Source organism: Meleagris gallopavo, chromosome 28 (assembly GCF_905368555.1).
Source record: "Meleagris gallopavo chromosome 28, MGAL_WU_HG_1.1, whole genome shotgun sequence".
NCBI lineage: Eukaryota > Metazoa > Chordata > Aves > Galliformes > Phasianidae > Meleagris > Meleagris gallopavo.
Genome location: NC_139431.1, coordinates 3,293,543 through 3,437,721, shown reverse-complemented (window position 1 = coordinate 3,437,721; position 144,179 = coordinate 3,293,543). Strand labels below are relative to the sequence as shown.

Here is a 144,179-nt window from a genome sequence, read left to right as displayed (position 1 = left end):
AGATCCAAACAGCAGAAGTCGGCCACCTCCTCCCAAGCACTCTGCCTCTCTGTTACTTAACCAATAATATCCACATGGGAAGAAACTGGTGGAGTGATTCCTGGGTGAACAGTAATTGGTTTGAACATTTCTCTTACCCCGAGGGAGACTGAAGTCACAAATAAGAGAAGGTGCTTTTTAAAATTAATTCCCACGTAATTGTATAATATGCAGAGGGAACACCAGCACCAAAGCCCGTTCCTCCTGCTGGTGCCTGAGCTGGGGGCATGGCATGGCACCCAGCTGGGGTCAGCTGGCACAGCATTACACAGCAGCAGTGAATATGTCACGGGCAGAAATATGCCTTCTTCTGCAGAAATACAATTGTAACAGTAATTCTTATTTCCTGGCAGCAAAACTGATGCTATTTGCTTATTTGCTTAAAGTACGTCTCCACTCACTAGTGCACACAGAGTTCCCCCAGCACCCAGTGCTCCTGTCAGCTGGGTGCTGCTGCTGTGCCCTGGACAGATGGCTGTGCTGCCCCTGCCACAGGCAGGGATGGGCTGTACAGGGGGACAGTTAAAGCCACGAGGTTCATCAACACCTTTGCAACATGAGAGCATCACTCTTCAGCAGAGGGCGATGACACAGAGCAGTGCCATGCACTGGCATCTGATGCTGCCATGCTGAGCTGGTGCTGGAGGCAGAGCCTTCCAGATTCTGCTCCGGGATCCTGGCTCACTGATGGTGAGCACACACCAATGCCCATGGAGAGCTGTTACTGGGGTCACAGCCACCTCTCCTGGTGGCTGGAGCTGCTGAGCCCCAGGACTGCTCCGCTCTGACTTGTCCTGAGCTTTTATGAGCACACTAAAAGCAAATGTCTCAGCACACAAACATGAATCCTGATGGCTGGGAGACAGACAGTACATCTCTGTCAGTTATATGGGTCCAGAAAATAAAGCAATCTGAAATAGCACATTTGATTAAAGAGAATAAAACCCCATGTATGTTTACAGCCCTTGTGCAAAGGGCTGAGCTGGCAGAGCAGGGCCAGGACAGATGGAATGGCAGCGGGGCACTCAGGGAGGCACAGTGGCTGCCCAAAGCTCCATCAAGAGTGAGGTCTGCTGGGTTCTGAGCAGAGCCAGGGTCTGATGCTGCCCTGTGAGCACAGCACACAGCATGAACAGCACTCCTGTTGGCATTGCCAACAGCAAATAAACTGAAACAACCCAAAAGGATTTGAGGAGGAGCTCCATGTAAGGCAGCTATGGCATTATTCAACAGAACAGGTTGAAAACAGGGGCAGAACGTTGATTAATTTGAGCTCAAGAATTCATTGGCAGTGCAACAGGAGGAAGGCATGGGAACAACTCAGGTGGTGATCAGAAGGAAGCAGAATGGTGGCCATTTGGACTGGATGATCTTAGAAGTCTTTTCCAATCTTGATTTTCCAACTGTGATTCTGCACGGAATTCAGAATCTGAGGCCCCTTTCACCTGTTTATTTGTTTAAGGATTCTGTTCAGCTTAGAACAATTTGTGGTGGATGCCCTGTCTCACAGGGCAACAATTGGTGATCTGAATGAAGAAGAAAACTGAACAGAACAGTGCTGGGAGGCAGATGTGCTCATGCACATTTGCTGCATGGGATGCAGTGTGTAACCCTGACACAGCTCCTGCATCCCAATGGCCTTTGTGCTGCACAGCCACAGCCACCAATCAGAGCTGCACTCCCTCAATGTGGGCAACGTCCTCTGCCAGCTCCCCCCGCCAGCCTGGATGCTCTACATTTGCACTTAAGGTGCTTGAAGGAACCTGCCATACCTGCTCTGTTGCCTGGGCATGCACAGGGATGCTCCTTCCCTCAGACCCCTGGCACAGACTGCAAACAATCCCATCTCAGGGGTGGAGGGGGCATCTCAAGGGCGACCAGATGGCAAACGGAGAGTGCGAGCAGAGATGAGCGCTCAGCAATTGGCCCCAGCACAGAAGCCTGAGCCCAGTGGTGCAGACACATGCTGCATGGCCCAGCAGCACCCACCATGCCCAGCGGGACAGCTTGGCTGCACAGCAGCAGATGTCTTTTGTCTAAATATATCTGGAAAGGCAGGCAGCGTTTTTCTGCCAGCTAGCTACACGTCAGGTCAAAGCCCTTCAAACTAAAAAGGCAGATACAAACTTAAGGAATTTTCATTCCCAATAAACAACTTGAAACACTGCTGTAATACAAATATTAATAGCTCCCCAAGAAAAACAGTGAAGCAGCACTGCCCTCTTGTACCCCCGTGCCATAAAATTAGCTTTTAGATTAATACAAGTCATCAGGAATGACACCTACCCTATCATGAAAGATGTCTGTTTAGAGAGCTGTTCATGCTGTCATGCTCGTGGCTACACTGGAAGTGGCTGTGCTGCCAAATGCCTCCCATTTCTCTTTTCCCATTTCTGCCTTTCCCCTTTTCTCTTTCTACAGTTGCAGTTCAGCATCTTTTTTCCTCCGACCAAATCCTACGTCTTTCAACAGCCCAAACCATCCTCAGCCACCTCTTTTGGTATCTGCATGGATTTACAGGGAATGAAAACCCAACTGGCATGAAGCTGGATGGCCTCTTCCATTCCACCCACTCCTCACAACACTCTGCAGGACTACACGGCCCCAGCACACACACAGCTACATGAGGGCTGGGCACAGGGCAGTGCATGGAGATGGGTTCCAGCAGAGCCCAATGGGTGCCCCCTGCACTGTGAGCTCCAGCGCTGCCATGCCTAGCTTGCATCTGTGCCCTCCATTCCACTTCAAAGATTCTTCTCCCTTGTTAAAGAAAAGTTTTTGTTCCTGCTCATTGTTTGGGCCATACATGGCTGGGGGAAGAAATTTTAATTAAAAGCTGTTCTGTTTTTATGCCCCATATGCTTCAGTGGGAAATGCATCTTTCCAATGCCTGAATTGCCTACTTAGTATTTCTTGCACCTTCTCAGCAGCTGGTGCGAGGCAGCACTTGAATTAGGATCAGGAGATGGATGAAACTGCGTGGTGTGGCCACGAAATCCCCTGCTCCTCCAACAACACAACTAATTATTGCCATGGCTGGAGTCCAGCCTGTGCCCTGGGAGAACAAGTCTGTGGGTCCAGAAATTGGGGAGAATGAGCTACGACTCATCCAGACCACTCCTCACAGGTGAATCACCGTCCTCTGCAACCCATATTTCACCGAGTGAAGTGCCTCAGGTAAAGGACTGTGTCCATGCAGAGCCAGAAAGGGCACCCCACAGATGATGGCACAGGAGCTGGGAGAACAACATGCACTTGTTTTGCTGGAATCTGATTTTCTTTCTTCATAACAAACCACCATCTCGTGTATTTTTGTGCACCAGGAAGACAAAATTTGAGAAGAAGTGCCTCCCTTTAGGAAAAGAAGGCAGTCAGAATACTTGCACTTAGAAAACACGGTACTGCTGGCTGCTTTCCTGGCTGCCACGCTGCCACAAAGCCAAAAGCAAGCAGCCAAATGGATTCTTTGCCCCTTTGCTCAGCCTGCACAGCTCAGGGGCCCTCCTCACCTGTTCCTGATCTGCTGCCTGTGTTTGCTTGCAGGACCTGACAGGTTGCCCCCAGCCCAGGTCCTCCTTGGTAAACGCATTGCTGGAGCCTAAGCTGGGAACTGCTTAATGCATTCAGCCCAGAGCTTCGTGACATTTCCTATGGGACCTCAGAGCTGTTTACAGATTCTGAAGAACACCTCAAGTCATTTCTGGCACGGGCTTATGATTTCTTTCAAAGAAAATGGGACAGAGCTTGTGGGTCTGTGTTTAATGTAAAAAGGGATTTGGAAATGGAAAGTCAACTGGCATGAAAGATTGCAGGGCAAATTTAATAGCAGCAAAGTGTGTGGGTGGTCTGTGAGCATGTAATAGGCTATTTGTAAGGAAAAAGAATCGCATTCAGAGTGGTAAGGCCTAATAAAACAGTTCCTTTTTACCCAATCAATAACATAATTGTAATTTTCCGAAGCAAACTGCCCTTAGCTCCTTCTCTGAAGGAGAGAGTGGCACAAATGGGACGAGGGCTGAGAAATTGTGCATGCAGCCCTATGAGCCCAGCCAGGCTGGGAACCCCAGCAAACACATCCTTGGTGGTGTGAGGCATCCTGCATGGTCCAGAGCCACACATTGGCTCCAGATCAGCTTTCAGTTTGAAAGACTCTGCTATTGTCCTTCAGGACAATCACACAATAATTAAAAACTCGTTTTCCTTCTAGACCTTGGAATAATATAATAGGCAGAGGAGCAATTAGCAGGGTCCTTTGAGCCCCCAGAGAGCCTCACGACAGACAGGGAGTTGAAATCCCAGAGCTGGGCTCTCATGGAGAAGAAACGCTGCTCAGAATATAGATTTTGGTGCCAGATGGGAATTACAGCCCTGATCCATCCTCCTCTGTCACTGGAGCCGATGTTGCTCTGTGGGCTGAATGGAAGTGAACACAGCTACATCCCCTGTCTTGGGGGAATAAATGACATTCCATTTTGTCTCCGAAAAATACACATTATTTAACTTATAAAATATTTAATCTACGTAATTAATCCTCTCATGACAGCGCTTTGCACATTTTTGCTGGCAATCCATACTTTGAATGGCCTATAGTTACAGCTAACTTTGTTTCCTTTTTCTCATGAAATTAATCAAAGGCTTGTACTCTGAATTATTCAGGAGCTGAGAGAAGCCTGCTTTCTGTGGCTCGCAGCAAGAAAAACTCCTATTTCTTTCGTGTGCCATCCACACAGCAACACATTTCCACTGGGGCAGCATGGAACGGATGCAGCAGTCCCAGCAGCATGGTCTGATGCCAGACCCATAGCAAGGGACCCTCTCTGGCCAAGCCCTGCTGTGTTCTGGTGTCCCTGGGGTTGGAGAACACAGTTCTGCAGAGATCTGTGGTTCTGCACTGCACTGAAGCAGGGAATGAGGACCTGCTGTGTTAACACCGACCGGAGCGGTGGGAGGAGTCCGTGGGTTTGGAGTCCTTTATCAATGGTTGCTCTTCTCAGCTCCTGGATGTGCATAAGGCTCTTGCTGGATTCACACCTAGTTTAGCCCCTTTGAAGATTTAACCTTCAGGGCTTCTTTTTTTTTTTTTATTTTTCAGCATGAAATTCTCTCTGTTGGTTGCAGAGGAGCCACATGGAAAGTCTCACTGCACGGCAGACACGCTTGCTGTTTTGCTAAGAAGGAGCTTCATATGAATTTCCTGAGACCCATTTATTTTTCTTATCTGCAATATTGTCTTCTCCCTGAGCACCCCTCCCCCACATACACCCCTCAGGATCCAGGGATGCTGCAGGATGCCAGCAGTGGAAGTTTGGAAGTCAGACTTTGCCATCAAGCAGTATGGGCAAGTTGGCTGATAGAAAAGTATTTTCTGGTTGCTGTCAGCTGCAGGCACTTTAGGAAATCTGTCCTTGAGCACCAGGAAAAGGGACAGGAGAGGTTTGCTAGGAAGCATTCCTGGTTATCAGCTAGATGTGATGGCGATACACCCAGTAAGAAAACCTGAGGAGTTACCAGCATCAGTCACAGCTACAGCAGCAAGCAGCAGAATACAGTGAAGTTCCAATTTTCTGCATTGTTAATGAGCAAAAAGCATCATAGAGAAAGAAAATAATAATAATTAGGGAAGGGAAGGGAAGGGAAGGGAAGGGAAGGGAAAGGGAAGGGAAGGGAAGGGAAGGGAAGGGAAGGGAAGGGAAGGGAAGGGGAAGGGAAGGGAAGGGAAAGGGAAGGGAAGGGAAGGGAAGGGAAGGGAAGGGGAAGGGAAGGGGAAGGAAGGGAAGGGAAGGGAAGGGGAAGGGAAGGGAAGGGAAGGGGAAGGGAGAGGAGAAGAACAGCAACAACAAAAGCAAACCCACAAATGAAATGTATTCTGCTGTACAGAAAAGTTCATTGTGAACCAAAGGGATTTGCAGCACACGACGTTAATGCATGAGAGCATTCAGTGCAGCACTGTGGCACAGGCACGGGATGTTATGTGATGATGAAGCAAACATTGTGAGCATCTTTGTTAATGAGGTTTTATGGGTGTATGAAACAAAAATACACACTTAGCTCGCTTAGTGTTATTTTCCAGAACCTTAATCCAGAGAGAATATTTCAACAAACACTGAGTGCTTAGCACCTAGTACCTAAGAATAAGAACCTTGTTTTAATGGAGATACCCTGAAATGACACCATTCATAAATAATGCAAGCAATGACACCTTTCTCTCATCCCCTACTGTGCACAAATGTGAGCTTAAATGTGAATTTACAACCAAATGGTAGAACTTGGGGCTTGAAAAACAAAAGCAATGAAAGGATGCCAGCCACCATGAGAGCTGGGGTGGTCTGGGATGCTCCAGGCAGAGGGGCTGAAGGCTCTGTGACTGCTCAGTGGGAGAATTTCCCCACTCTCATTTGCTATGCATCCTCTACATAATTCATATCTCAGAGATTGCTGGAAATCAGGGCCAATAAATAAGGCTGTAAAATTTGTATCTTTGGTCTGCTTATTGCAAGGCAGAACACATCTAAGAGAAAAACACTGTCTCTTCCTTTGCTGGATCTGGTAAAATCCTAACCGCAGGCAGAAGTGCATTTCCAACCAGGAAAAGTCAATTGTCCTTTTCCTTTCAAGTTTTTGGAAGGATTGATGTGTCTTTGGGCTCAGAAGCGTGGCACTGGTTTTAACGAGACGGGCAAAAGGAAAGAACAGCATCTCTGACCTATGGGGCATTTTGCAGGCTGAGAACAAGCTTAAAGAAGGCACAAGCAAAAATGCCAATTAGGTTAGGACAGTCTTATCTCATGCCTTGGTACTTTCCCTACCACACCTTTTCCAGTGTATTCTAGTAATTTCTGCAGCCAGCTTTCAGCACCTTAAGCTGAAAGACCCCCACCTCTCCTGGAGGAGACTCACAATGATGTGTTTCAGTGCAGCTCCCCGTACCCAGGAGCCCACGACCTCTGCTGCAAACCCAGCAGCCCTCCCGTGCCTCTTCCTGCTGCCCGGCAGCACTGGATCTGCTCCTCGTTGCTCCTCGCTGTGCTTTGGCTCCTCAGGCACTGAATATTTGCAAAGCACTCAGTGTTTGTTGAAATATTCTCTCTGGATTAAAGCACAATATTTCTTGGCTTTCCACTCTTTCTGAGCTGCCTTCTGCTCGCTGTTGCATATTTGCCTTTCCTTCCTGAGTTGTTAATAGGACTGAATGGTGTTTGGCTGTTTCTGGGTTTCCTGCTCCATGCAATGCACTGAGCTGTGATCTCTCATATCTCCCCTCCTCGGAGCAGTGTGGGTGCAGCTGGGATGGAGGAAAGCAGCTGGCAGCTTCTCTTCTCAGCATTACATTTAATCGAGTCCCTTAAAACACCCACGAACTAACCTTATGGGAAAAACAGTGACATTTCTTTGGGAAAAAAAAAAACAACAACCAACACCTTGTTCTTCTTGTTCTGGTTCCAGCAGCAGTAGAAGCGAGAAGCTCCACAGCACTGCTGGGATGTTATTAAGGTAGTAACACCACGGTGAGCCCATACCTTTCTTGTGCAGAAGCTGTGCATGGGTCTGCTGGTGCTAATTGCTGCTCAGGACCTTCCTGATGCCTGCCCTGCACACAGACCAGCACTGCTGCCAGCACCCAGAGCCAGCTGCCCAGGTTATTTTCCTGTCACTGGGATTGCAACCTGCAGCAAAACGCCGTCTTGCATTTTCTCAACCTCAGGAGAAAGGGGTTGAAAGCTGGGGGAAAAAGGGCACTGTTTTTTGAGGGGTCAAAACTGCTGGAAAAATACAGGCTGAGTCTGTTGTGCTTCAGATCACTGACACCAGACTGCGGCCAACAGCCATCTGTCACCCTGCACCCACAGCCCCATCAGCACCATTGGGACCCCAGCACCCCACAGCCCCAGTGGGGGGAAAACCCTCTGTTTTCAAAGCCCCAAAACCTTTTTCACTTCTTTTTCTCTCAGATATGTGAAAAGATCCCCTGCTCGCAGCACACGCTGGGGTCAGCAGATTTGGTGGTATCCCTTATAAAAATAACACAGCATTTCTGAGCCTCTGAATTCGTGCCGTACACAGCGTCCCACAGAAAGGAAAATAACTTGAAAAGTATTAGAGGATGCTTTAATGAGCTCAGGGCTCCTGGCTGTGACCCTGGAAGCGTGTTTATCTTTAGGCTTGTCCTGAGCCATCATTCTTCCCCAGCTGCCTCAGGAGCTCTATGAGTGCACGAATTTGCAGCTGCAAATCCCATTTGCCTGCATGTAATCCTGTGGTTTTCCATGGCAAAAAGGGTTCACAACTCTGCACCTGTCCTCCCATTGCAGGGTTGGGATTATGTGCCTGTATAATTGTTGTGTCTTCGTGTCCAATTGGATTTCCAGTGCCATTTTTGCTAAACTGGAAGCAACCTCAGAGTGAGTTTATTCATGCTAACGAGTTATTAAAGTTGTGACAAACAAACTTGGAAGGGAATGGGGACACTCACACCTTGGAGAAGCCAGGCAGAGCTGGGATTCATGCTGCATTCACAACCAAGATTCCTCTCACCAATCTGTGCCCTACTTCATCTTTACCCATCCTTAATTTATTGCAGCTTGATTTGCCATCGGTTCATGACCTGGCACTATGAAGCTACAAGCTGGTGTTACACAAGAAGCTCAGCAGTTCAAGCTAATTGCTGAGATGGAGAGGCAGGAAGCATTCACAAAACGATGACAAATGTGTGCAGCGAGGTATAATTACGCAGCAACAGATGGGATGTTTGTGCAGCTCGAGTGTCAAAAGGGGGCAAGCGGGACAACATGGGAGCTCTCAGCCAGGATCTGTAGCAACACAACCTGTCGGGTGTTCAGTGTGCAGTGTGTGTGCTGAAATTGCTTATTCCACACACTGCTCCTGGATCTGGTGCCTGGCTGGTGCCACTGCCCCACACCCACAGCTCAGGCTGTAGTGGCAGATTGAGTGCACAGCAGAGGAGCTCTGTGATCAGTGCAGCTCAGAGCCTCCACACCTCTCTGCTTCCCTCAGCTTATCTGTTTGTGGATATGATTCTCCTGGTAAGTGTCTGCCCCTCCTGCTCCATGGCTTGCAGTTCAACTCCCTCAACAACGGCTGCTTTCAGTGAGAGGGTTCACCATTCAGTGGTATCTGCATCAAACTTTTACTGGATTTTCCTCCCCCTCTGTGGGCTGTGATTTCCCCTCTGCTGCTGCATGATGTCATTTTTCATATTGCTTCCAGGAAATGGGGCTGTCACGCAGTCAGACTCACAGCTCTGCTGCACATCTGGGTGTGCATCCCTCACCACTGCTCCTGCTGTGACCTCCTCCTCTGGTTTTTAGCCAAGCAAGTGCAGATATCCTTCTTTTATAGTAGACCATGGGGCCATAAGTGGGAATTATGAGAGACCACTGTCCTCAAAGTGGGACCTGGAGTTTAAAACAGTTTTAAATTATCTCAATAATATGATTGTCAAATGCCCTAGATGGGAAATAAGTACAGGTTCCCATCCCCTGGCCTCACCTTGTGTTCCCACTAGGGATAAGCACTGGGAGACGTGAAAAACAGGCAGAGCTGCTGCGAGACATGGAACAGCACAGCATGCCCAGTCAGTTCTCAGCAGCCCAGTGCTCACAGCCGTTATCCTGCTCTGTTCCCCACTCTTCATCACTTTGGCATCTGATCACCACACACCGTGCATTAACGATGCTCTCAGCATCCTTGCAGGTACCCTGTAGCAACGCACAGCCACAGAAGCAGAGGAGTGAGGAGCAGAGCACCCCAGACAGCACCTGCCCTGCCTCCTGCCTGCGCTGCAGCTATTTTATGCATAGGAATTTCCAATAGTCACATGAAAATATGGAGTTTAACCTAAGACACAGCTATGTCCCCCAGCACCGCAGCTGCCTACCAGAGCATCCTGCTCTACAAACACATCTCACTGTTTTCTCCCCAAGGGTTCCCCACACAAACCCTTGGGACCTGCTGATGTTATGGCATTCCTCTCTGCCCCCCAGCAGCTCAGGGAGGCTCTCAGAAGGAGCATACAACCACCAAAGCTCCACACGAGAGACCCATCCGATGGGGCTCACGTGTGCAGGGACGTCTTCCCACATTGCTTTCAGTCAGGCCTGCCTGGGGAAGATTAGCACTGGCACCGTGTCAACCACGAGTTTAATCTCGTGATGAATATTCATTTGCTCACACCGTGACATCTTCCCTGGAGCCCAGCACTCTGGTGGCTGCAGCAGGACAGCACCAGGTCGCTTCCCTGCAGTTCTTCTGGCTCCAAACACACAGAAACAACTGTGGGGGAAACTCCACCGTTCAGCAAGTTTATGGGCAATGCAATTTATTTTATGACCAAATTATGCCAGGCTAATGCTGCCTTTTGCATCAGACAGTTCAGTTCTAGTAATTGCTACCCTGGGGGTCTCTTCTCCTCTCTCCATACCCAGCCCATTTATAGCACTGATGGCAGCGATGTGTGAGCAGAGGGAGGATAATAGACCTTAAATAGCAGCAACATCCTCCTGGAGGAGAGAAAAGGCTTTGTCTTTCCATTTCCAGGACTTGTTGAGCCCCAAGAGGCTTCGGGGAGACCTGAAATGACACTGAATTGATGTCGTATAAAGGATGGGATCAGGCTGCTGCCCTGTGCCATTCACTGAGTGCTGCTGGAGCTGTGCACCACTTCCCAGCACAGCCCCATACCTGCAGCAGCCTCTGCACAGACCTGTGTGTGTGTGCATACCACCACCAACCAACCAGAGGAGCATGCATGCATTTGGGTTTCTAAGAACTGAGGAAAACCTGCAGAGAAGTTGACAAAATCGTGTTTTCTTGTGAACTGCAGATAACCGATTTTCCAAATACACTGAGTACAAAAGGCTCAAAGTGCTCTGCTGGGTGAAAATTCTGAATACATCCAAAGCCAGAGAAGCAGACACCCCAAGCTGAATCTACTTACACAGAATAATCTCTTTGTTTGCCTGTGGTAAGCAGTAAGGCCACCCTAAGTCCCTCGGATGTCTGTGCTTGTTCTATTTTTATGACAGTTATGAAATTGGAAATGGAAATTCTCTGTTCCTACAGGGGCATTGGTGCCTGCTCCCCTGCTGGCCTGGCTCCTCGTGACTGCTGCTGCAGCATCCTGTCCCCTGTGATGGTGATGCGTGGTGCAGCGGTGCGGTGCTGCACGGTGCTGCATCCCACCTGCTCCTCTGTGCTGCCTCTCCCCTCCTTCCCTCTCCTTGCTATTATATTTGCCACCAATTCGCAGTGTGGCTTTGCAGTGGCCCATGATTTGAATGAGATAAGGCCTTTGCTTGCTTCTTTTTGGTACACAACAAAAAATTGTGTACAAAGCCAAGCTCTCCTCCAAAGCAGCACGGCGAGGTGAATGTGGCTCAGCATTTCTTTTCAACTTAGAGATATGAAGAGCTGAAATGTCACAGAAACGTTGTTAAGAAGAAAAATCTTTTCACAGCCTGCCTTGACTTCTTCCGAAAAAAGGTGAAAATAGCAGTAGGATCATTCCAGTGGAATGGAAATGTCTGTGCCTGCTGGGTGTCTGCAGCGGCTCTGGGCTGCATCCACAGCATCACAGCCCTCCATCCCTCCCTCTCTGTATGCAGTGGGAGCAGCTTCTGCCCCCCAGGCTGTGACCAGAGGCCCTACAATGCTGCACATGGCATGCCATAGCATGATGCATTTTGAAATAATGTCCTCTTTTCAGGGCAAAGCTGCATTGCCCATTATGTTGGAAACAAGTCCTGATCTATCCATCCAGTCTCACAGCACTGCCTTGTGTTTGGGGAGCTCCCATCCGTCACCCTTTGTCCCCTCATTGGGCATTATTCCCTTCACCTGCTACATGCTCTCCCGACTGGGCTGTTTTCCAGTCCTCTCTGCTTTGATCCATCCTGTAAATGGCAGTGAGCTATTTCTGGCAGCACAGCTCCAGATGCCTTCAGACTACTGCCATCCCCCCCTCCAGCTGCAGCACAGTGTGCCCATCACTCGGGTGCTCCATGCAGCAGAGCACAGTGCAGGGCTCAGCATTGCCCACACTGCAATGTGCCCCTGAGCCTCACTGCAGCTCACTGCTTTACTCAGAGCACATCACTCTCAGCCACAACATAGACCAGCAGCAGGAAGAGGCGTAGGAGCAGCTCCAGAAGTGGTGAATGGGCTCTGGGTGCTCATGTGCTGCAGCCAGCGAGGTCCCATAGGTACTTCATGGCTCATGTGACAGTGCTTCCATTAAGAAAAGTTCTGAATGAGAGCCTCCTGGCTCCGAGAGCAAATAGCACAGCTGGGAATACAAAGGAACAGGAGATGGAAACAGAAGGAACAAAACCAGAAGCTGGAGGCTTCCATCAATGTCTCACACGCAGACCAGCACGCTTTTTCTCACAGTTACATCGATCCACAGTCTCAGTGTACCCCTCATTTTTCTCCTTTCTGCTGAACAGCCACACCTGGCCCATCTCCCGTAGTGCCTCCAGCACTCACCCACAGACCCCCTCGTGCCTCTGAGCACAACCACAGCAGTGCTCACGTACACACACTCCCTTCTCATTCCTAACAAGATTTCCTCTGCAAAATGTCACAGCCTCCTTATGGGGACTGTGCTAAATATACAACTCACGCTGCCTGAGCTCCGAGGTGCCAACCCTCCCCACGGCTGCTGCTCCTGCTCAGAGAATCTGCAGCAGCACTGAGCTGGGGCCACTGCCACGTCCAAATGTCCAGGAGTGGGACATCAGCTTCAGCCCTGTGTGCCTCTCATCCTCAAGTGGAATGGATGTGGAAATGACACTTCCATTCGCATTTGCTTGTCCCTACAGTATGTGTCCCAGTAATGGGAGTTTCTGATTTCAGCAGCTCAGCAGCCCGAATCCTGCCAGCTCCAAAATTTCCTATTGATTCCTCATACTGTCCCCAGGGGCAGCTGAACAGCCGGGTTAAAAAACCTATTTGAGTTAGGGTAGTAACTCCAATAGGTTGTAGTTGGACTTGATGATCTTTAAGGTCTTTTCCAATCTGAGCAATTCTATGATTCTGTGACATTTCCAGCACAGGCAGCGGATTGAAGAAGGTTGCAGGTACAGCAATTATTCAGCCACAAACACACCCATATCGAAGTAATAATCTGCTTTACCATAAAGTCCTCTAAACCTTAACAAGAGGGGATTCACTGCATCATCCCTGAGTGCAGTGCCCTCATCACTATAGGAACAGAATACAGCCAAAGGTGAGTTGGGGGTGGAGGGGAAAGTGCTGAACAGGGGGTGGAGAGCAAAGGGCACGAACCACCCAGCTTTGGGGTACCCCCACCCCAGGCAGCCCCCAGCATGAAGCCTGCAAAGGCCGTGAGAGCGTCTCAAAATGAGAGCATCTTCACAGCTGAAACAGTGAGAGGCAGCACAAGAAGCTCCAGAACAAATTGCTCAGCGCCTGTCAGCACTTTAATGAGCATTCAGGTTTTGCACTAAGTGCTTTCTATTGTGTCTCGATGCCTTTTGCTGTACTGACAGTGGGATGTGCTCACAGAGAAAACCACTTTCTGGAGGAATAGGGCCCCATCTGAGCAACTTCTACTGGTGACAAATGGATCCGATCTGAACTGTTCCTTCCCTTTCATCCTGGGAGGAGGGGGATGAGAAAGGAATGAAAGGAGAACCATTCCAGGTGCTGAGGCATGCTGCCTCACTTGGGAGGCTGAGCCACTTATCTCCCAGCATCAGTGCATGGGAGAGATGAGTGGGGAAGTTTCCTTGCACAGATCTTCTCCTATTTCCAAGTGAAGAGAAATGTGGGTCCTGGTTCTTTTATTCTCACCGTACGAATGCACTCCACTTCTCTATCACTTTCTACTTGACTCGTCCTCCTCTGGCTGGCTGCAGAGAAATAGATTGCTGTATTTACTCACCTTGGGATGCAGAAGTAAGTACCAGGATAGGTGCTGCTCTGCTAACTGGTTAAGTTTTACAGATGGAGACAACGTGGCAGCTTTATAATTGCCTTTTCATACAAGGATGAGCACAGAGCTGCAGTCTCACTGCAGCACTTCTGTTTATCCCAGCTTACATTTGGCCTGGAGCTGCTGCACTGCCTCCTATGTGATCAACAGCCAACGATGCCTCCAGCTGACTTCTTTGAAAGTGAAATCAAAACATCTTCTTTGCACTTCTCCTTTGGCCATGTCCTTCTGCCTGGTGCAGAAGAGGGCAAGAGATGTGATTTCTTTCTGCTTTTTGCCTTAAAAAGGTTTTCTGGCAGCTCTACACATTCCTGATGATTTCCATTGGTTTGGATGGCATAGAAAAGGAGCCACGACAATGCGTGCTTTAAGGGCTTTCTGTTCTCCTCCAGCTTCGGCTGGGCAATTTCCACTGCCAGTAGATTCAACCTTGGATTCTGGTATGAAGAGAAAATCTACGCATTGTTCTTTGCTTTCTTTTCTGCTCCAGAACTGCTGTTCTTCATTCCCAGTATGAGAACATGTGGTTTGAAATACATCAACTGTTTTTTTATATACCTGGAGTATGCTTGAAGTCAAATGGAAATACCAAGTATACCTCCTACTGTCACTAAAGACTTTTGCAGCAAATTATTCAGTTTTATCAAGCACATAAAGACCCACAAAGCTGGTCCTTTAATGTACTCACATAGCCATAAACTTACATTGCTGAAATAATTGCATTTTAATGATTTTTTTTTTTAATCTCCACCTAATTTGTATATTTAACAATCTCACCAACAGAAGGAGAAATGATTACTGTAGAAGCTTTCTGCTTAGAGATTAGGCCCATGCTAATTCTTCATCCGCACTCTGCTTGTGAAAGATTCCCAATTCCCTGTTATCTGCCCTAATGGCTTCTATGGCAATAATGGGGCCATCATGAAGCCCAGATTGGGTATGGCACAGAGTAAATGCTTTACTGCCCGCTTCATGGGCCCAACCTGAAGCAGAAATACAACTGGATGCTATCTGGCATCTGCTCTTCTCTTCTGAGGACTTGGGAGCAGCCACCAGCAGGGCTGCATTGAGGGGTTGGCCATTGCTCTACTCCCCATCCTATGGGGCTGGAGCTCCTTCCGAAGCACCACTGAGAAACACTTTCACTACGTTTGCCTCTCGGGTAGTGATCCATCACAGCCTAATTAAACCTTTAATTGAGATGTCGTAACAGCTATACAGATATTAATTAGCTAAGTAGCATTGTTTATGAACAGCACATAGGGTGCTGCCAACTGCCACGCAATGCACAGACCTGTGCAACTGATGGCTCATTGGGCTGAGCTTTCCCTGCAGTGATTTCTGGTTGTTTAGTGGGGCTGGCATCACAAATTATTAAATCCAGCTAATAATTAGTTTAAGTGGACACTAATTAGCGTTAACTAAAAATCAGATTGTTAGGACACCCACGTGCTTATCCGGATGCCTTCTCCTGTTTAATGACACAGAAACAAAAGTCATATGAATTAGCAATATTTACAGCTTATTGAGAGGAATGGCCTCAGTCAGGAGGAACAGATTAGCTGGACATTATCACATGTTGATGTACCACTGCTAACATTTCAGGCATGTGTTTAATTGATGTGCTTTGCTAATCTGATCACTGTGCTGCAAAGCAACTCTCATTGCATCTCATTGCACACGAGGAGATGGCTGTAGCACAACATGTTAGGGAAGCTTCAGGAACGAATTACACTGCAGCAAGCTATATTTGGAGTTCTCCGGCGCTGCTTTCCATTCTGTATCCTTTGATGTTTTATATATTTGTCTGAGCTGCTGTCTGCTGCTTGGGCTGGCTTGAAGTTATCAAAGTTTGATCATTTTTCAACTATCAAAGTACTTTCTGCAGCCCCTCCTCTTCCCCAGGTTTACCTTGAGATGCAGTCGAGCTGCAGAGACAACAGCAGGCATTGCCCTTTGATGGCACAGCCACGGAGCAGAGGGCTGGGAGCACTGCACAGGGTGGCAGGGGGCTGGGATTGGCCCAGAGATGGGCTCAGGACTCCCACCAGCATCACCTCCCCCAGCAGTGTGGGGTCACAACCACAGCTCTGCCCATGGAGCAGGAGGGAATTTCTCTGATTACATCCCCCTCTCCTCCGGGGTCCTGAAAAGCTTGATCAATTCTCACCTAAACGAAATTATCTATTTTTACACCAGATTCTGTACCTGGGGAGCTTACACTCAGATGAGCAGCAATGACCATCAAGGGAAGTATTATTTGTCCTTTCTCATCGTGCAGCAGCAATATGAGCACAACAGGAATTGCCAATGCAATTAGAAAGTAGCAAAAAGGAGTGAAAGAAGTGAGGTCATGCCCTGCAGAGAAAACAGCTACCAAAGCCTTGGCTTACACCACGCAAGGGGAATGCAGGACCAGGAGGAAATCAGATCCTGGGGTGATGACGATGGTGCCACGCACTGCTGGGGGTGATGCTCTGCCCCACATCCCTCCTTTCTGGAATGGACAATAAAGGTGCAATTATGGCGAGACAGAAGAAGAAGGAAGATAAATGATGGTCTTGCATTTATATAGCACATTTCATCCCAAACCGTCGAGTTAACTGATTGATATACAAATTACATCTTAAGAGATCACTGCATCCCTCCCTGACACGTAGATATCTATAATGTAATCATTATTTTTTAAAGCAAACTCACTTATTAATGCAAACCCTACAATTGGGGTGAGCTCTCTGGGTAAAGATGAATCAGAAGTGACAAAACTTTGCAATATGGTGACAAGAGTGCTTAAGAATGAATGGAATAATTTAGTTACCGAGATCCTTCCGACACGATAAGTTCAAAGCCAAACAGAAACTGCCTCTCTCCTCCAAGGATTCAAAACAGACTTTGTTAAAATGTAATTAAGCACTAAGTCCCTTGAAATCAATCACTTCCAGAAACGAATGCCTACCTTGCTGATTAGACCGTGGGTAAGCCAGGGGCAATTAACGCGTTACTATGAAAATTGTTAACCATGAAAGCAACCCATTTTGATGGGATAATTACTCTGAGAGAGGCCGGATGGTTAGTAACAGAAGTGATGTATCTGGGAGAGGAAAACCAACTGCGCTAACTGCTGCTAATTAGCAGTGACCTGTTCCTCATTAGCGCCATGTTTGATTGGATCTGGACAGCTCATGCCGGCACATTGGCTGAAGCCAAACCCTCGTGCTGCACCACTCTGAGCAACGTGTTGCATTTCTCCAGCTTCCAAAGCATGTTTGATCAGCGTGGCTGAGTGGAAGCATTGGGGAAAAAATGTTTGTTTTCCACACCCCTGAAGTTCATGGCAATTTTGCACAGGTTGTAATAGTCATACACCGTGAGGCTTTCTAATTGAGCCATTATGGCACGGTCCTGTTTGCTGAGCACACAGCAATGTCTGACAGCCATCCCACTGAGCTCAGTCACAGTGCTGCGAGGTGGGGAATGTCATCAGACAGGGAGCTGTCATCAGAAATGCTGGGTCCCAGTGTGACTGTGGCTGTACTCTGCACTGGAAAGGAATTCATGTCAGGACCTCCCATCTTTGCTCTGCACTTGGATTTTCCTTGCTGGAAACCTCAGCCAATGGATGCTGTGATTGAATTCATCATTAACATCCTGGGCTAGATCCAGATCTGGAGGCTGGTGGCCCTACCCGTGGCAGGGGCTTGGAACTTGATGATCCTTGTTGTCCCTTCCAACACAAGCCATTCTATGATTCTGTGATCCCCTAATTATTTATGGCAACAAATTAGTTTGAGATCAAGGGCTCCTGCTCCATCTCAAAATATGAATTTCACTTCCAAATTCTTCAGCTTGCCAGAAGCTGTTGCTAACAAAACAAGCAAACTTTGGATGGTTTGTATGATGTCTTGTCCGTTTTCACCTTTCTTCACAGAAAATTCTCCTCCTCACTGCTGCCCCATCTGCTCAGCTTGTGCTCAGTCCCAGCATGCAGGCACCCTTTGTGCTTAGCACCTCCTGCTCTGCACCATGGGTCCCGGAGGCAACCCTGCAATTTCTTATGAAGTCTCCAAAATCAGAAATTTCAGTCAAGATTCTCCTCTGCAAGCTCCCAGGAAGGTCTTTCAACAGCCTACAGACTCCCATCTCCCAACAGAGAACCTCCTTCTCTGCCTCTGGGCTGTACCAGCCCTGAGATTCCTTTCTTCAGGGCTCAGGGGCTGGCAGCCCCCTCCTCCCACACATTAACCCCTGTGCTGGGAACCACGAGCATCAAGAAGCTGAAGAAAGAACTCTATACAGGTCAGGGATGGTTCTGCCCATTAATTGCTTGCTGCTTGGCTGGCTATTGATTACCTTTTTTTTGCAGCACTGCTGTTTGTTTTTCTTAGCAATGTATTGGATTCCCAAGGCTTTTAATCAACTGTAATTGATTGTGATTACCACTTGCTGCTCCTGAGCCTGCCTGGCTCCCCACACCCAGCACGGGGTTACCATGCTCCAACTGCACACAGGGCAGTTCAGGGCACCCTGAACTCACACAACCTCCATCAGCCAACCACATCTATGGGAACCAACAAACCCAAAGGTTCTTCCCAAGCATTCCTGGCGGCCCTCTGCTCCCTGCACAGCACACTCTGCCATCCTGCTGCCCTCTCTGCTTTGCAGGAGAACAGTGTGGTTTCTGGCGGAGCCTCATGGAAGTGATGGAGCCTCTGCAAACTTTCTGCTTGCTGAACTTGGAAATCTCAGCAGGTGTTTCACTTGCAGCTGGAGCGATGCTCGGATGTACGTCTTCCATTGGTTTAATGATTAATTGTATCCAGTGGAAAATTATCCCGCAGGCACCACAATCAGCACTCAGTGTTTCCAAATGTTAGTTTCTTCTATAAATGGATGTTAGCAGAAAGCAGATGGCAAAGATAATTCACTGTCTGCTGCGCTATCCTCACCCATTGTCTCCGCCTGTTGTGTGAGCCTCAGTCGGGACAGATCCGCTGTTATCTCCTCAGCTGCTGGGTATCAGGCTGAGACAGGGCGTGATTTATGGCTGCCTGGGTTTCATTACCAACTTGTTGCTCTGCGATGCAGTTTAAGATCAGAAGGGGCTCGGTAAGGCTGAGAGGAAGGGGTTAACACCAGGGTGCTTTGCAGCTCAGCTCCCATCCAGGCAGATGCTGGGAGGGAACGCATTGCTGGGCCTGGCTGAGACCTCCCCTGTCTGTGGCTGCCCCGTGATGTTCTGCACATGGGGCTCTGCTTCTGTCCCCAGCTCAGCCCGCTGCCATCCCCTTGCTGCAGGCGCTCTCCTGTGTAGGGCTCTGCTGAGGGTGTTCTGATGGCACTAAGACTTCTCTTTTTTTTTGTACACTTTGCCCTGCGGGCTTTTCTCAACAAGGGCATCTTCCACAAATGTTTCTGTAATCTGGCAGCCGTTCCTTTCCTCCTGAGACACCGACCGTTGGAAAGGCCTGCGCAGTCTCAGTGCTCCCACTGCTGAGATGCTGCAGAAATTTTAAGACACATCATCTCCCCTCTACCTTGTGAGATGAGCAGTCAGAGAGGTGGAGGCTTAGAGGAGAAACTCTTCCCCAAAATGCCAATTTTCCTCCTCGCTCTGCGCCGAGCATCAGAACTGACAGCAGAGCTTCCAGTGCAGCTGCTCCGCGGCTCTGACTTCTATGACAGCCCATTAAAGATCACCACGGCCATCTGTTCCCTCTGCTAGGTGCAGGACTCACTGCTGGCAGCGTTGCAGGGAGAGCTTGGCTGACTGTAGGGAACGGCTGCGGAGGCTGCAATTAACCTTGATGTGAGCGGCTGCACCCTCCGGCTCAGCACAGCAGAGCCCCACAGCCCCAGCACTGCAGGCACAGCACAGAGCCCATCCATGGTTCTGTCCTCCCCACTGCACACCTATGATATCTTCCAAACGCTGCTGCTGTAACCTCTGCCGATGGGAAATGCTGCGGGTACCTCGTGCGTGTGTGCAACCCAGGCTGCAGCTGGGAGCTGAGTTTCATTCTGCTGAATGGAACGTGATGTTGGCATATGGGGGCTCAAGGATCCCTGTGATGTCTGTGGGATGCGGCTTCACCCTGCACTGTGCCCACTGCTGAGCACTCCTGGATCCCGTTACCCCATGTGAACCAAACTTGCAGCCCCTGTGCCTGCACTGCTGCCCACTAAAGGCAGCTCTCCTTGTCAGGAACATGGGTGGCAGAGCAGTCAGCGCAGGGACAAAGGGAAACAAACTTCTTTCCCCAAGAAAGGGAAGCTTGCAATTGCTAAGAAAAACAGAGCGCATTGAGGCTGTGCAGAAGGTACGCAGTGAAGAAACACATGGGCACCTCAGAGCCCAGACTGTGGGGAAGACAAATGCTGAATGCTGTGCTGTGGTAGACCTGGAATACTTTAAACAAAACCAAAACCCGTCAGAGTTTCAGACCAGACCGCTGCTGGCAGCATCCCCACTCACCCTGCCCCATGGTGCAGAAGCATGGCCCTCCTGAAATGGATCTGAGTGCTCAAATTCAACAACAAAACATTTTTGTCAAAATACAAAATCCTGAAGCACACGAGAGGAATCCCTCCTGTCCTCAGCAGCAGTGCACAGCCCTGAGACCAACAGCTGGCACAGGACTCCCTCTCAGAGCCTATTTCTGCGCAGCATTAGGGCTTGGAGACCGTCCAGGGGCAGCTATTGCCATCCATGCTGACTCTGGGCTGACTCACAGCTGCAACTCACAAATGCCACTGTCTTTATTCAGATTTCCCACTTGCGTTGCAGCATCTGACCTTGCTAATTACAGCTTTATTATTACTATTATTACTATTTCTTTTGTTTCTCCCCTATATATTTAGTAGTTTTATAGAGAGGCAAAGCAGGCACTAATGAAGATGTCCTAATTGCAGAAGTCAGCACTGAAAGGAATGGGAGAAACACTTCATGCACTGTATGAGAGCACTCCGTGTCCTGCGCTCTGCAAGGAGCGACTCAGCAGCACCGCTCACTGCCCTCATTTTGCTTTCCTGAAGACAACTCCTACTTTATTCTGCCTTTCCGTGGAGCCTCTTTGTAAAAGCAGAGATGAGATCTCAGGGTAGAGGCAGAAGCACCAAGAGTTCTGAATACAACAGGCAACACAAAACCTGGGGGAACATGGAGCGACGGTCAGATCCGCTGCCTGGATGCTGCTCGTGCCCAAAGCAGAAGGCAGAAATCAGGGCTCATTAAAGCACACCTTCAGCAAAGAATTGGCTGAAAGCTGTGAGATAAAACAGATTACAGCAGATTATAGGAAATAGCGATTTGTTTCCTGGGGCTGGGTTTGCAGCAGGAAGCAATCCCAGGGCACCAGGGTGCAGTGCTTGGTCAGAGCAGCGCTCCCCACCCCTGGTGAGCACCCCAGCTCAGGGCTGGCTGCGTGCTGGGGAGGAGATTGGAACATTTCAAAGCAAAGATGTAAAGAAAAACAGAAATTAAAGCGTATAAAGCACTTTCCCCCCCTCTGTTTCAAAGAACAGTGTATTTTCAAGAATGCACCGTTAGTATTTGTGAGCATGGATACCTACAGGTAGAAAGAAGAGCACTAAAAAGGCTCCCAGGCTGTCCAGAGAGACTGTGGATGCTCCCCATCCCTGGAGGTGTTCAAGGCCAGCTTGAACAGGGCCATGGGCAGCCTGGGCAATATTAGATATGGAGGTTGGCAGCCCTGTTTGTGGCGGGGGGTTGGAGCTTGATGATCCTTGAGGTTCCTTCCAACCCAAGCCATTCTATGATTCTATGAAAAGCCTCCAGCAACACAGGCAGAGGACAGAGCCTCTGATTTCCATACAGTCCTTTTCCACATCGCAGGGAGTTTTGTTCCAAAAGGAGGGAGGAAAGCCCTCTGACAGGTGACAGCCAAGCGGTGTGACACACGTGGCACTCGGAATAAATGCCTCACTCCACTTATCAACCACAGTTCTCACTATTACTATTTTTTAAGCGTGGCTGCAGTTACTTGGACCTATTGATGCCTCCTGCACTGAATCAATCCCATTTCTTGCAGATACAAACCCGCCCTGCTCCTGCACATGGCCGTGAGGGTAATGAAATATTTTGTACTTAACAACAGCGAAAACGAGAAGTCACCTGGATTTCAGCTCTAAAAAGCAGAGCTGAGAGCAGGGAGCTGGAGTCCAACCACACACCCTGCTGCTGCTCGAGTCGTACTCCCTCTAGTGAATAAGAAATGCACATCTATTGCATTGCTCAACTCACAAATGAATGGGAACTCTTCATTTTGATGTCTGTTGATTCAAAGAGCAGCTGGGCAGGCTGCCTTGCTCAGGGAAGATGTTGGATTTTCTACCAGAACCAGTTGGTTCTGCTCTCTCACCCGGTGAGTTTCAAGTGTATAAAGTGTACACCATTTATAGTGGTGCATGTAATGACTTTGAGATCTGAAACGATTCACACTGAAATGAAAATTGAACTCTATCGCCCCATTTTATGATCATTGCAATAAAGTCTCTACTGGATCATTTCTGAGTTTATATTCAGTACAAGCACATTTTAATGAGCCTATTGCTGGGGATTTGAGTAACTAAATTGAAAGATTACTAAACCCCATCTTCCTCTCATTGGCTTTGCTACGTTAGTTTTTCTGTTGCCTTTCTTTAGCACTTATATTGCACTTAAACCTATGAATGTGAATCCCATCCCACGGTGCTGGTGGAATCAAGCAGCCCAACGAGACTCATGTTAGCAAACACAGCATCATTCCTCCCTTCGGGTGAGGTGGTTTTCCAGGGAGCACCTGGATAATTGATCTCTGAAGGACTTCTGCCCATCTCCGCCGTGCTTTCCCTGCCACACGCACTCCAGCATATGCCTGCAGTCTACAGAGGCGACACAAACAGATCAGCTGTCCTCATGACTGCGCTTTGGTGCTATAAATAACGTGCTGGAGTGAATGCATTAAGTTCTGTATGCAAAACGCCGTGTGTGAAGTGTCTGTTTGCACTGCTGATAAAATGTGTGTTGAAATATCCGTGGCCTCGATGTCTCATATTCACAGAACGCGGCTTGGCAGCCAAAAATACCACCTACCATGCATGCTGAAATAGCAGCATATTAATCTGCTTAATTTTTCTATTCTCTGCTGTTTTGAAGGTCAGGTATTGCACACTCTACCTACCTTCAAGCTACAATACAAAGCAGTAAAGAGCAGAAAATTTGGGCTTAGAGAGAAGCGTCTTTGCATAGTCCTTCAAGTCCAAGAGGAAACTTCAATTACACTGTGCTTACGGCTCCTTTGCAGCTGACCCTCCTGGACAGACCCACTCAAGCCTGCTAACTCTTTGAAAAGACACATAATGGCAGGACAAGGGGAAATGGTTTGAAGTTGAGGGAGGGAAGATTGAGGTTGGGTGTCAGGGTGAAGTTCTTTACTGTGAGAGTGGTGAGGTGGTGGAACAGCTGCCCAGAGAGGCTGTGGATCACAGAATCACAGAATTGTAGGGGTTGGAAGGGACCTCTAGAGATCATCGAGACCAACCCCCCTGCCAAAGCAGTTCCCTACACCAGGTCGCACAGGAAGGCGTCCAGGCGAGACTTGAATATCTCCAGAGAAGGAGACTCCACAACCTCCCTGGGCAGCCTGTTCCAGTGCTCCGTCACCCTCACCGTGAAGAAGTTCTTACGCACATTCATGCGAAACTTCCTGTGCTGCAGCTGATGGCCGTTTCCCCTCGTCCTGTCTCCACGCACCACTGAAAAGAGACTGGCCTCAACACTATGGCCGCCACACCTCAGATATTTATAAACCTGGATCAGGTCCCCTCTCAGTCTTCTTTTCTCAAGGCTAAACAGACCCAGTTCACTCAGCCTTTCTTCATAGGGGAGATGCTCCAGGCCCTTCACCATCTTTGTGGCCCTCCGCTGGACTCTTTCCAAGAGATCCCTGTCTTTTTTGTACTGGGGAGCCCAGAACTGGACACAGTACTCCAGATGAGGCCTCACCAGGGCAGAGTAGAGGGGGAGGATCACCTCCCTCGACCTGCTGGACACGCTCTTCTTAATGCACCCCAGAACGCCATTGGCCTTTTTGGCCATGAGGGCACACTGCTGGCTCATGGCCAACCTGTCGTCCACCAGGACGCCCAGGTCCAAAAATTTTTTTTATACAACACAGCCTGGCAGAGAGCTGGGCTGCTGGATGGCTGAGATGCTGCCACGCATGTACCCTCCCAACTCACTAATGGCCAATTCTTGTAGTGCCATTCATCATGTTGACTTCTGTGTTAGGATGGCACTGAAATCAAGGAGTGTTTGCAGAAGGTGCAGTCGGTGGTGGGTTTGTGAATGGCCCTGGGGGAGAGCTTGGCTTTATGGACTTTTATTCCTGTTGCATTTGATTAAAACTGCATAGCTGGCGAGGTGCTACTGGGAAGGGAGGAGTGCATCCAATGGCCATCTTTGCACCCAGTAATAGATATGGTGCTCCTTTGGCCACTGTGAGGCTGAAGTTCATTTCAGCTGTAAGAGGTCCTCAGGAAGCCCCGTCCATCCCTGGAGGTGTTCAAGGCCAGGTTGGATGGGGCCCTGGGCAGCCTGAGTGAGTTTCAATGGGGAGGTTGGTGGCCCTACATGAGGCAGAGGGGTTGGAGCTTCATGATCCTCGAGGTCCCTTCCAATCTGGGCCATTCTGTGATTCTATGAGCCGTCCCCCAGTGCCTCCACTCACAGATCTGCTGCACAGAACCACCGCACCACGGTCCTCCAGTCCCTGTGCCAAAGTCAGCCACAAGTTGCTGGACCCACAGAATAATTCTCTACTTCAAAAGCTTTGGACAATCCACATGGTCAATATTTGCTGCTTGATCTACTTTGATTACATCCCTTAATATTTTTGGTAAAGACTCATTGGTTTGGACAACATTCACTTTGCAATGTTTGGATCTTTCTGTGCAAGTCCCTCAGCATTTTCTCAATTTTCTCAATATTTAGCTTCTTCTGCAATTATTGACTTAATGCAAAACCGGATGGGTATCCCAGACACCTGACGCATGTGCCCATATGTATGCATTTATTCACATGCAATGGAAGCACGCACATGTTCTACAGCTGCCTTTGGGTTGCATGTCCATAACCATAGCTCCTTGCCAGCAAGCATGATAAGAGATTCTTAAAAGCAGTAGGTAGATTTGTCTGCCTGAAGAAAAGTTGTATTTTTATGACAACCGTGTGATATTCAGTTATTCAACTTACTGGTGCATTTCATGCTTTTCTCCTTTGCTCATCGCTTTGTTTTCTGCTGTTTGCAGTCAGACCACATTGGTGCTGAGATGTGGTGTTAGTGGGCACATCCAGCTGACAACACACTGTGCTTCCACTCATTTTCCCTTTGCCTTTCCACAGACACATCCCTGCGCACTCCAAGCACACCAAGTTCAGGTAGATTCAAGCACTCTAAATGAATAAGTAGCAATAAGGCAAGCAGTCTATCAGAGTTTCCCTTTGTATACCAATTTCGGGTTCAATTGGCAATATCTCAACAATACTTTTTCTTCTCCTGGCACTTCAAAGCCCCACACATGGGATGCCTGCTTTGCTGCAGTGCTGCAGGCAGACACACCGACATCAGATCTGCTGTTCTCATCGACACCGTGAGAGAGATGTCAAACTTAATTCATATAGATCCAGGTGCTCTCAAAAAGGAGATCACATCAGCGGGCAAGCATGGGAATCAATGTGATTATTAATGAGCACTGGAGAAAGATGAAGGCTGAACAGATGAACACATGGAGAGAATCTGAGTGGAACCGTTTCAAGGAGCAGCAGCAGCAGCAGCACAGGGTTACTGGTGTTGTGCCAGCAAACAACAGAAGCAGCCACATCCCAGCTAGTTGGGACATCTCCAGCAACCCCCTCTTCCACATCTCATCAATATGTAGACTTTCATTAGGCATCATCTCCTTATTCTGTTACTCTGACAGCAGGAAAAGCGCAGTGTGCGCTGGGAGGCAGATTTGGAACTGCAGTAGCAGTGTTTGCTGGCTTCTCCAAATAACTGGCAAACTTTCTTCCTTCCACAAAACTGCATATTTAAAAAATTTTCTGTTGGGATGCACTCAATAGTTATCCTTATTTCTACGTTGGGTAATTTACAGTTAAGTGCTACCTTAAATAGAGTAATTAGAAGTTATCTCCCAAGGATTCCTCCCATCCAGACAGTGAAACTGATTAAGACAGCATGATCCAATGAGAGATAACAGTTGTACCAGGAAGATTCCAAGTAGTTCCCTGCCCACCTCTACCTGTGACAGTTCTCACTGGGGCTGAAGGCAGTGAGAGATGTGCAGAACACTGATTTTATTTGGGACCACAATTACTGTAACAGATCACCTTCAAATGACTCGCACCCCGCTGTTGGTTAATGGTCATTCCTTCATCCCTATTTTGGGCATCTCATCCAAGCAGCCAAATATTTGGATTTGTGATTACATTCGGGAGCTTCAGATTTCACGTGCCCTGCTTTGGTGAGGGTGCTGAGATTTTCAAGGCCAGGCTGGATGTGGCTCTGGACAGCCTGGTCTGCTGGTTGGTGACCCTGCACATAGCAGGGGGTTGAAACCTGATGATCACTGTGGTCCTTTTCAACCCAGGCCATTTTGGGATTCTATGATTAACACCAGTGCAAGTTTGTTTCCTCACTATCTGCAGGCAAGCTTTTGTCTTTACTCAGATGGAAAGGCAGTGCTACCAAGGACCTGCATTCAGAGAGCACTTCCACCACCTCCTAGGTGCACTGCAGCCTGGTTAAATGAATGCTTAAATGCTATCCTCAATTTTGACTCAAAACAGGCTGCAGAGGGAAAAACGAGGTCTTTCTGACATGTTTTGAGCAATGCTGCTGTTGCCAAGAGGTGCTTCTCCCCACTCTCCCATCCAGAGGATAAATTGTTCTGTTTCCTTCCAAAGAGATGTCATTAATTCAGGTGTCTATGTTATAAATGTGTATTTTGCTGATATGTTCTGTGTGTCATTCAAGCCAAAGTCTCCCCCACCTCCCAGTTCTGCAGCACAACAGTTATCACAGTCTGGAGCCAATTCACCATTGAGAAAAATAATTAGCCAAAAAGTAATTAAATTAATTGACCAGGGAAGTGATTTCATGAGGCTGTGGGGGTAATTAAAACTAACACATAGTTTGGTGCATTTATATCTTGAGTGCACAGAGATGCAAGGTTAACTACCCTTTTTGGTTCTGTTCTTCACCCCCCTCTGTGTCCATCCAGAGTAATACAAACTGGGGTAATACATATGTATAATGAGCATTTCTCTTAATTATCTTTATGCAAATGGGACCCACATTCTTGAGGCTCAAGGGGAGCATAACTGAGATTTGCAAAACCAGAAAGGCAGAAGGTAAGGTCAACGTAGATCTGTTATTCATCAGCCTCCCAAAATAGGCTATTAAAGCTAACAGAAAGTATGTTCAAAACAGAGCAAAAGGAGGGCTCTTGAATCATCCTGCTTTAGTTCATCTTTTAGAGAAGCAAACAGGAAATTGCTGCCTGGGGAGGCTGGGAAGACAGGGCTTGGGAAAGGTGTTGAGTGGATTCATGCACAAGGGGTCTGTAAACAGCCACTGAAAGAAATGGGCAGAGATGTGCCCTTGTGTTCCATGATCTGATCGTAGATGCTGGGAGCACAAGCAGAAGGAAATGAGTGCACCGTGGGCCTCCTCTCAGCACCCAATGGGACCAGAGCCCATGGAAACCTCTGCCACAGCTATGGGATGGGCAGGAGGGACACCAAGAGCTGCAAACATCAGGGCCTCTGGACAGCAAGTCTGTTGTGAGCTTGAACCAACTGAGAGGTGGGCAGGCAGCCCTAATTAACTGCTTCTTGGGGCACGTTCTTGATCATTTGATTGATATTTCTGCAGTCCATTACAAACTCCATTAACTTCACTTGCCTCACAGGCATTGCTACCTCTCATAGTCAGCTTCTTTCCTGTCAAAGAATTGGCTTAATGGGATAAGCTGATCCTATACAAATGGAGCTTGCTTTGAACTCGTGGTGGTAAGTAGCGTTACACCAAGGCAGCAGACAGAAGGTTTCTCTGCTGTTTATCTTTGCAGTGATATGGGCACAAAATAAAACCAATGCCACTTCACTACCTGAGCTGCATTCATCAGACAGGACAGAGATTAGAACATAGGAGTCTTTAAACTAAATAAACAAAACCAGAGCACTTCACTTAGTAAAAACTTTGTTCTTTGATGTCTGCACTCAAGGTTGATGCGTTGTAGCTACCAAAAATCAGAACTTTTCCACTAGACCAGAAGCAAGCTCTACTTCTGCAACCAGTGTGCTTCAGAAGGGGCAGGTGACTTTCCTATGAGTCCACATGCAGTTGGGGCAACAATCAGTGGGCATTTCACTTCAGAATCCATGTATTTGTGTACTGCAGTATTTATTCTCTCTTTGAAAGTTTGAGATGGAAGCACATCAGGTCACCCTGGGGAAAGACAGCCGTTTGTTTCTATTAGAAGAGCAGTTAAGTGAAACAGAGCCAGGTGCCAAATTCCAGCAAGTTCTCTTGATAGCTGCCATGAATCTTTTTCTGTTGTTGTTTTGTTTAATGAGAAACAGCTGATAATAGTTCATACTTTCTGCACCTATCGTGACTTTGCAGCTTCCTAACCCCTCCCTGCCCCAAAACCAATGTTCTCCCTTCCACCTTCTTGCCTTCCCTGAGCCAGAACAAAATGCTTGAGGCTGGTTCTCCAGTTCCACTCTTTTAATGTCATCCTTGGTGAAGTTGCTCCTTATTACGAGTCATCCCACTGAAAATTGGACCAACGGGACTCTTTAATATTATGTCATGCTTGGGGGAAGCAGCAGCTCATTCCGTAATTACAGTTACTATCGTGCTTTAATGTTGATGTGGGTGTAATCTTCTAATTAACATATATTTTTTAAAGCTCTCAACTCCTATGTCGAAAAGCATCGAAACATAATGCAATAACTCAATAACAGCATAACCCACTTTCTTTCAAATAAGAAAGGAGGGAATTATTAGACATCAATGCATCATTCACTAATGAGCTGTAATTCTGTATTAATTTATCTGTCAGCTCATTATATAGGAGAGATGCTAGAATGCTAGAGATCGTGGGTGCAGAAAAACAGTTCAAAGGGCTCGCTGTGTCAGTACAAGGTTTTTAGATCTGGTTAGAAAAAACAACAAGCAAATGTACTTAAGTGAACAGGTGCCCTCCTGTGTGCATTAATGCAGAACACAAACACCAAAGTTTTCCTATTTCTTAACCTCCAAATTCAAGGAAGACATGCCAACAGCTTGCTCCGTGCTGCTGATCCCTGCCCTACTCCATAGCAGGGAGGAGAAGACAGAGGTTGACAGTGCCTGGATTGTTTATGTGCATCAGCTCCTGTCTCTCCCCAGGGCTGGGGGTCTTTACAGCCCCCAGCAGGCAGAGCACAGATGAGGATGGGTTGGGGATGGGCCCAGTGTAACAGACTGACAGAAGCAGAGCAGGCATTTCTCCATGGCACTACACCACTCTGCAGAGCTGTGTGCATCCCTCAGGAACAGGTCAACCCTGGGTTTACCTTTTGGAGCCTGGGCACGCTCTGCTGGGGATTTGCAGCTTTTGTATTGACCCTTCCTATCGAGTTCATCAGGATAATACCTCTAAATCCAGAGCAGATGTTTTGGTGCCCACATCACAACCTTCCAGCCAAGTTAAGGTGAAGCCCCACAGTTGCAGTGGGGTCTGGGCACTGGGAGGCACCTGCCAGCACACAGCCCTGTGAACCAGCCAAAGGTGTTTCAAAAAATCTAATCAGGGCCAGACAAGGTGGGTAATTCCATGGATATCTTCCTGGACATCTCCTCAGTCCTATCTGCTTCCCACACGGAGGGTGCAAAGAGCAGCATTGCTCTGCTCTGGGCACCAAGATCACGTGCAGCACCAGGCAATGTGTGCAAACCAGGGCATGACGTAACGGTGATGCTGGTTTGGGGCACGTGGAAATCTGGGCTGCACTTTGCCATGGAAGAAAACAAGAGGCTTTTCTTTCTACACAACACAAAGGGAAAGCACACAGTACAACTGTGCTCAGCAGTCTCCCAGCTTAGAGAAGAGCATTTCCATCAGTCCTGACTTTGCAGCACACAACAGGCACTGGGTTTGGATCCTCTGTGAAGATCACAGCAAGGAGAACTCCGTACAGTACCCCATCATTTGCAAGAAACCTCATTAATGCTAAAACAATCACCCCCCACACATATACTCCTACACAGCCTCAGCAGCACTGCATTCAGCCATGTGGGTGAGTTACAGAAAGGGAACCACGTTCTGCTGTGCAAAGCAAAGCTCCAGCACACAGCTGGGAGCCCAGCAGGGACAAAGGGGTGTTGGGGGATCGGTGCCAGGCTGCAGCTGTGGCTGCTGCTCCTACCCCCAAGCTGGGCCTGCTCCAGCAGCAGGTAGGGAGCAGAGCTGGGAAGGTTTGGGGTCAGATCCTGCCAAAAAGCACATTTAGAAATGTGACTCATCTCTTCTCCGATGGATCTCAGCCCCACAAGGGAGCATCTCTGCACAGCAGGCCTTCCTGAGACAGGTACCAGTGCAGCAGGTGTTGTGTGATTGCTGCTTCAGGAGCCCAGTCTTGAGAAACATGATTTAACTGAAATTATTTTTCCCAGCAGTAGAAAGGTATGAACCCAACTGCATGCCCGATGCTTAGCGTTTCCCCAAACTTGTATATATCATCATCCCAACAGACAACAAGTGCCACAGCAATTCCTCATGCTTCCTGAGAAAATCAATGTCCTTATCAGCAGCAAATGGGAGCTGCAGTTATGAATTTTTAACACACAGCATTGCTGCAAGTTTAGAAGTGCCTCCTATAGCCCTAACCCAGCCGTGTAACAATCCCTAAGGCCTCCTGGGATACTTTTTTAATAAAAAGAAATAAAAGAACCATTAAAGCTAAGTCATTAAGTGCTGGAAGTAGCAGCCAATGCCAAATGCAATCTGTGCAACCCATCAGTACAACCTCACTGCAAGTCAGGTGCACTTCCTAATGTATTTCAAATTTATTCCTTTTGTACGACAAAGCCATAAAGCTTTCTTTGCATCGTTAAGAAACAGCAAAGCAGTTCGTGGAGATGATGCTGGTACTTAAGAACTGAACCAAAGCATCAGCCTTCCAATTCGCCTGCTGCATGGTTTGAGTTCCCTGACCCTCCCGCTGCCATCTGCATGCTGAGCTTTGCACCGAGGAGCCAGGCAGGAGCAAAGTGCAGCACCCAACGGGAGCCCCATGCAGAAGTTCCCCTGAAGTCAATTACTCGCATGCATAAATTACACAGGGAGCTGCCAAGAAAGTCAGCCACAAATTCTATCGCGTTGAAGAGTAATTATGGCTTCTGCTTGTTAGTAATAAAATGATACGTTAGCCAAGCTTGCACAAAACACAAACACCTTCTGATTTCATCGAAGATTAATGCTAATGGGCCAAATTGTCAGGCTGAACTTAATTGCTCTTTTTTATCTTCATTAAACGATAAGCTGCAGCCACAGAAATTGCTCTGGTGACCTTGGGTGTGCACAGCCCCTGGATTGTGTCCCATGGGAGCTGCAGAGAGGTCGTGGATGCTCCATCCCTGGTGTTCAAGGCCAGATTGGATGGGGCAGCCTGGGCTAGTATTAGATATAGAGGTGATGGGGCTTGATGATCCTTGAGGTCCCTTCCAACCCAAGCCATTCTGTGATTCTACGATTCCCCTGTGGGGTAGGAAGCAGCTTTACCTCCATGTGACCACCCAGCACCAACCTCTGCTCCTTCCAAGCAAAACACAAATGGGGAAAGAGAAGGAGCCACGGTATATTTGCAGGAAAACATCACACAGCTCCCTCCCATCACCATGGCAACACATCCACTGTGGCTCCAATTGATAAATACTTTGCAAATCCTGTACTCCTGTACGGTGGCTGTTGCAAAAGTCATACACTATTGCTCACAAACAAATGCACGGCATTTAAAATGTTCTCCAGGTGAAGAATAATGGGCTGATTTTAGCCCTTGTACAGCTGAGCTTCCATTATTTGCTGTGTTGTTTTTTTTTTTTCAGAAAGCAAACAATCACAGACACTTTCATTCATTTCTATGGGCAAGCAGGGCACTGCAGGTTCCTGCCTGGTGTGTTGAGAGCTGAACGGCTTCCTATGAGACCAGGGGAGAGGGAGAGCACAGGATCCCACCTTCTGTTGTTTATTACTATAGAAACGCTGCTGTTGCACATCTGTCCCTCATCCAGTGGGCCCACCCCAATGTCACATAGGGAGAAGGTGGCATAGAGACATTCCTGCTTCTCCCCGGGCTCCCAGCTGAGCAGGGCTGAGCAGAGGACCAGGGGAAGGGAATGCTTCTCATCCGTGCCCTCCTGCCCAGCTGAGCCAACAGGCAGAGCCACAGTGCCCACAGAACCCAAGGGACTGCTCTGCTCTCCCTCCTCCCTGCAGCCCATCCAGCACACTGAGTCAGCACCAGCCCTGCCCGAAGGGCCCTCCAGGCAAAGTTCAAATGACCAATTAGTGTCTCCGTGTACTTTTAAGCTGCTTTTCAGCCTGCCAAGGCTGACTCAGTAACCTTTAAAGATGTAAAGCTTCTCGTGGGCTGCTTGCAACCACATCCGCAGACATCGCTGCTGGGCGATGCAAGCAGTGCTGAGGCTCTCATTCTCTCTTATGCCATCAGTAATTTAAACCTGTGCTATGCTGCTCAGCATACAGAATAAATCCCAACCCGGAGCAGGCAGTGAGAGGGTGCAGATAAGCAGTGGGATGCCTGGGAGGAGTTGGGCACTCGCACTTGGGTCTGATTCAGAAGGTCCAGGGATGGGAGCAGTTAGCTGAGGTATCCCAGTAGTTAATGAGGTTCAAAGTTCACAATTTCTGCCTCGTTAATTGGATTTCCCTGCCTTCATCTTCAAGATATTTGGTCTTTTTGTGCCTTTCTCTGAAGGAAAAGCCTTTCAGTACCTGGAGCTTCTTCCCCATGCAGGTACTTATCCACTGAAATTAAGTTACAAGCTGCTTCTTGATAAGATAAGCAGACTGAGCTCCTTAAACCTCACTGTAAAATATTCTCTGCAGCACTTCATAATTCTTTATGAGTCTTTTCAGCTCGGTGACGTGGCAACAGAAGGGTAAAAGCCAGGACAAGCAGCAGAAAACCCAAGTCCTGCTGCACAGCTAAAGGGATTGCTCTAAAGGGAGGCAGCAGGCAGCCCACGAGATGCAGAAGTCATTAAGCAGCCGAGTGCTTCAGGTCCTGCAGCCACCAGGGACCACTCCTACTGTTAGCTTCCAGTAAACACCAACTTGCACAAAGCGAGGTGGCACAAATCAGCCAGGACTTGAGCACCATGAATCACAGGACGGCCTGGGTTGAAAAGGACCACAGTGATCATCCAATTTCAACCCCCTGCTATGTGCAGGGTCACCAACCAGCAGACCAGGCTGCCCAGAGCCACATCCAGCCTGGCCTTGAATGCCTCCAGGGACGAGGCAATGCATGCACTGATGTACAGATCTACCCCCTGTGCAATACCTCGAGCACTTCAATATGACACAGCCATTTGTTACATCACCGACCCTGCTGCTTTACTCATTTATAGTTTAATTGCCAGTTAAATGGGATCAAATAGCTCCGAACTGAAGCCATTTGCATTAAAAATAATACATCCATTCCCTTATACGCCCTGCGTTGAGGCAGGTGCTGCTCAATCATTCGATCAGAGCCTGCAGAAAGCTGCTGATTAATTAATGAGAGATGGATGGAAGTCTCAGGGAGGAGAGCGGCCATGGCTGGAGAGCACTGAGCTCCTTCACTGCAGAGATGTCCCAGCAAGGAATGAGACTTTCTCTCCTGATGAGTACATCCTAATTAATTCTCTGCAGAATCCTTGCTTAGGAACTTTATTAAATCGCATTAAGACTAATGAATTGTTGTTGTTGCCTAATTATATAGTTGTTCCTAGTTTAATGAACTGTGTATTAATAGACATAGAACAGACATGCTGCTTTTGGGAGGGAAATATTTTAAATAAGAAATATATATATTCTTGCTAATAGCATCATTTGTTGGTTACATTCACTCATAATGAATCTGTTGGAAGACTGTCCCTTGAATACAGATTTTTGCTAGCTAGAGGCAAACCAAAGCCCAGAACTGAAACGTGTTCCAACAGCTGACGCGAAGCAGATATTTTTGCTCCTGTTAATGTGATTTCTCTCTGCAAAATAAAACCTGAAGACCTCTCCAGCCGGCTGAGCCCTCCTGTCTCAAATGATCTGATAGAGAAAAGGCACAGAGCAGAACAGGTGTGCTGGGAGAATTTCCTTCTCACAGCTGATAGTGCTGGTGCTTTTCCAGCTGCATCACTAAGCATCACCCCCCCAAGGCTCACTGAGTGCCTGAAGGAGGGGGGAAAGTCTCCCAAACTTTTCCTGAGGATATCTGCTAGGGCAAAATAGTTACACTCCTAAAATAGGAACTGCTTAAAAAGTCAGAATTGCTGCTGCTTTAAAAAAAAAAAAAAAAGACAATCATCGTCTCCAATGCTAATGCATATAATCTTCAACACACTGCAGCCACCCCACAGATTAATTTCAGCACAGAGATTATGGTAATATACACAAAAAAGAAGTTGTGATACTGAGTTAATCAAAGATATTTTTCATTTCAGTCCCTGCCTTTGGCTCCACTCAGCAACGCCTGCCACAAAGGAGAGTCAAAGGCCCCTATCATGCACTGAGTAGAACAGTAATTATTACAGAGAAAACAAAGTTTAGACCAGAGAGTTTCTTGATCTTGCTCTGACATGAGTTCCTGAAGCAATGAGGACACGATGGGGATCGGTTGCTCCCAGGGCCACTGCTCAGCTCTTTGAGGAGTGCTGACCCAGGTGAGGTGGGCACTGCAGAGCTGCTGTGGGTGCAAAACACAGAGCTGCAAACGCCTTGAGGAGCCTCATTCCACCCCTAGGGACTCCTCAACCCCAGCACAAGTAGCACAAAACCTCCTTGCAGACCTTCTGCAGGAGATGGATGTGCTCAGTTCATGGGGCAGCATGGGGGGCTGCAGCTGGGTGAGTTCAGTCTGGACCAAGAGCAATCCCACCCAGACCCATGCACAACCCTGCATTCCAAGCACCTCCTTTTCCCACAGCAGAAGCTGGAGATCTCCTATTTTCAGCCACTGAGGCTGAGCACAGTAGGGCAGTGCCCTATGGGGCTGTGGGTCCTGGCCCTACAGTCCCTGCAGAGCAGAGAGGAGGATGGGGCTCCTGCAGCCTCCCAGCAGCACCAGCCTTCAGCCACACTTAAATTACAGAACAAAGAAATGCCAGCTGTGGACAAACCTTAACAAATCACAGAACAACCACTTAGCTCCTGACAGCACCGGTTAGCTGAGCTTAACTCCAGCTCTGGCTAATTAGCAGTGAGCACTCTGCTCAGGCACAGCATCCCTCTAACCTGTCCTGTGGCATTTTACATCACAGCAGTGCTGGTGCAAACAAAGCAAGCAGCAGCCAGTATGGGATGGGATGCATGCAGCTCTCCATGCGTGCCTGCTCTCAGAGCATCACTGTGCATCACACAAAACGCTCTGTCATAAAGCTTTGGCACAGGTACCTGTTGTTACCTTGCTGCTACAGCAGCAGAGCAATACCTCAAGGCTGAGTGGAAAAGCACACTGAGGACGCAGTTCTCTGCTGCCTCCTTGCACACGAACCCACTGCTGCCACTTGACATCTCAGCACTGACACACGTCAGGCTCCTCGCTTCGTGTTTTGCCAATGAAAGCAAAGCAAATGGAAGCAGTGCCCCATATCAGGGTTTTGAAGAGGCTGCAAGGACGAGATTTCAATAGAGAACAGTAATACGCATGTAGAAATCTTCCCACGTTTTTCTCTTTGGAAGAGCCCAAGGGAAGCTGTGCTTCCCGGAGGCAGTGGCACTTTTCCCCCAACATTTCCCTTTTGGAAAGCTCTTTCAGCGTTGGCCTCGCAGTGAACAAGTTTGTTGCTGCTCTGCATTACTCTGAAGTGCTGTGAGTTTTAATTAGCAAGCTTTCAGTTTTTCTGGCTCATTATAACAACAGACAAGAAATCACAGTTAAATTAATAAATCAAGTTCCTCTCCTAAATCACTGCTGGGCAGATCTCTGAGTGTTTTTAATGCGCCTAATTATGCTCAAGGATCTTGTCAATCACAGCATTAGTCCAACTCTCAGGGACTTTGGGAAGCAGCAGTGCAGGGAGCACAGCACTGTGCTCCTTTGCTCAGCCACTACCAAGCACTGCCAACCCCAACACAGCGCACAGCTCTGCTTCGGTGGGACAACAGCACTCAGCTCAGCACAGATGGATGGGGAGCAAAATTATAAATAGAGAGCAAAAAGCACCATTATAAACCCCTGCGACTGGTGTGATTTGGGGCAGCAAGCAGCAGCAGGTCGCAGTGCATGGCCAGGTGCTGCCTGCAGTGCAAGGGCTCTGTGCCCTGCTCTGCTCTGCCTGCAGAGCCCAGGGGGTTTCTTGCCTTCAGAAAAACCTTCTGCTTTTCAGCTCCCATCCCGCGTGGCTGCACAGCAGCCTCTTGAAAACAGACATCCAGCACCTCCGTCTGACAAGTGCGTGCCTGAATCCTGTCACAACATAAGCCCCGAGTACTTCACAGCCGGGGGAAAATAATGCCATTAATACAGCAAAGGGATCTAGATGCATTAGCTACACCCAGGAGAGGGCTCGCACTGCAAATCTTAAGCATCCGAGACAGCAGATGGAAAAGCAATACCAGAAGGGCTCTGACAAGCACGGCTCTTGTCTCTCAGTTCCATTTACGGAGCTCTGAATCACCGCAGCACAATAGGAACGGGCAGCAGCCACAGCAGCACTCCTGAGCACATGGCACTTCTCTGCCCCTCAGTGCACTGCCCTGCCTGCCCCACACTGCCTCTGTGCCACAGACAGAGCGAATATCACCATTCAGATTTGACAACAAGCTTAAACTGCAGAGCTTCAGCCCTAGAGTTCTGCTATCAGCAGTCGCTGCTTTGTAAGTATTGATGTAAGGTTTCCATCCATCACCAAACTCAGGATCGCAGAACCACAGAATAACCAAGGTTGGAAAAGACCTTCGAGATCATCCAGTCCAACCATGCACCTATCACCAATAGCACTCACTAAACCACGTCCCTCAACACAAAATCTAAACGTTCCTTAAGATAGGAGCACCAGGTGGGCAGCAGAGCACACACAGTGCCCGAGGAGCACCTGTCCCACCGGCTGGATGTGGCAGAGCAGCGGTGCTTTCATTGCTGTTGGAGAGGGGACTGTAAAGAAGTGCTGCTAAGAGGTTTCTCATTAGTAGAGAGCTGGAGACGGCGTCGTTCATCGTCCTTTTTTTGGGAAGCCTGCAGAGTATGGCAGCAGCACAAATACAATTTCAGTCTCAACAAAACGCCATGCCTTCGACCATTAGCTTCGCTGGGCAGCAATAATCATCTCCATTTATTTATTTAATCCATTAAGCGCACAAATGTGAAATGGTTCTGTAAGTACCTCGGGGATAAAGAAGGTGAAAGCATACGGGGCAATGGAATCGAGGTGGCTCATGGCAGGGTTTGGTGCATTCAGCTCTCCAGCACCATTGCTAAGCTGTCAGCCCCAGCAAAAGCTCTGCACCCTTAGCTGTACCAAATTCACTGCCATCTTAACACAGACATACAAAGAAAACGAGGAATGATTTAACATCCAGGAAAGGGAAAGATGAAACAAAAGCCTGAAGCCCTCGGCAGCCTCTTTGAAGGCAAAGGAAGTGTAATTTGCCTGCAAAATTGAAGATGCTCTTAAAGGGAGTTGTGACAAGTCCACGTTCAGAAGTGTTTTTGTTCTCCTGCTCTGCTGTGGCACTGAGTGCTGGCAGCCTGTAATTCATTCAGGAAAATCCACAAATGAAGTGAAGGAGAGAAAACGAGGACGCATTGCACAGCTGTCTGCCCCAGGCCAGGAGGTGACGGGCAGCACAGGGCTGCTGGCAGCCTCAATGCAAAAAGTCCCTCAGCCCACCCAGCCCTGAGTGAGCACACACTCTTCTGCTGTTCCCCCCCCCGGTTTATTGTCTTATCCCAGGGGCTCCTGTGCCTGAGCTCCAGATGCAAACAGAAAATAAAACGCACAGCAATTAAGGGAGGAGCTCTGCGCTGCTCCTGCAGCCACGATGAACACAACACATCAGGAGACCGCATGGAAATCGGTTCTTTAAGTCTGACATGCCTTATTATTCTTATAAAAGAAAGCAGACCTCTCTAATTTAGGACCGCTCTTGATGGTGAGAGGAAGAACTCGCTGGTTTGGCTTTGGGTGATGGGAGCAGCTGGAGCAGCTGCCCCACAGCCTTCAGCCCCAGGCTGCTGTGAGCTCCTGGAAATCCATGGGGGTTCCCAGCACTGACCCCCACCCCTGCATGCAGCCACCACTGCACTCCTCCACTCACAAGCGTTGGGGAAAGAACAGCTGTTGAAAAACAAACGCGCGACTAATTATACGTGATTGAGGATCTTAAACTGCTATTTTTAGCTTCAAATTAAAAAAGATTGGATGAACCCAATGTTTGTGCTCAGCATTTCAGAGCTGAGGAGGGGAGGAGCGCCGGCTCGTCCTGCTGCATGCAGCAACATGGGGAGCAGCACAGCCCGGGGCCAACAGGAATCAAATGGGACAGCAGGTGCACCTCTGGGCTGCTGTGATTTCCTCCATCGTGTCAGCCATTTGTATTTCAGAAACATTAAATTGCTATTAGAGCTTCTGACCATCTCTGTCAATTAATCCTTCTCCCATCCCGGCAGGTGCTGGCTTTTGATTTAGCAGGAAATAATTTTTTGAGCAGTTTCCAGCCTGCTTCCATTAGGCATTCAGGTTGTAGTCAATGAGCTTGAGAGTCACTTGCCTAAAACAGGGCTCATTTGGGCTGGAAACACTGCTTTTTGGGAAAGGCAGCACCATGGGAACGCAGCCAGGTGTGCCCAACCACCCACACAGAGCCCAGCCATCAGATCTGCAGCAGCACAGAGCTCAGCCCTCCAGCATCCTCTGGCCTGCATCTTTGCTTCTGGATCCCTGCATTATGGCTTTCCCACAAACCAACAGTCTATACGCTCAAGGGGAGAAAGCAACACTAAAAAGACTGATTATTTTTTTGCCTAATGCTCTGTTTTCCACTCAAAATCCTTGGCTCACCAGCAGACAGGGCTGTGTCCAACCCAGGTGAACCCTCATTTATCCAATATCAACAAAGCCCTAATTGAGAGATCAATTGGAAACCTGCCTCGTCACGCACAATTTGGAGAGCTGACAAAGCCACCTGTAGGGGCTGGAAAATAAGTTCTGCCTCATTACAAAAGAAATTGCATCTAAATGAAAAACAACATATAATAAGAGGTCTAAAATGCCTGCAAAGTGCTGCCAAGCAGACAGGTAATGCAGTGATATATGGCACAAGCTGTGTCTTTGACAAGGGTCACCCTTAATCATTCAGCAACCGAAGGAGTTGAACTTATTTCCCAAAGGTGGAAATGTTTGGGATTTTGTTATGATGATGTGTAAATTCCAGGGTAGAGAATTAGTGCTCCTGAGCCCAAGCACTGCATCTCTTGGATAGATTAAAATGTTAATAAGTGCACATATAGCAAAGCAGGAAGCGTGTTGACTGGGCTTCCCTGAAATGTCTGAGTCAGAATATCCTTCGCTCCCCACTCCTGTTTGGATGTTTGAGATCAGGGTAATAAAAGACATTCTGGAAACAGTCAATGAGGGTAAAATGATGTTTTGACATGGAGGTCATACGTGGCTGACGGGAAGAAATGAACCAAGTCAGTGATAGAGGAGGTGCTGGAAAAATCCTCTCTAGCAGCTGATGAGGCTCCACTCAGCAAATCCCAGAGTGATGGATTCCACAGAATAAATCCCTCACTGTCTTGGTTCATCTCCACAGCCCTCTGCTTTAGGACCAACCACTTAACCTCAGCTTTTCCTCCTTATATTTGGAGAGCTGCTTGCCTTCCCCATCGGCTCTCTCCACCTTTTGTTCTGCACCAGTCTGTGCCCATCCCAGTGCCCCCAATTCCCTCCTAGCTCTGCTGCCCTGGGGAGGAGCACAGTGCAGTGGGGTGGGATGTGACCCTGACCCAACGTGAGCTCCAACAGGGAGCAAGGAACCAACTTGAAAATATATGATGTTTCCTTCAAAACTGAACATCCCCCATCCTTATTTCCAAGTCAGGTGTGTCATTGATTTACAACCTAAGCAAATACGGCGCCGTTTTTTAGGTGCTAGCATCATTTTCAAGTAAATCCCAGTAATATTTCAGTATAGTGTTATTACACATCTAAGGAAACGTAAACGCCACATTTCACAAACATCAGCTGTAAAGGTTTTTGACTTCCTGAAAAATGCTCCATTTTCTTCACAACACTGAAACGCCTTCACAGCTCGACTCAAAACCCCGTTTTTTCTTCCAACAAATAAAACATAAGAAACATTCTGCCCCAATCCGACATTCGCCCTGCACCTGGGGGTGGATTTCACTCTGATCAATAAAGCTCATCATTCATTTCACTCACTGTCATGTTCCAAGCTAACCTGGTGCGCAGCTGTGCAATTGCTGCACTGTGCTCACTGCTCTCCAGGACCCCCTGCAATGGGGAGAGCTGCCCTTGGAGCCTGCAGAGCTGCTTGAGGCTCACATCTCAGCCCCAGTGAGCTGTTTTGCTGTGCTTTACCTCTCCTGCACGAGAGCTGGAGATTTATCACTAGCTCCTAGCTAATGCTAGGAATTCACAGCCCCTCTCATCCACAGGCTGCTCAGGGATCACCAAAATGTCCCCAGAGAGAAATGTGGGGCCCTATTGCATGAGGCAGCGTCTGGCTCTGGGAAGAGGACTAACCAAGACTGACTATCACAAAGCTTAAAAGTACACCCAAAATAGAGCTTTTGCTAGAAAAAAAGATAAAAAGTCCATGCTGTTTGCAGGCAGGCACTCAGCATCCTCCCAGAGGCTGCTCTGCTCAGTGCACGCTGCTTCTGGCTGCTGCACATCGCTGCTATTATGTGACACTGCCCCATAGTGAGCTGATGCACGAGATGTTCTGCAGCTCAGGGCTCTGCAAAGCATTGAGCTACGTCAAATCAAATGAGCTTTAGTCAAATCACAAGAGCTGACAGAGGAGAAATCAGGTGTGCCAGACTGTCAGTGCACGATGCAGGACGGGGCTGCACTGCTCCCTGCAGAGGGCTGTGGTTCTCCAGCACTGCCAGAGTGCAGCAGCAGCAGAACCCATCCCAAGGGCTGAGCACAGAACACAACCTCAGGACCCAGCACCAGCACTGCTCCACAGCTCATTTCATTCCTTCGTTGCTCCCTGGCACACCACCCAGATCAATCACAGAGCTTTTTTACATGAACAATGCGCACAGAAGGGGAGCAGTTCTCCTGCTGTTTCCCTTTGCTGTCCCATGCCATAGATCTGGCTTACCTGCAGCTTGCAGCAAGCCTCGCACCTCCCTGCCCCATCTCCTGCCTTCAGTCTGCTTCATTCCCCCGTCACAGCAGCAAGCATCCATCACAGACCCGACACTTCCACTCCAAATGAAGACTGACTACCCTGGGACGAACCCACCCATTCATCTCCCAGTTATTTTTCCATCTCTGAGCTGCACCAGTGATGGTACACAGGTGGGGCAGAGGCTGTACAGTGTGCAGCAACGAGAGGGAGATGCAAAGCATTGATTTTTTGCTTTGCTACACAAAGATCTTTCACAATGATGCAACGCTACTAAAGAATGCTCAGGGAACTGGTAACACGTTGGCATCACAGAGTGTTTGGGCAATTAGTTCTTAAAAGGAGGCATCAATCCACCAGAATGAAATAATGGTGGGTTCACATTGCTACATGCCCTGTTCTGCATTTGATGACAAATTATTAAGACCTGATGAGCAAACGTTCCCTTTAAATCATGTAAAGGTTAAATGATTTTACATGATGCTCAGGACTGCCCACAGAAGTCCAAATGCTGCTGCTGCTGCTTCTAGCTGGGCTGAGCAGAAAACACCGTGCTCCAGAAACAGCATCAGGGAATCAGCACTGGGAAGCACAGTCACCTCTTTGCCACCATCCTCTTAGAACACAAGAGGTGAGGGGTGGCCAAGCAGAGCTTGCTGTGACTGCAGGGCTGCATGCAGCCAGGCATGGTCAAGGCCCTGTGCTCTCTGGGTTTGTTCCTCTCTGTTAGGATTAAAGCACAGCTGGATGGAGCTGGAGCAAAGATCATGGGCTCCAACCAGGAAGGGAAGAGGTGTGCTGCCAGGAGATCCCTGATCTCATCACTGCAGCAGTGTGGCAGCCCGGATTAATCTCAGCTCTCAGAGCTTTCCTCAGCTGCCCCCAGTATTTCCTCCCCCCCATCCCTTCAATTTCAGGTTTAATCCTCCAGCTCAAGTGGAACTCAGCCAACTGCTTGCCTTCCAGATCGAGGAATAATCTGTATAATTTTCGTAAATTAGTAGAACGAAGTTAAGAAAAATAACTGCAAGAGACCAAAGTAGCACAAGCGTGCTTTAATTCTGCAAAACCTAAAGGAATCAGAGCTCCTCCTTCAAACCAGCACTACATACCACTGGACTAAAAGCATGCTGGTGGTGCACCTGCCCAGCCTGCTGCTGAAGAAGTGTTTTCCTACAGGGGAAGGAGCACACAGACCCACAGCACTGTGCAGAGTGATGCACAGCAGCGGCTTCCCACTGCCCATCTGAGCATTGCTGAGCCGGGGCGCAGCTGCAGCAGTGTCAGCAGCTAATTGGGGCGTGCTGGAGTTCACACTTGGTCACCAGCATTCCAGCAGACAAGGCACGGATGCTAAGATAGAGAAGGAAGCAATGTCAGCCAGCAACAGCACACCAAAAGATGAGTCCAACCTGCTCATCTCTGTGCCCCAAACCACAGAGAACCCATCCTGGGATGCAGGAGCTGCGAGAAACACATCAGTAACACGGAGCCAGCAGTTCCTTCAGCACAGACCCAGTTTGGTTTTAATTTACAGCTCACGCTGGACATCTAACAAGCGCCTTTTAGCACAGAAAATGTTGAAAGGAACATTTCCTGGCAACAGGAGTAGCTTGTGGCCAAAGAATAAATGTTCTGCAAAAGCTGAGCTGTTGCTGAGGCACTGAATGTCATCATCTCCCTCTGAAGGATAGTGCTGTATTGTCAGGATTATGTGAAATTATCCTCAGCACCGTACGCAGCGGGTTTTTTTTCCAGCTGTGCATCTTATCTTTCTGCCTGAAGGTCAATTGAGAATTATCCACCCCTATTTTTGCTCACAAACAGGGGCTATGACTGACATTGGTTAGTGCTAACTAGGGTTATTCAGAATGACTAATAAATATTGCTACAGCCCCTCTAAGAAGGTTCGCCCACCGGAGCAATCAGTGGCATTGCCCAGCCTCAGGGCCAAGCTCACTTTCCAGCAGATGAGATGTCATGGATTTGCTATCGTGGTGGCTTTTATTAGCAGTGATAACACAATTAGCAGCAGCAACATTTGTCCTGTAGAGGCGTGGATGCAGCACTTGGGGACGTGGCTCAGTGGGTACGGTGGTGATGGGCTGATGCTTGGACTTGACGAGCTTACAGTCATCAAGGTTGGGACAGACCTGTAAGATTCTTATTCTGCACCGTTCACCCATGCTTTGAATTGCACACAAGTGGTTCTGTGGGTTTGCTGTGACACTGTGTATATTTGCTACAAGATACCTTACAGGAGGAGGACTCCAGACCCACGCAGTTCTCTGAGCAATCCCTACCAAGCTGAGGGTAGCAGCACATTGGTTCACACTGCTCTGACTTCTCTCATCAAGCATGTACCCACATAGCCCTGAGCATTCCAAAAGGCCAGCAGTGGGCAGATGTGCTGCCCCAGCCCCATACCAGCACCCCTGGCCATGCTCCTGAGACCAGCCCCCGAAAATAAGCAATCACAGGAGCTCAGCTAGCAGATTTACCGGCTCCTTCCCTGCATGTTTGAGCGCTTTAGATGATTTATCTGCTCAGAAAAGGATTATTTTTGAGCTTCTCTTTGCCAAAAATGTAAGCCTTATCAGATGGAAATCAGAATCCATTCTTCAGATCAGCAGCCCGGATCCAAGCTGAGGTGGAAAAGAGGTCACACAAAATACAGACACTTCCACAAAGGTTCGCTTTGCTTTTCTCAAGCCTTCCACCTGCAGCTCTGATCCCAGCTGTGCCTTCGCAACCGCTGCAGCTCCCAGCCAAGTCAGCAGCGCAGCCAGGGAATGGGATGCATCAGAGAAACCACATAGAATTATTGCTCTGCAACACACTGAAAAAACATATTTGCTTTTCCTCCTGGTGACACGTGAGCAACACACAGCTGGGGCTCGAGGAGGCAATAAACACAACATCACATCAACCTGTTGGTTGCCTGCATCGATTCTGAGCCAGAACCGTTTAGCACCGCTCCTCAGCTGATGTCACACAGACAAAGGCAGCCTCTCGGGCACCAGATCCATGCAATGAGGACAACACGGGGAAAAAGCTCCTCAGTTTTTTTTATATTGAGAAAAAAAACCCTGCATTTCTGCCAATGGCAGAGAAGGGGACAGACAAGGAGTTGGTTCTCTTGGCTGCGTGTTCTGAGAAACCGGACGACGTCTGCAAATTCAGAGTTACCCAAATAAAAAGTGCCAGCAAATGATGAGGTTTCATCAACACCGAACCCATCATTTTATTGAACTCTATTTGAAGCCTATTACACAGATTTATTGCTTGCTATTGAAACATTTCCTATGTTCCTATTTATGCTGGCTTCTATTATTCCCCACGACATCATTCTGGGCTATGCTGCCTTGTGCACATTATTCCTTGTACAGAGAAATACTACAGCTAAGGCAGCATTATCTAACATTTATTGCAGTTGCTGAATGCTTATTTTCTTCCCCAACTGCTTCAAAAAGGTCTCTTAGTCAGAAAAACTGTGGTTTTTAAAAATAAAACTCCTTTCACGTGCCAGCCCGTCACCAAAGCAGAACGACTGATCAGCTTTCTCCAGCCCTTGCCACCAGTAAAACCAGTCAGATTTAAAAACACCCCCCTCGAGCCGTTTGTACTGGCAATAAATGAAGAAACCAGGCTGAAGGCAGCCTGCTTCCTGCTCTGCTTTTGCACACAAAGGGTCTTGCAAACAAGCAGAGATGAGCCACGTCCCAGCAGAACCCCCCCAGTCAATATGAAGCACAACAGACGGCACCTGGGGAGCTCAGATGAAGCACTGCCTGTTCCAGAAGAACTCCATCTAACGCTGAACTACCTGTCACAGTCAGTTCCATTACCCACAGGCTATCGGTCCCTCCTGCTCTGAGCTCATGAAGCCCATGCAGCAGCACAAGCCCTCCTTTATATCAAAGGCCTGAGCTGAGGATTAAGATCTGAATCCCAGGTTAGCCCTTAACAACACAGACAGAGCCTCCCCTTCATCCAGCAGGCTGCTCCTGCACCAGCAAGGCAGAAATAATGATCTTAATGCATTCAATAATTCAAAAAATAAAAAATAATAAAAAAAATCCTATTAAGCACAAACGCCAATTGCAGAATTTGTCTGCAGGTGAAATTCTTTTTAATCTGCTCTAAGATAAGAGCAAATCTACGTCTGCCTGCCGGCACTTCTTACACAGAAGGGTTTGGTAGAGAAAAGAGCAACAGAAGGGTGTGAGAGCCACACCAGGCAGCATCGCAGCATCACCCCTCACTAAGAAGGGACACAAAACTCTCCAAGCAACACAGCAGAAGTACATTATTGTATAAATTCAAAGAGTAGGACTAACCTCATGCACTCCAGGCTGCTCCAACCAGCACTCCAACCCCCCAGCACGCAGCTCACAGCACACAGCTGTGCCCAAATGCAGCTCCTGGCTTTTGCTGGCTGCCCATCACACCCTGCTGTGCACCTGTGTCAAAGCCAACATGCAGGAGCTGCTGTTCTCAGTTGGCATTTGCAGAGAAATAAGTAAGGATGGGCAGAGAGGAGCAGAGCTCAGCCTTTCCATAGCTGTGTGCCATCAGCTGGGCAGGATGGGCTTCCAGCCCCATGTCTAATAACAATAAAAAGGAATCACAGCATTGCAGGGCTCGTTCCCCAGACAGTAGTGAGCCAGGCCATATATTGCTCTATGGCCATTGGCTTGATTTAAAATGCACTCTTAAAAATGAAAGAACAACTCCTTAAATTTGCAGTGAATGTATAGCTCGACAGATCTGATTTACTGCTTATGAGCCACAAAAAGAATTGTGATTGCAATTTATTGTATTGTTGACTATAGCAGCGAAAGCCTCAGCATCACTGTAGCTCTGGAAACTGTGAAAACCTGACCATGTAAAATGAATCATTTCTTTCAGGTTGGTTTGTTGGCTTTTTTTGTTTTGTTTTGTTTTTTTTATATTTTTCTTTAATTGCCCTCACAACTTCCAGCATGGAATGGCAATTACTTTGATGGTGACTTTTGCCCAACAATCAAAGCAAATCAGTGCCAAAAGTTGCCCTGGGCTCTGCTCGTGTGCACTTTTTAGCCCTGGTTGACTCATAATTGTGAGAATTCCCAACTGATGGCAAGCACCAGGTATAGAAGGGTGTATGGCCTCCATGGCTTGTCTGACACCAGGCTGCAGCAGGGAAGAGCACACAAGGCAGCAAAGAAGCCATGCACTCCTGCAGCACTCCCAGCCTTAAGCCAACAGCCCTGCTCCACCCATGGCTGGCATTGCTCAGCCCACCTGCCCGGCCTCAGGGCTGTTCACACCGGGTTCTCACTGCTTTGGACACTGATGATGTGGAATATAACCAATTAAGCACAATTCCTGATGAGCTGTTGCAGTCAGAGGCACTGCAAACCAGCATCTTTATTTTCACTTACCACGTGAAATGAGACTGGGGAAGTGCAAGATGTGGTATGCACAGGGGAGAAAAGGGGAACGCTGAGCAATAAATCAAAACATCTCAGTAGTGATCCTGTCCTTCAAGGGTCTTTTCCCTCTGCTCTCATGTGTGATCCTTTCTTGATTCATTGAGGTCAGCTGAGCAGAAAATGTTGCAGCTGCTGGCTAGATAGCAGTGCTGCTGGACGACATCCACAGCTCCTTCCTCTTTCCTTTTGGAAAGAAGTGACAGAATGCAGCTGCCTGTGCAGCTTTATTTCAGGCTGGAACATCTCCAAACACAGGGGGGAAAAAAAAAAAAAGTAACATGGTGACACACTGGAACAGGTTGCCCAAGGAAGTTGTGGATGCCTCATCCCTGAAGACATTCAAGGCCAGGCTGGACATGGCTCTGGGCAGCCTGGTCTGGTGGTTGGCGACCCTGTGCTGAAACTTCTTCAAAAGGGGCTGAAAATTTGGCACTCTGTCCTTCACTGCGATCGCAAGCTAATAACGAGTTCCCCTTATGCATTTCTGATGGGTGTTGAGAGACTGTATTTCGGTTTTCATTTTATACAAACTTCTTTAAGAAGTCCCAGATAACGGTTCTCCAAAGAAAAGTAAAGCAGAGCTGTGTTATGAAAGAGCTTTAGCAGAAGTCCAAGAGTCAACCAAGGTCTGGAAGAGCTGTGGGGAGCAGCAGATACCCTCAAGCAGCTGTGTTTTCCCAGCCCTTATCAATCAGCAGAGCACATATATAATTTTAAGGCTGCAAAGACCGACTATCATAGTCTGCTTAATGATCTTCAATTTGCAAGCTTGGATCCAAAGCAAGGAAACCATTGGCACAATCTATAGGGCATAAGCAGACCACAGAGCTACGCCGTTACAGCAGGCTGTAATTCCAAGCATCCATGCTAGCTTTATTACTGCAACTGCCATTACAGAATGCTTATGCAGCACGGCCATGGAGTCAGTGGGATATTTAGGTGCAGAATTAATGAGGGATAGCACCCAGTGTAATGAACAAACAATAAATAAAACAGGCTGTAGAGGCGCAGGATGTGAATACAGAAGACAATGCCACAGCAAAAAAGAAAAGATGTCCTTCATCTTTAAACTATCTTTAAAGCTTACGTTTCACCTGAATGGTTTATTCTATTTGTTTCTCTGTGTGGGGTTCGTTGTAATGCTAGCAGGTTCAATTCCTTCCATGATGGAATGACAAATAGTTGTTCAAAAAAAGTTGTAATAAGATTTATAATTGGCTCATTAGAAGCTAAAGAGATTCCTAGAAAGCAAGAGAGAAAGGGAAAGGCAGAAAGGAAGAATGAAAGAAAAAGGCAGAGAGTGAGAAAAGGAAGAAGAAAACGAAGCACTGAAGTGATAGAGAAAGAGAGAAAGAATGTTTTCCCATCAGACTATTTGCAGCTAGCTTGCTTTTGACTTTCATCCTCTATTTAAAAATACAAAATCAGGAGCAATAAAAAAGAACTCCCAAATTAGCTTTTTAATAGAGATCGGAAGTTAAAAGGGGCCAAGACATGGGGGAAAAGCTGCTCAGAAGCACAGCCAGGCCAGAGCTGGAGAAGGGGAGACCGGAGAGCACTGGAGCTGAGCAGAGGCAGAGCAGCACTGCCATAATTCACAGCTATGTCTTTTATACCAGTAAAAGCCAAATGGCATTTCTGGTTTTACTTTCTTCTGTGTGTCTGCGAGAGGAAAAGAGCAAGAGGAGCTACGGGAGGTACTTTTAAGAGTAAAGTGCTGATGCTGTTTAGTGGAGATAGATTGTGGGCCCTTTGATGTGCTTAAATTCAGAGGAGTGCTGAGAGTTTCTCACAGAATTCTTCAGATCCACTTTGTACACAACTACCCATGTGTATTAGTAACCATATTCTACAGATTGCCTTTGGTGCCATCAGCATAACCTCACCAAGCAGGCTGAAGGTATCGTGGTGCAGCTCACTGCACTGGGGGAACTGTTCTGGGGAAGGATTGCCCACAACCTGACATTCAGAAATGATTTTTTTCTTTAATACAACTTGCACTGAGTTACTGGGGATTAGACAAAGCTGAGCCAGTGTGCTGGATGGACTGTGACTCCAGCACAAGAGCTCCCAGATCATATTTTCTGAACCAGACCGAGTGCTGAAGTGTTTGAGGATTTGTGGTTTGGTTGCTTTGGTTGCTTCGCTCTTTGTTTTGTTGTTTTGTTTCTATTTTTCTTGGGAGGGTGGGTTGGGGAGGGATGCTTATGCTTGGAGACTTTTGGAGGGGGAAAACCCGACTTCTTATAACACAAAAACAGCAAATCACCTGGAAAACTGATCCTGCTTAGTGGCACATCTGCGTTCCCCTGTCCTTTTCCTTCGCCAAAAGCCACAAATCCGGGGCCGCACCCGGGGAAGGACCGCGGTCACTCCGGATGACCTCTGCCGGCGGCAGCGGACGGGGGTGGGGGGGATGGCAGGGAGAGCGAGGGGCGAGACCCGCTCACCGCATCCTTCCAAGTGGACCCCGACCCGGATCAACGCCCCGTGGCTCATAGTGCCGCCGGCTCATCCCGCAGCCCCCGGCTCATCCCGCAGCCCCCAGCCCCACTCGTTCCCCGGGGCGCTGCGGCGCTTCTCCCCCCGCCCCCCCGGCCCGTTCCCCGCGGAGCTGTCCGCCGCCGCCGGTGCTGATCGCGGCGCTCCGCCGCCGCCCCGCGCCCGCGCACTCCGCGCCGCCCCGCGCAGCCCCGCGCCCGCCCCCGCGCCGCGCTCCCGGCAGCCGCATGGCAGCGGCCGCGCTCGGCTGGGTCCGCGGCCGGCAGCGGCGGGCGGGCGGGGCGAGGCGAGGCGAGGCGGGCGGCGGGCCGGGACCCCGCGGAGGTGAGCGGGGCCGGGGCGACGGCGGCCGGGGCCGAGGGGGGGGTGGGCACCTGCGGCGGGGGACGGCGCGCCTGCGGCGGGGGGAGGGCGAGGGGCAGGGGCCGCTCCCGCCCGTCCGCGCCCCGGCTCCGCATTCCCTCTCCTGCTCTCACCTTCCTCGCCGCTCCGCTCCCTTCTCTCCCTCCCCTCCCTCTGTTCCACCCTCTGCCCGCGCGGACCCTTCCAACCCCTGAACTCCCGGCGATAGATTAAAGTGCGGAGCTGAGCTAGGGAAGGATGCGAGGCAATGGCGAGGCAGCCGAGCTCCTCTATTTCATGTACGTATCTGTCTTACTTTATGGAAGTCACTAACTATCGCTGCGGCGCATCAGTCAGTGCCAGAGCTGCCCGGCAGAGCGGAGCACGACTGGGTTGCTCTCGTTTGGGCTGAGAGTTATTTATTGAAGGATTCACCGGCAAACGTAACTGAGCAAGGATGCCAGCTCTCTGAGCATCTGGAATCCAACTTCTGACCGCGGATGAAAGAGGGATGCAGAAAGGACTGGTAAGAGCTGCCAAGGAGCTGGGCAAGCGAGAACGGCAGGATGAGGAGGAAAGGGGACAGGGTGGGAGAAGGAGAGGGGAGAAGGAGAAAGGGGAAGATCGGCTTCAGGCCGGGCTATTTCTTTTCATTCCTCCCTCCTGCCCGGGCTAAGGCTGCCTGTGGGCTCACGGTACCGGTGGAGTTCATCGCACACCTCGCCCCCCGGCTCCCAGCCTCGCCAGTGCCGGCACGTCGGCCCGCAGCATAGGCTCAGGTGTGCGTTTAATGGCTCCGGTTGCTGTGCCTCCGGTAGCTCGAACCGCCCGTCCTCGGGCTGCATCCCCCCGTAGGTCCGTGCCCGCGGATGCTCTGGGACCTGGCAGCGATCTGAAGCACCGAGCAGGGCTGGAAAGGAAAGGGGCAAACCCAACCAGCTCAGGAGAGAGGCAGGGAGGGACTGTCTCCGCTGCAAAGAGGGAGAAGCCGTTTAGTCATCTCTCTATTTTCCCAATGATGATTGCATTTTCTGATTGCCTCTGACTGCATTTAGAGAGGGAGCCGGGAGGCAGGCACAGCTCACCTCGTACCCAGAGCAGCGGTGCTCCCTCCCTGCCCGTTCCCTCGGGCTCTCCCTGCCCCTGGTGCCTTGCAGGTAATGGGGTGCTGCGAGATGGGGCAAACGGGCTGCCAGGTTTGGGCAGGACTTGGCATGCACTTACTGTAAGCCTGTTGCTTTTGCTCCCAGATCTCTGCACCTGGCTGAACGGGTGCTTTGCAGAAAGTTTTATTATCAGATGTGAGCAGGAAGGGAAAGGAATACGTGGCTGAAAGAGGATTTTGATGTTCTGAGTGGCATATTTTGCTCTTAAGCGAGAGTATCTTTGCTGCCTGAGCCTGACCCAGCTATGGAGAGAGAGCGAGAGGAGGGATGATCTCCAGGCTCTTCACTCCCATTAGCGTTGTATCTCATCAGGACACTCACTTGTTCATCAGCCGTATTTTAAATCATCCCTGTCTGCTTCCAGAAAAGGAAATGCCAGGAGATTTTGGTTCTGTTTTTGTGAGCTGTGAAGAGACATTTATTAAGTACGGCAATGGCAATAGAAGTTAATGTGGTAAGAATCCATCGCTTTAGGTAAACAGCAATGACTGTTCTCTGAAGTTCTCCTCCAGAGCTGCATTGATCCAACAGCACACGCCAGGGTTTTGCTTTTAGCCTGGGATCACATCGGGGTGCCAGGGCAGCACAGCTGGGCAGTGGGGAGGGATGGAGATGGGGCTGGGATCTGCAGAGATGGGCTCATGCCAACGGCTTTCCTATCCCATGTGCTTCTCCTCCTAACCATCCACAGAAAAGAGTTATTTTCTCCACCGATGCTGACTTCTTTAAGTCAGACGGAGGCAAATGATTGTATTTGGTGCACCAGGTCTTCTAAATGTCATCAACAGGCTACTGATACATGTTCCTTCCAAATTACATGCAGAAATTACAGTAATTAAAGTCAGAAATTTGTGTGTAGGCAAGTACGTGTCTGATAGAGTTGCAGTGTGTCTGTTTCCTACTCAAGCTGAAAAGACTGTCGCCCATACAATATATTTTGTGCCCAGGAATGCTCTCCAGCCTGAGGAGAATGGTTAGCAGTTAGCAAATCCAGACACGGAGGGCAGAAAAGGGGCTTCTTTCCACAGTTAATAGATAAACTGTTTAATTGTTTTGTTTTGTTTTAAGCAAGCTGTGCAACTCTGACTTACAAACCCAGTCCCATCTCTCTTAGTAGAGATAGAGTCCCAAAGATTCACAGACAAGAGAAAGCAAAACCTTTCTGAGAAGGGATTTATTATTCTTTGCCCTCTCAGTCCTTCCTTACAGACGCCCGACTTACATCTGAAAAAGGCTTTTTTGAGTATTTTGAGGACCAAATGGGACAGATTAAAGCAACTTTGCTAACAGAGCTGTGCGTGCTAAGCTCACTTAACCAGCTGCATTTCTTTGTAATGGAGAAATGGGAACTAAACCTCTATGGAAGAATACCCTTCTCTTGTTTTAATCTCCTGTCCGTTTCAAAGCTGAGGTATTAATAGCTTCCTCACATATACTGCTAGTATGGAAAGACCCATTTTACCTTTAAAAATTGATTTAAAAATGCGTAAGTCATTTGTGAGCTACCAGTGCTTTATGAGAACAATTATATGTGAAGTATTTATAGAGCCTCAGCAGCTAATGTAGGTAACCTGGAATTTACAGCCAAAGTTATAAGTACGGAAGAGATTTCTAATAAGGTTCCCCAGAGAAATTAGGGAAGATGAGGAGCTGTTGCTTCGTAGCTGCTCAGGTCAGTGTACATCACCAATCAGTCCTGAAAGAACGACTTGTGGTGGTGCTGCTAATTGAAATTAAAAAGCACAGAAGACAGTTTACCAGCAGGGAGATTAGGGAGAGGATGTGTTACCTTGGTGCCTTGGTTATTTGCCTGTGTGTATTTGGTGAATAATGACAGAAGTGGTTGTCATCTTTCTGCCTCCTGTTTTGCAGCCCTGTTCTCAGTGCGGCGTTTCTGAAAGTTGCACTAAGATGCACTGCTGCTAACAGCAACTGGCAGCTCTGACCCCACAGAGCTCCTCCAGCTGCAGACTGGGGCGGACAGTCAAAGCGGTGCAGAGCAAATTTGCAGTGCTTTGCTCTGCCTCTAACATGGACAAAGGCTTGTGGTCTCCAGGGCTGCCATTCCGGCACCATTAGCTCAATACATTTGTTCTTTAGGAGGAAGAGAAAAAAATCGTGCCTAATGATATGGGACAACCCTCCATAGCAAAATATGGTGGGATGTTGGCTCCGGTGCATGCATATGTGAAAAGTGTCTCCTTGGGATAAGCATCATTATGGATTATTCTGTGTTTCGTAATTACAAAACTTCTTCCAGCAGCCGTGAGATGTGGGATTTCAGTTGTCCTTTAGATAGTAAAATTGCACAGAGAGATGCTCCATATTAAAGTGATGAATGTTAATGTGTCCTGAAGAGGAAAGAGCATTCCTGGGAGCAGTTCAGTTGTTTCACCACAGATTGATTGCATCATTTTTTATTCAGTATTTTGATGGCTGTTGAAATCAATAATGCTGCAGCCTTACTGGCTGGAATGGCAGCTTTCACATAATTAAAAATGTTCAGAGTAAAATTGTATAGAAGGGTATCATGTAGAGGACATAATTAGGCTTTGAGGGCTTGAGTCAGTGGGATCAATGGTTGGCTTTTGATAGGGACCGTAATGCATCTGATATGATAATGGCACCTTTCTCCAGATAATTTTATGGCAGAGTTACGAAAACAAAAGGGAAGTAAAAGTAAATGCAAGTTAAAAGATAAAAAAGTTCAATATTTTAAGAACTCTGACCAAAGAGTGAAAAGGAAAAGAAAATTCGTGGCCAGATCAGAAGCACAGTAAACACTATAATTTCCAGAGAATGTTGGCTTCCAGTGGTTGAGGGTCTGGACAAGTTGGGATATATTTCATCTAAAAAATCAAGACTGCAGTGAACATATTTCAGTTCAGCCTAATGGTCCTTCAGCTCTGTCTCTGCCTGCCAGGAAACGATCAGGGTCTCCTGGTAATAATCCTGCTAGAAGAAAGCTGACCAAGTTTGGAGGCTTTCCTGTTCTGCTTTTTCTGGTACTCCATTGGTAACATTTTCCTGTATTTCAGTTCAGTAAAACACACCTCTAAAGCCAAGAGACCAGCCAAAAACTTCTGCTGAGCCCAGATCCTTAATTAAGGATGGAAGAAAATGAATGAAAACCAGAGAGGTGGAACAGGTTGCCCAAGGAGGCAGTGGATGCCCCATCGCTGGAGGCATCCAAGGCCAGGCTGGATGTGGCTCTGGGCAGCCTGGGCTGCTGGTTGGCGACCTGCACACAGCAGGGGGTTGGAACTGGATGAACATTGTGGTCCTTTATAACTCAGGCCATTTTATGAGTCTATGATACTATGATTCTATGATTCTGACACCTGGAAGCCCAGCTCAGCCCAGTTGTGGCTCTTCATGGCATGCAGTTTTGCTGGATGAACTGCAGGCTGATTTCACTGGCACTCCCAGCTCCTTCTTGACAGCTGTAGTTAAATGGATGAGCACGAGACTTACACCTGGGGAATTCTGGATTAGTCTTGTTTGTAAGGAAGCAAATATAAATTACTGTGTTTATGCTACTTTTAAAGAGCTTTTAATGAGGAATCATTTGCTATTCAAAATTTCAATCCATAATAATGCCATAACCTCGCCGAGTTGTATCTCCTTTAACATCACTCTTCATACAGGAGATGAGGGCAAGCCGGTGGTTTGAAGTTCTTGTGCCCATTCTAATCTAGTTCTTGAGCACGATGGAGAAACCCTGACTGATTTTGCGCTGTGCTTTTATCTGCTCTGCCTTTCAGATGGAGCTGATCTGACTCCTATCCATCCCCTCCAGTAACACGGCCAGGGGCACCATGGCTGCAGGGGTGGCTGCGTGGCTGCCCTTTGCCAGGGCAGCGGCCATAGGATGGATGCCAGTGGCCAACTGTCCCATGCCGTTGGCTCCGACAGAGAAGAACAAGAGGCAGGACGAGCTGATCATTCTCAACGTGAGCGGCAGGCGTTTCCAGACCTGGAGGACTACACTTGAGAGGTACCCGGACACTCTGCTGGGCAGCACGGAGAAGGAGTTCTTCTTCAATGAAGACACCAAGGAGTACTTCTTCGACCGGGACCCCGAGGTCTTCAGGTGCATCTTAAATTTTTATAGAACTGGCAAGCTGCACTATCCCAGGTACGAGTGCATCTCTGCCTACGACGAAGAGCTTGCCTTCTACGGGATCCTCCCTGAAATCATTGGGGACTGCTGCTACGAAGAGTACAAAGACAGAAAGAGGGAAAACGCGGAGCGGCTGATGGATGACAACGACTCAGAAAACAACCAGGAAGGGTCCATGCCATCCCTGAGCTTCCGGCAGACCATGTGGCGAGCCTTCGAGAACCCCCACACCAGCACCTTAGCCTTAGTCTTTTACTACGTCACCGGTTTCTTTATTGCCGTCTCTGTGATCACCAATGTCGTGGAAACTGTCCCTTGCGGCACGGTGCCGGGGAACAAGGAGCTTCCATGTGGGGAGAGATACGCTGTGGCTTTCTTTTGCTTGGACACGGCTTGTGTGATGATTTTCACAGTTGAGTACCTGTTGAGACTCTTTGCGGCCCCAAGTCGCTACAGGTTCATCAGAAGCGTGATGAGCATCATTGACGTGGTGGCCATCATGCCATACTACATTGGTTTGGTGATGACCAACAACGAGGATGTCAGCGGAGCCTTTGTGACTCTAAGGGTTTTTAGGGTTTTCAGGATTTTCAAGTTCTCTCGCCATTCCCAAGGCTTACGAATCTTGGGCTACACTTTGAAGAGCTGTGCCTCTGAGCTTGGCTTTCTCCTCTTTTCCCTCACTATGGCAATTATCATCTTTGCAACTGTGATGTTTTATGCAGAGAAAGGGTCCTCAGCAAGCAAATTCACCAGTATTCCTGCTTCCTTTTGGTACACTATCGTAACCATGACAACACTTGGGTGAGTATTACTTTTTCTTTTACTCAGCAGCCTGCAAGCATGTAGTAAAAGCAAGACTCAGTTGCTTCTAAGCAGTTTTCTGGATGCATGTTGCAAAAGGGAATGGAAGTGTTAAAGATTTTATCGTTCTTTGCCTGATAACTTCTTGTGTTATTATTGTGGAATTTGTGTTTACATGTATGAAACAGAAAAAGCACTTAAACCCACTTGACAAATGCCTGGCACAATGGTAGATGAATGCAGGAGAAGCAATCTATGGAGCAGTAGGTGGTGATTTGCTCTCATTCTGCAGGAGAGAGAAGTGGAAGGAAGTTGGCAAGTAGTGCCCGGGTTTTTTTCAGACATTCATTTTGAGCCATGGATTTTACACAGGATCTCTGACGTGCATTTTGTCTCTTTTCACAACATTGGTCACAGTTTCTTTGTTTGGCATGCCAGCAGTTATAGATGTGCTGAATTCAAATGGATATTATGGGCTGCTGCGCTCCTGAAGTCGCTCAGTGATCTCCAGGACACGTTCTGTGGGATTTTTTCTCACTTAGTTTAGCAAGAAATGGGCTTCTTGTCTGTGTTTAGTGGTGAGTTTAAAAAGTAATTGGCATACGCTGTGTTAGAATTTCAAACACTGCTACGGACAGGTGCAGAAGTAATGGAATAATCAAAGCAAAGGAAACATAGCCTGGAGGATGCTGTTTTTTTCCTTCTATTTCATTTCTCCCTTACAGATATTTCTACTGAGATTATAGATTTGAGCTTCTGTCTCCCTGAACAAAAGCCTTTGTCAGAATGGCCGAGCCCTCACCCTGACGGGGTTATGTAAAAAGGAAGTAGGCAATCATCTCTTAATGCCACCCATCAGGACACACAACGTTTGTCATTACTTTGCAAAGAGTTTTCCCCCCCAAGAGCTCACATGGTTTAATGCTCAGATGTAGACGATCCTCACTCTTGTAATATGGTCACCACTTTTTCCTCTAAGCTGCTTTTGATTTTAAACACCTCTCCGTGCCTATTAGGCATGGACAGGCTCACAATGGCTCTTGTAAATTATTGAAATCGTAATTCAGCTGTCAGAAAGGCACAGAATCTGATGACAACTGGCAGTCAGAGTTCTTCAGTAGTGAGAATGTCGATGTTTGTCACAGTCACCAAAAGGCTGTCTCGTTTCTGTTCCATATAACTGCACCTATCCTTCTGTCTGCAGACACGTGTGTGTTCACATGGGTGTCCTTTCCATCTTTGTCATAGGAAAGTTGGGGTCAAGGAAACCTCAGTTTTGCTTGGGAACAAAAGCTGCTGGTAAAATCCGTGCAGAAAGTGCTGCAGAGTGCAGTTAAAGCTCTGCTCCCATCGGTGCTTGGTCTTGTTCCCTTTCCCTTCCTCTCTGAACACAGAAGTGACAAAACAGAGTGCTCCTGAGGACTTGAAAGCATCCTCAATCTGTTGCAATCATAGAAATTATGGATGAATGAGTGCTTTAAATGAGTCGACAAGAATTAAAAACACCCAGGAGTTTAAGCATAGCTTTGTAAGTGTTCATTGGAAAGGGACTGATAACGAGCTATCAAAGCCTTAAAGCTTACACTTGGAGTGTTACTGATTTGGGGCTTTCTGCTGCAGGATTTTCATTAAAATAGGTGTCTCTGGCAAACAGTCTGCCAGCTGAGATTGCTGCCTTTAGCACAGACTTGTAAGGCACTCCGAAATCCGGGCAGCTTCTGAAGAGAAATGCCAACACCTGCCTGCCCCACACATGGCTCTGGCACCTTGCTGTGCAGTGCAAAACCAAACCCTCTCTGCTGGCTTCCCAAACCCTGTGCTAGGCACACAAGTTGATGCTGTGTGCCACGCAGACCTCCTTGCAGCCTGCCGCCAGCCCCTCACCCAGGGCAGCTCTATGGCATCGAAATCAGCCAGCTGCAGAAACAAGACTTTGTCCCCACGTCGTTTCCATCTTCTTGGCATTTTCACACCATAGTTCATCTCTCTCTCTTCAGAAATCACTTAGCAATGTTTGGAAGGATCTTGTTACTAATGAGAGCGCTGGCAGTTCCCATCTCACAGCAGTTGCCAGAAATGCAGCCGGAGTTCCTAACGTGCTTCTTATTCCATCTCACTTTGCCTCTCTAAGCAGTTGCCTGTTAGCTGCTGCCATCCCAGCACTGCTCAGAGCATCCCAGTATCACCTGCTTTAGCCAGTATTTGAAGCAGGAAATATGCAGTGCCATAGCTTTTAAGCCAAATGTATACACGTGTATAGATTTCTTCTTTTGAACCCTGAGACTTAAACAGATAATGGACATTTCCCTGGCACTGTAATATCTCTGCTTGTGGCAGTGTGATTTGCAATGCGGAGGACAAATTTTCACGTGTTTCCAAGCCTGTTTTATAGAAAGGGAAAGTTTACTGACAATGAAAACCAAGGCTACAGCTAGGAAAGCATTAACAGATGTTCCAGTTGACTAACGTTAATAATTAAAATAACAAATCTAAGCCAGATATTTGCTGGAGTAAATTAAATTTGTTCAGTTGGAAGCAAGGAAGTCATTGCCATTTGTGAGAGCCAGCCTCCATGCACAGCCCTGTGCACAACCATGATAAAGGATTTTCCAAAAGGGGTTTTTCCTCTGAGCAAAAGGCACAAAAGCAGCAGCAAAAATCAGCAGCACAGGGAGGGAGGTACAGCAGCTTTTCTGAGATGGGAAACAAAGCAAAGGAATTAAATTATACTGACCCTGCATCTCTGAGCCCTCTGCTGTGCTCATCAGCCTCGCTTTAACAGAGGCTGTTTTAATTTAGCACGAGTTAAATTTTGCTCAGGAGGTTTTATAATGAAAGCATTACTCTTAGGTGCATCTCAAATCAATCTGAATCACTGAATCAACTATTCAAAATTAACTCAAGGCCAGCTATCCAATCCACACAGCAGCACTTTCCTGTGCCCCTCACCCTGCAGCACCTATCTGCCTGCATTTGTGCTCCCTCTTGCTTTTAACTCACTTCATATGCAATGGCCATCAACTTTACACCCACACTGAGACAGTTTAATTAGCATAAATGGTGTCACTTTGCTACCAGTGCATTGATTCCATCTACTTTTAACTGGGGTTTGCCTCTGGGGGGGCTGACCCCACATCCCTGTGCCCCTGTGTGACAAACAAAGGATGCAGTGCCGGACCCCCCCTCTGCAGCCTTCTCTGCTTCTGCCCATGTCATGTTTCCCTTCGCTGTTTATGGCTGTTTTCCTTTCACCTGACAGCAGCAGTATGTTCAGCCTCTCAGGCAGCTTCTGTGAGCACAGTGTGGCTGCAAACCCCCCTTCCCACACCTGTCCCCGTTGGGTCTGTACTGTCCCTTTGGGTTTGGCTGCGCTGGTCACTGTGCTGGGACAGCAGAATCGTATGTGTAGAGTTTGTTCAAGGAGGCACATCAGCGTGGGGAAGTCATACAGCAGACGCAATGGCCTTGCCATGTCTGCTCTGCAGCGAGGAGGGGAATCCCTGAGTGCTGGGGGGGCTGGGAGCAGCAATGCATTGATCCTGAGTGCTGGGGGGGTTGTTAGCAGTGCACAGATCCTGAGTGCTGGGGGGGCTGGGCTCAGGCTTGGGGGCTGCACCACTGTCCTGATGTTGCCCAGCTGGAGCCTGAGGTTCTGCAAATCATGGGGATGAGAAGTGAGAGAGAGCCGTCGTAATCAACCTTTTTGTTATTTGTTTTGTTGATTTCTTGGGCTTTCTTTTTCATTGGTATTCAGTGTCGGGGAAGGAAGGAATGGGATGAAATGTGAGCAGTGGAACAGGATGTGAAACTTGCAGTGCCAAAGCGCTGCCAGCTGAGCAGCATGGCCTGGCTGAGCGCTGAGCACTGCAGGGCTGCCAGCACTGTGTGATGGGGATCTCTGCAGCACTGCTCCATGCGTGGCCCCGGGGCCCATAGACCGAGAGCAAACCCTCATTCACCCTCCTTCACGCCACCCAGGAGGAGTTAGCAAGGTCAGGGAAGCCATAAATCAGCCCTGGAGTGCTGCCATGCTGAGTGCTCTGCAAAGCTCAGCCCCGTCATCGTATGTCGTCTGTCACCACCTCAGTAACTGCCAGTAAGTGGAATCAGAAATATTGCTCTAATAGAAATGCTGCTTTGCATATCTACCACCGTCAGTGGGAAGATGGATGAGCTGTGGGACAAGTCCTTTGTAAAGCGAGGTGCCAGCACATCATCACTCTCCCCATTTCCTACGGGCAACAATTCTGCCCACAGGCCAGGGAGCAGCTTGAATTTAATATACAGAAAGCCCAGTAAGACAACGAATTGATGGAGCTACACAAAAAAGTCATTTGCTTGAGCTTTCATTCTCCTGACTCCAGGTTCACCTTATATGAAGTGTGTAACAATTTTCTTCCCCTAATGGATTTACAGACACTGCACAGAACATCTTTTATCAGAATCAGAGACAGAACCTTTTCCTTCTCTGCCTTGATGCAAATCTCAAGCAAGCATCTCATTTTTGAGCTATTTGCATTCACCAGAAGTATTAAAATGCCCTTATTCATTCTTGTCGCAAGTGCAATTCATTGGATTTTCACTCTCTCAAAAAAAAACACAAAAAACCAACCCTGAAAAATGGGAATGTATCTGTCCTTGGGCTTTTTGTGGCTTTGGTTGCTTGTCATGATTGCACACACATGCAAACACCCCACTTCTAATGAGCAAGGGCAAATAGTAACTTTCCATCAAGGCAAACTCTTGCGAGAAGGACAACATTTTGAATGATGCTGAGTAACGGTACTGCCTGAAAACCACAACATGACTACTGTGCTTACCAATGGGAACCTTGGCAGAGATGCATCTATAGCAACTGAGCTGAGGAAGCTTTCGCAGCTCCTCATTCCTGCTTTCCTCCCCAGCCGGCAGCACAGCGAGTGCCTGAGAGACGCAGACTGCAGAGAGCATTGTATTTTTGCTGGAGATGAAGGGAAGTGATTGGCTTGCTGATTTGGATCTGAGTTATTTTTAGTCTCATAAAATGATAATTTCATAACAGCGCTGACCCAGTAAAAGTAATTAGTTTACAGCAATCAGCTGAAAATAGGGGACAGAGTAGCCACCGTCAGTATGAAGGCGGTGAAAGGGGAAGGGAAGTTAAAGGCCTGTAACAAATTAGCCAAAACGAATTACATCTCTTAGCTGATTACATCCATGCAGTCAAAATCTGCTCTCAGCGTGCATTGCTGCATGGGCACAGAGAGCTGCAGGACCATCAGAGAGGTGCGGAATTTGGTGCTGCACTGCTGTGATGCTGGGCTCTGCATCCCTGCCACCGTGCCCATCTGCATGAAGGTACCCAGGGACAGAGATGCTGTGCTGCTACCGGAGGACAGAGCAGGTTTGGGTGTGCTTAATGCAGCACAAGCTCCGGGAGCAGAGGGCCCAGCCTGGCAGCTGCTCTGTGCCTTACACCGAGGACTGCTTTGTGCCAAACCTGTCCCAGCTTTGCTGGCTGCCCTGGGCAGGGCTCAGCCCCATGGCTTTCCCAGGCAGCCACTGTCAGTTCCACCATTTACCAGCACTACGTTAGAGCACATTCAAGGGCTGTAATTCACCTCTTCAGGTTATAAGTAAGGGTGGAAGAGTTATTTTAAAATCAATATCTAGCAGAATGCCATTGTTCCAACATTAAAACCTGCTGGGAAATTACTCGGAGGAATGTGGCAAGTCAAATCGCTGCCTGCCAGAGGAGGAAACAATTCATTACCTCTTTAAAAGGTGCAGATCTTTCCTTTTCGTTTTCGTTTGCAGCCTGAGGAACGATGCTGCAACATCTGGCCCTTTCTTCTCTCACTTGTTAGTGACTTCTTTCTCTTCTCCTGGCTTTACACTACTGGGGATGTCTGTGCGGGGCTGTGGGGTTTGGGTCTGGGCTCAGTGCTGTATGTGGGGTCCGTTCTCCTACAAACACATCTGAAAGCACCGTGCTGAGGTGGGCAGCCGTGCAGAGCTGCTCTGTGCCACGAGACTTGGGGAGAGGAACTGAGCGCAGCGCCCGGGGCAGCCTGCTGCTTTCATCTCGGCCTGCCATCTGCAACAGAATTAAAACACACATCAGCCCGAGCGTTCTGCCTTCAGGACTTTGCGAAATTTGGCTGCTGTAAAGCCCTTGAGAAGGATTGTTTGCTTCTGCAGACAGCAGCCCTGCAGAATGGGGCCACGCGCCCCTGAAAGCCGAGCTCAAACAGAGCCGAGCTCAGAGCGCAGCGGTGCCATGAGACCCCCCAGTAACAAAGACGAGACCCCAGCAGCCAGCCCAGTCCTGCACTGCCCGAGTTGCTGCCTTGCAGCCGTGGGAGCTGTCAGGTTGGCTTTTGGCAGCTGCTGTTGGCCCAACATCACGTCCTCAGCGTGCTGAAGTACCCTCAGCTTTTTTGTGCAGATAATTATTCTTCACGATCTTACTGCTTTATTCCTTCTGTGCGTGTGACTCCATCTAAGAGACACAAATTGCTGCTGCTCCTCTTTTGCCTGTAGATACGGAGTTTCACATCAGATGTGAAAACAGCAGATGATAAATTCCCATTTGCTTTCAGCCTTTAAGGTTTAAATGCACAGCTTTGAGATAACAAGGTTTCCCCCCACAACCTGACAGCCCCTTTATTTCTTCTCTGTACAAAGGAAAACACTTTTTCTATTACTTTATCCCTCTTGTTTTTTCACCCTGTTGCCACAGTTCTCCCTTCCACGTCAGTACGCTCTTCTGGTGTGTAATTTGTGCACAGTATGTCATCAACAGGACACACTTTTTCTCTATTTTGGTAGGAGCAGCAGCACAAGGGACTCATCCTCCTTAACTATTAATTAGTCACCACGGTGAGGACAGAAATAACGCATTATTTTTCAATTGGAAAGGATATCACTATTCTTGTAACCTAATGCTTGGCAGAAGAGAGCTCTCTTCGAAGGGAGAGCTGCAAGGAAAGAGCTGCTCCGAGCTGCCTTCTCCTGGAGCCCATCTCCATCAGTGCCTCTGCTTGGATCAGCAGTGCGCTCCAAAAGCAAACTCTCCATCATGCCATCCCGCTGCCTGGCTCATAGCACAGCTCCAGAGCTGCCCTGCAGCATTCCTTCTGGAGAAACACGGCTGGAAGGCAGCTGAGAGAACGTGCCTGATGTGTTCTTATTGCCCATGGGTGTTCAGCCCATGCACTGGACTGGGACTGGCCCAAACTGAACCCCCCAGGTATGCACAGGTGGGCACTGCATCCTTCACTGCGGAGCTCAGCTCCCTCTGAGCCACACAACTGCTGGGGCACAAACAAACTTTTATCCTTTCCCTGTGCTCAGAATTCATTTTCATTGTAACCCTGTTTTATTGTCTTTTGAGGCTTCAATATTGGTTTGACCTTTTGTCATCAGTATTAAAGAAGAGCTCCAACTGCTTTTTTCTGCTTCTTCAGAGGGAAGGCAGAAGGAGGCCGTTGTCCATCCAACAAGCTCTGACACCGTGAGAGCCTTTTTCCAGTAATCAGTGTCTGATTGAGTAGAAACAGGGCTAAAATGTACCAGTCTGAGCATGAATCAGTGGAGCACAATTGCCAGCACGCATCCTTCGCTGCCACACGTCCCAGTTGTGCCATCGGTTCAGGAAGACGTAGCAGCCCATCTCCCACCCCGTGAGAGATCCTCGTTGTCAGACCTGCTCTCTGATCTCTGCGTAATGAACCACAACACGAAATCCCTTTCTTCTGCTGTCTGTGTGCTCTAAAGCTCCCTGCATGACCACGCCGTTGTGTGCAGATGGGCAACCACGGGCAGCTCGCAGGAGGCAATCGCAACTTCTACTCGTGCCTCTTTCCTTCTCCTGCCTACTTGCATCTGCCCCACCGTCTGTTCCTCCATCCAGGGAGCATCCATCATGGAACAGGATGAGTCCGACTGAGTCAGACGCTCGGCTTCAGTTCTTGAAATGAGCTGGCATGATATTCTCTCCTTGGCACGTTGTGCACAAAGACTACAGCCCTTGTAGATATTTCCCTGCTGCAGAGGAATAGCAGGCCAGATTAAATAATAGAAACATTCATTCAGCAAGGCAGTTGTTGAATGAAAATATGCAAAACAGATCAAATTAGGTAAAAGTCACTTCTCTTGCTAAGGGTCAAACGAGCAGTAAGCTAGGCTGAGGGAGACAAGATTTGGGCTGCAGAGGGCTGAGCAGGATGAATTCCCCTACTAATGAGCTTAGTGAATAAGCTCATTACCTAATGAGCTCTATTGAACAAGCTTGATTTCCAGTCTGGGGAAAGCCTTCTGAACAGATAAAATGTAGGTAAACAGCAACCTCCTTTTACAGGCAGAAAACATATCTGTAGCTCCAGAGCAAAGCTGCTGTCACGTCAGGTTCTTCCTCGGAGGTGTGGACAAAGTTGCAGTGCTTTGTTTCTTACTTCTTGGTGGGAAGAAAACAACCATTTAAATTGATGGGTCGGAAAAGCAACAAATGGTAGATGCTGTTTTCCAGGTTTGATCGTTCTTTACAAATTCAGTTACAAGCTAGGATGTGCACTAACACAGCTAGTTCCAACACAAGTGTCCCAACACCCTTCCTTTGGTGCAGCCCTTGGGGTGTTCTCCATGTCAGACAACACAGAGCCAGGCTGGGTAGCCAACAGAGCTCCTCTGCAGCCAGAGCCATTCTGCACTTCTTTGAACAAATACTTCTGGAATGGATCTTTCTCATCAGATCAGACTGAACAGAGAGGTCTGGACAAATGGCACAAAGGAAACCTGACTGCCCACGCAGTCCTGTGACAGATCTTGTGGGCAATGCATTGCCCAGAGAAGTGGGAGTCCAAATACCCGCTGTGTGAGCAGCAGTCCATCACATACCCACACACAGCTTTCCATAATGTTCAATCCTGCCAGACTGGAAAAGAAGGGAGAAAAATAAGATTTCAGTAAAGGAGACTACATCTACAGATGTTGAAAGAAAAAGCTTTAAATCTTAATGTTGTCTTCCATATAGTAACACTCGTATTTATTTTTACTGGGTTTTTTTCTTGGCCAGCAGAAGGCTTTCAGCAGATACGAAGTGCTGTTAGAATAGTTCTGCTCCCATAGCTGTGCTGCACTCTGCCACTGCCCATCCTCTGTGTGTGCAGCTCTGAGCAGAGCTGGGGTGCATTTGGAGAAGGGAAGGGGGAAGAATATCCAAACTCTGTACTAAGAACCAATCGCTGCTGTGGTGGGAGATGAAGGATTCTGAGGAGAGAACAGGTGTTCGCCCTTAAATATATTTAAACCTATGCATGCATGCCCTCAAGTGCACATCACAGGGTAAATAAACATGCTCACAGCTCACTTGTACGTGTCAGTATATATTTGCGTGATTGCAGCATGAAAGTCTGGCACCAAATGTACTGTGAACTGAAAATGAATTTCAGCAGCTTTTATGATTCATTTTTTGTCAGAAACAAACGAGGCGTCTGCAGCCTCCTCGTTAGCTGTGTCCAGCACAGATCCTCCCTTGCTGCTGCACAGACAGCCCATGGCCACGCGCTTCCTTCTGGGGTCTCTTTATTGACAGCTTTCCTCCTGCAATCTCATCTGTGTCAATAATTCTTTAATGGCTCTGCCCACTCTGATCTCAGTGCGCCTCGGTGTGCCTCCATTGCAGGGTGCCAGAGGGAAAAAGGAGCATCAGTGGTGGTGGAATGGGAATGGAGGGTTTGAGTGGGGAAGGCTGAGATGGGCGGTGCTGATATGGGACAGCTGTCACAGCAAGAGGGGCTCTGGGTCCTGAGCTGCTCCTCACCCACCTTCACCTGTGGGCATCCTGCGAGGAGCAGAGATTTCAGCTCCAGGCACTGGAAGCACTATGGCTAAGTTGGATAGAATTTGTTTGTAGCCATTAATAACTGCTTCCCTGGCAATATCAAAACAGTGTGGGCAGACAGCGCTTCTACCTAGAGCACTTGTCTGCACAATAAATCAAATCCGCCCGCTACATCATCACAGTCAGAGAAAGGGCTGAATTATCTGAACACGTGTGTGTGCAGTGCTTTACCTGCAGTGGGAAATGTTTGCAGTGAAAAACGCCGGTGCCCAAAGCTCTGTCAGACTGGGATGTGGGGGACTGTGCAGGAGATGTGCATGGGAGCAGGATGGCTCTGCAGGAAGCCCATCCACAAACAGCTCCAAGGCTCGCTCCCAACGCACGATGGGGTCTAAATAAAATATCAAAGAACTTTATCTCTTCTTACAGATGAAAGGAGAAAACGGGGGAAAAAAATAAATAAAAAAAAATCTCACAGAGTTATGGATGGTAGAATAAAAGATGCTCTGCAGGTCTGTGTTTTCCTGCTCCGGAAGGGAAGACAAAACATGAGTTAGCAAAATGTGCTGCCTTCCCAGAAGCAAAGTTGGGATTTAATGATGAAATACCATAAATAATGAATGGACAGCCTCCTCTTACCATGGTGCAGGTAAAGAAACAGCAAAGCACCTTCCTGCTGGAGAAGGAAAACAGGAGCAGAAGGGCCTCAGGTGTGCCTCAGGTGGATGGGAATTCTACCCAGAAGTGCACTAAGGTGGAATGAATGGACTCAATGCCAAACACTCCCCAACTGTATGCAAAATGCTCCATGGCAGCAAAGCGGTCCCCTTCCACTGCAGCGTAATGTAAGGATTTGGGCCCTTACTATGTACACCTTGTTCGTGGGTATCTTGTTCTAATAGGGCTTTTAGCAAAGCCTGGCCTACAAAACATGGCCCAGATACTCAGCGTAACAAAATGCAACCACAGGGGTCAGTTTGCCATCTAAGGCGCAACGCAGCCTCTAGGTCTGTTTTTCCACTCATCTTCTAAGTGCAGTTTTCCACCCCGTTCTGTTAAGCCCAGGCACAATCGATGAAACAAAACCAGCATTATAATGCTATGTATTGTGGCAAACAGCTGATGTCCCTCACAGGAGGAGATAAACCAACAAAAAGCCCAACCAACTCTTCCACTAATGGAAGGGCTTTTCCTGTGTGACGCTGTGCTGTGCTGCTCCCAGAGCCAGAGGCAATGACAGAAACACAACAAATCATCTCCTTCGGCAGTGGAGGAGTGGACGGGGTCCAGCCTTGGAATTTAACAGCAATCACTCTGCCTAATCATCAGCACTGTGTGTTTTTTCCTTGGACGGATCTGTCACTGGTTCATAAAAAACCACAAGACGACTGTCACTGTTAAGCAATTACATGCAGGATGTGTAATGGAATAGCTGGAGACAATGCCACGAACACTTTTACAGCACAGGGGTGAATTTCATGCCCTTTCTATGGAAACATGCCGAGGAGAAGAAATCAAGTGAGCAGAAGTCGCAGCCCAGAGCCCAGTGCATACAGTGGGCTAAAAGGACATTTAAGATCTGTCATAAGCAGTTGAAGTCCCATGAAAATCGGGTTGAGCAGGGATGAAAAGATTCATGAGGATTCTGTATGTGAAAAGCAATCAACCACTATATAAATCTATGATAGAAGATAACCATAAAATAAAAACCTGAAAGCCTGACTCACTGAGAAGTTACCCAGTGATAGCTGGGTACAGCAGTTTTACCAGTGCAAAATTATTTTAAAACATTACCATTTGTATATGGTAAAAAAAAAATAACATCCCTCTTGCAAAAAATGCAGTTGTGAGTGGTAGAAAACAAAACCCCTTACACAAAGCCTTGAGGAGGGACGTGGCAGAACCCAGCCTGACTTCTGCCAGCAAAGCACATCACTCTCCTTAATAGGTGCTCAAAGCTTTGTGTGATTTAGGAGTTCTGTGCATGCTGTCAGACCTGTGTCTGAGGGGCTGCACTGGAAGATGGGCACAAAGAAGATCCCACAGGCACAGCCCCTGCCTCAGCTGTGACTCAGGCTGCAGAGACTGATGCTCTCCCAGCTCGCTATTGACACATGGGATGGGTAAAAGAGATTTACTTTGGCATCTCATTCACTTTTCAATCCATCTTCTCTAGTACCTTTCTCCTCTCCAGCCTGTGCATGGAAAGGTCAATCTGTTTAATTACAGCCATTAGGCGCCCGTGTGCCATTTGCAGAACTGCTCAGCAGGTAGGGAAATGGAGCTGGGGTGCACACTGCACACTGCTGCCTTCTGCACTGAATGCAGCAGCACGGGCCTCCCATGGGCTAATAACAAAGAAAAGAGGCAACTGAACTGAACTGAGTTTTCACAACATTTCTGCAGCTTCATTAAGGCAGTCAGAACATGCTACAAATGTTTATTAAAGTGCTGACCTCCTATGCAAACACTGACTCTCCATTTGACAGATGTAGAATCTAAGTGAGCAGACCATTGAACTTCCATACAAATCACAAAACAGAGTTCCCTGCTCTTGTGGCAGCAACAGGACAGCAAGGAGTCCTGCCACTTGTTAGCATCACTCCAGCACCTTCCCACTGGTCTTCCTTGCCATCACCACTGACAAAAGCTCTTCTGGCAATATCACATGGCTTGGGTTGGAAGGGAAGACAAAGCCCACAGCCCCATCCCTGCCATGGGCTGGCTGCCCCCCAGCTCAGGCTGCCCAGGGCCTCTTGCACCTCCAGGGATGGGGCAGATAAGGGTACCTGGGATACTCAGCATTACTCTCCACATCCCAGTTCTGCTCAGTGCTCCCATTTTCAAGACCCTTTGAAAAGCAGAGGCACAAATCCATGAAGAGGCTCTACATAGTGAGTTGAAACCAGAGTGCTGCTTCTGTCTGTTTTCGAGAAACTAAATTTAGAGAATTGCACAGGGGTCAAGAGAAACAAGCAAAGCTAGCTACAGGTGCTTTGTTCTCTGCAAAACAAGAACAGTGTTCCAGGAATTCATATTGCACTTTGAAAGACAGGGCACTTGAAAATCTTTAATTGCATCCTAACCTTTCATTAATTGGGCTTTTTGCGTTGAGCAGCATCACAAGAGTCAATCTGCTCCCTCTGTGCAGGACGCAGGTGGGCTGCAGCCAGGGGAGAGCACCTGAGTGTGCTGGGCAGTGTGACTGATGGAGCCTGCACAGCTCCTGATGGCCCAGCAGCTCTTTTCCACTGCAGAACAAGAAATATCTGAGAAGCATTCCCTACACATCACAGATCTCAGCATTAGCCCTTCGGAGAGGCATGCAACAGCTCCTGAAAGTGATTGCTTTCAACAGCTCCGAAAAGTCACATTTTAAATTTATTTCCATAATAATGAGTCTAGCGAGCGATTTTGTCAGCAAGATTTATTTGCATACCTTACATCTCCGTTTTCATGTCATTTCTGTGCTTCCCAGGGCCATCAGACCCTGCTCTCCAAGCACTCGCTCTGCAGAGCAGGGAGCGCTCAGCAAACCCAGCTCCAGTGAGTGCCCAGTGCCCCTGGGTGGGTTTCAGCCCCAGCATTGTGGCTGAGGTTCCCCAGCCCCCAGCAAAGCCCACCTCCTGGGCAGCTGCCCCCACCAACTGAGTGATGCTCCAGGGGGCTGCAATGGGGCTGAGCCACCTCCCAGCAGGGACTTCTCATCCCCTGGGTGTTACGGGGCCATTTGTTCTAATTCTTGTTGACGTTTCATTTCACACGCTATTAAATGAACCTCTTCAGAAGGATGAAACAGAAATTTGCTTTGGAAGGGAGAAATATAATGTGTGCTTTAGTACCAAACAAGCTGATGATTTATTTTTCTCATCACAGTTACTGCGTGCAGTGCAGGGCACCCACTCAACTTCATGCAGCGCTGCTCTCTTGTGCACCAAAGTGGCTCTGGCAGCAAAGTCAGTGACACACACCGTGTTTTGGTGCTTCTGCTATTCCACTGCCATCCTTAGAGCAATGATGGTATTTCTCAGCACATTGTTTTTCCATCTTTTTGTAGGTAAGGCTGAAATGCTTTCTGTAGATAGCCTGTTTGGTATCCATAACCATACAATGTGGGATAATGGAAGGACAAGTGTAAGGGAACTTCAATGAATCATTTTTTATTTGAGCAATTTAGCAATGACATACTGTATCAATCACTTCTGAGCCGGGTCTGTGGAGTAAGCAGATCTCCTGACACACTTTATACCTTTCTTTGAACAATATAAAGTGACCTCAGGGGAGGGAACAAGTAGCTGGAGGCGGCTGTGAATCTCTTTTACTGTTGAAAAGGAGCAAGCAGACAAAGAGGTGAGCTTCCCAGGCAGACGGACCACTGGGACAGACAGAGCTTTGGGTCAGATGGATGAATTGGGACAGATGGACGCATTGGGACAGATGGACACACCGGGATAGGACAGTGGGACGGTGGCTCTGAGCTCATTGTTATGGCTGGGCTCTGCCTGCTGAAATCACAGCTCCCAGTGGTGGTGGGATTCCACTATCCAAAAGTGCATTGACTGATGTGGGCAGATGGGGAAACACAGATCTTCCTCCTGCCTTCCATGGGCCTGAGCTCCCACCGTGGTACGGAGATCTGCTGGGCTGATTAAACCTCAGCAGAGTTATTAATCCTGAGCATATTTCATCGTAGCATGCTGAGAAATAGGCTTTCTTACTTGTTTAAAGAAAACAGTCCCCTTCCCCTTTCTAAATCTGCTCTCATATGGGAACCGTAATACTGAGAAATGCTGAACAGAGGTCATTTGTATATGGCTAATTAACAATTTTATGAATACTATAAAAATACATCTTGCGGGGATAAATGAGGGCCATTATTTGCAGAAAGGACACAAGTTCACAACGGCAATACATCAAAGCCCACTGCTTTCCCCCATCCCATTTATCAGGAGCTCGGTGGGACGTTGGGAGGCACCGCGGGCAGAGGCTCCAAAACAGGGCAGGATTCTGAGGATGATGTGAGTTTCAACTTCCTCCATTTTTAAACTTGGATTATGTCATGTCATATTCTTAAAGATATCCCCCAGGGCCAGTCACTTTCGCAGTGAATAATATCCAATCACCCATTTCTTCCCATGTCATATACCACCGCCTGCTAAATTTGTCGAGCTAATTAGCTCTTTCCCCCAACACTCAGTATGATTAAATCTATATTAAAAGTTTCTGCGCAGCGCAGGAGCAGACACACCTGAGTGTTCCCTAAATTTAGCAGAGGGCAATATTTAATAGGTTATTTTTAATGGATGCTGGAATTGCTGCGTAAATGAATTCTGGTCTGAATTTCCTCAGCCTCCTTATTTTTTTCCTCCTAAAAAGCTGCCTTCAATTGTATATCAAGCAGATTAGAAAGAATAATGGCGAAGCCTACCTGCTGCCATCCATCAAGCATCTTTCAGAGCTAAATTAACAATGAGCTCTTTATGCAAAAAAAAGAGGGGAAGAAACTGGGTTTCTTGATCCTTCAGCTCCATCGCTTTGTAAGATGTGTCAGATGAGACACAGATGGACTCATCTCATAGCTTCCATGTGGTTTAAGCAGGGCGAGGTGAGCCCTGGGATGCTATGGGATGCTCAGTGCTGCAGGAGGGGAGCAGCAACCGGAGTGCAGTGCAGGATGGATGTCCGGACTTTTCCAAGCCCCTCCACATCCTTGGTTAGCAGGAAGCCATGCCTCATTGCTGAGGCACTCGGATGCGTCCAGAAAGACCCACAAAGGTCTCTGTTTGCCTCCAGCTGGAAGCCTTTGTGCTGCAGGTGCCGGAATTCACAGCACTGTCGTGAAGGTTGGGTGCAGGATTTCGGCCCATTGCGCTGCACGGCTGCCTCTTCCATTTGGGTCCACAGGCTGAGAGATAACGGTTCATCTCCATAATTACAAATACATCCTCAGCAGGAGACAATAAGGTTGTTTCTTACAGAGGATTTGAATTACTTCAATTATCGCATCTGCAGCCTCCCATTCAGGGAAGCATGAGGGTTGGGAATACTTCAGAGCAATCAATTGTGCTGGATTGCTTATATTCAACACAACCAGATAGGAGATTTTTGTTTGTTTGTTTCCTTTAGGCAGTACAAGCTCAGAGAATGGTAACATTTCTGTGCCCACTTTGGGGCTGTCTCTTGAACACAACAAAGGCACGAGCCGGAGAAGATGGAACTCACATTCTGAGAGTGCAGCAGCAGCTTCTTGCTGAAATAACAGCCCATCCGCACGCTTGGTCCCCAAAAGCACTCTGTGAGCAAAGCCCAGCTGAGCTGAAGGGTGACCTCCGGCACTAATGAAGTTCCCGTGGCTCTAATTGAAATGCACTTCTTTATTTTCTCTCTTCTAGTCAATAAGAGAAACAATGGGCTGGTGGGATACAAAGAGCTTGCTTTGTGCATTGTGCGTTCTCAAAGATGCTTTACAGCATTAGATAGGGAACACAAAAGCGAAGCTGCTGATGTGTTTATTGCTGTATAAATATGTTTTCCTCCAGTGTCACTTCTGGCATGAAAGAAAAGAAAGGCTTCCTCGTAAACATTTCAAAATGGCCAGAGGATGGAAAGCAGATCCTCATTAAAAGATTTGTAATCCTGTCTCTAGAAGGCATCCAGAAAAATGGATATGCCTCAAAAACCCACAGCATGTTAATGTTTTTTACATAATCCACTCCCATTTGGCCAGGCATCCAGCTTGCAGTGCAGCTGAAGCGCACACACGCGTTCAGGACACTCTTACACTGAGCAGAAGCTCTTTGCTGTGCCATGCATTGACTCGAGGCCACAGCTCCGAACTCAGTGCCATGTCTGGGAGCTGGGAGCAACGTGAAGAACTCCACACATCTCTAAATGTCTCAGCAGCTCCTGGGTTATTATTACATTTCCTGAAAGTTCCCCCTAAGAAAAGATGATTTCTTTCTTCATTCTTCACCTCTGATCAAAACCCCGTGAGGCCATAGTGATAAACCAAAATCAGATCACGCTTTCAGGTGTGTTTCTTCACTGGCCTTAAAATCTCTTTTTGGGAGATGGGAAAATTGTTCTTTTTCGAGTGACACGTGTTTCTGAAAGCTGCAGTCGCTTTGCCCATGGAACCGTCACCAGCTCAGCTCTCCATCCTGAATCAACAGCATTTTACATGCATTTCATTCCGGCAGGCGTTGGGACCCACCTGCCTTCATCCCCAAGCTGCTGCCAGGCGTGCTGTGCTGGCTGTGCTCTGCTGCGCTCTGCTCTGCAGCTCAGCCCTTCCCTGGCTCGCTGCCTGAGCCACCGCCGCTCCCCCTCCAGGAGCTGGATGGAGCACACTGCTGGCACTGAGCGCACTCTCCAAGGGAAGCAAAGTGGTCACAGTAGAGCTGGCTGCTGCAGCAGAGAATGGAAGATGGGAAGATGCTTGCATTATCAGTGAAGTATAAGATATTGTGCAACAGGATCGTGCTTTGCAGAGTTTCTGCTGGGGTGTGAACTGTGTTATCTCAGGGCAATCTTGCAGCCCGCTGCTATGTTTGCTTTGTGAAGAAAAAGAAGATACAACCATAAAACCAGAAACCCCATAACTTTTTTCTCCGCCTGAAACCTGTCACCTGAAAGTTTCAATTTAGTAATTAAAAGTCCCACTCTTTTAAAATCTAGTCATGAAACACAAAATAAGCCCTCAGCACGATCCACCTTACATAACTTCCTCCACATTTAAAAATAACCTGTGCAACCTTCCCAGTGCTCAGTGCACAACGCAGCAGCTACGGAGCAGCACCTGCACCTCCATCCAGACCCCACCTCCTTGCTCTCACTGCTCTCCCTTGGCAGGAGCCCCCAGGCTCTGTGCACTGAGTTTAGCAGGGAAAGGATTGGGGTGGTCCTCCAAGTTATGGACTTGGCAGGGCCCAGAGTCCAACCAAGCAATGGAACTGCATGTAGGGCTCCTCCACATTGCAAGGAGCTGTGTGTGTCTGCAGCCAGAAGCAGCATCGCTCCGCATTGTAGCTTGGCTCCTGGCCTGACTGCTTTAGCAGAGAATCCTAAGTCTTATGTTATTCTGGTCCAGTAAATATTAAAGTCAGGCAAGAAACTCACGACGGGTCCCAAGAGAATGAACACAAAATAGAGCTCTGGTTTTATTCCTGCTGAAATCAAACAATGCATTAAAAGCACTTCATAAGATCTCCCTGGCACTGGTCTGCACTGAATCCTGCGTTGTTCATACAGGGACAGGTCTGAGTGCTCCTCTGTTCAGATAAGGCTCCTGAGAATCACTCAGAAACAACAACAAAAAAATAGAATGGAAATCAGTAGGAATTGCAGAGTGGAAAGGAATGACCACATGAGAATGATAAATGTACTGAAAAATAAGTAGAGCAAGGATATACATCAACACAGGTACATAAATCACACAGATGCCCAATTAATTTGTTACGCCAGCTATGCCTGCGGAGCTCAAGCAATGCTAAAATATGATGAAGAAACCCTAGGCAGATCTCTTGGTCCCTGTCTGGAGTAAATGATTACAGCTGTACTGCCTAAGTTAACATTTCCTTAGAAAATGTCCTGGACCCAGGATCCAGCCTGGGTGGCTGCAGAGAGAATGACCACTGAGTGGCACCAGGCAGAGCAGTGCTGGGCAGAGCAGCATTGGGAAAAGCAGCACTGGGCAGAGCATCATTGGGCACAGCAGCACTGGGCACAGCAGCACCAGGCAGAGCAGCACTGGGCACAGCAGCACTGGGCAGAGTAGAACTGGGCACAGGAGCACTGGGCACAGCAGCACTGGGAAGAGTAGCACTGGGCACAGCATCACTGGGTACAACAGCACTGGGCACAGCATCACTGGGTACAACACCACTGAGCACAGCAGCACTGGGCACAGCATCACTGGGCACAGCAGCACGGGGCAGAGCAGCACTGGGCAGAGCAGCACTGGGCAGAGCAGCACCAGGCAGAGCAGCACTGGCTACAGCAGCATTGGGCACAGCAGCACTGGGAAGAGCAGCACCGACTACAGCAGCATTGGGCACAGCAGCACTGGGCAAAGCAGCATTGGGCACAGCAGCACTGGGCACAGCAGCACTGGGCACAGCAGCACTGGGCAGAGTAGAACTGGGCACAGCAGCACTGGGCAGAGTAGAACTGGGCACAGCAGCACTGGGCAGAGCAGCATTGGGCAGAGCAGCATTGGGCACAGCAGCACTGGGTACAGCAGCACTGGGCACAGCAGCGCTGGGCACAGCAGCACTGGGCACAGCAGCGCTGGGCACAGCAGCACTGGGCAGAGCAGCGCTGGGCACAGCAGCACTGGGTACAGCAGCACTGGGCAGAGTAGAACTGGGCACAGCAGCACAGGACAGAGCAGCATTGGGCAGAGCAGCATTGGGCACAGCAGCACTGGGTACAGCAGCACAGGGCAGAGCAGCATTGAGCAGAGCAGCACTGGGCACAGCAGCACTGGGTACAGCAGCACTGGGCACAGCAGCACTGGGCAGAGTAGAACTGGGCACAGCAGCGCTGGGCACAGCAGCACTGGGCAGAGTAGAACTGGGCACAGCAGCACTGGGCAGAGCAGCACTGGGCACAGCATCACTGGGCACAGCATCACTGGGCACAGCAGCACTGAGCACAGCAGCACTGGGTACAACAGCACTGGGCACAGCAGCACTGGGCAGACTGGGGCTGGTGCTGCAGCCACCAGTGGGATGGGATCCTGGGAGCCCTCGGCTGCTGTCACCATGTGGCTATTTATAGGCTCATGCTGTGTGCAGGGAACTGCAGGATGTTGACTGTTTTTCTTCTATGAATAAAACATGGTTATATTTCCTGGCTGGAAAAGCTGAGAGCTGCTTCAGATTGAATATTTTCCCCTCTGATTGGGCTGATCAGCTGAGCTGCTTCCTTGTGCTTCAGACACGGAAAAAGGACTTGAGATTTGGCCTGAGAGAATGAGTTACAAACACGAGGTCAAAATGTCCTTTGCTGTGACAGAATGGCAAGTTCTATTAATATTTTGGGGGGAAAAAAAAGATAAAAATTCAGGAAAATTGCTTTTTCTTCAGATACAGCAGGGTGCCTGGATGCTTAGCTTCAAGCAACCTCCCCTAAGCACCAGCAGCACACACTGTGCTCCTTCATTCCAGCTCTGTGCCATGCCAGAATAAAACAGCACCCGGTCTCCATCAGATCCATGCTGAGCATGGCTGTGTGTTGGCTGGTGAGCATCCTGCTGCCTGCAGCCTGCCCCAACCCCTCTCCCTGTTGTAAAAGCAATGCCAGGTTTCCTCAGGTGTGAACCATCAAAAAGAAGGTCAGTTTGGCCGATGCATCTTTCCATATAGTTTTGAAGTAGGTCAAGTATTATAGGACTTGGCATCACTCTCAAAGTAATCATAAGTGGAATTAAATTTAGATCTCAGTAATGAAGGTGCTTGAAAAAGCCAAGAAGTCCAGGCCTGGTTCTGTGGCACCTCTGCAAAGCGAGGAGCCGTCCTGCATCTCTGCCCCCATCTCAGCAGATGGTTAAGCACAGCACTTTCATTGTAAAAATTCTGTTTATTTCTGAGCTTCTATAAAAAACCACAACCTTACAGCTACCACTGCAAGATGAGTAAATGCCATTAGCCTCTGTTTTTACAGCAGAGGTTACTGCAGCATGGGAAGATGAAGTGAGCTGCCAGCATTTGTACCAAAGTGATGCGACCAACCTGGAGAGACAGCCCAGCCTTCCCTGGTGCCTAATCTGCACGAGGCAGCAAGCTTTACTTTCAGGCTGAGAAAGGCTGAGCTTCAACAGATCGTTCTCATGGCTGGCTAAACTGCTTGTTTTGAGTGGGATTCAGTTTTCTCTTGTGTTTCAAACTATCCTGCAGGAGAAACCTGGCAAGAAGAAAGCCTGACCTAATGAGATTATCCAGGCTGCTGCTCTCAGGGCCAACCACACTGAGGAGGAACAGAAAGGAAAGCGCATTACTGACCGATAAATAAAATAAAACTCATTTTCTGATCTATTTTGTAAACTAAAATGCTAAAAGAACCTCCACGGCTATATTAAAGCTGAGAAATATGTAACACCAAATCAATGTTAAAGGCCATCTCAGCATCCTTTTATCTAACCAAAATTGTAAACACACTGCTACATTCCCAAAGCATAAAATCCATTTACACTTTGCATACTTGAAAAGAAGTCTAATGCATTTTGAAAGCCACAAACCAAACTGCATGCTTCTCCCATTTAATACAACAGGGCTTAACAAGATTTGCAGGAGGCATGAAAGGCAAATTGAACCCTACAGTTGAGCATGCAATTTCAGGTTCCCAGCTGAGAGGCAAACCCGGTGACGGGGAAAATGCAACACCAGAAGAGATCAGAGCAGGATAAGGGATGACTGGAGAGCACAGGGGCTCACAGGGCCGCAGCTGTTTGGAGCAATGCAGGCAGCAGGGCTTGGGCTGTCTGGGTGCTGCAGTTCTTTCTGCACTGTGCCATCCCCCCCCCACCATGGGCAGAACCCCTGGCAATCAGCCGCTGGCTTCTGGGTCCAGTTTGAGTGCCAAGGGGCTCCTTGGAGCCCTCCTGCTCTGCTCTCAGCACTGTGGTGGGGAAGCATCAGTGCAGGTGATGCTTTTCCCTCTGCCTAAAATGAAAGAGGCAGACGTGAAGCTTCATTTAAACTGGTACACAGACAGCAGAGAGCAGAGAGCTTATCCACAAGTGGTCTGAAGCATGGCACCAACTCAGATGACTCAACACCACGAAGGAAAGCAGAAAGGCTCCTGCTGACTTGTGCCAGCCCTGCTCCGGCAGTCGGGAACATCCAATACACACTTGGAGGGGACACAGGAGATGATGGGGGATAACATCTGTCCTTTTTCCCTTACTCTCTGTGCAACGCTGTGCCATGTTCCACGGTTCGGATGCCACGTTCTGAACTGTGCAAATCATTTCAGGGAAAACCAGGTTCCCTGCTGCAAGCTGAGGGTACAAACTCAGTGGTGCTCCTGTGCCTTTCAGCCCCTGCACATCTCCTTCTCTCGCCCTGCGCTCTGCCATCCCATCTCTGTAGCCCAGGGAGGCAGTGGGGGTTTCCATAGCAACCCAACAGAAAGCCAGCGGCTCCCCTCGCATGCAGAAATGGTGAATGGATGAGAGATGGCTTGGGAAAACCTGGAAATTCGGCCGAAAATAGGAAAGTTAATAACAGAAAGTGGTAGTGGAATGCTGCCCGGGGATTCCAGACTTTTTCTGGAGGTGCTGCTAACAGCCCAATGCAATTTGCTGTCTCTCTTTTTCCTCTCCAATGAGAAGAAAGATTGATTTTGTTTCCCGCTCGGATGCAAAGCATCTCTGGCTGCAACGTTCCTTCATTCAAACCTGTTATTAGCAGCAGTTCTCCTCGTTCTATTTAATGAAATAAAAGCGATTCTGGGGGACCTGGAGAGCAAAGAAAGAGAAGCAGAGCCCCAGATCCCCCCTAAGGAACAGATTCACTTGAAAGCATCTCCTGTTACAGTAAATGGGTGTAATTGGTGCTCTGATGTCCTGCACGGCTTTACAAGTGACAAATCAATCATTACACAAACATCCTTTGATAATCAGTGTGGTTACGTTAATTATGATAAAATGCTTTTAGCAGCTGCAGTATGTGGATGCAATGCATTATTTCATAGGAATCCTATTACCCCACTTTTCTCTTCTGTAATGCAAAGTCTCTCTAAAATTTTCGTACTTCAATAGCTGAACTCGGAGTTTATAATCTACTCTGCCAAGTGCCAATTGTGGAAAATGCAGAGTCTGTTAGCACTGTTATTAAATATTAAGCAATATTCCTTGGAAAAAGAACCATTACCACTTTCCAAATGACAGACAGACGGGAGGATGGCTCCTGACCCAGGGGATCAATAGCAGCAGATTAAAATCATAGCATCCTAGAATGGCCTGGATTGAAAAGGACCACAATGCTCATCCAGTTCCAACACCCTGCTATGTGCAGGGTCCCCAACCAGCAGCCCAGGCTGCCCAGAGCCACATCCAGCCTGGCCTTGAATGCCTCCAGGGATGGGGCATCCACAGCCTCCTTGGGCAACCTGTTCCACTGCCTCACCACCCTCTGGGTGAAAAACTTCCTCCTAATATCTAACCTAAACCTCCTCTGTCTCAGCTTAAAACCATTTCCCCTTGTCCTATTAGGACCCAATGAGTAATACCACATCCAATTGGAATTGCAAGGAAAATTTAGCTTGCCAGGATGCAGTTGCAGAAGTTTAAATGACTGGATTGCAATATTTCTGTGCTCATAAAGGTGCATCTGTAAAGAATGGTAGAGAGCAGTGGGTGAGGAGTGGGTATTTAAGATGAAATTCCCATTGGCCTTAAGGGGAGAAGGAAGAGAGGTGGGGTCTGAAGGCTTTTGAATCAAACTGACAAATTATTAAGAGCTGATCAATGGGTACATCTTCACACAAATAGCCTCTGGAATTCAACATCACAGCACAGCACGGAGAGTAAGGATTGGGCTTTCTTTTCAGAAATAAATCATACAGTTCTATCAAAAACAGGAATTGATGGCCAAGATCACACGGTGTGGACTTAGGAAAGGTTATAATTCTTTTGAATTAAGAGAGGAATGTCCTTGGTGGTCGGTTTTCCATCACTGACTGCTCAGGGGCTCTCTTTTCAGAAGCACTTTGCATTTGTCACAGTGAGTGGCAGGACATGGGATGGGATTCTGCAGCACACAGATCCCCTCACACCCTAATGACTGCAAGGGGTCAGACCTTTCGCTTTATCTCTTAGCACGGAGCTTTAGGAGAGCCTTCCAGGGGATTTTGGTCAAGCAGAACAGCCACGTTAATTGTGTGGGAAACAGAAAGCACATGTTTCAGCACTTGCCACAGCATCTGTGTTATTTCTGCAATAAAACCTATTGCTGTGAAAAGGATTTCGAGGTTGGATTCATGCTAGAAAGACCTCGGTGGTGCAGATAGGAGAAAGTAGAGGGCATGGATTTGATATTCAGGTGGACTCTAAGGCAGCACAGGGGAAGGCAGGGTGAGCACAGGAGTCCTGCTGCAGCACAACGCGTCTGAGCTGTGATTTCTCATCTGCACAGACAGCACGGTTGAGATGATGGAGTGCTTTGACAAGAGTTTTGATATTTCAGTGCTATGGGAAATCAAAATGAAAGAACATACAGGAGGGCTCCAGCCAAACTCTGACCCCCAGCAGGAGCCCAGCAAGGCAGCACTGCTTGGCACCCAGCTGGGATGGCACAGCACAGCACAGCACTGTGCTGCACCCTGGAAGGAAGCACGTCCCCACCGTGTCTTTCAGGGATGTAAATCAGCACACCTCCAATGGCTGTAGCACTTTTTTCTTACCAAAGAGAGGCTTAACCCTGTATTTTCATCAATTTTCCCTAATCCTCTTGGTATTAGAAGATCTGAAAATAAACCCTCTTTCATATTTGGTGTGGTTTTGGAGTCTGAAATGGTTCGAGATGAGCTTTTTTCTCCCTTTTCAGCCTTATCTGATATATGATAAAGCTAAGATGAGTTTAAACTGATTCATCCTATTTTTTTAATGTTTAAATGTACTCTGCCAAAGCTCCATCATAATGTCACACACTTCTAAAATGCATAATTCATCCAGCCCACCTCTTCTGAAATGCCAAGAGGATGCTGCGCCTCACCAGACAGCAGCAAATAGCTTTACAAACAAGTACACAAGGAAACAGGATCATTTAAGAACTAAAACCAACCCGAACTGCACCACTGCAACTGTGATCTCAGGTAGGGGAACGCAGACAAAGCCCTGAAGGGAGGCAGGGCTCTTTCCCAGGGACATTCAGAGCAGGGATTTGGTGTTGGGCACTGAGGGCTCTGTGCTTTGTACCAGGATTCAAGGATCTGAGAATCACTGACAGGTGCAGATAAGACTCTTCCAGCAAATGCCTGTCAAGGAACTGTGTAAGAAATGACATTGATTTTATCCCCATGCTGCACCTATTTCAGGGAGAGCCTTTGTCAGTTCTATATTTAGCTGCTATATTATGTACCTCGCTAATAGTCAGGTAGAGGTTTGTCAATTTGGAGCCCAGCGGGGATCAGGTTAAGACTCTGCAATGAATGCCACTTTGTGCAAAACTGGTGTTTGCTGACTGGAATAAAACTGAGGGATAATGAAAGAAACCCAAAGAACCTCGGGCAGAGGAGTTTCCCAGGGCTGTGCAGCTCAGTGCTGCCCACTGCCTTGGGATGGGGTGGGCAGGGAGCAGGACAGCCCTGCTCTGCTGGAGACAGGCACTCACAAAGCCAAAAAGCAGCTCTCCACATTCCCCGTGAGTCTGGAATAAATAAAAACTGAAGCAAAATATATATTAAAAAAAAAAAAACCTGTAAAAACTCCACAGTCATTTTCCATCAAGAGCCCCATGCGTCTCATCAAACATTGAAGAGCAGTCTGTGAATATCTGAAAAAATGACCTCACTGCAATCCTTCAAACCTTCCCTTCAAGCCTCAGAGCACAGCAGTGCTTGCAGCAGAGCGCCAGATGAATCTGGAGTCCTGTGGCCACGTGTGCTCACGTTCACCAACGTGTTTTGCACTCACAGCTGCTTTTCATATGGTGGGAACACAAAGCAGATGCGTCAGCAGAGCCCTGAGCACTCAGCCAGGCTCCTCCTGGAGCTGGAGAGGAAAAGAAGCCATGCACCAAACGGCTTAACACTGGTTGCAAATCTTCCAGAGGCCACAAACCCAAGGAGCTCAATCACTCTCAGCACCACAGATATTTCCCAAACAGTCCCAAATATCAGCATTTCAGGGCAGGTTGAAGAGAGAGGCGCTTAGACCCCAGCTGAGGACTGTAATGCTTTCAAAGTGACTGAATCTTCATTGGTCTCTAATTAATCTCAGAGGACTGATTGGAAGCGCTCTGAGCCCTGCTAAGAAAATAATGTGTATGGGATCCCTTAAAGAGCAGGGCTAAGGGAAGCAAAGCCCTACAGCAGAAGGTGAGGCTGGAGATGCAGGCTGTGGGAGGAGGGTTACAGCTCTGTGCAGGAGATGAGGATGCTCCCAATGCAACATTTGAGCAGTGTGAGCAAACTGCTGTCCTTTCAAACACCGGGAGCATCACAGGGCCCTGAGCTCCAGGCAGGAGCAGTAGGACAAGTTTTCCCTTCCTTATATCACTCAGTGCTATAATTTACGGCTGCGTATAAAAGAAAGTTGGTCATTTCTGCAAGACTTTGGGCACCAAAACGTCCCGTGGGAGAAGCAAGGCAGAGTGCTGGTAAATGAGTGCAGGATGGGACATAGCAGGCCAGGGATCCATTAGCAGCTTTTAAGGAGAGAACATTATGCTCATCCCTAGAGTTGGCTGCTCATTGGCAAAAGGCAAAAACCCATCTGCAGAGCATGGCTCGCAGCTGATTCACTCAGTTTTGAACAATATGAGTGTCTTCTATCAAGTTCTGTAACCTCTTTCACTGCTGCTATTTATTGGGTACCTTGGTTTGCTCGGTAGCAGGCTGCCAGGGGAGCTACCACCAACTGCTAAAATAGGAATTCTCTGCTCCAAAAGCCTCAGAATTCAAGAGGAGGTGGTTTAAAAGAGGCAGGAACCCACTGTGCAGATGAAAACCAGGGGCACACCGACTGACCCCTGTGCTATATATACTGAAATGTATTCCTGACCCGGCAAAGCAAGTCAGCATTGATTGAGATGGGGCTTACAGTAACACAGGTGCTTAAATGCTTTGCTGGGTGGTGACTGGAACACTGAAGGTCTTGACGGATTCAGCCCAGCTTTCTTGTGGTAAAGTCACTTTTGTTATATTTTGCTGTGTTTTTGTCACAAGCCTTGTGCCCTATTTGCTGTCTGCAACAGTGGCTGTGATCTGCTAATGCTGAGTTTTACATTGCATTTACATCCTTCGTGACATGACTTAAATCTGAACCAAGACAAAGGTAAAAGGGGTGGGAATGAAGTCCTGATTTAGCTTCTATATAGATGATGATTCCACTTACGAAACAAAACGCATTATTCAAGAGAGGATAAAAGATATCTTCTATAGGAACGCCTAAATTTGCAGAGGGACACACAGCTTCCATGACTCATAGGAAGATTTACTATCTACACCACCTTTTATCACGGCAATTTGAGGCTCATCTCCTGCAAATGGTTTCAAATTGAATTTCTGGGGTACGAACATGCAGGGAAATGATCCACTGAGTACAGAACCAAACTTGGGGTGGGTTCCAGGTGCCCTTTTGCTCCTGATTTATGTGACCACAGCATCTCTGTGTCTCAGCTTGCTGCTGAGGACTGAGTCATCCAGCTGCTGCAGCTACAACGATGAAGGAAGTTAATGAAAGGGACAGAGCAAACATCCTGTTTTGTTCTTGATGCACATAATTAGCTAAGATGCAGCTTCATTAACCAACCTTCCCTCCCCATAGGACACTCTGCCATCACTTCCAGAACGCAAAGCACTACACAGTGTCCCTCTGTACTGTTCTTTGTATTACAAACCTGTATCACGACGTCACCACCATAACTGCACCACTGTCAGCAGTGGCAGAGATGTAATGGGCTGCTGAGGTTTATGTTCCCTCTCAGCTCTAGAGCTGATGCCTCTCATGTGAATGTGTTGCTGAGGCTGTGCGTGGAGCAGAGCTGATTCTTGCTGAATCACTCGGAGGCTTTTTGCTTCTTGTAAATTACCCCCAGCCCAGCTGCTTCCCTGCCACAAGCATTAGCACACAGCATTTCTCAACTGGAACATCGAGCAGGCGAACCCTGGCCTGTGAATTGCTGCCAGGCTCTTCCTCAGACACATCCCTCTCCTCCTCAGCCACATTCCCCACTACCCTGGTGGTGAGCTCAGGGCTCAGGGTCCTGTGGCCATTGGATGTGGGTGAGTCACTGCCCCCCACTCGGTATCCTGGCTGTGTGACTCCTGTCTGAGGCTGCCAGGGATTTTTGCCATATGGCAACAAGGAGATCTGATTAGTTGACTGTTTCCTATTTGTTTTAATTAGTAGTTTATTAGCCATATGTTAAATTGCACATTTCAACTATTCAGCAGCGTTACTCAAGTCAGAATGCGTCTGGATGTGGTTTCTGTTGTCTCCAGAGCCACGTGGGTATTTGTTTTCCATCGTGTCACACAGGGGGACTGTGTGCCCCCAGAACCCCCCACCCCTCTGCCACCCATGTCCCACTCCCCCAGAGCAGCCTCACGCATCCCAGTGCTGCCAGCACAGCTCCACTGCCCTCCCTTAGGAGAGTTTCCCTGTTAAGTTTCCAGATGGCAATGGGATTCCTCCAAGGACCAGCCCAGGGATTTTCCAGCTCCTCAGAGTTCTCTCAATGACCAGAATCAATGGCATTTATAGACTTTTTAAAGTTCCATTTTCCAATGTTCAGCTTCAGGTTTTAGCACTTCTGCACACTGAAATGCCTGAATGCTCCGCTAATTTTACCCTTGACTACTTCCACTTTTTCATATTCTTATAATCTTTCTCCATTATAGCACTACATGTCAAAGTAATTGCACAGAATTAAACATCAAATTCTGGTTTACCAGATAGGCTAATTTGTTTGAGTTTGTTTTCCTTTTTTTTTTCTTACTCTTTTGAGAACCATGAACATCTTTTTATACAAATATATCGATGGCCTCTCCATGCCCATTTTCCTCCTTCAGAAAGATAAATATTTCGTTTCACACTTCCACCTTCCCTTGGAAAACACCTTTGAACTAGGTTATCCAATGCAGCTGACAAATGCAGATTCCTAGATGCTGAGATTGACTTTTTCATTCTATTTTTTCCACCATGTCATGGGTTGTGATGGTCTATAACGCAGCACCCTCACTCTCAGGCAATACATTTAACCACCGTGTTACCCTGATTTTTTGCACTTGCTCCCCACGTGGGCTGAGATCAATGTTGAGACATTGATTTAAAACACATTTCAGTACTATGCTTACAATAGATCCCAGGTGTGAGCTTGCCAGTGCAGATGCTCCCTGCCCCAAACCCTTGCCCATTGCAAGGGCGAAGGAGCAGGCTCACAGCCTTGCTGCTGGTGCCCTCTGCTGCTGCTGGGTGCAGGATGGAGCCTCCAGTGCCCGCCAGGGCTGCAGCAGCCTGATGCTTTCCTCCATCCCACAGACACAGGGCTGCTCTGCAGGCAGAGCATCCAGCCCTGACTTTGCCAACCAACCCCAAGCACAGCAGCAGCTCTGCTCATTATGTTTTCAGAACAGTTTCTTATGCCATCACATTCCACTGCCCTAAAGCAACAAGTGCACCAGCCCGTAATGCTACTCATCCTCCCCCCAGCCTGTGCTCTCTGTAACTGACCATGGCAGGAGGAAACTGACAGACAATGTTTGTTCTGAAGGTGGCGTGAGGAAACAACACTGCACAGCTGTCCACTGAGCAACAACCAGCAGCACCCTCCCTGGCCCTGTGCTGGGCTCAGCAACATCTTGTCACCTCTGCTGTGACAAAGCATAGATGCTCACCACAGGAGAGGTACAAATGGCAGGAGACTGGCCCTGGAGAAGGAGTTCTATCCAGCAGCGCATCCCAGAGCTTGCTCATGGTGCTCTTCCCTTGCTGAGATTAACAGAGCAGCCTATGCATTAGTGTAGGACTTCCTCGCACGCTTCCCAGAGCCCCTCCAGCTCCTTCAGTCCTCACAGACCTTGGCAGTGACAGCAGTGCTGGTGAGCTCTGCCAGGGCCAGGATGGGCACCCTGTGCTCCCGCTGGCTGTGGGGCCTCTATGAGCATCACAAACCTCTTGGTACTGAATTTCCAGGGTTGTGAGAAGGCCCTGCGTTGCCACACTCTGCTGATGGCCTCTCCCAGCCCACCTGCTCTGCAGTGCAATGGGACCACAGACACTTCCCGTGGCACCAGATGCTCATTTGTGCATGAAGGCAATGAGAGAAACTCCCCCGAGGAGCTGAGGAGTGCCATATTTACTCTCCTTTCTTATGAGAGATAATAATGTCACTGGTCATGTTAGTAAACACTGACAAATGTGACAAAACGGAGAGTTAATCCTTGAAGCCTGCTGGAACTAATTATTCTGTCCAATTTGCTGGCTAGTACAGATAGAAACAAACCCTGTGACCTCAGTGTAGTCATATTAAATATTTAAAGTGACTTACTAAATACACAAAGGCTCTGAACTTCCAGCTGATGTCGTAACATGCAGATTCCGGGGAAGAACACAGTGCCAGCAGCTCAGCCTGGGTGTGAACAACTGCAAGTTATCCTTCAGCTGGAAAATAAGACAAATGAGACAGTATTAAAGCATCAGATAAGAAAAGATGTTCCCTTTATTAAAAAACAGCAGTACATTCTTTACATTTAGCATAAAATCTGCTGTAATTACGTAGCAGTTGGAAAGCAATTTGCAACAGGCTTTATTGTTCAGCATCTGTGCCAAATTCTCAGGGAAACATCCACCAGGGAATAAAGTAAAATGAGATGTGCCACAGTAACTACAACATTTAAATGTTTGCACGATGGAAATTCCAGTGAGGCTGAAACGAGCTACAACACAACTGCACTTTTGTGTTGCTGTTTTTGTTTTGTTACTTAAGGGGCTTTGGGTTTCACTCAGTTTCTCTTTCTCCTGTACATACACACCCTAGGAACACTATAATCCACACACACACATTGGTAAGGTTATATTACAAAAAGAGTTATTGTTGAAAGAAAAATCAAGTCTGCTGCAGCCACAGAACAAGAAGCCTTCTAGGAGGTACCACCACCAGGGCTTCATTATTCATCACTTCGTGTACCTCTTTGGTTTTGATCTCGACAATAAAAAGAAAGTAAAAAAGCTTGTAACAACTAATGACTTGCAAATTCAGCACAGCATCCCAGAGGAACCATTCCATCCAGTGGAGAAAATGAGCTCACACAAGGTTTGGTGGATGCCTAAAGGAAGTTGTACTGCTGCTTAGCCTCTTGTAACCCGCACCCAACCTCACCTCAGCTGACACAGCAGAACAGAACTGTGATGGAAACAGACAACCGAGTGGTTGTTTTGCATGGATCACCCGTGGGATGCCGTGCAGCAACCCCCATCTGCCTCTGGTGTTGAAACCTGCATCCCCGTGCTGTGCAGAACAGGAGCCTGATGTTCTTTGGATGGCACTTAGGTTCCCAAGGGGCCTCGTGTGTCACAAATGACAGCCTTGGGTTCATTGGGTACCTGCTTATTCCTTCTTTCTTCTTCTCACCAATTAAATAACGTCCTTTATGATATAATTGCAAACCGTCACATAAAATGGGAATGCATCTCTACAAGATGTTCAGTTCCAGCCTGAAGCTAAACAGCATAAACAAATTCATCCCTTTTGGTAACGAGGAATGCAAGAGTGCTTGGAATTAAGGCACATTAACAAGTTCCCTGCCTTTTTCTCCCATCCAGAATTGCACTTCAGAGCTCTACCTCGTACTCTGCCTTCCTGTGTTACCCATCCCATCAGGCTGTGTGCCCTCGAGCCTCCGAGCAGCTTATTAGTCTTACAAAATGCATAGGATTAAAAGATCTTTAAGCTCTACAGGTTGAATTTTAGTCAGCATGATTGCGTGGATACAGATGGGAACAGACCTTGATTCTGGATGCTTACAGTGCCATGCAATAGGCTTTAACACACTCACTTGTGATGTAAGGTGGGTTCAATGAGGAGTAAGTTAATGTCTAGGTGCCCTTTCAGATGAGGGGTGAAGTGCACTGAAACGGGTAAATCAAAATCTTATCAGGGAAAATAATTCCTTTGTTCAACAGAAAAAGGAAAATTTCAACTTGCTGTTCAAAGAAATGTGATGATGTGTGAGGGGAAGCCATGTAGATGTGATGATAGGAGGAGTGCACTGTGCTCTGTGGACTGGAAGGAAAGCCAGGAATAACAGAGAGCAGAGAGAATCAGACAGACATTTACAGAGATCCTAGACTTTATTCAATGAATTATTTAAAGCCTATTTCTGATCTGGCACAGGAGTTCACTTGGTCTCCAGAAGGGAGTAATGGGAGCCCCATCACTTCTGCCGTTCAACGAACAAATGGTTGGAGACACACAGCACAGAACAGGTCGCTATCTGACTTTATCAGCCTTCCCTTCTTTGTAGCACCTGCCGTGTTTGCAGCCCTGGAGCTGCCAGGCAGCCCAAACTCCACCAGTTCAATCTGTGCATCATTGAGCATCGCTGGAGCTCTGCCGTCTCAGGGTGAAGTCACTTCATTTGCTGAACAGCCTCTTTAATCTCCACTGTTTTTGATACCCTGGAGGTGCTTACACCTCTTTCTACCCTTCGTTCTCTGTCCTACAGATATCCTTCATAAATCCCGTGGTCGGAGAAGAACCTAAAGAACAAACACTGGTTCTACACATTCACTGTGCCCCTAAATAACCGCATTGCTAAGGGTGAGCGTGAACAAGCTGAGATATGTAGAGATCAAGAGAGAATGTTTGAGTTCTGGGCAAAGCTGACATGTGGGGTTTCTCTCCCTCCTATTCAGTGGCAGTAATTTCACCTCTCTGGGAAGAAGGAAGAAAGGCTGCAAGCATGAGATTATTACATTTGGTACATTTATACCCTGATAGAAGCTAAAAATAGGCTCCAGTGGTTGCTAAGTGCATTTCAAACGGCTTTCCTTAGAGGTAAAAAGGGGATTTTATTTGAAAAGCCAAAAGGTGGGATTTGTAACATCTGGGAAAAGAGCTGAACAGAAAATCGCTGTTTGTCGGAACAGAGGAAGCAGGGAGTTTGTGGTTCCCTCTGCTTCTCAAGGGCTGTTTGCAGGAAGGAGATTTGGGCATTCCTCAGAGTGCTACAGAAGAATCACTTTGTGATTGCTGATGGCTCTTTGTAACTGCTTTCTGCTTAAGCATTTGGTATGGCATATCTGGTGTAAAAGAGTCACGTATGATGCTGTAGTGCAGTGTGAGGTCTGTTTGCCTTCTGTCTGACTCACACAGTTCTTCCAAGGTCTGAAACACTGAAGTGTGTGGACAGACTGCCATTCTCATTAAAAGCACTGTGATTATCATTTTGTAATAAAGACAATAAGCCGTTAGAACAAAGAGTTGTAGTTGTAATTGAAAGACGTCTTATGTCAGAACAATTTTTGAGACACACTCCAGATATTAAGAGCCATTTCCTGCTGTAGTAACTGCTGTAGGAATAGGCAACCTGCTAATGTGCCTACCTGGCAGAAAACAGCCTCGAGATAATTAAAATTATGGCCCTATAAATAGTATGAACTATTCCAAATGCTTAGATGCTACCAGAGCTCATGCAGAAACATTTGCAGGGGGACAGGGCAGGATGGAAGCTGGACCCCATCACTGCAGGCACCCAGCAGAATGTGACCACAGCTCCCCAGCGCGAGAATTTAGGAGGCAGGAGAGAATCTGGAGATTAAATCAATGGTTCAAAAAAAGCAGGTGTTACATTAACAGCTAGTGATGCCTTGATGTGAAGGGCACGTATGGAGAACGCACTGAGGACACGGATTGGGCTCTGCCAGCACCCAGCACTTCCTGCCAGCAGTGGGATCCATCCCCTCCTATTGCATTCATTTCCAAATGGAAAAGATAGAGAAAAGTCTGTTTCAACAGAATGAACTTGCATCTCAAACAACTTCTATACATCCGTTGATCAAGAAGCAGGTAACTCAGGATAGCAGAATGCCTCCCAGACAAAATCCCTGAGGTTAAGAGTCTGTGTTATAAGATGACAAAACCCGGGCAATTACCAACTTGGGACTGAAAATTTATCCCCAGCCACCTCTGTGCAAAGGCCTCACAATGTCGTTAATGACCCACTTTATCAGCAGCTTCAACTCCATTTGTTCCTTTTTTGGAGAAATGTGGGACACTTTAACCAAATTCTGGGTAACTCCGAGCTGTGATGAAGGTGACAGAACTGATAGGGACAGTAGCCACTTCTTTCTGATGCACGAATAGCCAACGGGTCCTTCTCCTCTGTTCTCAGAAACCCCATTAGAAACCTGCTCAGCTACTTCAAGTAATGTCTGCTTTCATTTTATTTTATTTTCGTGAAAACCACCGTTACTTTTTAATTCCTGACAGAACTCTACGTTGCAAGTCAGTGTATGATAAAACAGCAGAATATTCGCTGGTGTCAAACAGAGGATTTTAGCAATGTTTCAGAGCAATGTGAGATATTGCTACAATTATTTCTTGTGTTCAGTAAGTTAATCTTTCCTTTTCAAACAAAATTTGAGACGATTGCTATGACCCAGCACTTCCTCCCACCCCACATGGCCCCAACTCATTGGGTGCACTGCATCTGCATGACTTACACTGACATCCCCCTCCTGGGGGAACGGCTGCTTGTGAGGGTGCATAGTGATAGGACAAGGGGAATGGTTTTAAAATAAGACAGGGGAGGATTAGGTTGGATATTAGGAGGAAGTTTTTCACCCAGAGGGTGGTGACACACAGGAACAGGTTGCCCAAGGAGGTTGTGGATGCCCCATCCCTGCAGGCATTCAAGGCCAGGCTGGATGTGGCTCTGGGCAGCTTGGTCTGCTGGTTGGGGACCTGCACACAGCAGGGAGTTGAAAATAGATGATCATTGTGGTCCTTTGCAACCCAGGCCATTCCATGATTCTATCATTCTAACTCTAACGTGCTGACTGCCACAGCATCCCAGTGTTGTGGATGCAGCTTTGTAAGGCTTATTTCTCTCTGCTTTAGGTGTTTTGGCACGGAAATAGCACGGAAGAGCTAAATTAAATCGTTACTCATAACGTCCCAGCAGTGCTCAGGATGCAGATCTCAGCAGTGCCACAGGATTCACACTCAGGGCGCAGCTCCCAGCAAAGCAGTGCTGGGTGAGCAGCTCAGTGTAGCAAAGCGTTTCTCAAGGTGATTTGAGCCCATAAAAACATTTCTCAGTGTACGCTGTGCATTTTGATGGTTACCCTAAGCCCATAAATACTGTCCAGTGCAGAAAAAGCAAGGACAATTTTATTTATGACGTGACCATCGGGAGGTTTTTCTCTGGGCTTAAGAGCTCCCAGACCTGGTGGCTGTGGGGCACAGAACACTTGCACGATGGACCAGAACCCAACCAGTCTTGTTTCCCACCTTGTGTTTTGGTGTGACAGAGCACAGGGCCCATCCTCAGGCACAGACATAGAAGTAGGAAGGGATTGGAGTGGAATCCAAGAGAGGATTTCACATCTCCCAGCAGATCCCTGCATGACCTGGAGACACCCATAGCTCTGCTTCTGTCTCCATCACATCAGTGATTGCACACACGTCCTGACCCACAGCCCTGGCCCAGGGCAGCTCAGAGCCCCAGTGCTGCAGCCAGGGGTGGGAGGCCAGGCAGGGATGGGAGCAGCTCCCAGCTCCCACATCCAGCAGCTCTCAGCCATCTGACGCTGCTCCCAGGCGGCATTTTCTCACCTCAGACAGGGACAATGAGCCTAATGTGACTAATGTCTGAAAAGAGCTCTGAGGCAGCTGGATAGAAGCGCTAGCATTATGATTAATTCCATAGACTCATGTGGATTATAATAAGCACGAAGCCGAAGCACTGCACAGAGGATGTATGATATTATTCAGCTGCGGCTTTGCGGGGTGTTTGCCTTTCAGCAGCAGTTCAAAACCAGCAAAGAGGGCTGCGTATCAGCCTTGCAGGGCACACAGCAGCTCTCCGTGTCCTCGGAGGGATGGGCACATCACAGAGCACATCACAGAACCAATGCTGCCAACAGCACAGGGCGCTTCAAAGCCTGGCACACAAATGCCTGAATCACACCAAGGTTCAAAGACAAACAGCAGAAACACGGTACTGATATCATTCCTGCCTGTGTCAGGGCCGTGGTGGTGCAGGGTCACAACACGTTGTGTCTCAGTGCAGGCATTGGCAGCACTGGTATCAGAATCCTTCAGTGAGTGAGGGATCTCTGGTAGTCAGGAAGCTGTTCCTTGAAAACAGTGCGGCCAGCAATCCTTCATCCCAGATCAAAATCTCTTTCTTTGTCCTCACATCCCACGTTCTTCATGGAAGGAGGTGTTAAGCACGCAGGTAGCTTTTCAATTCAATTCAAACAAATCAACAAAAGCAAAAGATTGTAGTGCAAAGTTATTTTGACGTACAAAGTGTATGCGAGCTCTCTGGCAGTCAGTGTTCAAGCACCCTGCAGCCCAGAACCACTGCCCAGTTCCCTTCACTGCAAAATCAAATTGCAGCAACAGCAAAGGTTAGAAGATTATGCACATACATAGAACAGGGTTTGCAAGATCCACCAGTAATCCCAGCCTCCTGCCTGGTCACCAAAGCCGTGCGATGCAGCCAGAACAGCCATTCTCATCCTAATTCCCTCCTTCCTGGGAAGGACAGCAATATGGCACACCTCACAGGGAGGTGCAACAGAGCTTTAAATAACCACCCCCAAACTTCCCTTGCAAAGAAAATTGCAAGTTGGTTAATGCCAAGAAATCTCAGGCTAAGATTGATAAAACAGGACTGCCTTCTTGCATCTGTGGCACAGGAATTAAGGAGTCACGGGAAGTTTTTTGGCATAGCAATCATAAGGAGAGAGTTCTCACTTTGTTTTTTACTGAGAGTGTCTGTGTCAAAAGAAGAGGCTGCGATTCAGTGCTGGAATGAGATTCGCACCGTTTGATGAGAGTCAGAAGAGCTGCATCCATTTGTAACTGGGTGAATTTAGTGCAGAAACTTCAGATTGAAAGACTTGTGGTGAAGTCCTGTATAAAAAAACAGCGGAGAAGAGAGGGCAGGACACAGGGTTCAAGTCAGGTATCCTCAGGCTAAAACATGTCACCTCTTTGGCCAGTTAATTTAAAACAGGATTAATAATTCCTGCATGATTAGGATTTTATGAAGCTTAATTAATTAAAGGTCATAAAATGCAATCAGGCTTGCCTATGACAGATACCAGATAAGTCAGGACCATCAGCATGGCAGACGTGTCAGCAGCCCCACACATGGCCGCATGCAAAGCCAGAACGTGTGGCTCTGCTCTGCTCCTTTCTTCAGGACTTTTAATTCCTAAAAACGCTGCAAATCCCCTTAAACATGCCATGTTGGGGTGGGTAGAAGGGGCTGCTTGGTTCTGAGAAAGGATCAAGAAAATAAAATGCAAATCTCCCTGCAGTTCGTGCTTATGACTAAGAACCCATCACACAGGTTCCTGACTGCACCTTCCAGCCCTCCTCAGCTCCCAGAGCCTCTGCCCCGTGCTGTGCCCAGCAGCCTGCACTCAGGGTTGCTGTTAGAGAAGCTGTGCCTGCAGCACTTCCAGCTGCTTGTCGATTGGGAAAGGCTCCAAACCTCTTAACAGAGCACTTCTGTCTGGGTGAAATTATCAGGGAGGATGAGAGTACAGTTCATAGCTACAAAAAGCAAAACAAAGCCAAACCTGGCCTGAATTCGAGTAAAGCCACTCCAAATCCATACGTGTCTGGCTTCTCTTGGTGGGGGCAGGTAGTGATGGCCATTTGGGCACCCTGCTTCACTAAGAGCCCGGTACAAAAAAGCTTATATCCTATGAGGCTATATAAATACATTAGACAGAGAATGAAAACCACGCTGAGATTAGGTTTCCATCTCTTAACATCTATGTACACGACAGATGGGATTAGTAAATGAACAGACCACTGAAGGAAGGAGAGAGGATTAACAATGGAAAATAGGGAGGGGGGGAAAGGTAGATAATCAGCGGCAGCTCTTTGGAAAAGAGACTTAGGGCAAATGGCACAGGCAGCTTCCATTTATTTACTTCAGCAAATGAGAGATGAGGAATATGAAAATGAAAGACCAATCTCCCTTTAACCCTGGGGGAAGCAGGGCTGGGGGCAGCCCCATAGGGGCTCTGCAATGCACTGAAGGGATCATCATTCCGGGGCAGCTAAGCTTAGAATCCAATTTCAGCCCCAGCTATTAATGCAAAGTTTTAATCCCCCTCTTTAGGCAAATCATTTGAGGGAATGATGGACAGATAAATAAACAACAAATTCATAAAAGTCGGGCTTGCACAGTGATGGAAAGGGACCATTTCTCATCAGTGTGAGTTTGTGAATGATAGTCCACGTGAGGATGAACAAGACAGGCAGAAGTTCTCCTGCTTATGCTGGCTTCAGATCAAGCCCAAATTCTGTACTCCAGAGAGTAACAAGGAAGCAGCGTCTGCTCTACAGTGAGCACCAATGAAGAAAATAAATAAAACAGTCTGTAGCCAGTCAATGAAAATCTCACCTCTGAGGTGGAAACTTACAGAAGATAAACAAGCAAACGAGGCAGTGTCTGATCCTACTCAGTCCAGACAATATGACGCAAAACCACATTCACTGTACAAAAGTCCTAAACATCTGTCTGGGTTGCAGCACTGACCTACCACAGATGTTTGCAGATGTTCTGTTCCAAGAGACAAGGCAGTGGCAGAGCAGTTCTTCCACCAGCAGTGCCTCCCAGGCTCTAGCAAACAACAGGTCACGAATTTACGGACCCAGAGGCTGCTTCAAGCCACCATATTTAACCCAGCAGTGACCCATGAATTTCTTTTTACATGCATTTCTACATTTATGCATCCTCAGCTCCTGCAGCCTTCACTCCCTGGGAGTTGAGAAACAACCAAGAAAGAAATGCTAAGTGACCTGGTTAACATTTTTCACAACTCATGCATTTTTTTTTGCTTCAAACATTGACTCAGGAGAAGAGCCATAGAATAGTCCAAAAATGTGCAATCTGTGTTGTTATCAGCTTGATTGGGTATCCTGGGATATTCATCGTTAGAATTTTAAGGATTCAGAATTTAAAACCTTTTCATCAAAAGGTCACTGATTCAGTACAACGCAGGAAGCTCAGAAGCAGCAAATCCCCCGGCCACCAGCAGAGTTTATTTGTTTATGGCACACGCAGAGGATGTGTGCATCCAAATTCTGCTGGAAGGAGATCCATTTTTACCATCTTCCCCCACACCCACTAACTCTGCTTTGGAACAGCCCTCCACTACGCTGTCACCAGAGGGACAGGATGGGAATTGTGCTCTGTAGCTGCAGGTAAACCCACAGTGTAGCTCAGAGTGTGCTGCTGGGTTTGGACATCTGCATGGAATAGACTCCCAAGCTGTAAATCCGTTGCCTTTCACTTACACTAAATCACTTTGCTGGCACCGAAAGGAAATTAAGAATGATTTTACACAGTCAGCTTTTAGCCCATTTACAATTTTCTGCATTAATATTACTTTTAAAACATACGCTCTCACTTCTGTCTAGACTGCAAAAAACATGAATTAAAGATAGTTGAAAGTTATTTAAGTCTTGTGCCCTCCGAACAGCTCCCTTAGAAGGTGAACCATTAAGTCTTGACCTCCCATTTGGAGCGGACTAAAACACTTTTGCTGCTTGTTAGCAGATTAACAGATGAGACAGAGGGGAGTTAAACATAGCCGAGGTGTGACAAGTAATTATAGGCTGCTGCATCAGGCTGGGAATAAGAAAAGCCAGTGTTAAGTGTCTCCTCTGAGGGTGATATCTGTCTTTAATGGAAGAGGAATGCAACAGCTGAATGTGTTTCTTCAGCAGTTGACCTGAATCTCCATCTCCAAGTGAGTGATGGCACCTGGACAAACCTGGCTCTTCCCCAGGTCTCCATTCCCTTGCAGTCCCTTCCAACCCAAGCCATTTTATGATCCTCAAATTGCCTGTTTGCAGACACAGACTCTGCAGAAAGCTGAGTCTGAGGAATTAGGAAGAGGAGAAACCACTGCCCATGGCTGTTACAAACTCAACAACAGCCCAGTAGGAATTTGCTGGAACCACGTGTAGGAAAGTGCCTCAGACTGCCCTGCAGCCACCTGCAGTCCCAGCACAGCTCCTTGCATCTCGTGTTGCATTCACCTGCTGTCTCTTGCATTGCACTGTGATCCTAACCTCTCTGAGGCTGCACTTAGAGCTGCACTGCGAGGTGTCATCACAGTCACCACTCACTGCCACTTAGCATCAGCAGGGGCAGCTTCTCATCACACGTGGTTTTGCACAGCCAGGCACCCAGGCAGCTCCAGCTCAAACAGTGATCGATGTTACGTGATGTGCCTGAGTAGCTGCTATCATTTGGTAATGTTATTTACTGACTGGGTGAAAATTTTGTTGTACTGAACTTCATGCATCTTAATGCAAATGCACACCAAGGATGTGAGTGAGACCATAAAAGAAAGCAATTGTTTCCTATTGTGCATAAATAACTACACAAGTTGCAGGGCTCCGGAGTACCACTGCCTCTGGGTTGCATTCTCTACACCACTCCCCCAGCTCCTCAGAGAGAAAGCTCTAATGTGGGAATTGTATGGCAAAGAGCACCAGAAACAGAAAAAAACACCTTTTGCCCAAGAAAGCTTCAGATTCACCAGCATTCCAGTGACTAGATAAACATTTCCAAGTGCAGTAGTTCAGCACTAGCAATTTCATCAGCCAGAGGTTATGACTTGTGCATTTTTCTGGAGTTTATGGCTGATTCTGTATGCATGCACAAGAGCTAATTGCATCCAAGAGAGTTCTGTGCCTGTTGGTCTGGAGGTGTATTGCCATATGTTTGGTGTATACTTAATTAACACAGTACAGCTGCACTGCTTTCCATTTGTATTATAGATTAGATTTCTATTACACATCTAGGCAGGAGTCCCACAATTCATATTTATTAAAATAATTACCCCAAGATTTAGGTGGTTGGAAGTACTCAGTCAAGCAGCCCAGCACTACTTTGCACAAGGAGCATAAATCAGCTATGAACCAAAACCGAATAGCAGGACTACTTAAGTGGTTGACATGTGAGTCAGAACATCAGATTTGCAGGCAGAGGGTAAAGCAGCCTGCTGAGCCTTTATCCAGGTGCTGGTTCTTCAGATGTGAAAGCTATTGAAGCGTGACTTGCTACTATGCTCATACAGATCACATTCAGATCTTTTTTTAGCTTCCTGCAATTTTTTCCTCCAGGCACCAAAAGTTCATTTTAAAATTCGATTTCAGAACGCGCCGGCTGGTTTTTAGTGTCAGTTCATGAAGCTCCTATGGATCAAAACCCTCATATACCTGGGCATTTCTGTTTAAGAGGGTTAGAAGCTTGAGTAAAGATGCAAATTGCACTTCTGCATTTCAGTCAAGCATGCTTCCAGTATTATTTTCCTTTTGTACAAAAGCATTTCGCATTGAGATACACCGAGACTGCAAGAACAGAACAGATCCAGAATGCAAACACATGCATTAAGAGAGGCCTAATTGCTTAAATCCAGGATCTAATTCCAACTTCAAACACACTTCAAGGGTCTGGAATACTAGGACCTAGAGCTGTGCTTTGGGTTTGATAGAAAGGGAACATCCAGCATTTTATGTGAACGTTATTGTCTCATCCAACTCTGAACTGAGGAAGTAATTTGACTAATTAAAGTCCAAATCTATGCAATTATAGACAGCAATGCATGGCTGAGGAATAATCAAATTTACTTTTTTTATCCATTCATTAAGCCATCAATATAATTTTATAAGCTGGTTCAGAGCAGCATGTAGGAAAGCAAAGCTCTGCAATAACCTGCAGAGAACTGAGGGCACAGCTTTGCAGCTCCAGCTGCTCTCGTGCTCACAGCCCATGCATCTCCAAGTGCCTCTGATCCCACCCCAGCTGGAAGTAGAACAAGACCCACAGTCATCTCAGACAGGCTGACCATCAGCTATCAGATGGCAGTTGGCACCTGGCAAATAGGAAAAAAAGTAGAAAATTGATGTTGAAAAGAGATCCAGTTATTCCATTTCTCCTTTCCTGGTTATGCCTTGTATACTGGTCAATGCAAAAGAGTTTGTCAAATTTGCTTTTCCCAATGAAAACAGGCGGCAGAAAATGCCTGCTGCCCGTCCTCCTGTGTGAAGTGCAGCAGTTCAAAAACATCAACATGTTGAGGTCTCCAAATATTATAGCCAGCCCCCAGGTTTTGCCACACCTGGACCAGATCTTCCAGTGCTGTGCTCAGAATCAAATTGCTGTCTGACTCAGTGCTCCCTGTGCAGCTGTACTGCCTGGCAAGGACAGAGGGCCCAGCGCTGGGCAAGGAGCTGAGTGTGCAAGGAGCTGAGTGTGCATGGAGCTGAGTGTGCACAGAGGGGTTCCTCTGGTTGGAGCATTCCCACCTTTGCTTTGATTGTTTGACAAGTCAGAATGGTGATCTGGGGGGAAGCAAACTCCTGTGCCATTTGAGAGTCGGATGATATTTTGGAACAGAAGTTAATGGGGCTGTAAATCTGGAAGATGGGGGGAATTAACAGGTCACTTTGAATCAGTTGCTTCTGCAGTCCTTCTGTTCAGACTTATTAGCATAGAAATTTCTAACTTTCCAGCTGAAGAGTTTTGGCTGTTTTATGTTTCGATTTGAATTACAATGGAGTTTCTATGACTGGAGGACAGAGATAGGGAGAGACCAAGGAAATATGCTTCAACAGCCAGTTGCTCCTTTTTCTCTTAGAGATTGTTGCCTGCTTTATGGAGTCTGTTGTCTGAAAAACAACAAGAGCAACAACATAAATATTCAATAGAAATTTGAGGAGAAGATGCAAGAAAAGAAGCATGGGAGATTTTGTTTGAGAAGTTAAATGCAGTCCCATTGATCCATCCAGCAGCCACAGCTCAGAGGGTGCTTGGTGCATTTCAGCTTTACAAAGATCTCCTAATCCTCAGGAGCAGGCTTAAGGGACTTCACCCATGTGTCAAATCCCCAAATTGAACCTGAGCAGCAGGGTATGTGGTTACTGTCACCCCAGAGGAGAAAAACCAGACTTGCTAAGAATAGCTCTTAAGTCCTCCCATCTTTGTGTCCCTGCTCTCTCTTCTAACAAGATCGGCAGCATCCAGCCCCAGCAGCCTGCAGAGCAGCCTACGGACAAGCAAATAGAAAAGATTGCTGTACACCTGCTTGCCCCTCCTTAACTTTTCACGTTAATTAACATCTTCAGCTGAAGTGGTGCTTTTGACATTGTGCGTTAATAGAAGAAATAGAGTCTCATCTCTTCATGAAAAAAGGTATTCTGCAAACGAATCTAATCCTTTTAAAAGTTCCAGCACATGAACACACACTTTTGCTGTCTGATGGTTCATTTTCATACCGGAATTCTCAGGCAACTCAGAGACACGGTCACAAATTTCATGCTATGCAAAGCTGCTTATCAGAGAAAGAAATGAATTAAGATGGTTGAGAAAGAAAAAAAAGAAAATAATAATGTTTATGTTATACTAAATAAGCATATTGCTTTTCAACTTCAGGAGAGACTGTTTTCCCTGTTCTTGCCCCTCTGAATTACATCTGGCTCTGAAAAGCCATACAGGTATAAACTAGGCTGCTTGTAGGCGAGGAGCTGATAGGGAAACTTTATAGCACCATAATCACCAGCTCCATCCCACAGTATCCTCAGCAAGGGAACATTAATAAACATTAAAGAGGAGAGTAAGCTAGGCATCTAATTAAGAGCGGAGCAGCCTGCCAGACAAGGTCAGTCCCCAGACGGGGTTGAAGGGCAGTGTAAGATAAGAGAATAAATTCAACGTAAAGGTCATCTATATGGATTAAACGATCTGAGCAGTCATTTCCAGACCCATCTTCTGCAATTAATATTTAATTAAAAATAGCAACACTATAAAGTTTAGCTTTTAGCTGACAAAATTATTTCATGTCCCATAAAATCTTTAAATACGAGATCATGCATTCGTTCTCTCGCCCGACACAAAGTAGGCTTCCGTGGTTCTGAGTAACCTAATAGAGCTGAGTAACCCAAGAAAGTGCGTTTCAAGGACAGTCAGCCTTTGCACCTTAAAAATTGGTGGAAATTGGCTTCCAGTGACCAAAGACAGCGTTTAAAAGTTGAGGGCTCCCTCCTGTCCACATTCAATCTGCAATTTATAACTGAATATTCATCAGAATTCATGGTGGTTCTCCCTTGGTCTCTTATCAGGAGCGCCTCCAACCTGTGGTTAGTGTGATTTTCTGTCTCCTATGACCTGGCAGCCCAAGAACTAGGCCACCAAGGCAGCCACCAGAGGGATGGCTGTTCTTCAGCTCTCCGGTCCTTTGCGACCTACTTCCAAGTTTTTAACCTCCACCATCAGAACGAGTTGGAAAAGGGGGTCCAGGCTCACCCTGTGAATGAACCCATCAGTTTGGAATATGCAGCTGAACATCCGTTTATGCTCAGTGTGGGGTCTGTGCATCCCCTCATGGGTTGGGAGGTTGAGGTTAGGGTCTGGATTTGCTGTTTGACTTTCAGAAAGGCACACACCGATGGTTCCCTGCAGATAATAGGAACTTCCTTCTGCAGGAGCCGGATATTTTTTGCACAGCACTGTGAAAATTAGAAGTAATCAAGTTCAAAGACTTGCTTTTACTTTCCTCGAAGCCAACCGTAAAAATCCCTTTACTTCATGGGTGCAGGATCAATGCTTTTTTTCTTTAAATGCTTCATAGAGCTTCCTGACTTCATTCCTGGAACCTGGGGTCTTACCCTATTTATTTTTTACCGTTCACAGGGACAAAACATGGGGTTTGTCATTGTTTTCAAGGGTACCAGAGATGTCAGTCAAAAACCTGAAGTTGTTAGCTTTCCTCATTGGCTCTCAGGGGTGTGACCTTCTACAATAAGCCTTGCTGGCTGGCTTGCCCACATCTTTGCTTATGGAAATTTCTCAGGAGAACCTGGGCTGCTTTCTGTTGATTAACTCCCCTCCTGGGAAACAGGGATCAAATCTAACTGAACTTGCATCCAGCTGCAGGAGGCTGGTGGTGCTCCCAGGGAAGGAGCAGCATCCTTAGCATTTGTGTGAGCACATCAGGGAAGAGAACAGGCAAGGAGAGGCAGTCAACTCTTCTGATATGCTAATAAGAAGGCACAATTAATTTCTTCACCTTTTGCCCACTCCCTGCTGCATTTATAAATTAAATTAGCATCTGTCCATAGACATGCACACTAATACTTTCTGATTTAAATGGCATTTATAACTTCAAAATATAAAGCAAGAGGAAAAGCTGTTGAAGTTATGCAAGAAAAAACACAGGCAACATAATTTCTACATATGTGTAAAAAAGAATATTGGGGGGGAATCTTTTAAAGTATCAAATATTATTTGTTGCTAATTCAGGTTTGCAAACAACTGCCTGGCACTTCTGTTAAAATATGTCAGAGCTGTTAAATGCCTGCATAAATAATAAATGGGAAGGGCATGTACTAAGACTAAGGTCTCTCTGCATTGAGACATAGCACTATGTTTTATTAATAACAATTTGAAAGCCACAATGAAGTAGGAAAATGGTTCCTCTGCCAGGTTCCTAAATCCCTGATTCCCAACCAAGCACAGTCCAGAGGATAACAGTTCTAACTTTATCATAGGGACTCTACCAGAACACTTGGCCTTGTCCATACAGATTTAAGAATTATGATTATTTTTGGTTCCATGAGTATGTTGAGTAATAGGCCTTTGACTGATGGTGAATCAAACGCTGCTGGGTCTAAGAGAGACTGTTTCACAGCATCTGCAGAATAACTGTAAAAATCCTCCTCTGATTTCTATCCGTGGTTAATTATGCTGTGATTATGGAAAAATATTATGTCACAGGAGTGCTTACGCTGAATATTTCAGTAGGAATAGTCTGGTGCATTTCTAAAAAAAAAAACCCAAACTCTAAAACCCATTAGATACGATACGCAATGATAGAACTCAGTGTACATGAAATGACACAAGCACAAAGTTCTTTCAAAGTAAGTCAAAGATTCAAAAATAGCAATAGAAAATACTTCCAGCTCCGTGAATCGTGTGTATTTGGTTGCAAAATCTCTGGTGATGGGATCTGATTCTTTCTACTTTTGCACTTCAGAAGTTACTTGTTGGTACACAGTCACTGCACAACTCTTCACAGTTGGCTTTGAAGAACAATCAAGTTCTCAAAAAACAAACAAACAAAAAAACCACTAGAGCTTAATCAATTTAAAAACTAAGAGTTGGGGATATCTTTCAAAGATTCCTTACACTTCACACATTTGCAGCACAGCAGCTGCAAAAACAGATTTTACAGCTCCTTTATTTACAACACCTTTGTTCTTTGCATTTACGTAATAGCAATTTCTAGAGGGTTTAGCTCCAGTTTAGAGGCTCAAGTAAAGCCCAGATATCCAGAACATTCCCTGTGCTGTGAGAATGCAGATGAAGAGTAAGGACCACATGCCACATTGCTGCAGAGTCACTGTGAGTCAAAGCAGCCCTTCAACACACTCAGGAACCTTATAGGTCTGAAACAGCCATGGAAGAAACCTTATGAAGTTCCAAATGACTTATTCTGCCCCCAGATGTAAATTGGAGAACTGAAACATCACAGCAGGCTCTAAAGAATAGATTTCCTTGATATTTTGCTTCATTAAATAACTGATCCTTGTTAAGCCACGTCTCATGTTGAATACCAGAGAGTAACACTAAACCCACCAAGCAATGGAGAGGAGAGCAGCAAGCTTTCCTTGCAGCTGCCTGATCTGATATCTTTGCATTTCTGCAGTGCTGCTACAACTGCAAGCATCATGCCATGTCTGCTCAGACCTCTGCAGACATTAAACTCCACATCAGATGTGGGCCAGAGATATGGCTATACCCAGAATCTACACAACATTTAGCTTAATCTCTCCGCTCCCAGACAGTGATTTCGTATGTGAGTGTTTAGTAAAAATAAACCACTTGAAGTTTTGTTACTTTGAGAGCACGCACTTCACTGTTTGCCCAGGATGGAGCTGTGCACAGAGCTTGCCCTTCCCCTGCAAGGCCTGCAGCAAAGCGGGCCGTGCTCCAGCCTGCCCTGTTATGTGCCCAGGCCCAAAAAGGAGCAGGAGGTCATAGCAACAGCCTGGGTTCACAGGAGTGCAAAAGCAGCACTTCTCTACTGCCAAAAAGCACCAACAGTGCTAAAAGCATCGACAGCAGCAAGCACTGAACAGGTCAGGGTTTCAGCTCCATTACTGCAAGCCACACTCCTGTACACCTCTGACAGGTTGAGCCTCATCGACCTTCGCTCCTTCTGGAAGAGTGATGGGTAAAAGTTTGTTGGTAAGGGAGTTAGGTTGGCGACAGCCCGCGATGGGGCAGGGAATTCCCAGTGTCCCAGCTCAGGAGCCCTCAGGACATGGAGATGTCATCACGAAGCACAGCCTGATGGAGCCTAAAGCAGCCAAGAGCAGAGCTGGGCACCCTAACACTGCCTTTGCTGCATCATTCCAGGTGCCTTCTAGGACAGACAGGGGCCTTTTATTGCACAGTGAAGGGCTTCTTAAAGGAACTCTTGCCTTGCTGGGTCAGTGAGCAAACCTTTCCTGCAAGCTTTTGTCACCTCCAAGGCTTGCATGATAAATAACATCCAACTGTACACATTTGTTTTGCATCTCAGCCAAGCAGATGGCCTGGGAGAATGGAGGGGATATTAAATTAAGCTAAGGTGAACCTTCTGGGAAAATTCAAGGGGACTTAATTGTATAGTATTAACTTTTACCTATTTCTCCTTTTTTATTTGGCAAAGACTTACGAGCAAACTCCTCATTTAATGAGGAAGAAAGCACAGATGAAAGGAGTTTTTTTAACATCTTTAATCTGAAATCCTGCTGGTGCTGCATATTTTCCCACTAGAATGCTTAAAGGTGATGAGGTTACCGTGCAATTTTTTACTGATTACACCCCAGGCTAAATTAGCTATGGGATATGTATGTATATGTATAAAAACTTCAAGACAAACACCACATTTTAAACTCATCAAACAGAGCCCTCATCCCTCTGCGATTTGAAAGAAAAAATGTTTTATATCATACGCAACGTGTGCAGTTATATTACAGACCGAAGAGATACTCACATAGACCTCTGCATTCAGTGGCATTGAACACCTGACATACCAGCTCAGTCTCTGAGTTTATCTGGGATAAACTGAGGTGCGAGAGGTGTTAAATGATTTCCAGCAGGGTAAGTCATTGCAGGACTAGGAATAGAATCGAGGTTCTCTCCCTGACCCAGCTCTGGCTAACTGATAAAGTTATATTCTGAACAGATCCACTCCAGTAGGGAATTGCTCAGTCACCTTGAGCCATGTAGGACTTGACGAGGAACAAACCTTTCTAGTTAACGGAGTGTCTTGTGTAAGGGCTGAAGTCTAATGACGAAGTATCCCATGGGAGAGGTCTGTTAATGGGAGATCAAGCCTTTTGTCTCCAAATTCTGTCTTAAATCTGAGCGACATTGGCACAGACCGAAAGCTAACTGGTTGTCTCTGAGAAGAGTATCACAGAATTCTGTATAAGCCATAAACACAGAGATCAGCACAGCATCTTTTATCAGCACTGATAAATATAGATACTTCTTACATAACAAGGGACATTCAGGTCATTGATTTTCAGCAAGAAGTTCTCATTGATTTCCAATAAGAAATTCTGATCTTAAATATTGTATAAAATGACATTTTGATATTATTAATGCCATCTACTGAATGATATGAATGTTTAATCGAAGTGTAAATAATGATTATGAAATTGCACACTGGACACCACGTCAGTGCAAACAGCAAAGTCCCTTATATAAAGAGCAAGAGAAAATACTGAGGATTAGAGGAAAAGAAATAATATCTCCCCAGTTTTAGGCGGGGGAACTGTGGAGGAAAGAGCTTACTCAGGCTGTCCAAGGTCACAGGAAGGGTCAAAAGTCACATCCCTCAGAGCATCTGCCTGCAGCTTTAACATACCGTAGATGACATCTCTATGTCCCTCGTGCCAATAAATCTTCAGGCAAAAAGAAGCTTAAACTGGAGTGGTGGAAGATATGAGAAGCTGGCTTTGGGGAAAAGCCCATGCTACAAATGACAAACAAAGAACAAATACGTAAAATTTATCAACTGAGTAAATCTTAAAATAAAAGGATTTAGGGACGCTGTAATGATCTCATTGCTTACATCAAGAGCAAGCTGTGCATATCTTCATATTGTATTTACTGTTATGAAAACATAAATTGGATTACCAGGGCTTAGTGCTTAAGCAGCCTGTTTCATTAGGAAGGCAAGGAACTTTGTTTATTCTGATATTAAAGATGAGACAGGACAGAGAAAAGACAAGGACCAGGACATTTTCCTGGTCAAAGGACAAAAATTACACTAAATAAATAAAAGATGGATCGCAGAACCTTACTGGTTCATACCCATAAATCCAAACAAGGCTGGACCAAGCTGCATCGCCCCTGTAAGGATGTGTGTGAGCTCTGCAAAGCCATTCAGAATTTTAACATCAGTTTCCTGAGGTAACCTGAGACCCAATGCACTCACATGTACGGCTACGGAGGTTTCGCCGTGGTTTCAGCAGGCAGTGTTATTATCTGAGGCACAGTCATTGAGTGTAAGGATGGGAATCGGGCTCACTTCACAAGGAAAGAGCTGGAGCCGTTGAAATAAAAGAATGCCTGTTCATTCCTAACGTGAAATCATTCCGTTTTAAACAACAGCAAGATGCCAGCACACGTGTAAGCAGGGCGGGCAGGGGAAGGAATATTAAAAACTGCATTTCCTGCTACAGTGATTCAGTATTTGCAGTCACATATCCCAGCAGTTTGAGGAATGATGTCCTCCATTCCTCTCTCTTGTCCTCGTCAGAAGAAAGCAAGGCTCTGCACTCCTAAGAAACATTCAGATGTGAGATGTATTTATTCTCCTGCTCTGGGCAGGAGAGGACTGTTGCTGTTTTGGTTTGCAGGGCTTATCTAACTGGTGAACACAAAAGGAGCAAAGCGTAGCTTAAAATTTGCAGAAGTCAAAGGAAATCCGTGTTCTGAATTCAATCAGCAGAAAGGTCAAGCCAGAGATTTTTCGAAATTGGAATGAGTTCAAAATCTGGTCTGTTTCCCATTTGTACAAGAAAAAGAAAAAAAAAAAAAACCAACAACCAAAAACACCAGAAAGAATCAAAGTTATGGTGTATGTTTTTCCCCTACCTGATTCCTCAGCCAGCCTGGTAGGAACTGTTCATAACTTGTATCAGTGTGTATGGTTCTTACAGCTGTCGTACTAATCTGCAAGGAAAAGGTACAGCAGCCTCATTGCCAGACACAATATAAAATGCTGACAGATCCAAATGGCACGCTGCACTGCTTCTGCAGAACATATTGTGAGACATTTGAGTTCTGACATCTCTCCTTTTCCTATGGGGAAGACAGGAGTGAAAATGCACGCTGCAGATCCGGGCTCCTGTTTGTTTTGCAGCCTTTATGTTTTGTTTTGGCTTGGTTTTGTTTGTTCGTTTGTTGCAAAATCACCCTGGGAAACGAGCCTGCTGGTATCACTCCCATAGATAAATGCAAATAATGCTATCTGAGGTGGTTTGTACCTGGAGGAAGTGCAGCGAATCAGTCATTGCACAAGAGAATGATTTCATAGTCGAGTGTTTCTGTGAGGCATCAACTCAGATTCAGTATTCCAAGTGTGATACCTACAGGGAAAAGCTCAACTTTTCAAGGTGGCAATGAGAAGAAAAAGGTACTGCAGGCAGAAAGGCAGAAATACAGGCTTCTCTGTATGCATCTTCCTGTAACATCTTAGAGAAAATAGAAACTGAGGGGAAATGCAGTGTGCCTATCACAAACCTCTGCTCATCTGGGGAAGAAAGGAAAGAGAACTTCTCCAGAAGATGTGGGTTTGAATCTCTGATTGTACAAATAATGGAGAAAAGTTTTCTAAGACAGAAAGGGAATTAGGAAATAACATCTGCTGACAGGGAAGCTGTGAATTTACCTACTCTGCACACAGCGATGGGAAGGGCCAGACAGAGGGCTTACATTTAGTCCTAGATTTAGGACTAGACAAAAGATTCACTGTTGGAAAGTGTAATATGGAAATTTCACTGTGTAGTATACAGAATACAGAACAGATAATCCAGGCTTCTGTTTTTCCTGAAATACTTACGTAAGGGCATAAAGATGTGGCTGGTCAAATGCATAAAATATAAGCTAAAGGTACCTGCAGAGACAAGAACCATTCTTCAGCTTTGTCCCAGCATGCAGACCACAGTGATTTATTCCTATAGTCTGTTATTCATGCAGTACTTAAACACATTTCAGGAAGCAAAGCAGGGTTTGATTTTGGCGACTTTTGGGGCCTCTGTGTGCTAATAATTTTCATTAGCAAGTTCATTTTCATTGCAAGCCTTCTGCTTTCTCATCTGGGAGATGAGAAGCCAAAAGTTCAACGTCAACTTTTTGAGCATTGCTAGGGAGGGAGAACATTGTGCACGCTACACGGTCTTGCAGCAAATATATCAGAACACAATCCTGAAGCTCAGAGCTAAAGCAAAGCATGCAATGCACAACCCTACACACAACGCTGCTCAGGCTGCTGTCATAGAATCAGAATGACCTGGGTTGAAAAGGACCACAATCATCATCTCATTACAACCCCCTGCTATGTGCAGGGTCGCCAACCACCAGACCAGGCTGCCCAGAGCCACATCCCTCTTCCCAAACCTGATGTGCTGCTCCATGTGACAGCACGGCTGGTGCAGCTGGCTTTGCAAATTGCACAGCAGGGAACGTCGTGCTTTGGCAATGAGCCCACCTGAATCCCGGAGGAGTGAAGAAGGAGAAAACAAGTTTTGACTAGTAACATATAAGGTGACACTATCAATCACTGGCAAACTTGGACAGCTCCAGTTAATTTTTGCTCAGAATGATAAAATACTCCAGTGGTGAGGAAAATAACAGGGAGCTTCATGCAGGGCTATTTTTCTTCTTGTTTTTTTTTTGTTCTATTTAGGAGAAAAATCACATTAAACCCGCAGCAGTTTTAACCAAATACAGACAAGGGAAATGGAAGTACCCACAAATAAGCCTATGCTGTCAATTGGCTTTTGTTGCTTTCAGTTAGAAATTTATGGTTTATATATATATGTGTTTTTTTCTAACAAATCCAAAACATTTCAAGAGAAACTGATATTTGGGAGCGTGGTCCCTTAGTCTGCCTTTGAAGAAAGAGGAATCTGAAATAGAACAGAATTATTCAGCCAGCTCTAGACTCAGAACACTTCCCTGGAGGCGTAGATCTGGCAGCATGTAGGTGAATTTGATTTCTTACTCAGAAAAATTATCTACGCATTATTAATATTAACACATTCTTAGAGGAGCAAATGTATAAAATATTCTAAAATGCAGATAAAGATGGATCCTGGAGCCTGAACTGCAGGTCCTCCAAATGAAGACTAACCCAGAGGAACAGAGAAGAGGAAAGGTGTCCCAACCAGAACAGACCTGGGCACCACCCGCCCTTGGAGGAGATGCTGTTTCCTCATGGCTCATTTCTGCCCTGGAAGCAGCATGGGGTCCCTATGTGTGCATTTTTTCACAAGGATTTTTTCTCTCATTCGTTTATCCTGCACCAATAGAATGGATTTTGGATTGCTATGTGGTGTTTAAAGCTCATCAGTTTTCTTTTAATAAGGCACTCGTTTGGAGAAGATAGAAGAGCAGCTAGCATAAGGAAAAGCTCTTTGTTTTCACTGTCTTTTGCAGCCATTTTTTGCTGCCCTGCCACATTTCAAGGGGTTTTTCAGTTATTTTTGTTTACTGCGGAGTAACAAAATGAGGGGAAGAGACCTAAAGGCTTCCAAAGAACCCAAATGTATTCATAGAAAAGAAAGTAGAAGGAACACTGTTATGAGGAAGCAACACTGAAGTCATCCAGCTTGCAGTAAAGCACAGAGCTAGCCTAGCTAGCCACAGGTGCTCTTCACATCCCAGGAGCAAACGAGAGCATGATGAATAGAGATAGCATAATGGTTCTGCAACCATATCACAGCCCTTTCTGGAGCACACTTTGCATTAAAAGAGGTGGGGGGGTGGAGAAGGAGTCATTAAGTATCTCAAGGAAGGTGGAATACAGCACACCCACACCAGCAGCCTTCTGCAATGCAGGGGGAGCACCCCAGCTCTGCTTAGAAGAGCTAGGCACCGGTTCTGGGGACAGCCTTCCCAGATCTGGCTTCCAACTCTTATGAGTCGGGATGAGAAGGCATCAAACCTGAAGCTGGGCAGTAGGAGACATAGAGGCTATGCTCGAGCACTATGAGAGCACTGCTGCTGAGCTTACAGTGCTCTGCAGCACGGCCGTTCTGATGCTCATCTCATTCTTCTAGCCTGAAACGCCTCTCATTCACAATGCTTGCCTGATCCAAAAGCATTACGATTAGAAATCGTACCTCACTATTTGATGACAACTGCTGTGTTACTAGATAGTTTTTATTTGGAATGGACAGGAGCGTGTGTGTAGATAACCAGCCCTCACGCAGCATTTTACATCTGCAGAAATGGGAAACATCCACGAGATCGGTGTAAAACCCACCAGCATTCTGATGAAACTTTCCATTGGCTTAAATGATCTGAGTTTCCTGCGCCATGATCTGACTTTCCCCAGCATCATTTTTAAGAATTTGTATTTGTCGAATTGCGTTTATTAAGGCCTATATTTTACAGAGCTAATAGGATGTACAGAGAAGCACACAGCTCATTATCTTTTAGACACGGAATGTACCTTTCACCTGGGGCACGTCTCCCTCTCCAACAAACCCAACTTACTTTATACACTTCAATATTTGATCATAATTGCTAGGCTGTTGAAACAGAACTTTTGATCAAGAAGAGTAATTCCATGCAAATTTACAGAATCATAGCTATTCTTAAATATAAAATATTTCAGACTGTTATTTAAAGAGGAGCTTAGGTGCTTAAATATAATTAAAGAAACCAAACTTGTAAGGAGAGGATCAAAATTAAAACAGCTTTACTCTTACAAAAGCAGCCAAAAAGCCATCCTGCAGGAACTGTGAGCAATAGGTTGGCTGTGCATCTGTCTGTTATTTTAGCCAGCGCTGATGAGCTGCCACCTCCACGCGGAGGCAAAGCTTCAAATGCTGCAGCAAGAGAAGCTCCACACAAAGACAGCCGCCTCCAGACGGAGAGCATTGGCCGCTCGTTGCTGCAGGGTGAGCTGGGATGGGCAAATCTGAGTGCTGCACCCCAAACCAAGCTGCGGGAACCCTCACAGCACAGAACCTGTGGCTCCTAACTCCAAAGGACGTGCAGGGCTGCAGTTGTGCCCGGCACACAGAGCTGTCACAGCACACTGTCACAGGCAGAGTGGAGGGAGCTGGACGAGGCTCTGGTCCCTCTCTGCTCACCCTGCAGGTGTTGAGGGCAATGCAGGGCGTTGTTTCCCCCAGGAGGTTTTGGTGTAGGAACAGTTCTGCGTCCATTTACTGACCAGCAAAGTGCTGGGATATGCAGTTCTCCACTACAACACACTCCTGCTCACTCCTTCAACCCTTTGAAACTATTTCCAGTTCCAAGTTCTACTGTTCCAGAAGCTGAGGCTTTCAAAAAGCCAGTTCTTAAAAAGCTAATTAATTCCCCATAGGCTCTCCCCCCCCCCCCCCCATCCTTTTTGACTTGGTAAATATCTCTGAGATTGCTTTTTCTATAATCAGTGTTAGCAGCTCATTAAAATGCACAGTATGTGTATCGTTTTGAATGTGACACGGCTCAGCATGGACGCTCAAGCTGCTTAAAAAGACAGAAAAGAAACAGACGAGGATAACATGAAAGCAGAAACCCAACATTGCTTAGAAGTTGACACCGGAGTTAAGAACTCTGCCTTCAGCCCGGCGATGAGAGAAGTCTGATTGCACAGCACCCCAACCACTCACTCCAGCCTGCAGATTTCCAGTGAGCTTTCTTTTTCAGAGGGTTTTCATGTGCTAAAAAAGAATTGATTCTACTAGCAGGTAATTGTATGAGGTTTTCACTCCCAGTAACACGAGGATTCTTCTTGAGTTAATAATGAATGAAGTAAATTAAAAGGCTTTCAGCGTACATAGTCAGGAAAAAAAAAAAAAAAACAATACCTTAATCTGGGATGTTTTATTTTCCATTAAAACAAAAAACACTTCTGACCAAGTTGCTCACGCGCAGCTGCACCCAGGGCTTCTCACACACAGACATACTCAGTCTCCTTTATTTCCTGAGCATCCTTTGTGCTCCGTGAACAGAAAAGTTCAAAGTGTTGCTTTGGGTCACAGTAAGAAAATCCAAGGTGAAGGGATCATTCAGTAATGGGTGCCTGCAAAGCTGATGTTCCACATTATTTAAATGCCCTTACTTCTCTGCTGGATAAAATACACCTCTGCTCATCTGCAGACAAATTGCAAACGATCAGCATACCAGGAAGACAATCACAGTGCTGTATCATAACTGGATGTGCTCCCAGTAACTCTGCTCAGCATGCTGCCATCCTCCCATGCTCACAGCACCCCGAGCAGCACTGCAGGCCTCCTGCAGCACCTGTGGCATGAAAAGAAATCCATAAATAGAAAAGGTGCAAAGCCCCATCACAGGCACCGCCTGCTGCTGTGTGCTCTCAGGGCCAAGGGGAGCCCTGCACTGCTGCACGGCCTGATTCTCATTGCTAAGTTTGAGTCCCTACATTAGAATTTAAATTAAATTAAATATTGACCAAAGAAGAGCTATCTGTTAGTTTCAGGGTGAAAAGCTTGAATTACCAAGGCAACAGGAGTCTGTAGATATAACATCATACCTCCCCCATCAGGGAAAAATCTTCTGTATGGAGATACACAGCCAGGGGTGGATGTGTTATCAGGAAAGAAAGAACCCAAGGGTTTTTTATTGTTCACATATGACAAAAAGTCCCCACTGTCACAAGACAACCAGCAGCAGCACCCAGCAGCCACACGAAGCTCTGTGGGGGCTCTTGGGTCATCCTGCCTCCATCCTCAGTACCGACACAGAGTGGAGGATCAGAAGCACAGGGGACAGCCTGGCTGCTTGCTGGTGCTTGAGGAAAAAGAAAACTGAGTTCACTTCTGGCTTTGTGAGAACCAAAGGGAACAGAGCCAAGAGAACATCCATTACTGACAGTGAGGTGTGGAGGTTAAGACTGGGGGCATTTTCTGCAATGGGAAATACAGATCTCCCTATACCAAAGTCAATTCCTTCTTTTCTCTAAAACTGTTAAATCAGCAGATTTAGTGTTCCTTTTTGTGGAGCAGCTATTTAGGTTCCATGAGGTGGCTGTACAGAAAAGCGAGATATCATACCAAAAAAAAAAAAAAAAAAAAAGCATTTATATATATATAAAGCATATCTTCTTTGATAAGATGTAATGACACAGCAAAGTGCTGTTCCTGTTAAGGAGTAGACAACCACCCTGCATGAGCTCTGAGTTGCACAGGCCAATGGGAAGTTCCAGGCTTCACTTCCTACTCCTGTCACCTTCTGCTGTGATAATGACAGCCAAAGAGCCCCAGGTCTGTCATTGAGGAGAGCCAACAGAAGCTCTCTGCCATTAGGTCTAAGAAGGCAGGGCAGAGATGCAAGCACTTCTCCATTCAGAGAATGCAATTTCCAGCAATATTCTGGAGGGAAAGAGAGGAGTAGTGACAGCTCGGATTTGCAAAGCGCAAAGAACAAATTCATCTTAGTAACATTTCAAAAGGTATCTGAACAACTGTGGTATCATCTTTGCAGTGAACAGGAAATAATTATGTGCTTAATATTAAGCAAGGGCTGAAGCAATGTGCTGAACTGGGGCCACTGCATTAGCTGGAACACATTCCCCATTTGCTGTGAATAATCCCTGCTGGCTACAATGAAGGGGTTTTTAACAGCTGGCACATGTTTGAAAGAGCAAAGAAATTGCTGCCAGGAAGTCTCAGGTATGGTGCAAGGCCCGATTTGCAGAGGCAATGAAGTTACAGAACCTGAGTCAGGTGGGTGACAGAAATAGCATGGAAGACATTATTAGCATGAAAGTGCTAATAGGGGATATGCAAAGCAGCTTTCCCAGCACCCCTGCAGCCAAGGCAGGAGATGCAGCCGCTCAGGCCCTGTGTAGAAATGTCTGTGCTGCAGCTGCCCCAGCTCAGCAGAAGGCAGTGGTGGGCGCAGGGTCCTTGCAGGAGTGGGTGCTTGTGCTCTCATTGCAGCCCTTTCTCCTAAGGTCTCTGACATTCCTTCCCCTGCTCTTTTTAATGAATGGTAATAGAGAACACTCGATTAGAAGCCTTTCATCAATTTAGGAGTAGGGGCTTTAGCTTTCTGACCTACTTTCCTTGCCAGTGGAATTCTGGTTTTAGCTTAAACTCAAGGTCTGAATGTTACCCAAATTCAGACCATCTGTTTTAACAGCCTACAGGCTGAGAAGTCGATCCAAGCCAAGGAGAATAAATGGAACCAGTGTGTGCATATATTAAGTATTCTTAACACTCTGTGTATTCAATAACTGACTCAGTTTATTCCTGAGTCTACATAAACATTCCTGTTGCTTTAGGCAGGGAACGCTGCTGTTGTAAGGAACAGGCTTATGCCACCAGATGCTACCAAAGACCTCCACAGTTGGGTCATAGTTCTGGAGCAAGTACAGCAGTGGGCAGGCTACAACTAACACCTAAGGCCTCACTATGGCTTTGAGGAGGGTTGGTGTGGGCTGCCCAGGAGCAGAAATCCCCCCGTGCAAGCCATTAGGGAACAACCTGCCCTTCTTCCTAACTGCTACTGGTAGAGAAGCAGCAGAACTTGCAACTCCTCAAAGCAATTATTTTCAGTCTGAAGTATGCACACAGTCTCAGCGTGCTGATAGAACTGCCACTGACCAGTCCTTTCTTGACTCTAGCAAGTTCCCCCACAGTTATCTTGAACCAGTACATTCCTACAAAACAGCTTCTGGCACTGTAAAGAATCCCTCTCAGTTTGAGATGCCCCGTCTTCTCATTTCATTGCACGTTCACTTTCATTAGAATGAGAAAAGGGCTTAACAGCATCAACAGTTATCAATCAGCACTATGTCAGAGCCCCCCACTAAGCAAATGCTGACCACAACTCTTCACAAAGCCCAAACCAGCCTGAGTGCTGCAGATAAGCTCCTGTCCTTAGCGCTGATAGGCATCTACAGAACACAGCCCCTCACAGCTTGGCTGTTGGATGTAATTTCAGCAGGATATCCAGGGAGGATGAGAGCATCCGTGTAAACATTAACAACTAAAATATGCTAGAGAAAAAGAAAGCAGTAGTGTAAAAAAACAAGCCAAATATCACAGAAGTTGAATACCCAGCTGGGGAGCTGCCCAGCTCAAAACAAGGCAGAAAATAAGTATATTTAATGTAAGAGAAGCCTAGCATGAAATCACTCTGCACTTCCCCAGACACAGCAGACTGCCATTCCAGTCTGTCACTCGACAGCCTGCTCACAGTCCTCGCATGTTGGCTGCTCAGGTGCTCAGCAGTGCATCGCACCCTGCCTGGGTGTAGGAGGCTGGAAAAGCTGACATGAGATGTACCACGCTGTCCTCACTGACACCCCATGGTCTGCGTCCACAAAACGATTTCAAAACAACTCTACGTTTTGAAAATATCGTGCCAATATTAACTAATTAATCATACAGCACTTGTTCGAGACAGCTCTGAAGGTATACGCTGAAAATGGCAATAGCACCTTTAGAGATCTGGAATAGGTGACAGGATAAACACTGCTGGGGAGGAACGTGGCACATGTGAGCTCTAAGAGCTCTGGGTTTGGTGGGCTACATCCAGCAGGGCACATGAAACCAAGAACGGGGCAGAGGAAGAGGGAATGGAACCCTAAAGGGAAGATCTGACTGGCACCAGTCCTGCGTTGTAGCTTTTAAACTCCTGTTCATTTGTCATGTGCAAAAACAGGGAAGGAATGAATAATACTTGCTTTTGTTTTCATTGCATCATTGGAAGTGACACGATCATTATTTCACTGGAGGTTCAAAGAAACATTAGCATAATTACCTTGGATTTGTACCTATTAAACAGAGGGACATCAGCTCCTCTGAGCTGTCAAATGCAACACACACAGCCTCACAATGCAACTGAGACTTTCTGGCTGAATTTTAGACATTTTTTCCCCTTTGTGCAAATCAAAGAAGGGCAGAATGATTTACTTACAGTACCTGGGAAGCTACACGCCAATTCCATACTTTATTCTCTCATGTAAAAGGCGTTCCAAATCATTTCCACAATGCAAAACATTGCATTGTTATTCTGTCCTTATTTTCCTAAAAGCAGAAGGTAAGAGCTTGAGGGAAACTGCCTTTTTGACCTTACAGCACTGGGCAAAAGCTTGGAGAGAAAGAAACTCTCAGAGAGCTGTTAATGGTGGTATGAGGCAAAATGATGTGAAGCAGCATTGGCTGCTTTGCCAAGAGAGGTGTTGGGATACAGGCTTACCAAACAGCAATTGCACTCTTATCTCCTCTACATCACAGGAACCAGCAGAAACAATAACTGTACAATAATAATATTTTATGAACATGAAGGCCCTCCCCAGGCACATGCCTGATATCCACACTGCCTGGAAAGTTGGCATAATAGAGGGCTGCTGGAAAAGAGCATCCTCTGCAAAGCTCCTTCACTGTCCCCACAGTGCTGTTTGTTACTACAAATCCCTATTTGTAGGGCTGTGAGCGTTGCACAGAGAGAAGAGATCACCAGAAATGCTGCTGAGAGTCTATTTTTAGAGTGAGTCATTTGATGAGCTGTTCAGCACCTTATTTATTGCTGTCTCCAGCTGGAGGAGCTAAGCAGCATCCAGACACCTCTGCTGCTAAAACCAGAGCTCAGAAGCAGTGACCTCTATTTGAAAACATTTTCTTCATTGACAGAGAGAAAAACAGCAGCACATTACGCTGCCAGGGCTAATAGCTGCTAATTAGAGTGCATGCCATATAACCCCTTTTATACTCCAAGAACAAAGACGTCCCAAAACAAATAAATAAAATATTGATGCTCTATACTCACAGCCTTTTCCAGCCTACAGACTGAGCACTTAGAAGTGCTTTCCTAATGCTTTGCTTCTTGTTTGTTTGCTGGGAGGCTTTACTTGAATTTTACACCACGCGGACCTGTGGGTGAGAGCCTCAGTGCTCACAGAGCTTCCTGGGAAGGAGAGGCAGCCTTGCCATATTAAACATGGGGTAACCACGCTGAAGTTGCAGAGCACCTGTGGGTCACACACCTCTGTGAGCAGCAGCACACGGCCGCAGGTGCAGCACAGCACAGGCAGTGAGCAGAACGACCAATTCAGCAGCTGCAAGCTGGCCAATCTGCTGCCATCCAACTGCATTTCTGGCAAAATAAACAGAAAATATGTTTACCTCTAGGCATGTTCCACTTCTAACCTAGCCAATTCTCGGCATTTATCTCTGGATGTGCCCACAGCCATGTGCAAGCTGTTGCCTCCAGCTTTCTCTGCAATGCCTTGCATTATTAACACTGATAACGCAGCAGCACTTGGGGTTCTGCTGGGTGCCCTCAGGGCTCGGGGCATTTACAACCTCACCCAACCCAGAGGGCAGAGCTGGCGACCAAATGCCATTTCAGCAATGGGGAACTGAGGTCCAAAAAGCTGAAATGATTTACGTAAGGTCACAGGAAAATCTATCAAATTTGTGGCCTCTGTTGTTTGCATTAACGGCTCGAGCACCCTGTTAGACCCCCTGAATGTTAATCATTACCTTGCTCTTCTATCTTCTTATTGCTCTAATGAGCTTATTGATGAATTACTTAAAACGCACTTTCTGTAGAATTTTTTTAGGTGACAAGTTGCCACGTACTAAACAAAAAAATGGGAAAGTTGGGTTCTTTCATTCCATTGAAAATAAAGTTTGGGTTTAAAAATGCTCAATTAGTGCTAACTGAAATCCAATACATGAGATTATTTGGCACTGTCTCTGTTATAAAGATGCCCTGTGCTATTAGTACTGTGCACCATTCAGGACAAAAACAAATTGTCAGTCAATAATTAACAATGCAGAAGCCATATGTATATCAATATGAGCAGGAGTAGAAAGACAGCAAGCTACTGATTCCATCCAAGCCCCATCCCAGCCCATGTTAAAGGCAGGCCTCACATCTGCAGCACTGATGTTCACACACACACCTTCCTCAGCAAGATGAGACAGAATGCAGTTGCTGTGCCAGCCCTGAGCCACCCCTGGCAGCACTCATCAAATGCACTTCAGGTCTGCACACTGCCACAGCTTTGTATTCCACCTTGTTCCTCCTCCCTTATAGCAAGGAGAAAACACAAAGAAAAGAAAAAAATTGCCCTGCAGATGTCAGAGTAATGCATGAATTCTAAGCCCAGCATGGCAACAGTGCTGAAAGGAATGCACACCTGGAGCTAACCCAGAAACCTTGAAGGTCTGAATGAATTTTTCTTTTTAAGAATAGGTCATCTAAAAATGGCCCAGCTCACCAAAGCACAGCAGCACTGCACTCTGATCACAGAGCTAGGACGTGTCCCATTGTCGCTGACACCTCCCTTGTAGGTCAGTAGCCCAGCAAAGCCAGAGAACACTGCTGCAATGTGCCCCATACAGCCCAGAGACCCCCATACAGCCCAGAGACCCCCATACAGCCCGGAGCCCCATGGCCAACAGTGATCCCTCTGCAGGTAATTCTGCAGCAGATGCAGAGGAGTCGGCACTGGGAGGACAAATTCTCACTCCCACGCCTGTGCCACCTGCTCCAACCAGTGCCAGATTTCTCATCACCGTATCTCTCATAATGGTTTTGCAAACAAAGTTCTGCAGCCTCCCAGAAAAATCCTTCTCCGTATTCCCAGATCTTCCCTGAGGGTGTTTAAAGCATCTGCTCTGAAGTCACAAGTAATGAGGAAACTCAGCCTGGGTGTAAGGACAAAACTGAACGAGACTGAGAGCCAAACGCTGATCATTATACTTTGTACAAATGCACTGAAGGGCTTTCTCTCAGTACTCCAGGTCACCAAGATCATGTTTGAGGCATATGATTAATTTTCAGCCCTATTGTGTTAAGGGGCAGCAGGAAAAATAGAGAAAGATTTTTTTAGAACAGTGTTAAATGAGGTAGAAGACCTTGTCACTTGGCAAGAGCTTCAAAACTATCTTGGCATAAAGCAGCAGCAGCTAGAAAGTTAACAGACATAAATAGCACCTTATTGATTTGTGGTATTGCGAGGGGTTTTAGTGCAGTGAGTGCAGGTGAATGCAGAAGGATTCTGCTTGGAACAATTAAGCTTTCACGACTGATGTCTGAAAAATAAAGCCCCAGCTATAAATCACTTTACTTTTCAATATTTGCTCCATCAAACACCAAAATATCCCAAAGAAATCCCAAACGCCATCTGATAGCAGAGAGAAGCCTCTCGTTGCCACTCGAAGGGCCCAGCCTTTCCTTCTAGCACCGTTTTCCTGTTTGCTACAGAACTTCAGCAGTGCCTGCAGCTTCCTGCAGCACAGCCTGACCTGAGCCACAGAGGTACTGTGGGAACTCATGCACTCCAGTGGTTTGCATGTGGCCACTTCAGTGCCAAACTATTTTTTTTCTTAAAATAAAACACCTACTAAACGGCTCGCTGAAGGGTTCTGAATTGACAAGGCCAGTGAATTCAGTCAGTGTCTGTGAGAATCGTGCTCCTGCCATGCTCTAGGGGCATCAGCTCCACGGGAGCTTTTTGCTACGTGATCAGAACGCACCTCCACTTTCTGAATGGGTTTCCATTTGCCCATCAGCCATTTGCAGACAAGAGCTTTGAAGTCCTTCGTAGAGGGCTAATTGCAGAGGAGAATGAGCCTCCAATGGAGATTTCCATTGCACTGGCTGAGCTCAGGGCAGCAACATCTGTACTGCCAACCTCTGATGCCCACCTGGCTATCAGGAGCTGGGCTGTGAGGTGCAGTTGGTCACAATTAAGAGGTTCCATCAGCTGGGATGCCACATGGATTGTGTCAGGCCAAACTGTAAATCGGAATTCAAAACCCCAATTGCCTTTTACCAATTACTTTTTACAAAGCACATTGGCTTTCTCTACTTAGAGCTGATATCAAAGCTTAAGTATAAAACTCCTGCAGAGAATTTTTGTAATTTGCAAAATAAAAGCCACAAACTGGAGAAAAAAAAAAAAAAAGCACTTAGCAGAGCAGTGATTTGTTCTGTGCAATCCAAAGAACCTAAGCCAGCACGATCTTCCATCTGCGCAAAAAGGGCTATTGTATCTCTGATTCTGCTGGTAGTATTTAACATACAAGTTACAACAGTTAATGAAAAGATTGCTGGGTCAGACTCTGTACAGAAGTTTGAACATTTTTCACTTGGATTTATTCCTGAGAATTCATCTATTCCCGAATTCAGGCTTTGAATGAACCTTCCCTTTCTAAATGCAAGGGAACTGGGGCGTTCAGAAACAGAAGTGTAAATCAGTCCTCATTTGCAGCTTGATACAAGGGAACGAAAATATATGAGCCTGGTCCCAAGCAGACACACAGCGTTGTTAGGGTTCATTTACACGGGGAGGTGGGTGCTAACAGAGCAGGGCTGCGAGTGAGTTGTGCTCAGCAGCTCACATCCATTCTGCAGGCAGTGCCCTCCATCGGTTTCACTCAAGTCATCATCAAAGCACGATGCGAGGCCACTGCTGGATCAACAGCGTGTGGGATTTGTTACTTGTCTAAGCTTTGCTGTCTGGATGCTCACATTGCTGCTCGCAGTACCTGAAAAGGCTTTGGGAGCCATTGCACGGGTCTGAAGGGGGAACCTCTCTTGTGTGTGTTTCCCCTCAGCTACGGTGACATGGTGCCCAAGACCATTGCTGGGAAGATCTTCGGCTCCATCTGCTCGCTGAGCGGGGTGCTGGTCATCGCTCTGCCCGTTCCCGTCATCGTCTCCAATTTCAGCCGCATCTACCACCAGAACCAGCGTGCCGACAAGCGCCGGGCACAGAAGGTAAGCAGCTGCGCCGGGCACATGGCAGACAGCCATGTACACAACCAGGGATGACATTGCAAAGCAGCTCCAAAAACAAGTCCAGATCAGTGCTCAGTTGTGTCCCAGTTCACTTTTTCCTTTATTCCTTGGACCACGTTCCAAGCGATGGCAAGGAAGCGTATCACCAAGGCTGATGCCGATATGATTGACTGCAGCTTTTATAAGGTCCACCATATTGACAAGCAGTGCATAATTCCCCCCATTTGAATTTCTAATTCCCCTGATATCAGATTAATTTCTGGGCTGAGAAAGTTTTCTCAAGTCAGAAGTGTGACTAATTCTCACATGAACTCCACTGCATGAATACTAAAGAGAGCCAACAAGCCAGCAGCAGGCGGACGGCCGTCCCTCTGGGGATGGTCAGGACGTACACAGGCGAGAGCAGAATCTGCTTTGGTAACAGCCTTGTTCCAGCATCAACCTGCAGTGATTAAATTTCTTCTTTGGGAATAGAAGTTTAGTAATAGTTAGAACTCTGTCCCCATCTAATTAAAGTCACAAAGACATTTACGTGGCTTTTTCAGGACGGCTGGATACAGCTCACTGCGCTTTCTCAGTCCTTGAATACATCCCCCAGCTCGTTATAAGCAGAGCTGAGGACACGCAGCTTTGAAGAAGTAGCACAGACATCTTTCCTAAGTTCCTAGCGTGCTAAATAAATTCTTTTTCTCCTTTAATTGAGGGTTAGATTACGTTATTATTATAAACTGAACTTCTTCCAAAGCACTGATTCCAAGAATCGTAGCTGTGACAAGTGAGTCTGAAGGCTGCCCAGGCTACGGATCATTCTGCTGTTGGCATGAGCTCAGATGAAGTTGTCCAGTGAGAAATAATTGAGGCAAAAGTATTGCAAGAGTGTCCAGTTGGAGGGGGATGCTGAGAGCTGAAGGCTGGGGTGTGAGTAAGGGGCCGGGGGTGGCTGTTACAGCAGCCAAGGAGAAAGGTTCCTTGAAAAGAAAGGGTGAAGAGCAGAGAGCAAAACAAAGCCACCACCAGCAGTGATTTAGTCAGCTCGGAGGTAAATTATTCCTTGCCAAACCTGCACTGCAAGAAAATTAATTACGGGGAGATCTGGCAATCTTAATTTTTTGTGCTATGTCATCAAGGTTTGTTCCCTGGCAGGCAGCAAGGACCAGGTCACTCTGAATGGGAGACAAATTGATCATGTCTGACAAGGTTCACTTTGATAAAATTGTGTTGGTTTTTTCTTCCCCCAAAGACTTTTTTTTCCCCTTTTTCACTGACGTGCTAAGAATAGACCTTCCTGACATTGAAGTGATGCCGTTCTTCACCGAATGTCACAGCCTCTGGTTTTAAAGGAGAATTTGACACTTAACAGGCTTGACAATTGAATGACTTTGTAATTCAGGTAGTGCTGGTGCCTCCCTCGCTGCACTCAGCTTGCAGTGTGTGCCTGGTGCTGGCCTGAGGATGGCTCCTCGTCCCTCTCTACCCCAGACAGACAGAGAGGGCAGAGCAGCCAGGAGCAGCTGCAGGACATGCTGCTCTTTACCAGCAATAAGAAAACCCAAACAGTTTACTGCTAACAAGTTAGAGACTGTGCAATTAACAACCCCAAATGACAGTGTTACTCCCACCTGAGCGGGATAGTAAAGAAGTGCGTGGCTGAAAGATTGCCAAAAGTACAGCTGTGAGAAGAATAAAGATGGCCAGAGAGCTTGGTGCAGCAGCATCCCAGAAGGGCACGTGACTCTCCCAAGGTTTGCTGCAATGTTCTGGACTCTGAAACTGTCAGAAGTCCAGTAAGGGTCATCTGCCTTGAGCAAACTCCACCTGCCTTGGGGTAAGAACAAAATCAAACCAGGCCACCACAAGAGTTCCCAGCAGGGGCCTCTTGCACGATGAAATACGCTCCTCACATTTGTGCAGAGGGAGAAGAAGCAATGTAAAGGTTAAAGCACTGTGGAAAACCCTTTCCGAGGTGTGTTTATTCTTTAAGAGATTTGCAAATCGAGCCCAGACACTGGAACGGCCGATGATCTCGGAGGGATCAGCCTGGCTTTAGCAGGGCATTCCGTGGGGCTGAAACTGCAGCCACCTTCTTCTAGGAATACAAAACATGAGAAATCACAGCGCTTGGTTTCGGATCTGCAGTCAAAATGCTTTTGAGGACTGTAGTTTCTCAGTCCATCCGATTCATTTTGTTTATTATCTGGTGCCCTCTGATCCCACGAGAACATGCACTGTACTCTTGAGAAAGCCTTCTCATTTCATCCCACAAGCAATACGTTTTGAGAGAAGAACCGAAGCCCCCAATTTAGGCAAGAAAAGGGCTACCTGAGCAAAACCATACTGCAGAGCAGCTCTCACATATAACTGCAGCATGGGACTGAAAGCTGCAACTTTGGCTGTCAAAAAGCGGACGTACAAATGAGGCGAGGCAGAGGAGAGGACACACTGCCTGGTGGGTGAATTAAAGCGTTCCATCACACAGCCAGTAGCAGCAAAGAAAGGGACGTGGGGCAAGGGAAAAGCCATATCTTCTCAGATGGAAGTTGACAAGAGGAAATAGACGGAGGAAGGTTACTCCAGAGCACAGAGCTCCTCGTGAGATGGTTGCGCACACACGGCTACGACTGCAGGCGGATGCAGAGGTAACTATGGAGATGCTGAGAGGGGCTTCAGCCACAAGGAAGGGAGAGTAGGGACGCAGATAGCTGATTGAGGCACGTTGGAAACAGCCTGTTTCAGAGCTGCCGTCGCTCCCAGAGGCACAGGAAGCAGCCACAGCACTGCCAAGAGGGAAAGCGGTGACGAAGAGAATGCTCAGTCCCAGATTTATGTCATCATCTCACCCATGAGAAAGACAGCCCACACAGCCGTCAATAACAGGGCTGTTATAATAATTGATTTTCTACAGAGCATGGGAGTCAGCTTTGAAATGTTCTGTTTCTCAGCTGACACCCTAAATTTTGGAGGTGGGTTAGTGAGCTTCATTCAGAGCGTGGAACAGAACGGCCAGAAACGGTGAGCAGAGCAGAGCTGGGAGCTCAGCGACAGAGCATGACTCAGTCCCAGCAGGGGATGGGGTTGGGAACTTCAGGAGGGAGAGAAACAATAAGGTTAAATCTGGAGCTGGCTGACATTTAAAAAACATGGGTTCGGGTTGTTGTTGTTTTTTTCCCAACCGCAATGAACCTTCATGGAATATGCTTTCGTTGTTGTTGATATTTAACAGTTACTGACAGGGAGAAAAGACTTTCTGTTTTGTTTTTATTTTGATTTTTAAAGAGAGATTTCAGTTTTTCTGGAGTGGGTCAGTGTTTGCTGCATCACCTAATACAGCTCAGGGGAAGGAACAAAGCAACCAGGAGCCCCCTTCCTCACCGCTTGCTTTCCTGGGTGTTATGAAAGAGGAATTTTCCACCAGTTCAGCCAGTTTGAAATCCCTGGGTGCCAAATTACATAAGACGACTAGCTGTAACTACCCCATCCTCTGAAAGCAGCGATTGAAATCAGCAAGCTAGAGCTTATAGGTTTAGCCTGCAAAGCAAGCCCATTTATCTAAATACCGAGCCTGTTGTCAACAGTGGCCCAACGCCCAGCTTAAATCATATCCATGGGTATCCAGAAGCTTCTCTGCTTTTGTTTCAAGCCTTGAGGCCCTTTCACGTCACATCTCAGCCATAAACAGGTAACAGCCACGATGCTCAGGAATCTGACGCATGCGTCCTGGGGCTGCTCCTCGCGGGAGGTGCCCACTCCCACCTGTTGGAGCTGGGCTGTGCAGCAGCTCTGGCCAGATGGTTCATTATGTAGCACAGTCGGTAGGATTTGTAATGGCTGAGGTTGCCTGCTTCATCCCAGATGTCTAAATAAATGCAATCTGAAATTGCCTTGTCAAGGAGACCAGCATGCACAAGTGTTCAGCCAAAAATGTCATCAAGCTTTGGAGGTGGGTTCTAGAGATCAGAATCTTCACTGTTACCTCTGTGAATTACTTATTTTCCTGTTGCACTTAAGTAATGCAGAATCGAGTGTACTGAGTGCTGTTTAGCATCCATGCAGTCCCATCTACGCACATAACAACACCCCTGTGCCAACTGCAGTGCGTGGTTATGTCTAGATAAGGGACGTGGATGTATCCACAGGCAATAAAGTGGGTAGCAATGGAAGTAAAGCTTATTGCCATTGCTCATTTGTGCCATGCCAGCAATTAGCAGATGAAGAGCAACATTTTTTCCTCAAGACTTGTGGTGCTGAGATGGCAGCAGAGGTCTCTATGTGCCCTGGTCTGTCCGATGGACAGGAAATCCTGCAATCTGTCAGCGTGTTGCTCAGGTCCTCTGCAGCACTCCTCTGCAAACAATCCCAGATGTCTTTCACAGCCCAACTTGAAATGTCCCAAATCTCATTATTCCACTCCTCCCACTCCACCCAGCAGCTGTGGTCTGCAAAGTCTGACTCAGAACACATCTTTGTTGCTTGGAGGTCATGAAAATCCAGTCAACCAGTAGCAGAGGGTATCTTCAGCATCAGATCAGGCTCTCAACCAGAACAAGGCAGGCCCTTTAAAGGCACCAACAAGAGCCTGCCACGCTCTGTTGTCACCCCACCACAGCCCATCTCATTGTTTTGACAAACACAGATACTGCAGCAGCATCACCCTCCCATCCCTCCCTCACTGTGACTCAGGTTTCCTTAAGCATAAAACTGGGATTCATCCACTTTTCTTCCTGGCTCAGTGGCTTCTTGCTGTTAGTTCACGTGCACACACAGGTTATAAAACAAAACCATCTCACAATAATACTATCCATGCCCAGGATTTTACATCTCCACATCAGAGCTGCTGCACAGCAGTTTCTCCCAGCCATCCCCAGCAGCAAGCAGGGCACCAGGAGCTGCTGGCAGCTTTCAGAACACTTTATGGGGAAGTCAGGGCCTGCCTGCAAGCATTGTGCAAGAAGAAAAAGGAGCTCGAGTCACTACACAAATTGCTCCTTTGGAAATAGTTTCTCTCGTCTCTCTTTGTCGCAGTAGAGCACAACTCTTCTATTTACTATGCAGCCCGCTGCCTGCCAGTAATTTGAGCCACCTGTTCCTCATGTAAGTGCAGCCATTTAGACCGAACTCAGCATTAACTCTGAACAAATACAATAATAAAGAGTAATTCTACACATTGTCCGGGAGCTCCAGCATCCACAGCCAGCGCATTTCTGTCCACGTATGAAACATCCGTTGGTTGGTAACTGAGTCAGGACAATTAGGAGCCATTCTGATAGGAACGTGCAACAATGCTGGAATGCACAAACAAGGGCCAGAGAAGCGAGTAACCATGACAACTGCAGAGCTTTCTGCTGACAAACCAGAGAGTGCTCCAGCACCCGATATAGCACGAGAAGCAGGTTTTTCCCTTGATGTTTGCCAAATCAAGGCATGTAGCCAATGTTTTGTGGCTGTCAGTGTAAAGACGTGAGCTGTGACACACATTCTTCTATAAGCCTTCATTTACCAGATGTGACCACGGGATGGGTTTGTGAATAAAGAGCAAAGACAAGAAAAGGAATGGGCTACGCAGAAAGAAAACGTCAGTATAATGGCAACTAATTAAACCTGGTGGTAAATACACGCAGGCTGGAAATCAGAAGACATTTTCGAAATAGATGAATGAGGTTCTAAAATAGATGCCCTGTAGGAGTGAGAGCTTCACTAACACTCATCCAGAGCTTAAGTTTGTCATGAAGACGTGCAAAAGGAAGTTGGCAGCAGGACGGGACCAGCCTCAGTGCTCCAGGGACTTCCCAACCAGTGTGTGCGTCCCAAGTCAAGTTTTGCATAATTTGGTTCTTTCCAAAGTTCCATTTCATCAGCCAGAGTACCTATGACCAGTACAGAAGTTGAGGTCTATTAAGCTCCATATTCTGTGCATCGTTCTCTAATAGGTTGAACATCTTCTTCAGCATTGGGGAAGATTAAGCAATAACACCTGACATGACGTTCTATTGCTTTAATGGTGCCCAGGGTAAGTTATGATTAAAAGGAGAGCCAAAGAGTTGGGGAGGGGAACATTTCCTCTCTGGATAGTAATGAAGAGGTCCAAAATAAGATCAAAGATCTGATTTTAAGAGGTTCTACCAAACTGTATAGGAATATAAGGAGTTCTACACAGTCTATTTTCCATACGTAGCTCTACGACATACCCCCCCAAAGCACATGGCAGAATGTTTTAACGTAAAGATTTGGAGGAGCAAAGTCCAAATGCACATACTTCCTTTATTAAAAAAAAAAAAAAAAAAAAGGAAGTTGAAGTGACTGAAGGATTACCTGCAAAAATCAACACTTCTAACCCTGCACTAACTCCATTGCCTCCTTATTGCAACAGCCAGACAGAACGAGGGTTAGGAGAACAACCACTGGTACTTATTATATGGGCCATTTGCTTCTTAAGCAGCTATTATTCACACACTCTTCAAATGCACGTAATGACCTGAGTCCTAATCTGGCAGCCCAGCCTGCTTCCAAGCTCTGCTGAAGTTGGCATAGCAGCTTCCCAGAGCCCTAAGTAGGACGAATGAGCATCACTTGGCTGTACTGAAGAAAGCACTCTACAGGCAGTAAATTCATTTAACTTCCTGACAGCTTTAATAACGATATGTAAGTATATATAATTATTTTTTAATAGAATAACTTTGTTTTCCACGTGGCAAAGGAAAACTACAACAACAGCCTGAGGGGCTAAACTATTCTCCACCAGATGAAGGTTTAATCCCTCCCTAAATTACATCCACGTACTGAGTTCCTGTTCAGAAATACAAACTGATGTCATTGCTGAATTCCTGTTAAATTTAAAACTAAAATCTAAAACTAGAGCCAAAGGTACCCCAGAAGAGATCATTTCTGGAACGTGAGAACATCACTACAAGAAAATACCTCACGCTATTCCATACACTGAGCCCCACTGTTAGCTCTGCAGGAACTCCATTTCAACTATTCCATATCCTAAAACTCACTACGTTCTTTCCATCGAGAATGGAAGTGCAAACCCAAGCTAGGCCACACATGCAGACAAATGCAAGAAAATGAAGCATTTACTGCATGGCTGTGATATTAGACCTCAGAAATAAAAAAAATAAAAATTAAAAAAAAAAAATCAAGAACGATTCTGTTGATTACTTTGGAGAATAGCTTCATTGCAGCCCTCAGAGCCCAGCAGCGTGCACACATTGCACCACTGGACTGCAGCTGTCACCAATGGCACTACTACTCATACTCAGACTACTAATAGCTTAGGAGGAAAACCACAAAGCACTGTTAATTGCCCAGCGCAGTGGCACTTTCTGCCAGGAATGCTAAGCGTGGCTTTAGCAGATAAAGTGAGATAAGAAGGATGATGCTAACAGCAGAGGCAGCCCAGGGAGGGAGCAGGACCTGATACACGTGTTCCATCGCCTTGCTCAGAGGCACTGAAGGTCTGGAAAGCTGAAGATGTCTGGCAAATGTGAAATTATGTCATAGGTTGTAACTTAATAGCTTATAATACCATATAAATCAAGAGTGAATGTCGTCTCCATAAGTACTAGATGAAAATCATTAATAAATAATAATTAGCTGTTTCCTGGGCCTGCCATCTGGTAAGCATTTCTCCTAGCCTGCAACTTCTGCTTCTTTCCTGCTCCAAAGCAGCTAGAGGATGAAGACACGCTATTCTTTCTCTCCTTCATTAGTCCCTTTGGGAAGTGCAGTACCCAGGATGCTGCCTTCCCCTTCCCTCACCCCACTGCCTCCCATGCACAGGGCTTCACAGCTGCTTATCCCAAATCTCCTTCCTTACAAAGCAGCAAAAAGACAGAAGTTATGGAGACCTGCCTTCCCTCCAGCTCTGAAGAACACACGTGCGCCAGGACAACCAAATTAATCACTCGAACCTGCAAGTGGCTGTCATTAGTATTATTATTTTCATCCTAGAAATTATCTTCCAGATTAGGTCATATGCATTTTGAGATCCTGCTGTTTCCTAGCAACTCCTCTTACCACTTCACATGCAGACACAGTGTGCCGCTTTCTTTTCCATTTTTAGACTCTTGGTGCAAGGGTTATATTCAGTAACAGTGAGCTCAGGCCTGGCCCTGACGACCTTTAGTCTGTCACATCTGTGGGTGAGATGCAGAAGGCAGCTATCCCCACCAAAGACACTTGCAGCAGACTGTCTGAAAACCCACAGTCCAGCACTTGTGTCCTGCAGAGCAGAAGTACTGAGCAAAGGGCTGAGATAACAAAACTGCACCCACAGGTGTTACAAACTGGCACCGTTTGGAGGAGCATCAGCCTAAAGCTCTAGGTTAAATATGGGACAGGGCGAAGTAAAGAGTTCCCTATAAAACACTGCTCAGCAAAGCTTACGTGGGGTGCCCTAAATGCAAGGCTTCGGCTTCTGTCATTTGCTCCTCACCTATTTGTCTCAGCTCCTCACCTTTACTCTCAGCTGCAGTCAGAATCCCGCACCTTGCACCAACGTGAAGGGGTACCTGAACATCACAGAAAGCTTGCACTGCTTGGTTGGAAAGCTTTCCAGGTAACACACTTACACAAACAGGTTTGAAGTATGGCTTTCGTACTGTTTCTAGTCCAACTGGGGAAACTGTCTGGAGGGCCAAACCAATTTTAGGCACCAATTTTAATTAACTTCTCTAGCTGACTTAATCAAGATATCTACCAAATTTAATCACGATGCAGGCACGGTTAGGTGATGTGACTCTCTTAGACAGCCTTCTGCGTGAGGAAAATAGGATTAATTCCTGCCCTGCCCCACTGACATTTTTTAAAATAACAGCGTCTGTTCTAAACTACAAAAGCTATGGGGTTTAATTATTAAGATAGCTAGTGGCCCTATTTCAAAGAAGAAAAGAGAACAGACCTCAGAAACGAACCGTCTCCAGTCCATGTGGAGTACAGCTATTAATATTTGATCTCCTGCTAGCCTGGAGGCAAAGGGAATAATGTTCATTACAAGAGCCTAAGACTGAATCCACTTTAACAATTGACTGAACTGCTGATGATAGCAACCGAAGGCGACGATGAAACCGTTCCCACTGTATGCGAGGTGCCTCAGTTGTGAACTCGTTCTTCCTGCAGCAAAAGGAGCTGATGTTCTGTCAAGCCCAGAAAGGAAAAGGAAAGGAAGTCTTCTGGAAACAAACAGACTTCTTACATCTCTCCATCTGGTACTCGGGCGTCTGAATCAGAAAGCCCTTCTGAAGACAGAGGTTTAAGTCTGGAATGAGCCAACTTAAGAAATGCAAACTGCTCAGCTCGAGGCTCAGGCGATGCCTGCCTGCAGTCCCTGCACGCTTTCATGCAGAGGTCAGCCTCTGTCCAGGTCCCAGAGAAAGAGCAAAGACCTCAAAAAAAAAAAAAAACAAAAAACCAGGAGAACCAATCTCCCATTCTTGTTGCATCTTCAGTACAGAGCAACTTTCAGACATTTCATTCTCACATACTTGGAGAGTTAAGGCTAAGATGGGACCAATGAAATCTAGGTGAAATATAGAAAAGAAATTCAATTTTGGATGTCCCCATTTTGGGGTGTCAAAAAGCATGCCTATTTTTCAGGCTGGTCATAACCTGCGCCTCCTAATTAAGGCTGCCAACCCATATCCTGCACCCGTTGTCTCCTGAGAAACTGCCTGCTGAAGCTGGTGCTCTTAAGGTTCAACAGATCTCCCAAATACTGAGAGCCAGAGTCACTCATGCACGTACAGTAATAGAGCTGCTGGAATTATTACCCTCTCTGGACCCACGGCAGATATTTGCCTCTTGGCTTTACTCTTCATAAAGCTCATACCCATTAGCACCTCTAATTAGAAGGGAAAAATCACGAGTTCCATGTTATTTAAAAGATTATGCAGCGTTTTAAAATACAGCACAATGTAATTATTTTTAATAGCCACAGCTATTTCATGTATTTACTTTTAATGGTGTTTGAGTCATAAATTAACAGTAGAAAAGAAAAAGGCAAATCAGCACTTGACAGAGAAGGAGACAGCATTTGAAAAGATTAACTGAGAAGCTGAAAACCTGAGGGATCAAAAGGGAAGAGGGCCTTATTAGCTTTTCCTTCTTGTTTTGTTCTGGACTGTTTTATCATTTAACTTGCCCCTCTGGAGGTCAGGGATAAATGAAAGTGAGAAGAGTGTTGATGCAGAATGACTTCTGTCAGTTTGCAAAGAGATGGATCTTTTTGTCCCAAGTTAACAGCTAGCAAAGTTAACGAACTAACAGTGCCAGTGTAGAGGACAAAAGGAACAAACAAAGTGCCTTTCTGTGCTGCAGGATGAGGAATGCAGACTTTTTAATAGTATCTCTCAGCATTAAGCCAACAATCCATGCTACTCAGGTGGACAGTGGAGCAAGTTACCAAATGTCACTCAGCTCAAGACAAGCGTCTTAACAAGTTGCCGTGCATATTACCCCCCACAGAAATGACTAATAACTTTTGAAAGAACAAACAGATCTGCAGGAACCTTTTTCTTATCTCTGGAAAGGCCGTTAGCATTAGCAGATCATGCACTTCAGCTATTTGTACTCAGGCAGGCAGACCTGCACCAGCTGTTCCCAGCCACAGCCGCATCCTTTGAGCCCCCGCTTCTCACCCCCAGGACTTTTCAGGTACAGAGACCCCGAAGCATCCTTTGTTCAGGTACAGCCAGCACAGCTGTGCCAGTCTGTAACTGAAGCTTGTTTGTACCTCCTGCAGAAAGCTCGGCTCGCGAGGATCCGCGTGGCCAAGACAGGCAGCTCCAACGCCTACCTGCACAGCAAACGCAACGGCCTGCTGAACGAAGCCCTCGAGCTGACGGTGAGTGCAGAACCCCATCCCTGCTCCTCCAGGCTTCCTTCTCTCCCCATTGCCACCCAAATCACAGAATGGCCCGGATTGGAAGGGACCTCAAGGATCATGAAGCTCCAACCCCCTGCCACATGCAGGGCCACCAACCTCCCCATTTAATACCACACCAGGCTGCCCAGGGCCCCATCCAACCTGGCCTTGAACACCTCCAGGGATGGACGGGGCATCCACAGCCTCTCTGGGCAGCTGTTCCACCACCTCACCACTCTCATAGGAAAGAATTATTCCCTGACATCCAACCTCAATCTCTCCTCCCTCAACTGCAAACCATTTCTGCTGTTACCTCCCCTTTCCAAGAGCTGACTCCCCTCCTGTCTGTAGGCTCCCTTTAGGTACTGAAGGCTGCACTGAGGTCACCCCGCAGCCTTCTTTTCTCCAGGCTGAACAAGCCCAGCTCCCTCAGCCTGTCTTTGCAGGGAGGTGCTGCAGCCCCCTGATCATCTTTGTGGCTCCTCTGGACCCTCTCCAACAGCTCCCTGTCTTTCTTGTACTGGGGGCTCCAGGCCTGGACACAGCACTGCAGGTGGGGCCTCACAAGAGCAGAGCAGAGGGGGACGATCACCTCCCTGTCCCTGCTGGCCACCCCTCTTCTGGGAATCTGAAATAATTCATTACTCAGCTTGGCAGCCTCACACACCAAATGGCATTATACCCTAACTGCCCTCATATATGATTTAGGCAGTGTGGTGAAATACTCATCTGTATATGATGTGCTGGATAAGAGGAAAACAATTCCTTGGGCTTCTTCTTGAGCCAAGGAAGGATCTGGCCTCCTCTCATGGACCAGCTTCGTGGTTCCCTCAGAATCCAAATGCAGTGAAGCTGTTGGAGCTGCACTGATTTACACCACCCAGCACCTTCCCATGCTAGAAATATTCACACTCTTTCAACGCAGTTATTTATTAGAGAGAGATTTCTATAAATACGGACCATCTCATCGTGCCCAACAGGACAGGAAAACATTCCCTAGCTCCTGTTTCAGGCAGTTTGGTGGTAGGTTTATTTTTAATAGAAAGGCATCTGGAGGCTAATATTAGCTATTCGGGAGGAAAAATCTAAGTGCGTCAGATTGCTCAGCAGAATCAGTGAAAAGGAGGGGAGGTTATTACATTAAGCCTGATCAACACCAGAGTCAGTTTTAGTACATTTCATGGATTCCATTTCAAATAAATCAGCCTTTCTTGTAATGCGGGGAGCAAAGAGCAAGATGAAGAATGTCTAATTGAGCCCCCCTAAACTCCTTCATGCATCCTTACTCGGGGCTTAATCCTTCAAACATCTCCTGCTTTCCCTGGCATGCATCCTTGCCAGGGTGTTGGCATTTGTAAAACCAAAGCTGAAAACCCTTTTCAGCTCCTGGTGTTACGAACTGCTCGTTGGGACCCGAGCCCATTCCTACCCAGTCTCAGTGGCACGCAGAAGCAAACTGTGCATCACGTGGGATGCTACTCTGTGCACGTGTGGATAATGGAGTTGGGTCCTTTGCAACCAGAATTGCTTTTAAGCAGACCCTACAAAAGCACTTTACTCGAAGCACACATTTGAAAAGCAGGATGCCTGGATCATCTTGTTCTCTCCTCCAAAATATGTCCCGATTGCTCATCCAGCATCTCCTGCTCAACACTGATAGATCTGCAGAGCTGGAACCATATGCTGCTCTTGAGCAAAGTTCCTGCATTAAGAATATATTGAGAGACCAGGAAGACAGGTCACTCATAGGCCACAGCTTTATTCCCCATACAAGAAAGGCTTAGGAGCAGGACAGCTCAGATGTCTATTTCATTTCCCAGGAACACACCAAAATAAATATACTACAAGTTTAAAATTTGCTTTAGTGCTTTACATTCCTGGTTTTTAAAAGTGCCAGAGGAGATAAGCACGGGTACTCAGTTTTCACTTGATCTTCCAGATTGTTATCCCAACGTGAATCTCCTCGCATCTCTCACTAACCAAAAATCCCTGCCAAGACCACTTGCAGAAGAGCAGCTGACACACCAATGCTTAAATCCAAAATGCACAAGGTTACAAGAAATATTTGGCTGGATGGGTTCATTTCATTGTCCAAAAGTAACTGGGAAAAGGGGTCAATTTTGTTTTCCTACAAAACTGTCGTACACACAGGGAGGATAACAAAAATTCTTCTGAAGAGGCTCTGGAGGATTCATTTTGCCTGTTAAAAATTTTAGATATCTAATAGCACCTAGAGCACTTTGCAAGCTTTCCTGGGTGCAGCTTGCTTTCTGATGGGCACACAGCTCTAAATGCCACCACAACTTCCCCCCAGTCCACTAAGATCCATGATTTCCACTTTGAAAAGCACTGATGGTGCGAGTTTCTATTAATAATAATAATAATAATGTAAGACAATATCCCCACCCTAAGGAACTTCCTGTTGAAATAGCCAAAAGCAAGGGCTAAGAGGAAGGAAGAATTGCCATCTGCCTGTGACATACAAGAAATAATTTACTAGAACAAGGAACCTGCCAAAGCCATGCCTGGCATCTGCAACTCCCCCAGGAAACAAGCTCTGGCTACTTGAGGGCCAGAGGGCTCACACCCAGAGCACAACCCAAGCCATGTCTCTCCACCCAGAGACAGCAGCATCATTTCCACTACAGAAGATTCTTAGTTGTAAATATCTTAGTTCTCACTTCAGCTCCACAAGGCAAGATTTTATGTCCTTCCATTTTATGGCAAGAGAACAAACAATTCTTAAGAGAGAACAAAAAGTGAATGACAACATAACCCAGCCAGCCACATTTCTAAGCTGCAAAAACATGAAGGAACGTGACTTCTGTGGTTGCTGCATGAGAAGCCAAAATATTATCTACATTCTGTGCATAACCCTCAGCCAAATTAGCATCCAGCTGCTTTGCTGATCAGGTACACATCCCACTCTGATCCCTCGCCCAGGACTTGTGCTAGCTGCGATGGCCTTACGTGGCCAGACATCCATAGGGCTGCTTTCTTACCCAGCAGTAATTCCAACTGCAGTTATTATATGGTCACGACTAGATAGTAGCCCTTCCTTCATTAGCAATCGCAGAATACCACAATCTAGGTATAATTTCTTTACACAATCACCCTGCAGTCTGACACCTTGAGGGTTTGACCTGGAGAAAAAACAAACACCCGCCTTGCCCTAAAACAAATCGTGGCTGCGACTCCGCAGTCCAAGTAATAAACTGGGGAAAGAAAGGCTGTTCAAGACTCCAGAACATGTGCCACAATTTCCTTTCATTAGCACAGAATGAACACACTGACACCATCTTTCAAGGGAACAGCATGTCTTCAGCCTGTGGGCTTCCATCGGAGCAACGAACACATGAAGGAAAGGATTGATCCAAGGACAGCAGCAGGAGGAAGTTCTGCTGCTAGCAAGAACACAGACTCTTGCTTCAGAAACATGGATTTGTAGCATTTTGCATTTGCCATCTAGACACAGAGTACTCAGAGCTTTCTCTTCTCATTTAGAGAGCTTTTTAGTGGGCTTTATGTCAGAAGCACTCGAAGGACGGTGAGCTTCCCATGGCAGCAGCCTACATATCCTCTTAGCATTAATCTCCTTGTACAGCTAGCTGAAATTCCCTTTTAGCTCAAGAGCTAGGCTGTGTATATCCTAGGAACAGTAAGTTGTGGGGTCTCGTCCCTTTCCACCAGCAGAATCTCCTAAGCCATAGATAAGCATTATGGTCACTCCCACAGCACGGACAGCCTAAGCACCAAACCAGCACCAGAGTCCAATTCTGTGTGCTGAAGCACTAAGTAGACAGTAAAATAGAAGTGTCTTCGATATCAGAACCAATGCTACGGTGTGTTTTAGTCTCCATCGAAGCAACCAACAGCTCATGAATGCCTTTCAAGAACAAACTGAATAGGAGCTGGCATCAAACTCTTGTAAATTTAGCATCCCCAGGTCAAACAGCAAGCCAGCCAGTCCCCCCCTCCCCCCCCCTTCCATTACAGAAGACTTTTCTAATGAAGACACAGATTTTGTTTGCCTGCAGAAGTGTGGGTACCAATAAATGCAATCTCTATAGGCATAGAGTCCTCGTAGTAGTATCAAAATGTCAACTGGTTCTGCAGCACTTGGCATTGCTGTTCAAGGGGCAATACTTCTTGCAGACACTTGGTTGCCCTTAACGGTTTCTGTTTCTGAAAACACTGCTCCGACTGAAGAAAGGAGGAAAAAAAAAAGATAAGGAAGAATCATACTCAATGATACTACTTTATTCTTGGTCGCTGCCATCCCTTGATCCATTTCCATCAGTGGCAAGATTGTTCTTGTAATGGAAGACAAAGGAAGAGACTGAACTTTACCACCAAAATCTGACATTTGGCTTCTTTCTTCTGTCAGGGATTGGAAAGCTTTACATGAGGATTTGCTTGAGACAAAGATGCTTTTGCAATATGTGCTTTTCCACTCTCGTTTTCCAGTGTTTTAGTGCAGCCTCATATTTGCTTTAGGGCTTACAAGGACCTCTTTGGGAGATATTCCAACACGGACTTCGCAGAGTCAGTAATCTCAGCAGGGTAGGAACAGGACCTGCTTGATTTGTTAGTTCACCAGGAGAATTGTTAATAAGAAAAAATTCAACTCATTTTTTTTCTTAGGCTACTCCTAAAAATACTTATGGGAATGCTCAACCTTCCAAAACAACAGCAACAAGAAATCCATAACCTGCTAAAGAAGCATTCCTATAGGAATCTATTAATTCCGTGCACAGCAAGTCAGCTTTATAAGTGTACCAATTCAGCTCTGTTTTGGCATCTGTCAGAGACAGAATTTTTCCTTCAGTTAAGGATCACAGAACCATCCAGAACACGTGTTTGTGGTGAATCAGTGGGACACAGGGGTGTAGTTAAAAGCAATGCCTTAAGCACAGCTGAATTTGACCCCCTTGAGAGCAACAGACAAGGCTTGGCACTCCTGCTAAGATGCTCTGCTGCATCTCCCATCCCACCTGTTTTCTCTCCCAGCAGTAGAATGCTGCTGTTTTTGTCTAAGCAGAGACTCAAGCCATGCACACCCATTTTTGACTTTCAGATTCAGGCACTGCAGGAGACACCAGGCAACTCTTATTTAGGGAGCACAGGGAAACATTTCACAGCATCTAATTGCCATTTTCATGCATTTAATTGTCTTTGAAAATGCTACTCATCAAAGACTTGCTCAGATTGATGTGTCACGAAGCCACAATGAATTTTAACACTGGGGAGTTTAAATGGTGGCAGTAAGAGAATATCCTTAAGAACCCAGATCTTAAATCTGCCACTGCAGAACAGAGGCAGTGAGAAAAATAATCCTGGTTCTTCAACATCACAGACACTCTCTAAACAACCCATCTCTTGCTTCCATTTCTGAGGTGTATCTGATCACAGTGGAAGTGACAGATGCTGCACTTTGAACACAAGCATCTGACTGTGGATCAGAAGCACAGAGCGCTGCTTCTCCCCCCACACCCAGCTCAGTTTGCCCATCTACTGCAGCTCTGACGAATGATCCTAAACATTACGTGCATACTGAACTCCAGCTCTCAACCTCTCATCCACATCTATTTCAGATCTTTCTAGCAGATCAAGCCCCTCAGCTCAACAGAGATGGAGATCCAGAGCTTATCCTAAGCACTGCTAACACCACAGCTGAGCTGTCCCTTCCCCAGATTCCTGCAAGACACAGCCCTGATGCCAAAGCTGAGCCCTCAGGACCTGCTACCAGTTTCCCCCAACACACCAAGGCATTGCTTCTTTTTCTCTTTAGCTTCTGTTTCCTTCACATCAGCTACCTGCAGCACTTCCAAGGCTTCCTCTGCAGCTACAGAATGGCTAGAAACACACTGGTTTTGAATCAGAGCTCATTTGCTCACCTGAGCTTATGAGCCAGATCACTAAGGGGGAAAAAAAGACAGGAAAAAAAAAAAAAAAAAAAAAAGAGGTAATCTCATGAGATTCATGAGAAAAACCCAAGAGAAAACGACATGGAAATTGTTATCTTTATCCCTGTGAAAGCTGCTGCTGGTGGTTCTTTTTGTGATTTTACACCTGGTTTGGGTTTTTGTTCCCCCTCTTTTCCTGGCTCTTTAGGGATCCACTGAAGATGAACAGCATACGACTAAAGGCACCTCCTTAATCGAAAGCCAACATCACCACCTGCTGCACTGCCTGGAAAAAACAACTGTAAGTAGCAACACAACCCTTCCTACATCTTACAGCCCTTGTGCCCAGCCCAGGCTCCGTGCAGAAAAGATGTGCACGCAGTATGTTCTGAACTGGCCCTCCGTAGGACATAAAATACGGACCTACAAACTGTGCCAGAGCAGATTGATGCTCAGGTTCCCAAGAACACTCTGCCGTGGATTAAATGCATTTAGATTTCATTATCTTTAAGTTAATAAATCACTGTACACAGGGATAAGGACACGATGTCTGCTACTCCCCAGGCACCCACACCAGTACAAAGTTAATGGCAGGTCGCTCACTTCACCTGAATGCAAATCACCTTTCAGCAATTGGTTAGGAAGATCCTGCAAACGAGGTGCATCCTAAGTTTCATTTTTTCAGTGCTTCCTAAAAAGAAAAATACTGTGTTTGTCTCGTGCTGTCGGTCACACATCATATATATTTGTTGCTTGTGCTAATTAGTAACTCCGGACAGTTCTGCTGTCTTAATTGGAGGAAGCTGCTGTCAGTGAAACCAAGCTACACGTGGTCTTCAGTGCCAACAGAAGACCGAGTTGGAAAAAATAACCTTTAGCCCTTTATATGGAGCAGAGCAGAAGGGTTTAAAGGTTGCAAGTGTTTTTTTCTTGCTACAAGTTCTGGTTACTAGAGAAGCTAATTTATCTCAAAGCCAGTCAAGCAGCTTCTCTGACAATGACTTTTCTGTTTGTGTCATGCAATGTGCTGCTAGAGAGAATTTCGTTTCTCACGAGGTTATTCTGTATGCAGAAGTCTCTTGGAACATTTCAGATGTTTATCTGGTACATGTGTTCTACTTCCAGGTTTATATAAAAGGTTATGCAGTAAAGGCACACATAATATACGCCGTGATTCATTCTAGAAAGAATGAAAAGAGGTTAACATTTGAAATATTCATGACTTTTTCTATCTGCATCCATCATCAAATGTACTTTTGATTTCTGACTTGCTAGAGCTTTCTTTTAGATAAATCACCTCCACTTCCATAGTTTGGCTTATGCTGGAATATCACTTAGGCTTCAGCGATACACTGGAAGAAGATGTCTGGTTAATTACAGTGACCTGCTGAGTACAGCTGGGTTATCACACCGAGCTCTGAAGGTCACCATTCTAAGGACTGTGAACTGATTCTTCCTGTATCAATGACTATTGGATTCATTTGATAAGACTCATCTCGCCTCTGTTTCTAGCAATTCTGGATGTTCTATATAACAAGCAGATATTTCACAATCTGACTCTTCAGTTTAGAGCTTCGTGCTTAAAGGCTCTGCTGCTGTGACCCATGTTTCACATCAATACTTCCATTTGAGAACTTGAACAAACTGCCTGAGGCAAACAGGAGCTGGCAGCCATCCCTGCCCCAGGGTCTGCCCTGGTGAGGCACTGACCTTGCAAAGCCTTACAGACATTCTGACCTCTGCGTGGGGTGGAGGACATCTCATGGAGCCGCATGAGTCACTCTACTGCTAACAAGCCAGCTAGGCTGCTGGAAGTAACACAGCCAAAGCATATCCTCATTTGTGGATGTGTCAGTCTACCATAGTAACAAAGCCTCCAGCACACAGGCCTGCTCAGACAGTGAGTCTCAAGGGTCCAAAATGTTTCAAACATTGCTTTTTCTTTCTTTTCTTCTTTTTTAATTATTATTTTCTGCAAAGAATGGCAATAAGAAATCCCACAGCAGGTTTGGATTCTGAAGTTATCAATCCAAATGCTTCAAATCGGCCTCTGTTGAAATTCTAAAACTCACACAGCCTAATGAGAAACCACGCCATGCTTCTCCCCCTGAAACATTAAACTGTAGGAAAAGAATTTTTTAAACACTGAAGAGTCATTTTGTGACGAAGTTGCAGGAATGGAATGAGGAATGGTTGCAAACTTGTTTCAATGGGCAATTCACCTCTCCCCAGGGTGGGCAGAAAGATCCCTCAGGTACATTATTTGCTGTCGTGACATCTCCAGTCTCGTGAGCATACAGTCTTACAGCTGAATGGCTCAGAAATCTGGTGTATACGATGACAAAGTGACTCTAAATTACTTGCAGCTGCCTTCATAAAGGCTACTTTGTCATACTAGTACAACAGATGGAGTTTGCTCAAAGGAAGAGTTTTTCCATTCCTTCTGACTCCTGGATTGAATATGGATATTCCCAGGCCATATTTTCTCCAAATGCTGAACGCACTGAATGCAGTCTTTCAACCCAAACCTTTCATCTGTGTTTCCACAGAGCACAACCAAAACTCAAATCCATTGGAGATCCAATGGCAATGCAATTCCAATTGGTTACCTGAGAATCAGAAGCTGAAACTTTGTTCTCCTTTGGCTCTTAAAACATCCAAACAAGAAATTTGTTATCAGAAACGTGAGAAGGAAGGAACAAAGGGGTCTGATTCAAGCAAGGTTTGGCAAAGAGGAGGTCTAGTTGCCCATTCAAACTTGAACAAGCCGGCTGGAATGCTGAGACAACATTTGCAGCGCTGGCACTAAATTTCTGAATGCCGGAATGGACAATCAAATGTGTTTTTATCTTTTGTTGGCATGTTGTCCCGTAGGGATTGTCCTATCTTGTGGATGATCCCCTGTTATCTGTACGAACTTCCACCATCAAGGTATTTCCTTTTTAATTCAATTTGTTTTCTCTATGATCTGTGTGATGTGTCTTGAGAGCGTTGGCTTCCTTTCTCGTTCCTGGTCTTGTCTTTGAGAGTTTGTGCACGTGGCTCTTCCTGCTTCCCAGTGCTCGTTTCCTTTGAGAATTGTTAGTTGCTCCAGTGCAAACGGGTGGCTGCTTTCACCATGGTTGCTGTTGTTTCCCATCCTTCCTGATGCTGACAAGGGCTGGATAAAGTACGTACACTAGAACAACTTGAGTGTTCATGTATGTGCGTGAGAGTTCTTTCTTTCAGGCTGTATTGTCCCTTAGCACAAAAACTCCTTACAGATGCAGCTTTATGAATTCCCTTCCTTCCTGCTCTCAGCTGCCGTGTTTATTTCCACTCAGTTAATAGCAGCTCCTAGCAAACCGCAGGTATGCTTTGCACCAATACAAGCCGCATCCTGTAAATAATATATCAGTAAGATGGCCCTCCCAACCCAATGTGATCCAGTCCCCATGCACCAAAAAAAAAAAAAAAAAAAAAAAAAAAAAGGATCCTGAACCTCCTCTCCTCTGGGGTTTAATAATCACACAACACTGCATACCACCGCTTCCAGAATCCAGGCACAAAATTAACAGGAAAATCAGACAATATATTAACCAGCTCAGGCTGCATAAGTGAGGCAGCACTGGCAGACTATCGTGCTTCTGTCGTTGGAGCAGTTTCTCTTAATCCCCTACTGGTGCGGGACAACAAAATCTTCTCTTGGCTGCAGTGAGCAGAGTTATTCATTTTCGGATCTGCCTACTGCAAATAGTTTCAGGCACAGGCAGAGCATCTCACAAAGATGAGGCTCTGACACATCCCACCGACCTAGCAAAAGGTGCTGCTGAAAACAACCTGCTGCTGGGTCACAGCTGTTACTGCTACCAGAGAGTAACGGCACTGTTCTTTTCCCTGCCAGAACCACGAGTTCATAGATGAGCAACTGTTCGAGCAGAACTGCATGGAAAGCTCAATGCAGAACTACCCATCTTCTCGGAGCCCCTCCTTGTCAAGTCACCATGGCCTGACCACCTCTTGCTGTTCTCGCCGTAACAAGAAGACCACGCACCTTCCCAACTCCAGTGTGCCAGCCACCCGCCTCCGCAGCATGCAGGAGCTCAGCACCATCCACATCCAGTGCAGTGAGCAGCCCTCGCTTACAACCAGGTATGGTCTGTAGGCTCTCGGTGCTACTGCGTCCAACCTCCTCGGGTATGTTACTCAAAAGTATGTTTGAGCAAGTTGTAGAGAGCTATTTTCCAGCCAAGGAGAAGGGTCTAAGCTAGAAACGTCTTTGTTTTCCTGCCTCTAATGATAGTCCAAGGAAAGTGGCTTGTAACTTTTCTCTGTAACTGCTCTGGGAGGAACCAGGTGAAAGCTAGACTCCATAGCAGCTCTTCTCTGACCAGACCAAATATAGAAGAATCAATTTCAGTCTACCAAATGCTAATAGCACAGGCAGGAGCCAGCAGTTGCCAGCTCTGAGCTAGACACCAGTGGTAGAGGACCACCCTGCAGCCCAGCTCCCAGCCAACCCAGTGCTGGAGCAGGCAAGGACAACCGGCTGAACACACTGACTCAGCCCACCAGGGACACTCAATTCACTCATTTTCATTACCCAGGTCTGAATCACAACTGAGAAACAAAGGAGGAGAAACTCGGCACTAATGTCTTAATGGCTTTCACCTAAAGAGGCGTTAGTAACACAGGTGCAGAAACTTCTCTTTCGATAGAAAACTTTGAAATAGCATCATTTTACAAAGAACCTGCTGAAAAACCATTTCCTCACTATGTATTTCTCACAGTTATGAAATGACTTGCTGTAACACAATGGAAAGTGCAGCAATGGCAGCAAAGTCCCTTGCTCAATGGCTTGCTCAAATACAACAGCCATTAGCACAGAAACAAAGAAAAGAAACTGCTTACCTTCAGAAGGCCTCAGGTACACACAGATCTCCAGCAAGATCCCCTTGCCTCCACTGCCAACCCTTAAATGAGGTCTGGGAAGGGGTGGATCCCAGCTCCATCCCTTCTGGTCACCCAGGTGCATTGCATTGCGTGCACCTGAGCCCCCGTGGGTTGGCCCTGCCTTCCCACCAGGTGCTCCATCACTGCTTCAGGCCATGATTAGCATCTCCACTACACTTACTAAATTCCCTCAGCCCATGAGGGTTCTTGAACACTGGGCTGTTTCTGAACCTACTGGTTTTCCCCTCCCTACTCTTATCACAGGGATCTGGAAGTTGAAACAAAGATGCCTTTAGGGCAAAAAGCAGATACTTCGTGCCAGGTAGAAGTAAGAAAGGTATTTCAGAGAATGAATTATGAATGAATAAGCACAGAACAAGCCTTCGGCTGCTGCAGTTTAAAAATGACAGCAGTTTAAACCAGCACCTGAAACAGTAATTCAGGGGAATGAGAACTTATCCCATGTGGGTGCTATGTGATGCCAGTGATTATATTTTAAATGTCAATACTGCTGTTTCACTTGCTTACCAAACCGTGAAAGAATAGGCAGGAAAAGTAATAAAAACAAAAGCCTCTGAGTTGTTTTTCACGTGGGATGCAACTCACTGGGTGAGCTTTAGTGGAAGGCAGTGCACTGGTTGTGTGCTTACCACTGACAGAACCTCCCAGTCCTTAATGCTGTCCCACTCTCTGCTGATGACTGAGGCAGCCAGGGAGCAGAATGGGTTCTGTGGTGTTCTTGGGATGCTTGAGAGATCAAAAAACATCCTCTCGGTGACTCACTTGGTGAGATAACAACAGCAATAGCTTTCCAACTGGGAGCTTTGTATTTTAAAAGGACAGGCCTTGTGTTTCAAATGAACACGTTGGGCTGGTAATAGCAGACTCCAGTAGCTGTGCAGATGCTCAGAAATCAACCTATCATTTTCACTCCGTAATTAATTATAGGATGCAATTGATGCAGATCTAATAAGAATGCTCCCAGCTGCCAGATCCTTGAAACTACCACAGAGATGAGAAAAAAATAGAAAAGATCAAGGGACAGGCAATTTTAAAAGAGGCATTCAGAATGCAAGGAAGGCAACATCTTTCTCAGAAAGTACTACCTGTGCTCCAAAAAGATGGAGTGCACTGTATGGTGTGTTTAGATATCCTCTCAATTATACAAGAAGTGAAATGGAAACGTGAAACAATCTGCCCTGTGAAAAGCTGTATCTAACCATGAGGAGTATTAAATAAGCTTAGTGTAAAGTAGGTAGAAACGAACAGCACCTGGCAGGGAGCTGGGGGAGCATCTAAGTGGATTCTTGTGAGTATTCCGGTGCCCTTCTTTCAGAGGAATAAGACACTGCTTGAGAATAAACACCATTCCTCTCCTCTCTACTGCCTGGTTTTTAAAAGGGCCAAACCACTAAATCTGTTTTCCAGTCGTTCCAGTCTCAACATGAAATCAGATGATGGGCTGCGACCGAACTGCAAAGCCGCCCAGATAACCACAGCCATCATCAGCATCCCCACGCCGCCGGCGCTCACACCAGAAGGTGAGAGCAGACCTCCACCCAGCAGCCCCGGCCACTCCACGAACATTTCTACCACCACCACGAGCAACATAGTCAAGGTCTCTGCCTTGTAAGATGTCTCATGCACGGAAGGCGGCTGAAAGACCGGTGCCCCTCTCCCTCCACACCTCCATGTTCCTTTCTTGCTGCAAATTGTGCCTGGATGGATGAACCTGCTGGCTGGTCATTGGGTTAGCGACGGAGACCCAACGAGGCAGCTTTCTTCAGACTCAAGGACCTGCTGTGGGACTGAGGAAGGATAAGGAGAGGGAGGAAGAACCTTGTTAACAGTAAAACCCACGTGGAGAGCGCGTTGTGCTGTGGGACAGGGCAGAAAGCACCTGGGAGGCTGAAGGGAAAGAACCGTCGTGGCAACAAGAGAGTAATAAAGAAAATAGAAATATAACACTGTGTATCGCAGCACCTTTTTAAAGGTTTTTAATGGATAATATTTATTCATGAGGAAATGACTGAAAAAGGTGAAAAACAATGGATTTTGTGAATTTTTTTTCTCCATGGAGCAGAACCTTTAAGCCAACCAAAACTTCACGTTATTTTATTTTATTTTTTTTTCTTTTATAGGAAAAGATTTAGACAAAGAAGCCACCTGTCACAGAAACCTATTCCCATCCCTGTGTGTGTGTGTGAGTGTGAGTGTGCAGCAGAGCCACGTCAGAGCAGCACTGCATTTCAAAGGCTAGAGCATGTTGTCATCACTGGGTGCACAGTAGGAAAACACAAGCATGTGCCAGCACATACGTGCACACGCACACACACACACACACAGCTATTTCACCCTGGATGGCATTCTTTATTTAGACACTTTTGTATCCGCCTTTTAAGTCAATACAGTGCAATTGCAAACAGTGTGTTTGTCTGCTAATTATTGTCTGTGAAAACATATTTGTGAAAAGAAACAAACAAACAAAAAAAAAAAGACAGGCTGCAGTAGAGTTTTAGTCCCACATGGGTATCTGCTTTCTATTTTTGTTATCACTTACTTGTAAGATGTGACTAGACTACCAGTTCTGTATTTTTAAAAAGGAAAAACAAAAAAAAAA

At 46.8% G+C, this 144,179-nt stretch overlaps 1 protein-coding gene across 1 annotated transcript; it reads left to right on the top strand.

Moving 5' to 3' along the window:
* The first annotated feature begins 54,970 nt into the window (after positions 1-54,970).
* On the top strand, positions 54,971-143,610 carry KCND3 (potassium voltage-gated channel subfamily D member 3). The gene is made up of 6 exons (XM_085210152.1): positions 54,971-56,079; positions 119,680-119,842; positions 130,599-130,700; positions 136,836-136,928; positions 140,511-140,758; positions 142,988-143,610. Exons 1-6 carry the CDS (start codon positions 54,971-54,973, stop codon positions 143,190-143,192), a joined length of 1,920 nt encoding a protein of 639 aa, XP_085066278.1. The 3' UTR covers positions 143,193-143,610.
* The last annotated feature ends 569 nt before the right edge of the window (positions 143,611-144,179 follow it).

What these genes read in the sequence shown, in the direction of transcription:
- KCND3 (XM_085210152.1), top strand. Translation starts at nt 54,971, where the DNA reads ATGGCTGCAGGGGTGGCTGCGTGGCTGCCCTTTGCCAGGGCAGCGGCC. An exon ending in ACGAAGCCCTCGAGCTGACG is followed by an intron (nt 130,701 to 136,835) that starts GTGAGTGCAGAA and finishes CTGGCTCTTTAG; the next exon opens with GGATCCACTGAAGATGAACA. An exon ending in ACTGCCTGGAAAAAACAACT is followed by an intron (nt 136,929 to 140,510) that starts GTAAGTAGCAAC and finishes TTTCCCTGCCAG; the next exon opens with AACCACGAGTTCATAGATGA.